General features: G+C 41.0%; 8 protein-coding genes across 13 annotated transcripts in view; 6 read left to right on the top strand and 2 right to left on the bottom strand.

Annotated features, from left to right (window-relative positions):
* ano2a (anoctamin 2a) overlaps positions 1–14,110 on the top strand; it is an 18,135-nt gene extending 4,025 nt beyond the window's left edge. The window contains exons 2-27 of the mRNA XM_079347154.1: positions 592–761; positions 929–1,234; positions 2,613–2,708; positions 2,871–3,025; positions 3,110–3,164; positions 3,264–3,315; positions 3,461–3,516; positions 3,799–3,846; positions 4,126–4,190; positions 4,657–4,791; positions 4,880–5,040; positions 5,282–5,364; positions 6,610–6,684; positions 6,800–6,856; positions 7,474–7,548; positions 7,983–8,184; positions 8,440–8,551; positions 8,640–8,697; positions 8,788–8,888; positions 9,029–9,186; positions 9,976–10,128; positions 10,402–10,454; positions 10,995–11,161; positions 11,403–11,508; positions 12,240–12,810; positions 12,922–14,110. Of these exons, the coding sequence (XP_079203280.1) occupies positions 633–761; positions 929–1,234; positions 2,613–2,708; positions 2,871–3,025; positions 3,110–3,164; positions 3,264–3,315; positions 3,461–3,516; positions 3,799–3,846; positions 4,126–4,190; positions 4,657–4,791; positions 4,880–5,040; positions 5,282–5,364; positions 6,610–6,684; positions 6,800–6,856; positions 7,474–7,548; positions 7,983–8,184; positions 8,440–8,551; positions 8,640–8,697; positions 8,788–8,888; positions 9,029–9,186; positions 9,976–10,128; positions 10,402–10,454; positions 10,995–11,161; positions 11,403–11,508; positions 12,240–12,810; positions 12,922–13,562 (3,870 nt within the window). The 5' untranslated portion in view covers positions 592–632 and the 3' untranslated portion in view covers positions 13,563–14,110. The remainder of the gene's footprint in view (positions 1–591; positions 762–928; positions 1,235–2,612; positions 2,709–2,870; positions 3,026–3,109; positions 3,165–3,263; positions 3,316–3,460; positions 3,517–3,798; positions 3,847–4,125; positions 4,191–4,656; positions 4,792–4,879; positions 5,041–5,281; positions 5,365–6,609; positions 6,685–6,799; positions 6,857–7,473; positions 7,549–7,982; positions 8,185–8,439; positions 8,552–8,639; positions 8,698–8,787; positions 8,889–9,028; positions 9,187–9,975; positions 10,129–10,401; positions 10,455–10,994; positions 11,162–11,402; positions 11,509–12,239; positions 12,811–12,921) is intronic.
* Positions 14,111–14,758: 648 nt separating this feature from the next.
* cers3b (ceramide synthase 3b) lies at positions 14,759–22,240 on the top strand. 4 transcript variants are annotated; one of them, XM_079347182.1, is made up of 12 exons: positions 14,759–14,791; positions 14,916–14,972; positions 16,718–16,891; positions 17,087–17,204; positions 17,871–17,989; positions 18,099–18,156; positions 18,492–18,542; positions 18,632–18,724; positions 18,908–19,036; positions 21,238–21,344; positions 21,427–21,580; positions 21,726–22,240. In XM_079347182.1, the coding sequence occupies exons 3-12, from the start codon at positions 16,719–16,721 to the stop codon at positions 21,843–21,845; spliced, it is 1,122 nt and encodes a 373-aa protein (XP_079203308.1). In that variant the 5' UTR covers positions 14,759–14,791; positions 14,916–14,972; position 16,718; the 3' UTR covers positions 21,846–22,240. The 4 variants fall into 4 exon arrangements, with proteins under 4 accessions (XP_079203308.1, XP_079203307.1, XP_079203309.1 ...); XM_079347181.1 differs by having other exon boundaries at positions 14,777–14,972; XM_079347183.1 differs by lacking the exon at positions 14,759–14,791 and having other exon boundaries at positions 14,956–14,972; positions 16,715–16,891.
* A 107-nt stretch (positions 22,241–22,347) lies between these two features.
* Positions 22,348–26,092, top strand: cfap161 (cilia and flagella associated protein 161). Its single transcript, XM_079347184.1, has 8 exons — positions 22,348–22,567; positions 23,842–23,931; positions 24,021–24,238; positions 24,335–24,416; positions 24,590–24,625; positions 24,840–24,962; positions 25,098–25,171; positions 25,816–26,092. The coding sequence occupies exons 1-8, from the start codon at positions 22,496–22,498 to the stop codon at positions 26,000–26,002; spliced, it is 882 nt and encodes a 293-aa protein (XP_079203310.1). The 5' UTR covers positions 22,348–22,495; the 3' UTR covers positions 26,003–26,092.
* Positions 26,093–27,997: 1,905 nt separating this feature from the next.
* Positions 27,998–41,530, top strand: LOC306826079 (high affinity choline transporter 1-like). 2 transcript variants are annotated; one of them, XM_079347160.1, is made up of 9 exons: positions 27,998–28,535; positions 30,957–31,146; positions 31,267–31,380; positions 38,104–38,259; positions 38,358–38,506; positions 38,726–38,875; positions 39,228–39,381; positions 40,002–40,219; positions 40,318–41,530. In XM_079347160.1, the coding sequence occupies exons 2-9, from the start codon at positions 30,963–30,965 to the stop codon at positions 40,831–40,833; spliced, it is 1,641 nt and encodes a 546-aa protein (XP_079203286.1). In that variant the 5' UTR covers positions 27,998–28,535; positions 30,957–30,962; the 3' UTR covers positions 40,834–41,530. The 2 variants fall into 2 exon arrangements, with proteins under 2 accessions (XP_079203286.1, XP_079203287.1); XM_079347161.1 differs by lacking the exons at positions 27,998–28,535; positions 30,957–31,146; positions 31,267–31,380 and adding an exon at positions 34,415–34,504.
* Positions 41,531–45,740: 4,210 nt separating this feature from the next.
* Positions 45,741–113,148, top strand: igf1ra (insulin-like growth factor 1a receptor). Its single transcript, XM_079347190.1, has 21 exons — positions 45,741–46,965; positions 55,040–55,603; positions 93,190–93,490; positions 94,339–94,475; positions 94,874–95,018; positions 95,698–95,906; positions 96,025–96,151; positions 96,834–97,069; positions 97,164–97,331; positions 97,589–97,796; positions 100,812–101,098; positions 101,203–101,345; positions 101,972–102,137; positions 102,256–102,358; positions 102,595–102,665; positions 102,931–103,160; positions 103,306–103,410; positions 103,734–103,893; positions 104,206–104,335; positions 106,193–106,327; positions 109,702–113,148. Exons 1-21 carry the CDS (start codon positions 46,872–46,874, stop codon positions 110,228–110,230), a joined length of 4,248 nt encoding a protein of 1,415 aa, XP_079203316.1. The 5' UTR covers positions 45,741–46,871; the 3' UTR covers positions 110,231–113,148.
* Positions 113,149–114,439: 1,291 nt separating this feature from the next.
* pgpep1l (pyroglutamyl-peptidase I like) lies at positions 114,440–117,221 on the bottom strand. The gene is made up of 5 exons (XM_079347188.1): positions 117,133–117,221; positions 116,999–117,051; positions 116,396–116,512; positions 115,656–115,882; positions 114,440–115,583 (listed from the first exon to the last, which is right to left on the bottom strand). Exons 1-5 carry the CDS (start codon positions 117,161–117,163, stop codon positions 115,382–115,384), a joined length of 630 nt encoding a protein of 209 aa, XP_079203314.1. The 5' UTR covers positions 117,164–117,221; the 3' UTR covers positions 114,440–115,381.
* Positions 117,222–117,911: 690 nt separating this feature from the next.
* Positions 117,912–126,108, top strand: synm (synemin, intermediate filament protein). Its single transcript, XM_079347157.1, has 4 exons — positions 117,912–118,822; positions 119,858–119,982; positions 121,577–121,656; positions 122,139–126,108. The coding sequence occupies exons 1-4, from the start codon at positions 118,025–118,027 to the stop codon at positions 124,175–124,177; spliced, it is 3,042 nt and encodes a 1,013-aa protein (XP_079203283.1). The 5' UTR covers positions 117,912–118,024; the 3' UTR covers positions 124,178–126,108.
* ttc23 (tetratricopeptide repeat domain 23) lies at positions 126,098–135,439 on the bottom strand. Of its 2 annotated transcripts, XM_079347173.1 has the most exons (11): positions 135,066–135,439; positions 134,696–134,861; positions 134,254–134,377; positions 133,961–134,117; positions 133,739–133,864; positions 129,595–129,766; positions 129,331–129,436; positions 128,849–128,976; positions 128,420–128,569; positions 126,618–126,700; positions 126,098–126,445 (listed from the first exon to the last, which is right to left on the bottom strand). In XM_079347173.1, the coding sequence occupies exons 1-11, from the start codon at positions 135,119–135,121 to the stop codon at positions 126,328–126,330; spliced, it is 1,386 nt and encodes a 461-aa protein (XP_079203299.1). In that variant the 5' UTR covers positions 135,122–135,439; the 3' UTR covers positions 126,098–126,327. The 2 variants fall into 2 exon arrangements, with proteins under 2 accessions (XP_079203299.1, XP_079203300.1); XM_079347174.1 differs by lacking the exons at positions 126,098–126,445; positions 126,618–126,700 and adding an exon at positions 127,409–127,463.
* Between the last annotated feature and the right edge of the window lie 5,940 nt (positions 135,440–141,379).

The following is a 141,379-nucleotide window of genomic DNA, read 5'->3' as shown; positions in this document are numbered from 1 at the left end:
TGTGCCGACAGCTTCATTTGGGTAAAAAAAGAGATGAGGCAGCTTAACTTTGGCTCACAGTTGATCCGTCAGTCTAAAACAGCCACTACTGAGTGATTTTCAGGATATTTTTCATTTTAAATCAACCTAAAGTTGACCTGCATTGTCCTGTTTATAAAGTTAATGAGGGCTTATATAATAATCATAAGTATAGCTCTTACATACAATATATTTATTATTATTCTAAAAATCTGTCCTTTAAAAAAGTGCTATATGTATGTTAATAAATTGAAATGTGTTATATTCTGAAAATGATTTACCAGCTTGGAGTCAACCCTTTGCCTAAGTTTATAAATCATAATTATGAGAAATATGTTAGCGTATGTTATTTCTAACCAACTAGCATATGAGCTGCCATTAAAAAAAAAAAGAAAGAAGGAAATTCTGCTTCACGCAGTCATGTACATTTTTTCAGACTTGACTGATTCTCCTCACCCCCCATAATGTATTTGTATCATTGAAGGGAAAAATTCACACTTCAGAACTGGGAGACAGCCAACTTCTAAATACTTAAATCCTGTTTTTTTTTTCGTTTTTTTTCTAAACCACCAGAGGGATGAGGCGGAAAAGAACATCTGCCTGTCACCACAGAGATGAGTGAGACATCGTCCATTCACTCAGCAAAGCTGGTTTCATTGGCCCGATCGCTGTCCGGACTCGGGCTTGAAGCTTCAAATGGAGGCACTGTCAACCTCCCTGCAAACAACGACACCCCGCCTCCAGTATGGTCTCATCTTAACTTAAACTTTAATATAAAACAGTAATATGAAAGCTCTCTATCAACTGAAATCACAGCTATTAACATTCTCTTTTACTGTAAAGCCAAAAATATTCATACGTAAGCCTCATTGCTTCCTACAACAATAACCTGTGTGTGATCTTTTTTTAGGAGTCTGGCATCGAGCTAGGCCCTGGGCTTTATTTTGCTGATGGAAAAAGAAAAGTGGACTACATCCTTTGCTACAAATACAAAAAAAGGCGAGCATCTAAGCCACGCCTTTCCATTGCATCCAATGGGAGTATGCCGATACCGATGCCTATCATAGGCCGATTTGACGTGGAGTCTGGGGAGACAGGTGCACCTACAGTAGAGATCGAGGAGTCCAAGCTGACAGAGGAGGAAAAGGCTTTAATGAGGGAGGAGTTTGAAGCTGGTCTACTGGAAGCTGGTCTGCAGATTGAGCGTGACAAAGAGGTGTGTTTGTGTCTGCTTTTACAGTGCTTTCAAGGTGATTGTTTTTTTTAATCTCGTGTACACTTCAATTGCCAATTTTGGGTCAGATGGCGTCCTTAGGCCATGTGTCCACAAAGCCTCTGATTGGATGACTGCCAAACAGGTTAAGGATAAGACTTAGCCTGTTTCCTGACGCCGAAGAGCATGGCTGACCTCTAATTAAAAAGAGAACTTATTAGTGGTTCACGATAGTTTGATTCGGTATTAATAGTTAAGACAATAACATTGTTTTTAATTATTCCCAATACAACATGACTAGTCCCTAGGGACTAAAAGGCTGTCATACGAAATTGCGTAAGATTATTGGACAAAAACAACTGCAGATTTTTTAAATTATTTTTTTGTTCAATTTTGACGCTCAAACAAGTCCACAAACCAAGCCGACAATGAAACATCCAACCCAGCGTCACTCCCCCCTTTCAACATTGTGTGTCAGCTAGCACACTTCCGAGCAGTGGATCACTCTCTCTAATAAGGCCCTATAATCTGGCTTTTGGCTTCACACTTACGGTCACAGACTTAAGCCTCTGCCAAAATACACAACAAACCCAATCCCATAAAACTTTATACGCAGACAAAAACAAAATCACAGACAATCGCTAACGTATTAAAATACACTTGTAAAATTCATAACCTAAAATGTGGAATGTATTTGCTCTGACGGGGGAGTTTACATTCGTTTTTTCCAATCTCATTCTTTAGCCAGACTTTGAACATGTCAATTTATCAAAATGCATTTTTTTTAAATTATTGTAAAGTAATTCTGGTTTTATCTAAATTTGCCAGGTTTGCATTGATACTTAAAGTTCTGATCAGGACTACAGTAGCCTGACAATGTGAAAAAACTGCTGGCAAAGGATGGTACGCGCTGTTACAGCATGGACTCTGGTATTTGCCCTGCACCAATGTCATGATGACAGTAATGATGAAAGCAATTGCATTAGCAGAAGCAGGGGAATAGCTTGTCAATTTTCTCATGATCCAAATTGATAATTGGTGCTATTGTAGAGGCTTTAATGCACCTCTACCATCAGGCCATAATTATCAGCCCTCATGTCCTCCATACTCGAGAGGATTGGATGGTTCAGAGCTTGAAATAATGGGATTCCACACAAAAAAGCCTCATTATAACACAAAGTAGCATACTTACAGGTTTAGAGAAGGCTCATCTGGTGGCCTCGGGACAAGTAGCAGGAGCAGTTAAATGCAAAGACAAATAAAGTGGGGAAGACAGACTGACAATTTATCTCCCCAATGAGGCCAGGAATAATTATGAAACAAATTCTCCCTCTTCCATCTTTATCACTGTGTTTTGTGTTTTCTTTTTTTTCTTGTGCAGAGGCTAAACAGTCTTCGGTTTCTTCGGCTGCACATCCCATGGCCAATACTCAGTCGAGAAGCAGAGCTTCAAAAAATCAAAGTTGCTGTGAAAAAGGTCAGCCATTTTTCAATCACACATCCTGGTTTCATATAAGCTAAAGGATGCACTAAAGAATCCCATTTTAATCTAACCCTTCTGGTGCATGAATAGTTTATAGGACGGGTATTTTGTGTGTTAAATGTGACATAGTGTATTGTTTTGTTTTTCATTGAGCAGAAGATTGAATTGCGGAAACCCATAGGCCTTGCTGGAACCTGGAATTCTATTATGAAAACGCTGAACACACCGTTTCAACCAGACGTCCCTGACTTTGACATCCACAGAGAATCAAAAACCCTTAAACACCCTTTTATCAGAGACAAACTCCACCTGTGAGTTGCTAAACTCTTACACACTACTACACACGTGTCAGAAATGAACATCAGGTTTGTGACTGCTCTCACCATTTCCTGCAGATATGACATCAAGTCAACAGAGACACTGTTTGACAATTCAACACGCAGCAGAATAGTGAGTCAGGAAATCAGTATCCTCTCAATTTCTGCTATAAGAATTTTTGTTTATGTGAGCATGCATCATGTTTTTGGACTTTGCTTTGTTTGAGTCCAGGTGGCTGAGATTATTTCACGCATTACCTGCAGACAAACCTGCCAAACCACCGGTAAGGTCCAACTTTCTCTTTTGTTTCACTCTGACTTTCTCATATTTGGTTCATACACACGTTGTCAGTCAAGTCTCATTCTTCTCATGTCCACATGCGGAGCATTTCTGTGATGCTGTGTTGCTCTTCCTCTTTGTGTCACAAGGCATGAACTCATTATTGTCTCAGGGTGTCTATGAATCTGCCTTCCCTCTTCATGATGTGAGTAGAACAGAAGCAGCGTTGTCAGACTATGTGAAAAAAAAAGAACATACAGTAAATACATACATAAGTACCTCCAGTCTGTGTTTCATGTCAGGGTGCATTTTTCAAAACTTTACTGGCGCATATGAGGCAGTTTAGTCTTTATGTTTGCAGTATTGAAGTCAATGTTTAAAACTTCCTGCAATAAAAATGAGACACATAATATATAATAATAGAAAGCCATTATATAAGGCTTTCTTTCCAAAATAAAGAGCCTGTCTTGTTTTTTTGTTTCTTCAGGGGTCTTTCACAAGAAGAGGAAGAAAAGATCAGCGTAATGACAGACAGGTGAGTTGCTTGTATCGATAAATGGGATAGAAAAACAGCATACAGATTACAGTACAAGAATAACCAATAAAATATTCCGCCCCCTAGTACGTCATGTAAAATATGTATAATATGTATTAGGTGGCGTTTATTGACACCAGCCCCGTTACCATAGTATTTTAGTTTAGCTGGTTGTTTGTTTTGACAACATTGCATCGACACCATGTGTGTTTATCCTAATGATATGATTAACAGCTTTTGTTACTAAGTAGCTGTGTTACTGTGTTGTATGTCCTTCAGCTCCTTCATGAAGAATGGGCCAGCTATGGAGTTATGCATAAATATCAGCCTGTGGACCTTATCAGGTACTGATTTCTAACGCCTATACTCTGATTAAAACACTCAGTGTTGGACTAAATGAATAGACTGAAGATTTTACCACTGACTTGATTTGTAGATAGTTTAGTCTGAAGGTGGTTAATAGAGCTGAAAATAGAACAAGAGAGTGAACGTCATGTTTTGCTGCTGTTGGTCTTTTCTTTTTTTTTTATATTTAATGTGTCGAAATTGAACATGCACAGTAGATAAATTGCGTTATAGAGAAGAAGAGATGATTTATTTGTCCTCTCGAAACTATTGATTAACAACAGTAAATTCTGTGTAGAGAGCAGCTAACCTAGATGAATTAGTAATGGATTCTTTCAAATTTAGGAGGAGGAGGAACCAAAATATATTCTTCAAATATATTGCTCTAACCTGGTTCAATAAAATTCAGATTGGCACATCATCAAACCCAGGCAGCCAGTTGACTCATTTCCTTTCATTTAACAGGAAGTACTTTGGAGATCAGATTGGGTTTTACTTTGCCTGGCTGGGTGTTTATACTCAGCTCCTCATCCCTCCCTCTGTACTTGGCATCATTGTCTTCCTGTACGGCATATTCACTGTGGATGCCAATGTGCCAAGGTAGGCTGATAAATGCCTCTCAGGGTTATATCATCATTATGCTTCGGTTAAGTTAATTTTCTGTGTTGTTTTAAAATGTTTATTCCAGCCAGGAGACATGTGACGACAACCTGAACATAACCATGTGTCCGCTGTGTGACGGCGTGTGTGACTACTGGCAGCTGAGTTCAGTTTGCTCTCTGGCCCGAGCATCATACCTGTTTGACAACGGAGCCACTGTCCTCTTTGCAATTTTTATGTCCCTGTGGGGTAACTATATGTTCTAATGCATTTTTCAAATAAAATGTTTGCAATTACATTTCACTACACTAGCACATTCTGGGCATCATCATGAAGATAGACATTCGGTTTTATTTGATAACTGACAACAGATATAACTTTTAGAAATTCAAATCAACTGTTAGGCTCATGGGCATAAAGAGGGCACCTGTTAGACATGGAGAACTTTACCCTACCCTTTAATATATTCTTTTTCTGTATTGTCTTGAAGCCGCCTGTTTCCTTGAGCACTGGGTGAGGCGACAGATGTGTTTGAAACATACGTGGGATCTGACCAGCTTGGAGGACGAGGAGGTAAAAGCAGTTTTTAGGTTTTTTTTTGGTTCAAGGTCAGTTCAGGTGACACCGTCAACCTGCAATGACGACAATCAGGGGTTAAGAGTTCACCTCACAGATTATCATTAAACACTTTACAAGCTACCCAACACACCCCACACATAACACACATGTGTATATAGCTGGTCACCCATGCATACATGTACTGTATTAACATGACTCTTTGCCCTCTAAAGAGCTGTAATGGGATTAAAGCACTTTGCTTACTAGATAAAATGACACAGCATGCTCGTAACGTAAACACTCCCGGCCTAATACAACTTTCTTCATTTCTCTTTGTGTTTATCTCTGTCTCTGCTGCCTAAAGGACCGAAAGCAGGTGGGCATTGTGTCTGTATACTTACCCACATCTGTTTTTTTTTTAGTAATTGTATTTATTGGTATATGTCTAAGCGATTTAATATCACCTAAAGAGAACACTTTCTTAAAAAATACATGCAAATGTAACTTATTTCTTCAGATGGTCATATTGTCTGTACGTGTTCTCTTCAATTTTAAAATAAGATTAATAAACTGAGCTGTCCATGACAAGTTCATGTTTAGACAGTGATCGATATTTTCTTCCCGTGAACATAAAGAATATTTTCTATACTTTAGGAACAGTTAATAGAAATATAATCATAATCTGCTCCCTTTTTGAAATCTCTAAAAATTACTCCTTATTGGCTCTCACCTCTTCAAGCTTTAGGAATGAAGTCCCTGACTTTATTCTTGAGAAACATAATATGTGAAATTCATCAACAAAAAAAAAGAAAAAAAAAAAGGTTGATATTCTTAGAATGAATTAAAAAAAAGGCGTAAGACTAATTGAGAAGCTCTCACTGGATGATTTTAAGTGGATGTTGAGTGACTTGGAGGCAGATATAGCTAGCTGTGGATTTTCTGCTCTATATATTTTTGATTTTGGGTGATCTTGACAAATATTTGTTATTTTATATTATTAGTTTGCATTTTTTTTACCTGTGCTGTTGCCCATATTGGGCTGAATGACATTAAAAACATCTTCTCACAAGGCCAGTATGTGCAGCAGGACAGTTGGAAGAGGGTATCCTGGTTAAATGCAAGTGAATCATGGGCATTGGTTTCTTTAGATACAATCTTGTTTTTTATGTTAAGACAATCATGTATTTGTAAATTTATAAATTTATGGAGTTTTGCGCTGGCATTTGTGTTCATGACCAAATGTAACAATGTGTGCTGCAGGAGGAGCTGAGGCCTGAATATGAAGAGGCTCTAAAGGAGAAAAAAGCTAAGATGAAAGCAAAGTCTAAGGAGAAGGTATTGTTTTGCACTGTCTGTTTTATTTGTGTGTTTTGATAACATTTTTAGGACTTATTACACAAACTGCTTTTACTGACAATTTGTCTCAATCTGTGTTTTTACTCTGATGCAGATGAGTCAAGCTGTGCCTGGTGTGGATGGAGAAACGGATCAGATGCTTTCCTCCCAGGTATCACTGCTTTCTGTGACGGGACATTATGTCAACAGAGCTGGAGGGGATTTGTTAAGGGAGGGGAATTAAACTTGTTTATTAGCAAACGCACAGCCCCTCTAAAATAACATTACACATAATGAAGGTAAACAACTGTCACTGTATGAACAATGCTGACTACCTGTCTAAAGTTTTCTTTGATGACAGAAAAAATATAAAAGACTAAAATGTATTTATATTAAAATACAATTTAAAGTTTTTCCAGATATAAAGGTTTCAAGAACAATATAGAAAAAAAATTAGCAGATATTGGGACATATACGAATCACTGTCTGTTTGAATTTATGTTAGCCCATGAAAAGGAAATCCCCCCACCTCCAGTGTGTGGTTGAGTCCAAAGCTGCTTACCTGCCTGAGATTAGCCCAGATTACGGATGGGGAGAGAAAGAAGGGGAGGGGATATCTGTCCTTTCAGACGACACATATACACCTCTCAGACAGTAAACATAAAGTGTAGGCAAAACATGTGCTAAGGATTACTACACATTACATTACTGTGCATGTGTTACATGATTTAACAACATAGTGTGTATTTTTGTTTTGTACCAAATTAATATGAATATTTTTCTACACAGCGAGAGCCAGAGTCTCTGGACATTGAGGATCACCTGTCAGGATTCCTAATCAATGTGTCCACCTTACTACTACTGGTACTGCATTTCTACTCTGATGACATCGTCTTTTTTCTGACCTCCAGCTAATCACACAACATTCTTATTATGATCATATTTTATGAGGGTACCAGGAATTTCCTACTTTTTTTTCCAAAATAATTGTCTTTCTGTCAACATAATATCCTCAATGTGTCCTATAATAAATACATTATTTCCATTCATTATTTTTATTATATCTTTAGGGGCAAAGTTTCATTTATCATGTCAAAGTTAATTCCAGATATTTAAGTATGATAGATCATAGCAAGAATACAATAAATAAAAGACTGATAAAATGGTTAATGCTATAACCAGAAAATAATTTAAAAACATATTTTCATCCAACAGATTTTCACAAAAGAAAAAACAGATACTTGTATGCACCAGAGTTTTTTTCCTCTGACTTTGTAACGTTGTTGTGTGTGCTCTAGATCTTTGTGAGCTTCTCAGCTGTGGTGGGGGTGGCAGTTTACCGAATCTGCATGTTAACCGTCTGGTCCATGAACCCCGATCATGAAGCCAAGGCCAGCGTGAGGATGACAGTCACCACCACAGGCATCATCCTGAACATGCTTGTTGTTTTGGTGTTGGAGGAGGTGTATGGAGCAATCGCTGTGTGGCTGACTGAGCTGGGTATTTTTATTCAATTCTGTTGTGAAGTAAAGCATCAAAATAAGGAGGCCTTTCTGTAATTATTATAATTATTTATATAATTCAACTTGAAAACACAGAAGGATAAAATAAATTGTATAATGATACAAGTCAAGTGCTTTAAACATTAAAAGATAAGTTACTGGTTCAGGAAGCATGAAGTTCTATGGGGGGAAATGAAACATGACCAAGTGTGTATCACGGTGTGTTTAAAATATTGTGTCTCCGTTCCCACAGAACTGCCAAAGACAGAGGAAGAGTTTGAAGAGAGGCTGATCTTTAAGTCTTTCTTTCTCAAATCCATGAACGCCTTTGCACCTATTTTCTATGTTGCCTTCTTTAAGGGCAGGTGTGTGTCTTCTATTAAGTACAACAGCACTAAATCAACTTGTCTTTCTTTATTCCTTATCATGTGGATCTATCCTCTTATCCTACAGGTTTGCTGGGCGGCCTGGCGATTATGTTTACATCTTTGGGGACTATCGCATGGAGGAGGTACTTTCTGTTTTACTTATTGTCTCTCTTGTATATGTACAGTAAATGTGCATCGGTTTGATGAGGGGAGTGTGTGTTTTTGTCCCACAGTGTGCTCCACCAGGCTGCCTCATTGAGTTGTGCATCCAGCTCAGCATGATCATGCTTGGAAAGCAGCTCATCCAAAACAACGTGTTTGAAGTTCTCATACCGTACGTTTATTCAAAACATACGTTTTTTTTGTTTTTTTTATTATTATTATGTATTTAATAGCAAACTTGAATAAAAAACGGTTTTAGAATTTCCAGTCCATGCTATTCTTACTGCAACAATAAACTTTGTTGTTTTGCAGTAAGCTGAAAAAAATTTACAGAACAATGCAGGAAAAAAAAGGAAAGAAACGAGAAGCAGAGGATGATGATGAAGGAGAGAAGAGACCAAAGCAACAATTTGACAAAGATTTTATCCTAGAACCATATGAAGGAGTGACCCCAGAGTACATGGAAATGAGTGAGTTATCAAGTTTCTCAATGCAAAATGAGTCACTCTCAGTCACTTTGGTACATTTCTCGAATCATCCTCGACATTTGCAAAACAGTAAGTGCATTTCTCAAATAGCAAAACACCATGGATTACTTGCAAACATCTGTCTCTTTCTCAAAATCCTGAGTTCATCTCTCAAAAGTAAATATCCATGTCAATGAACATGTCAGTGCCATCAAAATGACAAGTCCTCATGTCATTGTGTTTGAATAAGACAGTCAAATTGCTTAGTCATGTTGTCAATATAACAGTGTATTCTGGAGGGATGCTCTGAAGTAAACCATGGCCATATAAATGTTTGATATACACCATTCCTATAGTAGATAACCCGTAGTGTGTGTGGGAATGGTTGCAAGAGACTGAACAACATTTACATTCATGCTTTTGTTGTTTGAACTGTAATGTGTTGACAGACCACGTCATTGTGGTACATAAAGGAAAAGACAGTACTGCATAGTACAAAGAACAGGAATTACAGTGCAGTCCTCCTACACCTCCTGACGCTCCTCTCTGTTGGGCCACAAATTCTCATCACAATGAATATTATCTCTTGCGATGCAGCATGGAAAGGACCTTTTACAACATTGCGTTGTGCTTCGAAACAAAGATTGAACAGATATTTTTGAGAATTTCAATTCTGATCTGAAAAATGTACCAAAGCGACTGAGAAAAACTGTAATACATATTTATATGTATCCTATATATAAATGTATGATGATTTCATTTTTTCTGTTTCCTGTTTTTAAATTTTCCCAGTGATCCAGTACGGGTTTGTGTCTCTTTTCGTCGCCTCTTTCCCTCTGGCGCCAGCATTTGCTCTGCTCAACAACATCATCGAGATCCGTCTCGATGCTGCAAAATTTGTCACTGAGGTCCGTCGGCCTGTTGCTGTGAGGTGTAAAGACATAGGTACAGATTAGGCATGAGCTTGTCAACTCTTTCAGTCTGTGTGGACGTGATTTAAGCTTTCTTTCAACTTTTAATAATGAATCTCTTTTACTCTCCTCCACTCTGCCCCTCTGTTTTTTCCATCTCTTTGTCTTCACGTTTGTCTGTTTGTCTCTTTCCTTTACACTACCACACACACACACACACACACACACACACACACACACACACACACATGATTGGACACACACCCTTTGCTATCATTTTCTTTTTGCATGCACATACTCTCTTCAGGGGTTTGGTACAAAATTCTCTGTGGAATCAGCAAGTTCTCTGTTATAACCAATGTAAGTGTGTGTGAATTAGTGTGTACTTCTATTCTATTAAGTTTGAAATGATCTATTTTTGTTTACAACCCTTATACTTCAAACAGGATGTTTTATTAGATACAATTAAAAGAAATGTTTACAATACGACCAATATTGGATCTTTGGGGCTTAGATAGATAGATAGATAGATAGATAGATAGATAGATAGATAGATAGATAGATAGATAGATAGATAGATAGATAGATAGATAGATAGATAGATAGATAGATAGATAGATAGATAGATAGATAGATAGATAGATAGATAGATAGATAGATAGATAGATAGATAGATAGATAGGTCTATGTCTTAGTCTTCCTCAATGAGTCTGGGTGAAATGCTGTCACGCTTAAGCTGTGAACTGTTTCGTGTATGGTCGTGATTATGAAAGTAATAAAGTAGCAGTTCATCAAACCATCTTTATTTCTATAGCCCCAAACAATAACAAATCTTGTGAGTCTTGATGTTCTTTTATGTTGAACAGTTTTGTCATTTCCATTTCTTATTTGTCTTCTCAGGCATTTGTCATCTCCTTCACATCAGAGTTTGTCCCAAAAATCATTTACAAGTACATGTACAGTGTAGATGGTACTATGAATGGATACACAGAGCACTCACTGGCCTACTTTAATGTCAGCAACTTTCCACCAGGCACTGCGCCACCCACCACCATCTCCATGTGCAGGTCAGAGTGACTCTCTTAACCTTGACATACCTGGATTTCCTTTAAATCCTTGAGCCCTGCAGCTTACCTCTTACTTACTAAATACAAAACTTATCAGGACTTGTCAGAAACTGTAAAATGTCATTTATAGCAGGGATTTTACTTAGACTAATCTTTTCCAAGAATTACCATGCCATTGCAATGTTCATTCATGCGTTCAAAGTTGCTCCCAACTAATACCCTTACTGTCTGTGTTTTTCAGGTATAAGGACCACAGAGACCCACCGTGGGAGCCAGACCCTTACAGCTTCTCTAAAGAGTACTGGTCCACGCTGGCAGCAAGACTAGTCTTTGTCATTTTCTTCCAGGTATAAAAATAATGTGTTTATGGTTATTTCTCTAATATATTAACCCCCATTCGAGGTGAGGGTTTCTTTGATGGCACTTGTGTTGCTTATTATTTTGTTTTTCAGAAAAGAAATCTGTAGAGACCTATAATTGTCATATTGTCGTTTCACAAATTCTTTTGCCTTTATCTGCACTTATCGCAGGTATTATGTTGACATTAATTTAGTGTAATAGATGGTAGAGATGCACTGGTCCTCTTAAAGGTATCATACATCTGAACCTGGATTATCCGCTTACACTGATTCTTGATTTAACAACAATGTTTTGTGTTGTTTTTTTTACATCCTAAATTTAAAATCTGTACACTCCACTCTGTGGAACATATTGGGATTATTTTTATGTAATAAATTCAGGGATTATAGTGGCACTAAAAGTCTGAAACCTGCAGTGACTGGGTCAGTTTGAGCATAAATGCTGATGGGAAGCATGAATTGACCAAGTGAATCCATATTACAGATCTGAATCAGTTATGCCTGTCTCTGACGCCCTATCAGTTTAACAAGGTCGATATTGACCTGACTCCAGATAAGTGAATTTCTGCGGACCAGCGGATTCTAAGAACCAATTACTTCCCTAAAAATAGATATCCTCTGATACAAAAAAACTCTGTCAGCTCTAAAAATAGAAAGCATTAACTAAAAGCACACTCTTATGAATTTTAAAAATACATCATTTCATCATTTCATTTCAGAACCTCGCTATGTTCCTCAGCATGTTGGTTGCCTGGATGGTCCCAGACGTCCCACGATCTTTGCGGGAGCAGCTGAAGAAAGAGAACATGATGCTGATGGAGTTTTTGCTGAATCAAGACCAAGAAGCAAGTGCCAAATATCCCTCTCCAAGACCATCTGTCACCTGCATCCCCACCAGCACCATAGACATTGTGGTGGAGGAACCACCAGAAGAAGAGGAGGAGCAGGAGAAAGAGGACGACGACGAGGCTAAGAACAGTCTGGATGTACTCAGAAGAACAAGTGATGGTGATCCAGAGGTTGGAAACATATTCAAAGACAGCGAAGACAATGAACAGGAAGAGAGAGGAGGTGAAGGTGAAGACAATAGAGTTGAAGTGGAGATCGAACAAAAGGAGGAAGAGGGAGATCTAGGAAGAGAAGGAGTAAAGGCGGATAATGAGCAAGAGGGGGGAGAAGAAGAAGAGGAAGAAAAAGAAAAACAGGAGGAAGAAAAGAAAGTGGAAGTGGAGACCGCCGATTACGAGAATTTTAATCTGGACTCTTTAATGAGTGAACTGGGCCTGTTAGGTAAGAGGACAAAATTGAATTCATCTGTTGTCTTCAATGTTTTCATTTTCTCTCAAGTGATATTGTACCTTTCATGTTTCAACACTAATCTGCGTATGTCTTCTCATATAGATGAAGAACCATCATTGAGCATCACTCTTAATGCAGAACTTCCTCGCTCAGACTCCAAACAGGAAATCCAGAGAGACCATGAGCTTCCATCACATCCGTCATCTCGCATGGGCTCGACCCAAAGTCTGAAGGGCTCAAGGGCAGAACTTACAGCGTCAAGTGTTGACACGAGGCTCTTCTCACTTATTGCGCCTCCTCCTCCTCCCAGAGAGCCAGGCTCGAGGGCAAAGGCCCGCTGCTCCACTCTGCCTTCCCGTCAGAAAGGGGCTGAGACTTGTTTCAGCCTGCCACGGCCCAGCCACTCCACCAGCCTCACCAGGTTCAATCAGACATCCGCACTTACTCCCCTCTTTCCTCTTGGCTCCTCATTATCAGCCTCATCCAACCCATTTACTCCTCCACACACACCAGCATCACCTTCATCTCACAGCCGCACACTGTCCCCGCCAGCTCAACAGCCCAAAGCCCCCAGTGAACTATTCGCACTGAAAGGCCCTCCACCTCAGCAGCCTCGATCCCGAGGCAAAGCAAGGTGTTCCACCCTGCCTCCACGACAAAGAGCCCCTGGTCCAGAGGAGCACTCCACCAAGCCGAGCCACTCCACAAGCTTTACAAAGCTGAGAGACCACGTCACCCAGTGAACTGAAGGGCAACTGGTTAGGGAGAGCTAAAGGAGGAGGGACAGCGGGTGGCAGAGGGAGGGGGAGGACGATCCAGATTAGCTTCTCCTGTCTGTGCCTGGAGCCTCACCCCTCCATCTGTCCTGCCTATCTGCATACATAATACCTGGGGTCTAAGAAAAGACCATCCGACCACCTTTTATCCACCTGATCTTCCCTGAATTGTTTATACCACTCGTTGGTTTAGGGCTGAATAAGACAAGTGGAGTGCTGAACAATCTAAAGAGAGACTGCTCTAAAAATCCCCTGCCGTGCCCAAAAAACAATACTGAAACTGGAATTTATTTTTTTTTTTTCTTTTTTCTTTTTTGTTGTTGTTGTTTGCTCATGGAACCAGCACTTAGGCCACTGCTCCTCCTTTATCTTAACTTCCACACATGTAGCAGTGCTGCCTTGTAGACCAGTGATATATGAAAACATGTACAGCAAGCTAGCATCAACAAAAGTGCTTATAGAGGTTTTGATATATATAAATGTATAATTATTATTAAAGAAGGACATCTTTTTTATATCTGTTTTCCTTCTGTATCTTAATGTGGGGTTGTGTGTTATTTAAGTGCTGATTTTTAAGAAGAGTTTTTATCGCTGACACAAAAATGGAAGATTGGAAGTTTTTCAGTTTTGAGAAATTGCTGATTCTCATTTTTTAAAAAGGGTTTTAAAAATAAATCACTTAAAATGTATCCTCCTCTTCAGAGACAGAAAGTTGAACATGTTACCAGTATGTCCTCATTGACAGGGACAATTAAGACCTACATGTATTGTGTTGTCTCTGTCGCCCCCTTCTGGTGTAAAGTAAAAAAACCCCCACCATGATCGTTTACTGTTCTGTGTTTCAATATTGAGGTTCAATATTTAGAATTAATCATCCCCATCTCTGTACATGTCCTGTTTACAGAGAGACCTTTTCTATTTTCTTTCAAACTTATTTTTGCATTGAAGTATAAAAAAACACCTTGTGAAATGTGTCAGACAGGGGCAGAGGCAACAGTAAATTCTAACCAAGGTCGTATAATTTCTATTAACACGTTTGTTATTAACCAGTGTAAGAGTCAACATAGAGTGATGTTGCATGCACAAATTCCCTTTTTCTCTTCGGCCCATAACCTGCCCTTGCTCCTCCCCCCTGCCCCACCACTGAATGGGGCCTTTGTGGGGGCTTCCCAGCATTCCAAAGTGAATTTCTGCAGGTGAGGGTATATATGCAAACAGTTGCACACTCTAATGACTGCAGTAGTTTACCGTTAACTAAAATTACTAAATGCTCCTAAAGCATGAGAGTACTTTTCAGAGCTGAGCTAACCTTTCCAACAGGGTGTGATCACACGAGCAGACAGAGTGGGAGGGCAGGATCCTTTTCTTTCTAACCAGGTGAGCGACCACACACATGCTCAAAAAAACCGACTAGTTTACTGGAGCCTGACGTCTCACACATAGATGAAGACCATCAGGGAAAGCATTAGCTCATGACTCAATATTTGCTTTATTTTTATTTAAACATTTCCAAAGGTCTTTAAGGAATGGCTGCACAATAGATGAGAGTGTGAACATATACTATCTGATGAGAAATAGCTTTGGTACATAAATTGTATGAACAGACAAGCTTCACACAGACAGGTCACTGGGAACTTGGCCAACTGAAGGTGAGTATGTGATTCTTTTGTGTGAGTGTGTACAGTATTGACAGTTTTCTGTTACTGGTGTGTCAATAGATCATAAATGCAAATACCTTCCAATACCATCTTAAATTTCCCTCAGCATCAATAAAGTATCCATCTATCTACCTGGACACCTTTGTAAAACTTACGATTTTTGAGATTTTAAAATATTCCGACTTTACCTTTATAGGACATTTGTCATACACTGTCTGGATCTGCTCAGCTCCCCTCTCTGTTGTTATTGACACTGCCTGCGGGTATGCTTGTCTTCCCATGCTGGCTTAACTCGCATTAAGTATCAGGGACACCCTCATTTCTCAGTGAATTAATCAGATTAAGCAAACGTGTCTATTTGTTCAGACAGTTTTTAGTGTACATTTTTAACATTGCTTTTACAACTGTTCAAACAAAACGTTTATCTATTCTGATGTGGACAGAGTCCACAAGAGAAAGGACTTTACTTCTCTCTAATCTTGGTCCTCGCCTTTCTTTATCTTTCTTGCCCTTTGATATCTATTGTTGTCCTCCATCTCCAAATGACTCACTTCCTCCATTACTGCAGGACAGTTTACATAGTGTGGTAAATAGAGTGGTTCTACTGGCAAGAGACCAGTTGGAGGCAGTGGCAAATCACAACTGAAGATTCAAGACAAACTACTGTAAGTAGTGACTCATTTTTGCATTAAAATGATTGCCAGTCTGTTTCCAGTGTCAATTTTTTAACTAATTTTCTTACTAACTAACTTAGAGTAACACTTTGAGCTCTACATTGGCTCTATCCTATTCTCTCTACTTTAATAAATACATTTAATCGAAATCATATTTCAAATCCTTAATGCATATTATACATTCAAGGCAAAAATGTTCATGTAACAACAACACATTTTGAGTGCTCTATTTGCTTGTGTAGTGTGCAGTTACTTAAATTATCAATAATTTAATTAATCAATCAGACATTATTCTCATTGTTAAATAAGTAAATGTATATCACACAAAGTGTTTTACACAAAATAACACATGAGAAAGGGAGAAAAGAATGCTATAGAGTAAAACAAACCAAAATACTTAATATATTGACAAATAAATGAAAAAAATCCAAATAAAACATAAACATCCTTAATTCTGTTTCTTACAGTAATAAAATTCCTGTAAGGATTTAATAAAAAGACAAGTTACTGAGTTTGCTTTTGAAAATGTCAAAGTTCTCTGCTGCGCCAGGTTTTCAGGGAGGCCTCCACAGAAGTCGCCTTGTGTTTTGACTTGCAAGCACGTACAGTAGTTTAGTTATCGGTTTTTTTGTGTGTGTTTGTTTTGTTTGTTTGTTTTTTTTTACAATAAAATGTTTCAACTGAAGAAAGTACCTGGGTCAGTTTCAGAAACCTGACCCTGAAACTTCTTGTCTTGCTTCATGGCTGTCTGATTGAGTGTTTTATTGCCCTGGGTGTACCCTCCAAGCAGCATGTTGCAGACAGTCAGTGATTGGCTATGGTGGGAGCGTCTGTGGCTGCCCGGGAACGTCTCCTGGGCTAATCTGGAGGACAGTGAAGGTCGTGTCTACGCTAAAGCCTCTCAGCTTTATGCAGTGGTGCCCTGCGCCCTCTGCCTGCTCCTTCTCAGATACCTGTTTGAGAGGTGAGAGTATGAAGTCTGTGGATAAAATTTTGCCTGTATGACAGCTAGATTAGCAATGTCTGGTTTCAAAATACAGGGATTGTGTTGCACAGGCTGAGTGAAGCAATGAACCAGGCCACTCCTGTTGTGTGTATTTACACAATATGAAACACTAACACACTTTTTTAATGTAATGCTGCTTGTTTGCTGTGGCAGGTTTTTGGCCACACCACTGGCTAATACTTGGGGAATTGAGGACAAGGTCCGACTTAAAGCAGAACCAAACCACATCCTGGAAAGTTTTTTTTGCAGCCAAACAAGGGTTCCGTTACAGGTACGTCCAAAGGGCCATTTCTTTTACTAAAAGAAAAAAAAAATCCTTTTACATATCGCCATCGGAACGAACAATCATAGATCGATTGTTGCTGGTTCTAAAACAGTTTAATTAGCCTCTATATGACGTACAATTAAAACAAGACCATCAGCGACATGATTGATCATTTATATATAGTAATTTTTTAATGCTACAAACTCCTGTAGCTTGGCAGATGTCAGGCAAAGTGAGATAGAGTAAGCTCTCAAAACAGCCTTTATTGACACTTTTCACTGCAAACATTAACAGTGGGTAATGATTGGCTGTTAAGAGAAAGTACTGTAGGATTTTTATCAGAAAACTCTATTTAGATAGGAACAGAACAAGATCCGCAGAGAGATTAGGGTTACAGCTTTATCCCCAGCGTGATAAGCACAAACCAATGTTTCCGTGCAGATGCCTTTAAGAAATTCCCCCTTTTATCCTTGAACATACGCTTGTAAATGAGTAAAAGTTAGTATTTCAGAAACATCAGTCACCCTTTGTCAACTCATTTGATGTTTGATGCTGAAATAAGATGCTCAGTAAATCACATTCTGCTCATCAGAGTGTAGCTTAAACGCACTTGTCCAAATTGGGAGAGTTTGGACAGAATTTGATGATTGGATTGTTTCCCTCATGCCACAGGCGGATGTAAGGGCTCTTTGTAAGAAGACCAGTTGGCCCGAAAGGAGAGTTCATATTTGGTTCAGGAGGAGGAGGAACCAGCAGCGTCCAGGGCTTCGCAAGAGGTTTTGTGAGGCCAGGTGTGTGCGTTTATGTCTGATTAAATACTGATTAGAGAGCATGTATGTTTAATGTATGTTTAGAAGAGCATGGATGTATAAATGTATGACATCATTTGTCTGTCAACAGTTGGAGATGTGTGTTTTATTCAATTGCATTTGTCTACGGAGTCTGGGCTCTCTATGATGTAAGTACATGTTTTATTCATTTTTTCTGTTTTATAACAGAACAGGAATTGCAATCACTGGATTCAGCTTTTATGCAGGACACCATTTTCATTGTTGAGTTTTCATTTTGCTGCTGTGGGACATTTCTCTTTCCTTGTTTGTGTCTCCCTCTCTCTCTCTGTGTCCCTATGTGGATGCGCTGCTCTGGTTTCACTGTGTCAAGTATGTGCTCCAGGGTTTTTCCTCACACTCTGGCAGACACACATGCACAAGCTCGTGGGCAACATTTACCCTTGTAGCTCATCTTTAAACGCTGTACTCTAATTCCTCCCTCTTTTGTTTTTCTTGGCTGCAGAAACCGTGGACTTATAATCTGAGGGAGGTTTGGGCTGGCTTTCCTAAACAGGTATGGTTATGGCTACTTGCATGGACTGTACAGCAGTATAGTCTGTAGTATGATAGACACTTATAAGTATGTGTTATGTGCCCATACAGTCCATGCTACAATCCCAGTACTGGTATTACCTCCTGGAAATGGGCTTCTACCTCTCTCTCCTCTTCAGCCTCACATTTGATGTAAAACGGAAGGTGGGCATATTGATATTTGCACGTGCACTTCCTGCAAGTATCTATATTATATCCACAATGTACCGAAGATCAATATTACAAACAAAATCTATGCGTGCATTTTAACTTCAGATAAAGCATTTATTTAGGATTCTTATTATGTCATATTTGATAGATGTTTATTTGTTGTGTGTCTGTGTGTAGGACTTCAAAGAGCAGGTGGTTCATCATATAGCCACACTGACTCTTCTGAGTTTCTCCTGGATCTCAAACTACATCCGTGTTGGAACCCTCGTGATGGCGGTTCATGACTCAGCTGACATATTGCTCGAGGTCAGAGATTAAATCAGAGCTGGTGCACTCTAATATCTATTGTCGTACTTTAGGCTGGTGGATCATTCCAAGAAAAAGGATATAGACTTGTCACAGTCCTGCAGCATGAGAAAGAAAAAACAGTCTTCCTCTGACGTCTACAGTACACACAGATAAAACTGCATTGAAAAGTACCGTAAATTCCGTACTATTGAGCGCACCTGGATATAAGCCGCACCAGCTAAAAATAAGTAAATAAATGTATTTGTACATATATAAGCCGCACTTGATTATAAGCCGCAGGTGTCCACGCTATAACAAGAGCTATTTACACAGACGTAGGCTACCGGTAACATCCGCAAATACTGTAGCGTCCGTACGGACGTTAAAGGACGACGAGAGCGTTCAAATAATAACTTTTAATAACCCGATCACTGTCGGCCGTGACCACGCCGTTTACAGCAGAGAGCAACACATAACTTGCCGTAACAATCCAACTCTCTCCCCCAGCGTTCTCTCATACAGCCACTCAACGCGTTCTCGCTGGTGCATTCACTGACTCTCCACATAATCGGAATTATGAACACATTATCAACTACTGACTTTAAACCGTTACAATACGAAGCCTAGCCGACGGTGTCTGTAACACGGCTGATGAAAAAGATGACCGTAATATATTTCACAAGAAAACGTCCATCCATTCACTGCCTCAGAATGACTTCATTACTCACTTCCTCAGTCTCTGTTGTCGCTGTCAGTGTCATCTTAACGTGCAGCAGCTCTGTTAGCTTCTTTGACAGCCAGGTCGATCGCCTTTAACTTGAAAGCTGCATCATATGTATTTCTCTGTGTGTTTTCCATGATGATGGTGCGTGCATGAAGCGCAAAATGACTGATATTAAGATCCGACGTGACGAAGTCAAATGTTTTTGCGGCAGAAGCTCATTGTCCCCCATAAAAAATCCATGCATTAGCCGCACCGGAGTAGAAGCCGCAGTGCTCGAAGTGTGAGAAAAAAAGTAGCGGCTTATAGTCCGGAATTTACGGTAATTTGATGCCTGCAAAGCGCTTTCATCTTATCTTCAAAGAAAAATACAAGATATGATAATACTTAGTAATACACTAAGGGTTAAAATGTGTCAGTAATTTTCCAACAAGTAATTTCCTACAAGTAATTTTCCTACAAGCAGTACCCGATATGGGACCCAACCTGTCTCATATCTATGAACAGAACCCATAAAAATGCGTAAAGTGTATCTCCACATGCTGATCAGTGACCGTTAGATAGATGACGATAGATACTCATGACGACTGGACACTTTAACTTGCATTTAATATGTCTAAGTGTCCTGTAAAGTTTTTTTTTTTTTTTTGATTAAGCTCTTAATTGGTGTTTAGTTCACTTAATATATATAATAGTTGTAAATAGATAGAACTTTATCTTTATTTAATTCCGATATATTCTTATTTTATTTGTACTTATATGCATGCTGTCCTTGTTGTCTTTTGCTGCTGCAACACTTGAATTTCCCCTACATGACTCACTTGTCATGATAAGTTCTACTCATTGATACATGATGAACAAACTGAACAAAATTGTAATATAAATGAACACAACTTTAGATATCCCTAGCTAACTGGTCAATCACTGCAAGATTTCTGCCCAGATTCCCCCTCATTCCTGTCAAACCACAACTCAATTTCTCTCCTGTGGCCGTCATTTCTCCAAATCCTGACCTGTTCCCTCTGATACCCGGTATTCTAACAATTAAAAGCTTGTGGTCAATTGTATGCATATAAATAAATAAAAAATCATCCCTATCGTCAAGACTGGCATTTAGATCCATGTTTAAAAATGTTTATATCACATCTGTATTTGTCTGTATTTCATGTGGAAATGAAGAAAACAAACAAAATGAATGCCCGAAGTCACTGTAGAGTAGTAATTCAGACAGTTTGTTTAAATATATTTTCTAAACCATTGTCTTATACAATGATTCAGTTAGAGCTCCAACCTGCAAGTTGCTCTTTAAGAGGGTCGTTAAGTATTTAAGTATTAATCTCTTGTAGTAGCAGAGAAAATTAAATTGTTACAGGGAATGATTATATAATTCAAACTCAACATCAGTACCAAGTAAGTCTCACGCTATTTTGTATGCAAGCTGAAATATTTATTTTAAACAAAAATCCTATTCTGATTTTCCCCGTTTTTAATATTACAGGGTGCTAAAGTATTAAACTACGCCAAGTGGCACCAGACTGCTAATGCCATGTTTGCGGTGTTCACACTTCTCTTCATGACAACCAGACTTGTCATATTTCCTTTCTGGTAAGTGTTTGAAATTGAAAGATGCAGCATAATGCAAGATAAGGATGTCTGATTGGATATTATGTGTTCATATTCTTTACAGGCTGATCCACTGTACATGGGTGTACCCAGTAGAGCGATTTGCGCCCTTCTTTGGCTACTACTTCTTCAATATGATGCTGTGTATTCTTCAAATACTCCACTTCTACTGGGCTGTTTTGATATCACGAATGTTTTACAAGTGTATCTTCGGGAAGGTGTGTTTTTAAGTTTTGTTGACTCGTGTAAAGAAAAGAGATTAACTGAAGCTATGCACATATCCAACTCACATGTCCTGTTGCTTTTCTTTTTCTTAACCCATTCTCATTTCTCTCTTTTCTGTTTCATGGCTCCATCCTTCAGCTGGAAGGTGATGACAGGAGTGATGAAGACGAGGATGACAGTGACTCACCTGAGGAAAGAAATAAAAAAATGTGTCACAAAAATGGCTCTGGAGTCAGAGGCCGGGCCAATGGCCACTGACACAAAAAGAAAGAGACAGAGGATGGGAACATGAATGGTAGACACATGGACAATCTGAATTGATATTGCTCTGAGCTAATAAACAAACACTTCAGCAAAGATTTAGGAAGGTGCTATAGATTTTACACAAACATATATGAAGCAGAATGGTTTCCAACAGTCACTAAACCCATTGCTATAGGCTACTTATTATGTAATTATTCTTCCAATCGAAACTAGTGGAAGACTCCTTTGATATGTTTCATTTTTTCTGCATTTAAGTAGGCCAGGTTTTTTTTAACTGTTATCATGATATTGTCATGGACAACTTGTAAGTTTGTAAGTATTGGAATGTGCAACTATGTGTTTATGGTGGGTTAGTTTAATGTAAAATCGAAGGAAAAAACCACAATGTATTTAAGACTGTGACTTACTGTAAGTTTATATACACTGTCTTCTTCACGAGCTTGTACTACTCAGCTGTAGTAGTCTCGCGACAACTTGCGAGAATTGAAAGTACATGATACTACTTTGTTCCAGTTACCATGGAAACCTCAAAACGAACTACGCTAACGCTAAATTCTCAGATCACAGAACAAGATTATTCATTATCATCGTTAATTTATTAGTAGCCTAAATACGTTTGTTTCAGTTAGAGTGTAATTGCCTATATGTTTAATGTGATGTCTTATCGAGAGAAAGTGAAAATTGGAAACTGGTACGAGGACCTGCGCTTGAGAGAGGTATGTTACAAGAAACATCTAGTATATCTTTTAGTGATTTATTTAATTTTATTCAACATGACTGGCCTTATTAACATAAAAACATCAAAATGTTAACATAAAAAAAGTGAAGTCATTGACTGGAAATCTACACCGAGTCGATTTGAAAATAGCAGGCCGAGTGATTTTTTTTTAAATAGCACCGTTTTTATTAATCTCTCTGGTAAAACATACAGTTTTTACAGTCTGACTGTTCATGTTATTGATATAAAATAAAGTAACATTTGTTTCCTTATTGGCAACATCTCTTGAGGTTGGATCAGTTGAAATATATGTTGATGTTGTCTGACATTGCCATCTATAGGCGACTCAATCTCTTAATCGAGGATGAAATTGAACTCTAAGTGAACTATTCATACTTCAGAATTATAATATACACAAAAGCCTCTGTACAGTTTGAGGTCCGAGGCACTGATCCGGTAGTAGGTGCAATAGGTGCAATGCTGACTTGTAAAGCATAGAACTGTAATTGTAAGACATACTGGAGCCATCCTGCTTCAAAAATTAAAATGTGCACATTTTACAATCTCTATTATACTTTCCTCAAAATACAGTATGTTAAGGAAAGACTTTGGTTTTCAGGCCGACCTGCAGCAGTGGTTCACGATGTGTTTAGGACCCCCAGCAGGTCATTTGGGGGTCCAAGGTGCCTTCTTAACACAGCAAAATAATACAATTTGAAATCATGTACAATTATATAAAGGTTATATATTACTGTAAAACAGACAAGAAAGGTAGGTAACATTTCAAATGTAACTCTATCATAAAGCAAAATGAAATATATTTGAATGTGTAAAATAATACTTCAAATGTAGATTTGCACATGGCAGCAACGATAGGGATCTCCTGCTCTTTATTCAAAAAGATATACACACACCTGTGTAGCAATTTATTAAGCGTTGTGATAAATATACAAGAAAATCACTTGTATGGATTCTAGATTTACATACAATAAACAACTATATGAAATATTTTTACAGTTTTTATGCTGCTGTATTCTTTTGTGTCCTTCTTTTCTGTTACCAGTGTTTTAGGCCTGTGTGTGTGTGTGTGAGTGGCTGTGCTTTAAATTATATGCCTTAACCAGCTCCAGGGACTTTTGGGGATCCCCAGTCTCTGTGGCACCCTTAATTTTGGGGGTCATGAGCTGAATAGTTTGGGAACCCCTGACTTACAGTATAGTGATGTAGTGGAGACATGACAAAACATTGTAGATCTGCTCACTTGTTTTTCAGGATGAGAAGAATAAGTACCAGGAAGAAAAAGTAAGGGGTGAACTTTTCTACCAGAAAGAAGACTTCCTCAAGCAGAACATGTTGAGTCAGGTGAAATAACTTCAAGCTGGCTGTGAACACTGTTAACAACTGCAATAACATCTTATCAATGATTGATGTGCTGATTTTGTTTGCTCTAGATTGATCTCTCTTTGACAACGGACGGAACATTGCACTTTGGGGATGTTGTGATGTTGGTGAATTTGGGAGGAGAAAATGGGCAGTGCAGTGCATTAAGCATTAATGCAGACATTAATAGTATGACCAAAACTCCTTTCCCTGGCATAAAAGCGCCCTGTGGAGTCAGCGCAGGAAGAGACATTAAGGCCTGCACGCGCACTGCCTTCATCATTACCAGGTAAAAAAACACAAAAAAAACAACAACACTTAAAATCCCCCAAACCTCCTCGACGCTCTCAGAAGCACATTTGTAACACTGCGTGTGTGACTACAGTGTGGATGGCAGTCCTGATGGATCGACTCTGGATTATGAGCAAAGTTTTGCCCTGAAAACAACATGTGGCTTTGCCAGAGGGGTAAGAGAACCGACACACACGTAGCTAAATAGTCACCTTAGATGTAGATTGACCACTTTGTTACGAGGACACAAAGCTTGTTAAGATGGCGTTGACTTTGAATTGCAAATATTCCCTTTTCACTGCGCTTATCACTCTGTGCGCATATGTTCTCTCTTCCTTTCTGTTCGCAGCTTTACTTGATGAGTGACCTGCAAAGTTTCCAAAAGGTAGATCAAGTTTTAACATGAATTATTTATTAGGACCATCAAGGAGAGTTCATTATACCCACCTTCAACTGTGATGAGATAGCTTCCATAGCGGGAATGTGGAAAGTTTTCAGTCACATCTTTTAAGTTCAACAAGTATACTGCTGAGATGTTTGACCTTCGTACAAGACTGTCTTTTGTTGTCAATCTCACATTCTTGTGATGTGTTATCTAGTGCACAAAGAACTCCCGTCTACAAGAAGTAAACTTGGATGAAGGCTGTTCCTTTCTTTCATGGTGGAAGATAGTGCACATTGACCCCCAGGAGAGGCTTGAACATGAGGGTCAGTGTGTCCCTGTAAGTCTTTATGTTTCATTTATGGTTTGTTAATCTACCTTGCCATGTCAGCTTTTTACGTTGTCCTTCATCTTAATTGCGTCTAGAATATCCGCTGAATCCTTAAGTATGCTTTCTTGTTGATTCATTTTACAGGCTAATCAGAAGGTGCTGATAAAACACTGCAAGACAAACATGGCACTTGCAGCTCTGGGTGACCAAGTCCTCTGGTAATTTTCAGTTTTCCAATCAAACATATTCCAAGCCTGGGAAGATTAGGATTATGTGTTGTAAGTGCATGAAAGGTATTTGATTTGATTTGCTGCATGGATTTTAACTTGGGGGTACATAAAAAAAAATTTTTTTTTAAATGTAGGGAAATATATGATATCTAAATGAACGAGAGAAAAGAACTACAGTATGCAGTTCAGTGAGTAAAAGGGAGAATCTTGATAAGGTTTTCAGTGCTAGGTTACATTGACTTTTGTCTGTGTGAGTAGAATCTTGTGAGAATATGCCTTGTTTATGCTCATCAGACAAAACCCTGATGGATCTAAATTTTAAAAGATCTATTTCTTGACAAAAAACAATGGCAGAGAAAACTCCATGCAGATGTATTAGTGTTGTGATGGTCCTGTTTTGCTTTGAGTTGCACCTGCCCCTTTATGTCTTTTACTTGTAAAACGTACTTCTGCCTCTCTTTCCCAGCACACTCTGGTAAATGAGATTCCAAATCTCAGTGAGGTTTTCCTGGTTAAATATATTTAAATTAAAAAACAAAACAAACATCCAATAGTCAAAAATAAAGACGTCCAATGTGGCAGCTCAAAGTCAAGTCACTGTTTATTTGTACGTAACGGTTGTGTCTCTGCAGGACAGCATTTGGTAAAGAATATGAGGTTACAGCTCACACCTTCTTGGACTCTCATAAAGTGGAAAAGGACAGAAACCACTGGATACTTCGCACCTCTGACCCTGCAGGGAATGGACCTTCACTTCTCAACCACCCGCTGTCAGCGACCAATAACCAGGAGCTCACACAAGCAAACCCTGCCATCTAAATCTAACACAACCAACACACATGCTCCAACGAAAAGGACAACGCCACATTATAAACATAAGATTGTCTTGAAATAAAGTGCAGGTTTTTTATTGGAAGCTGATTTTTTTCCTCCTTTGTTGCTAAGAGATTCCAGGCTGGACTCCAACCAAGCCGTTAAGGTTTCAAGATACACATGAGCCAGCGAACCACCAGGAGGTTCTGTAGAAAGAAGAATTTGATATGTTTCTTTAAATAAAGGAGAGGACTCTTTTTTATTATAGTTAGGCAATAGCTTAAGAAACCAAATGATGTATGACAAAGTACAACAATAGGGCCATGTTGTCCTTCATTGGGAAATCCCCTTAAAGATTTTGAAAAGTGTAAGAAATGTAGTGTGGGCTCGGTAGTAAATTCAGACTTGGTAAAAGGGATTCAAACTATCCTCACCAGCTTTAGCTGAGATATCCTCTCATCTCTCAAGTGCCCTCAATACAGTGGCCAACATGTGCAAGTGCTCTGCAATGGCTAAAATGACTGAAAAGCGCACAGCAAATTCAGAAACGCAAATTCAAAAACAAATGCATTGTCAGCTTTTTGTTGCATCTTTGTTTCACTTGCAGTGCATTTCAGCTGTTTTGGACATTCGCTTTGGAATTTGCTGCGTTTCTAAATTTGCTGATTGCTTTTCTTAATTTAAGTCATCTCAGCCTTTGTTCAGCCCTTGCACCTGTTGGTCACTGTAATTCAAAACACCCTAAGAAGGTAAAAGAACGTTTAGGTTAATTTGAGTTTGCCTTCTAATAAGGAAAGAGTAAGGATCATATTTCAGCTGTATGCTATTTGATCCATTTATGACAAGTTATTTAAAAAAGACAGGGACTATGACCATGCACAAAGTATATCCTAATGCTTGGGGTCAAAGTCTTCACATTGCAGATTCAAAAATTCAGTGTACATCATCTCTCCATTATAAGATACCAGGTAGCCAATAGCACATTTTCTGTGCTGTTAGGATTCATTGGACAATGAAAGTAACATCACACAAGTAATTCGTTACATCTAAAATAGTGTCTTAATTCATTAGAAATAGACTACCCTTCCAAAACATATAAACACTTGGTGGCTTTATTACTGCCTGAAGTTGTCTGATTGTCCCACTAACTAATAATGTGGGCAAACGTGACATATCTGTATTCAAGAAAATGGTCTTTTATAAACATGTGATCAATGACTTTGAGACACAAGTAATTAAAATCACACAAATCAAGAGTCCAGTTTCTAATGCAACTTTCATCATCAGTTGTGAACATGTTTTGTACTCTATAGTCGCTCTTGAATGCCCAAATAACAATGTGTTCACATGAAAATAGTTAGATAGTTTTTTAAGGGTACAGTATGTGGGTGTTTGCACATGCACGTGTGCACAATATGTATGTTGTTCTTGTATACTTTTTGTAGCCCATATGGGACTATGGTAAAACTGTATGGTAACATGTATTTCATATAAAAACACAAATTCTTTTAATAGAAAATGTATGAATTAATGGAGAAGAGGTGGGATTAAATAAGGGTGTACTTCTTCCCACTCATTTTCGGACATGTATGTTACATTTATATAGAAAGTAAGAGAACATGTTTTATATGATCTCATTCATTGTTTGTACATATTACTTTTTTACATGTCACTTTCTTCTCTCTCTTTTCTTTTGTTTTTACATTAAATTCAACTAAACAATGTAGGCTATAAATGTAGGTCTAAATAATATAGGTTTTGTGATTAAAGGACTATATTATAATTCAGGTTGAGCAATCAAACCTTTATATTATTTTACTATAATTAACATGTTTACCATTTCAGATTTTTTGACAAGTCCCTTTTACATTTCCGTATTTGCACTTGACAAAGCCTTAGGCTATTCTCTATGTTGTATAAAGGGTCTGAAAAGTTGCAGATACTCCACACAGCCTTCATGGTTGCACAACTCGGGTCTGCGCTGCTGGGGGTGTCACCTTTCGGGCACATCGGTTACAAAAGAGTGGGTGGAAAACACGTCACAGGAGACGTTTTACAGTGGGCCTAAAACTGCATTTTAAACTTTGCGCGAGAATCACGTGTGTTTTGTTACAGGTAAATGCCCTGCACCATAGATAACCCTGTGATTTATTAGCGCCTCTCTTCCAGGTTACGTTCAAGACAAAGTGGTGCTACTGCAACTGTTTGCAACGATTTTGAACCTCTGCTTCAATCAAATTATGCGAAACGCTTGACAGTCGCATCTTAATCTTTTGGCCTCTGCGCTTTAGATTTCTTGATCCAGAATATGAACATGTTGGAGACACCCAATAGACCCAAATCCGCTATTTGATGGCCAAGGAAGCGACACTTCTATTTGAAAACGTTGTCTCGGTGTAGACGGCGCTGAACGCGACTCTTCCAGGTGTCACGTTTCAAGAGGAGACAAAAGCGAAGAAGTGAGCGGACGAGGCTTTAACAATACGGCTCTGTCGGGGACGCAGCAGATGCGCGGACGAGACCCCGACTCTACACAAAGGTTAGTGAGCTAACAAACACAATGACAATTTAGCGACACATCACCGTTCAGTCTTTTCGTGTCCATTGGTTAAAAAACGTCATATGACTCATTTTATTGTCAGATCAGGAGAATTTATGGGAGTAAATTGCAGTGGTTGTGTAAATATTACGCGTTTTTTTTTTCTCCCTGTGGTTTCGGTTAAAGTAAAAGATAAGCTGGTTTAATGTGGCATGCAGCTGCGGTGCAATTTCAGCCTGTGAGGACGAGCGCTTAGGCTGTAGCCTTATCATAAGCTGTTTACAAATAAAAAAACAATAATTCAATAACGTGTATCGATAACTGTATAGATGACACACGCATTGCTCCTAATTATGATTTGCTGATCTTAAAATTAGTAGCATAATGACATGCGATGGTCGTAAGGTGATCTATCATTGAAAGCGAGATTAAACTATAAATAGACATGTTTCAGTACACATGTTCTCATAGATCCATCTGATGGACTAGTCATCTGTAAAGACTGCCTTGGGTTTTCGAGTCGTTTCATTTTGAGAGGAGAAAAAACGTGAGTATGGTGTTTCAGAGGACGCACGCTCTCCCCCCCCCCCCCCCCCAACCAATAGAGGACAATATGAATGTTGTAATGCTGTAACGTTAGCACACATTGTGTTTGTACACTGAGGAAGGCTATATGCTATACTAGATACGTGTTTAGGTCATAGACTGTAAATATTAAGGATTAGGTATATAATATAATGTATTTTTTTTCTGTAGAGGATATTACCTCATTAAATTAAAACTGCTCCACCCCCAACAATTTGAGAATTGAGAGGGTGGTGACACATTATTGGAGAGTACAGGTTGTACTTATATGGGATAGTTAAATATTAATTTAATCTAAAATAAGTGGTTTATATCTTTTACACCAAAATTGGGCATGAATACATTTGGTCTTAAACATATTGCCTTTTACCAAAGCTATAATAACTATGATTGATGTTTAAAATAAATCTAATAAGCATTTTTCAACATATTTTATAAATAAAAACTACATGGTGTATAGCACCTTCAAATAAATGTAAAATTTTCTTATGGATTAAAAAAAAACCCTGCTTGTCAATCTACCAACAATTCATATCTGTTTAAGGGAGGAAAGGTGAGGAAAATATTCATAATGGTCCTCAGTATTTATTGTACTTATTGCTTTTTAACTTATTCACATTTCTTACTATGTTGATATCTTAATTGTACATGACTTTTTTTCTACTTCTTTATTGTGTGTTAGAGCAACTGTAACGAAAACATTTAACCCTGAGATTAATAAAAGTCTTTCCGATTCTTTTTCTGATTCTGAAGCTATTGACCTACGCTAACTAACCAGCAAGTAAATCGTCCTAAACAATCTGCAGTATAATAAACAGGCCAACAAGCATCAAGTCACTGCGATACCACAACCTAAACAGAGTTACACAAATACAACTCGACTCGGCAGTCAAAACGCGTTGACATATCCCTGTGAATTAAAAGATTTTTATACAACATCAGAGGGCTTTGGACTTTCAGTTTGGACTGCCTTTTTACACCTTCAACTTCTTAAACTTTCATTTTCATCTGGACAGTTCCTTCCTTTTGTATTAACTGTTTTTATCCTGGAAGAACATCTGATTCCTCCACATATTTTGACCCAGTGCAGTGGTCATTGCTATCCCCCCATTTTTTTCCCTTATTCTAAAACTGTTTACATTTCTTCAGCATTTTCCAAAGATAACTGTGCCACTGTGATTTCCTTAAAAATCTTTAAATGTAGTAGTTCTTTTCTGGGAGTCTTCTATAATGATACAACTGGTAACCCCAGAATAAAACACCTGTATTTACACTTAATCCTTACAATCAGCATGAGATTGCATAGCATTTTCCAGGAAAATCACAATTTATTCACAAGGCAATTGCCTGTAATTTATCACACATGAATTAAACTGTTTTTTTCCCCAGCACTATCATGCTCTAACCTTACTGAGGGGAAAAAACACTTTGTTCTAGTGGAAAAATACTGAAGCCAATGATTGGGGACAAGCTTAAAGAAATGTATCCTTCACTGAAAAAACTCAACAACACCAAATTTTTCATTATCACAATTCCCAAAGATTATCCAGTCGTAGTCTGATTTTGGCTACATGATATTTTCCATGTTGAGTATCCCTGTATACAGGATGAGTGGCAGGGCTCTGCAGTGCCCATCCTCAGCTTGTCAAGGTTAATCTGAGACTTTTTTGCATTTTTACGCGGTAGCAAGATAAAACGATGGTTCTGCCATTGGGGATTATTTGACAGCTTAAACTGTGGGTGTGACTCTAGTTTAACAGCTATATACTCAACGGAACATTTTGTGTTTTATGTTATATTTTAATGTAATATTTGGATTTTGCATTGTGTCACTAGACTATCATGGCAGTGGATGTCCCTGGACTGGTGGCGGTGGTATTTTTTTACATCATCATCCTGGTAATTGGGATTTGGGCGTCTCGAAAGTCCAAAAAAGTGGAGAAAACATGTGTCGGCAGCAAGAGCGAAGTAGCCATGGTGGGTGGGCGCAACATCAACACCCTGGTCGGGGTTTTCACCATGACAGGTAGAACTATTCATTATATTTGTGTGTTCAGTACTTTATAGGTGTACATTACTGTGATTGACTAATCCTCCCTGTCTCGCTACAGTCTCAACAAGATTCTTTTCTGTGCTTGTCTTACAGCAACATGGGTTGGTGGAGGTTACATTATGGGAACTGCTGAGGCTGTTTATTCTCCGACTCAAGGTCTCATCTGGGCGTTGGGGCCTCCAGCATATCTTATCAATTTTGTTCTGGGTAAGTACCTACAACAAAATGTCCTTTTCTTTATTGGGTATGTAGCAGCACCTTTTGGGTTGTTTTTTCAGCTTATACTGAAGCAACACAGGATGATACTTCACTTGTGCATTGTTTGCCTTCAAAATTAGCTTTGTCGAGATGACACCCAAAGTATTGTAGAAACAACTTACAGTGCGTAGATCCACAGATGCTTTCATTTTCACAAAGAGCTTGCAATGACCTGGTCGAGGTCAAACCGTGGTCAAACAAATTAAATCTACAATTTCAGATTTCTGGCAGACAAAAGACAAAAGTTTTTGTAAAGAACTTAAGGCTTTAGCCAGAATTTAGTTCAACTGAAAAGCATGTTAAGGCAATCGTGGGTTATCTGGGGGACACGTTGATATGTCTTTTAAACTTAGTACAAATAAAGTACCTGTTAGGTGGGGGTTGTTTCTGCTGTCTAAGTCTAATGATAAAATCACGAAACAGACTGGATTATTTTTACAATATATGGTCAGACATCACAGCAATAGAATTACAATACAATCACTGAAAATAGCTAACTGACAAAGTTTCTCAGTTAACAAACTTGCTTGTGTTCTGCTAGGTACAGCCTACAAATTATTTTCTACTTAAGTACATCTCAATAAGGCTAGAAAGAAGACATTAGCTTGACTCATAAATGTCAGACGATATATTTCTTTCTCAGTAAACCTTCTCTTACAACAGACAGTGGGCTCCAATCCAAATATAGCCCTGCTGCTGTGAGATGTTTTATCTAGATATGGTGACAGCTCCTTAAACTGAGAATAGTTACTCTTAGATGGTGTACGGATTTAAATTATACATTCATAAAGTTACCAAGATGAATGAATTCATGACAATTCATACTAACAATACTGGTAGGTTTGAAAAAAAAAAAAAGAACTACAGAGCAGCATTTTTATAAAGCAAACTACAGCCTAACAAGTCCTTTATCAGAGCGCACCTTCATACAACTTAGCTGCTTATCTTTCAGTGTTTGATCCGGCTTTATCAATCCAATTGTGCATTGGACTATATGCAGAATAAAGAATGCTTTGGGTTCTGTTTGATCTGATTCAGTAAGGATATCACGGTAATGATATTACAGACTTAAACCTGCACATTAAGCTTTGCAGCTTAGTGCAATTTGCTGTTATTAGTCTGATTGTGGAGAGAAGCTGTCAACTCTTCCTCTCTCCTCCAATACCCGCTCTCACACTGACCTAGTTCAATGCTCTCCCTAGAGAGATGATGAGCTAGAAGGGGACAAGCCAGCTATATTTCCAATGTATTGTTCAGACATGTCTAAATGGATACCACTTTCATCATTCTTTACTCTGCAAACTCCTTCGAGTGAGCGAACACGTGTCTCATGTCTTCAACACTATGTCCGTATGGCTGAAAAAAAGTTTGTCCCTACATGCAGGTGTCGACATCCCTGAAACCACGTGACCCCTGTTTAAATGAACTGTGAAGTAGTTAATCACCAACTCTGTTAAGACACAAATGATTATCTATAATTTCAATGGAACTTTCTTGGCTGTGAGACCAGGTTCTGTGTCTCTTCACTCACATAGAAGAAGTACATGTGCAGAATCTTCAGCAACAGCTTTCCAGAAGTTCTTAGTCAAAATGGCAACGTTTCAGGCAGATAAATCAGGACTAAAATAACTTTTACTGAACCAGTAGTGCCTTCAACATCTTTTTTTCAGTCAGACAAACAGAATTGTGATGTAATAGAACTGACAATATCTGTCTTTGAAGATTATGATTCGTTGCAAGTGCTCACGAGGTGCATGCAGCTCCCAGCGCTACACCTGCTTTGGCTTTATGGTTCCCCGCTCACATCAGTCTGATTAGCTGCACCCACAGTGGGTACGGAAAGTATTCAGACCCCTTTACATTGCAACAATTTACTGAAATTAAAAATGTTCATTTCATTTCTCATTAATGTACACTCAGCACCCCAGAAATGTAGAATTTTTTGCAAATGTATTAAAAAAAAAGAAAAACTGAAATATAACATGTATCATAAGTATTCAAACCCTTTGCTCAGTGTTGAGTAGAAGCACCTTTTTGAGCTAGTACAGCTATGAGTCTTCTTGGAATGATGCAACAACTTTTTCATATCTTGATTTGGGGATCGTCTGAAATTCTTCCTTGCAGATCCTCTCTAGTTTTGTCAGGTTGGATGGTGAATGTTGGTGGACAGCCATTTTCTGGTCTCTCCAGAGATGCTCAATTGGGCCTTTGTTATTTTAGCTGTGTGGTTAGGGTCATTGTCTTGTTGGAAGGTAAACCTTCGGCCCAGTCTGAGGTCCTGAGCGCTCTGTACTGGGCCGCATTCACCTTTCCTTCAATTGCATCCAGTCGTCCTGTCCCTGAAAAACACCCTCACACCATGATGCTGCCACCACCATGTTTCACTGTGAAGATTGTATTGGGCAGGTGACGAGCAGTGCCTGGTTTTCTCCACACATGCCACTTAGAATAACACCAAAAAGTTCAATCTTGGTCTCATCAGACCAGAGAATCTTTTTTGTCATAGTCTTGAGTCCTTCATGTGTTTTTTGGCAAACTCTGGTTTTTATGTCTTGCACTGAGGAGAGGCTTACGTCGGACCACTCTGCCATAAAGCCCCGACTGGTGTAGAGCTGCCGTGATAGTTGACTTTGTGGAACTTTCTCCCATTTCCCTACTGCATCTCTGAAGCTCAGCCACAGTGGTCTTTGGGTTCTTCTCTACCTTTCTCATCAAGGCTTTTCTCCCACGATTGCTCAGTTTGGCTGGGCGGCCAGGTCTGGGAAGAGTTCTGGTCATCCCAAACTTCTTTCATTTAAGGATTATAGAGGCCACTGTGCTCTTAGGAACACTGAGTGCTGCAGAAATTCTTTTGTAACCTTGGCCTGATCTGTGCCTTTCCACACTTCTGTCTCTGAGCTCCTTGGGCAGTTCCTTCGACGTCATGATTTTCATTTGCTCTGTGAGCTGTAAGGTCTTATATAGACAGGTGTGTGCCTTTCCTAATCAAGTCCAATCAGTTGACTTAAACAGAACTGGACTCCAATGAAGGAGCAGAACCATCTCAAGGAGGATCATAAGAAACTGACAGCATGTGAGTTAAATATGAGTGTCACAGCAAAGGGTCTGAATACTTATGACTATGTGATGTTTAACTTTTTTAATAGATTTGCAAACATTTCTACATTTCTGTTTTTTTCTGTCAAGATGGGGTGCTGAGTGTTCATTAATGAGAAATAAAATGAACTTTTTTGATTTTAGCAAATGGCTGCAATGAAACATTTAAAGAGGTCTGAATACTTTCCGTACCCACTGTATGTGCTGATCTTGCAGTAGCTGCAACTTGAAATAGGGGACATTTTACTGCCACCTGACAGAAAGTGCATATTACTTTTCACTTGTTAACTGAACAGTTTTTGAGGTCTTAAGTGCAGAATTACACGTATGAATAGCAGAATGTTTTCATTTTTATTGAACTTGTAGTTTTAGTAATAATGTAGTGGTTTGCCATATGAAGCAGAGAAATGCTACAAGGATGCAAGTCATTGTAGCATTTCTCTGCTTCATATGTCATGAGCAGCAGAAACTGCTCGTCTGCATATTAGTCATGAGCCATGACTAATAACGCCATCACAGACCCAGATATAGGGCATTGAGTGGAGATCAAGATACAAGCTGATGAAGCTGGGCTGTTTTTGTGTTTAACAGACATTATTTTTTTCTCATTTCTGACTATCTACAAACATTGACAGTTCATATCCGCACTCGCAGATAATTTCAGGATTTTCAGGATTTCCTTCTTCATTTCGTCTATATATATATATATATATACACACACACACACACACACACACACACACACACACACATATATATATATATGCTGCCCTTGAAAAAACAACTAATTATGATTAGAGCTGAAACGATTCCTCGAATAACTCGAATAATTCGATACAAATTCAAAAATTCATCGTGGAATTTTCGCTGCCTCGAGGCTTCGTTAAGTTTTTTTTTGCGTCATCAAAACTTTGGTATGAGTATAAAACACGTTTAATGTAGCTGCAGCTACCTGCTCCTCTCTCTTACACACAGACACTTCAGCGCTAACACACACGCACACACACACGCACACGCGAGCGCGGCCTGCCCCTTTTAACTTTTAGTCAGCACACAGTTGATCCGTGATCCATACGACCGAGTCGGGAACACGTGATCCGGTCAAACAGTCGGCTTTTCTCCGTTCACTCTCTCCGTGTTTGCAGCTAACATCACGATAGCTGCAAACGTATGTCTATGGTCTCTGTGAGCGTGCTGCAGGAGCAGACAGAGATACACTTTTAACAATATACAGGCTGATAATATGAAATGTCTGATGTCTTCAAAGCTAAATCAAGACAGAACTTGTTTGTGGAATAATAATTTAGCAAATATATATTTAAAGTTTCTCAATTTCCTTATCTGACATAATGATTGATTCTGTGATTGAGTCAACAGAACATAATGCTTTCTCAATTAAATGTACTGTAACAGATGTGTAGGCTACACAAAACAGTATTTGCTATTTCAGCCATTAAAACGTGTTTGGCCTGTATTTTTCATCTACCTGCCGCCTTGACCAGTGAATCAGAAAGTGAATTTGGGACCCTGTCAGTAATATGGTGAGTGTCAGCAGCTGTAGAGCAGAGGTGGTTGGCTGTAACAAGCAGGCGTTACCACGGTAACTGCAAAGAAGCAGGTTTGTAGGGACGACCCAAGACGAGTTAAACCTTAATTAAGCAAAAGTATTATTTATTCGATTACTCGATTAATCGACGGGATATTCGATAGAATACTTGATTACTAAAATATTCGATAGCTGCAGCTCTAATTATGATATTATTAAACAGTTGTCATATTAAAGACTATATGGACAGAGCTGCAAATGCAAAATGAAATGTAACACAATCATGAAAGCTTGTGTTGCTCTATGAAATCCACTGCAGTCTGGAGTCTCTGTGAACAAAGACAATGACAGCTATCTCATATGACCTATCCCTCCACAGGCTGAGTGTGCGTTCTGAGTTTGGCATGTTATACTGTATTTGTTATATATTGCTAAGGGGTAGGTGACCGACGAAGTGACTTACGGCACACTGGAGTAACAGACTTGTTGACTGTTTCCTTGGCAAAGATTCACAGTGAGTGATACGTTTTGACTGTTAAAAGATTGAGGGTGACATTTTTGGCTGAAAGCACTACCTACACATACGTAATATAATAATCTTTATTTATAGAGCACTTTTCAAAAACAAGTCACAAAGTGCTTTACAAGGATGGCAAAAACAAATTGTCATGATTTGGTGTGTTTTAGTTTTTTTATTTTGGTGTTTAGATTTCTTGTCTTGTTTAAGTGTGTATTGTTCACGAGTGTTTTCCTTGTGTGTAAATGTTTATTAATTCAGTCTGTAGGGTTTTCAGTTTTATTTGGTCATTTCATGTTCTTGTGTCTTGTTCTTGAGTTCTGTGTCTGTGTCTTCAGTGATTTACTTTGTAGTTGTCCTCAGTGTTTCTTGTGTTACGTTCATTCCTGCCTCTGTGTGTTTCCCTCCTCTTCTGATTGCCCGGATTGTCCTCACCTGTGTTTAATTACCATTGTACTCTATTTGGTCTCAGTGTTCCTTCCCTTGTGTCGTCAAATCATTGTTGTTAGTTGTCAGTATGGTTGTGGTCTGCTTGTGATTCCCTGAGTTTGACCTTAAGGATTTTTTAGTTGAACTTTTTGTTTAAGAAAATAAATAGTTTAGTTTTTTTAGTTGTGCAATTGGGTCTACTGCCTTTGTTTTTTTCAATGACTGTGACACAAATGGCAGGTCTTGCAGTCAAGATTAAGAAATAAGAACCAATTTAAGATATGAAATCCTTTTCAAAGACAAACAATGCTTTTAAAGTAATTTAAAAAACTGAAATTTGCCTAACAATCTATACTACACTAAAATCAAAAGCTCTATCCCTTTGAGTTTTGAGTTTGGAACTAACAGAAAACCTCTTCCTGAGGATCTCAATTTGCAAGTGGGTTGGTATTGCAGTAAAAGGTCTCATAAATAGCTGGGAGAAAGACCATGAAGAGCTTTAAAAGTAATCATTAAAATCTTAAAATCAATTCTAAAACACACAGGGTGCCAGTGTAAGGATGCTAAAACAGGAGTGATGTGGTCATGCTGTCTGGTTCAGGTTTAAAGCCTGGCAGCTGACATCTGTACCAGCTGGAGTCGATCTATAGATTTTTGGTTCAGGCAAGTGAAAACGTAATACAGCAGTCTCAATTGATGGAGTTTTTGAAATATTTCGAAGCTGGTGAAAACAAGACGGTAGACATTTTGTTGTGTACTGCTCAAAATGTTGGTATGCTGTCAAACAAGACACCAAGGTTTTTTGCACATTTACAGGACATGATCAGCAAAGAATGAAGATGCACTGCTTTGTCCACTGGAGGCCCAAAAACATCCACACAAGCTTGAAGCTGTTCAAAGGAGCTTTAAGCTGTAACTTTGGCTTATAATGTTGTTGTTGGAAAGATTTTTCATCTATTATCAAAGTTTTCAAAGTTGTTGTAGTTGCTTCTGACAGAATAGTTAGTGAATCATTTACACTCTTTAAATCAAACTTTAAATTAAACTCAAGTGTTTGTCATTTTTGTCCTGTTTTCTTCTTAAGGAGGATTGTTTTTCGCAAAACCAATGAGGTCGAAGAGCTACGTCACCATGTTGGACCCGTTTCAACATCGCTATGGCAACATGTTCACTGCAATACTCCTGCTTCCTGCTTTGGTCAGTGATATTTTGTGGGTGGCCTGTATCCTTGCTGCTCTGGGTGGGTAATAGTATCTTAGTCTTTATAGACCAGCTTAAGATATGCACTATAATACTAGTCCATCTAATTTCTCCTCTTTAATGTTCTGTCAATTCCAGGTGGAACTATGAGCGTAATTCTTGGACTGTCGTCTGCCCTCTCCATCATTATCTCGGCAGTAGTCTCTATTATCTACACATTTTTAGGGGGGCTTTACTCTGTTGCATACACGGATATCATCCAGCTTTCCTTCGTCTTCGTCAGCCTGGTAAGAAACGAAGAAAAGGAAGCACACGTGACATAATAGGACGAGTTAGAGGTGACAGAAGGAGGATAATAAAGTCAAGTCAACAGCAATAAGAAGACCTGAATAAGACAAATGAATAAATTAACAATACAAAAGAAATAGTATTGAAGCAATCAAGTAGAGAACTTTACTTCTGCTTAGTTTTGCTTGAACAGGTGTTTTTTTTTGTCTCTGTTTCAGTGGCTCTGTATTCCTTTTTTGCTGCTAAGTCCTGCAGTAACAGACCTATCTCAAAGTCAAGCCTACCTCAACCAGTCCAATGGACAATCCTGGTTAGGAGAGCTGGAGCTGGCAGATGCAGGAAAATGGGCGGATGAGATGCTTTTATTGGTTAGATTTCAAATATTTGTCTCTGTGTTAGTTGCTGAGTTAGATGATGGAAGTACCACAGCCATGGATGTACCAATTTCACAAATGCAAACAAAAAAAGTTTTTAAAAAATTACCATGCTTGAAAACCTGTTGATCATCACTGGACCAAAGCTCATAATTGCTCATAGATAATAAAAAAATATTTGGACAAGAATGGCACTTAATTGCCAAATTATTTATTATTTAACTGCAGTTTCCATAAACCCTGCATGCCCCTTTTAATGTTAGGATTGTCTTTTGGGAAAACTGCATACTCAAGTTGCTAACTTGGAAATCTTGTGGATTTTTTTGCATCTGTGTGTCTCTCGCAGGCCTTAGGGGGACTGGCATATCAGGCTCTTTACCAGAGGATCCTCTCTGCGTCATCTTCAGCTCAGGCTCAGATCACCTGTTTTGCTGCTGCAGGGACAGTTTTTATCATGGGAATCCCCTCTGTTGTCATTGGAGTGGTGGCTGCTTCTGCAGGTACACATTTAACTTTAACTTTATTTGTAATGGGACCATGTACAATATTAAATGTTTGTGTCAAAATGTTTGTGTCAACACATCAAATGTTGCCATTTGATGTGTTGCACCAGAGTTAGCTCAGAGCTAGTTTACATCTGCAGTCCCTCGGTTACAATTAAAACATCAAATAGTAATATAAAATATGTCTGTAACAAACATAGCAGATTATCTACACACACACTGAGCACACACACAGAGACTAACACACACACACACACACACACACACTCAAATGTATAAATGAAGATCAGTAGCTAACTCTCAGCTGTGCACATTTTTTTTTAGTCAAAGCTCACATGTTCTCACAGTAAGGTAACAGATAATCAGTGGACAGATTTAGCATGGTTTGCACATGTATGTGTGTGTGGTTATGGTTAGCATGTCATACTGATTTACCAGTTTCAAACATCCAGCCTCCTGCTCCCAAGTGCTCAATTTATTCATTAATTTATCTTTATGCCATCACCATGATCTTAAAAAGCTTCTTCTCCCCCCGTTATTTCTTTTCCTTTCGACCCTGTCTATCTCTTTCTCTACCTCTATACCTCCTCCCCTCTCTTTCTCTCCTTTCTTCTAAGACTGGAACCAGACAGCGTATGGTCTACCCCCTCCCTTTGAACGAGGGGAGGCAGGGAAGATCTTGCCACTGGCCCTGCAAAACCTCACACCCAACTGGTTGTCAGTGTTAGGCATTGGTTCTGTGGCTGCAGCAGTAATGTCCTCCATGGACTCTGTGCTGCTGTCCTCAGCATCTATGTTCACGCAAAACATATACAAGACGACTTTGAGGAAGCAGGTGTGTGTGTTTGTGCCCGAGTGTGCGTGTGTGTGTTTTGTTCAACATTATTCACGGTAACTCAGTTTTTATTGCCCTCTTCATCGTTTTCCTGACAGGCGTCAGAGTTGGAGCTGCAGCGGGTGATCCGTGTTAGTGTGCTGCTGGTCGGCCTGACGGGAACAGGCCTGGCCTTCGGTGACGACAGCGTGTTCGCCTTGTGGCTGCTGAGCGGAGACCTCCTGTACTGTTTAGTCCTCCCGCAACTCATTTGTGTGCTGCACTTCAGCCAGGCTAACAGCTACGGTGCTATCAGTGGTTATCTAGTGGGACTGCTGCTGCGTGGGCTGAGCGGGGAGCCAGTGCTTGGGATCCCTCCTCTCCTCCTGTACCCTGGCTGGAGAGAGGAGGACGGGGTAATCACACAGTACTTCCCCTACAGGACTCTGGCCATGGTCTCCTCTGTGATATCTATTGTTGCAGTGTCCTGGCTGGTAGGGCTAGCCTTCTGTCACCAGTATATTCCTCGATCCTGGGATATACTGGGGGTATTTGAGGAGAACAAAGAGGAAGAGACAGGCAAGGACCCTGTTCTTTTTGAGGAAAAGAACATTATCCTCAATACAAAACTATAGTGTTAACTTGAGTACATCGGCCAAAGTATACACAAACTCCTTTTTATGCAAATTCCTCTCAACCCTCTTCTCTGCACAGACTATTTACGCACACTCCTACGTGACCTGTATTCTCCACACATTGATTCTGAATTATATGCTTTATTTGCACCAATCACTGACCAGCAGTATGTTAATGAAAGAGTTACTGAAGTAGGAAGTTGAGGCACAGTGGTTGTAACTCTTTCTAACAGACCAAGCTTAAGACCATCTTAAAAACCTCAAATTCTGATCTTGATGTCAGAATTTAATTTTCCACCAAGTCTTTATCCTGTTGATGATGAACCGTTTTCTCCTAAATTTCCAATCATGGTAAACAAAAACATTTTCAATTTATGTAGTTGATTCACTCAGACCTTTTCAGTACCTTAAGCTCAACTTGATGTTATTTAATTGTGTAATCATTTAACATTGTCGTACTTTCTTTAGAAGCACCTTTGCCTCTCTACATATATGAAGCACTGAGGGGACAAAGCAATGCAAAGACTCTGAGAAAGCGTTTTCCTTCTTAACAAAAAGCTGTCAGTTAAAGTGTTTACCATTATTTTATTATGTTTTAAAGGTAACATTGTTGAAAGTCAATCAAGATATAGATTTACTAGAATAACTATTTTTTGTTGTTTTGTGATTGCAAGTGTTCATAAAAAAATGCAACAAACTCTGTGTTATCCTTGGATCAGATGGAATCCTTTAGTGTTCATTTGTTTTTCAAAGAAAGAAAGACTGCCACCCTAAACCCTAAAAATGTAAATATAATAAGTACAGTGCTGTATTAGACCACTTGTCATAAAGTCAAGAAAACATAAATATTATAGAAATCTTTCAAAAACGTTTTTAGAATTTAAAAAATATATATATTTGGCTAATAACAAACTGAAATCACAAATTAGTCCTCTTTCAAACATAATAACCAAAAAGCTTTAGATTTTGTACGGCCTCCTTTGGCCTTGATAACAGCTTGCATTCTTGCAGGCATTGTTTACATGTAATTTTCGACAATCTCTTTTGTTTTGAGTTCCAAATCGTTTGGAGAGCCGTTCCCACAGACTTGCTAGATTAAACTTTTGTGTGATAAATCTTTGGACTTACGAAATCCCAAATATGGTCCAGTACTCTAGTTTTCTTTTTCTTGGTATATGAACCCGTTTTCAAACTGAATTCCCTTTTTATACCCAAATTTTAGTCTAGCTTCTCTGCTCAAACTGCAATGCCTCCTTTTTGGCAGTAGAGGGCAATACATGAACACTGAAGCATATGCCAGCCAACCTAACAGCCTGTAGCAAGCTGAATATGGTGTACTGAGGCAGTTCCAGCTCCTTAAAATAATAAGCTCGTATTCATTGCCTAAATCCTCCGTGGAAATATACAAAGTGGATATGTTGCAATTTTTTTCATCACTTAGGCTTCTCCTCTGAAAACAGATATTAAACAACGTTTGCTTACATTAGAGTTTTGTTTTTAATTCCAATTAAGTGTAATTTACATGTTGATTAGGAATGAATGAACTGATATCGTCAATGATGTGGTGAGTATTCTGGAGATTTCATTTAGGCTTAATCTCTTTACTGATATTTTCACATCATTTTCACAAACACCGTGATCTTAATTGAATAGCTTCAAACCCAAAATAATACTAGGTACAATCTAACGCTGTAATTTACAGAAGTAATGTTGTGGACAATTTGTAGTCCTAAGAAAAACACTTGAAATGAATGTAACGATCCACGTTTTAGTTAGGCGTTACGCACCTGTGTGCGAGGTGATTCCTTACAGAGGATGAACAGCGACGCCCCCGCACACTGTACGAGCTGCTCCTGTTGTATGTGCGGGATGGATGAACGCAACGCTGGTAGTAAACTCCTCTCCAGAACAAGGCTCCATGTCGGGTTTTATTTGTGGACCTGTGACGGTCGTATGCAGTGTAACCTATGGTATAGCTCCGGTGCACAGAATAGTGATGACGGTACATGAGGTTTGAAAGAAGTCCTGTTTTGTAATATTTACAGTCTATGGTTTTGACCCATACGCAAGTAATCAAATAAGTTTAAGTAAAATGAAATCACTTACAGGGCCAACTTTGCCGTTTAGCTGATGAAATGTGTTAGTTGTATTTCAAGAACACCCAGGAAAGGTCCAATCTAAGGCTATTATAATGGTATTTGGATGTAAATAATTTGCTCTTAATGGCTATAGGAAAGTTCTACAGAGATTCAATGGTCATTTTCAGTTGGACAAATATTCCTGTTTGTTGTGAAATAACTGATTATTTACAGAATAATGTGAAATGTATTTTAGGAACCAGATAAACAAAGACTAGCATATCATTTCAACATTTTTTTTCTTAATCAGTTGTTGCTGTCCTCTTTTTTTCCTCATTCTCATCTCGTTGTTTCCCAGGATTAGTCTTCAATTAAGTGCCTTTTCTTTTCTTTTCTGTTTTTTATTTTTATTTTTATTTTTACTAAACCCAAATAGTCTATTCAACACTTTGTGCCAGTGAACAGTCTGTAGAAAATGTAAGTCTATTTTGTTTACTTCCAAATAGATTTGATAATCATACACAAAGCTATAAAACATGTTAGCAAAAAAACGGCACAACTTTTAAAGTGATTTAAACAATGTTGATAATCCCATTCAAATGTTGCAATTCAATTGACACAAGAAATAAACTGTGTTTATTAAGCCATGGTTAATCCTTAACATTACTCCAAACAACTTTGATGGTGTATATTAAGCTGTCAACAACCAGAGTTAAAGAGTTTAACAATATTAAATCACAGATGTTGAGCTACTTTATGTGTATAATAAGGCAATTCAAAATTCCTGCCATCAAAATTGTCAGACATTGTAAAAAATGTAATAGTTCATAAAGCACCTGAGACACAAAGTTATTCAGTCAAAGGTTGAAATCTCGGAAGAAATTAATCCCACACAGCCTGTTGCCTCGTCTAACACGGTTAGTGCACGGTTGTGCTCAGTTGTCCACAGGAAATTTTGTAAGACAAGAAGCCATCATTTTCGAAAAAGAGTCAGGATAAAGAAACTGTATTTTATTAATGAATGCATTAGTGTATGTCACTTAATGATGCACTGAAAAAACACACATCTGCTGACAATTGACTGCATTTAATAGACATTTTAAGAAATTCCTAAACTTAAAGGTATTTTCTTAAAGACAAAATCTTCTTGATGGGCAGGTGTGCATTTTCGAACACAGATAATACTGTTTGAAACAATGTTTGTTTAACTGCAATGTCTGATAGAGACCCTTTAGGGTGTCAGTGTGGTGTCATGTGCTGCTCTCCATCTTATTTCACACATATTTCACACATCTTATTTCACATGATACAGTACTTATATGTTGCAGATACAATTTTTTCATAGCAGGACAATGAAAGACGTTTGTTTTAATTAATGTAAAGAGTAACAATTAATTTAAGTATAATCAGTGCCTAGTTTATGTTCCCAAATTGTGTTTCGGTCCAAGACAATCATTTCGCAACCTTTTGTCTTGGCAGTTTTTTTCAGCACATTTTAGCAACAAGGCAAACGAAAGTGCTTCACAAAACACATGAAAATTAAAAGACAAGATTCAAAAAACACATAACAATAGCCAAATAAAGAAGATCAACTATGAAAATATGTATTAAAAAGGTGGTTCAGGTTGGGAACCACATGATAACTCACAGATAACCCTATGAAAACTAACAAATAGCTTAATACTAAGGAATAACTTTTTTATGGAGCCCCTAAAATCCCAAAACGTAAAGATAATTATCTTGTGCGCACAAGATACCTATAGGCTATATTTTGTTCTTTCTGGGACTTCAGGGGCATATATGACAGTAGTAGACAGCAGTATGACATTAAGTTCTGTATGATCCTTTTAGACTAAATGCAGCATAAAGAAGAACATATATAATAAGCCACGCCAGGTAACACTTTACATAATTCGCTCTACCAACACAAGTAGCAACTTCAAACTTCACCATTAGGCAAGGACACTAAACATTTCCCTTCAGAGTTGTTAGTCTAGACCAGAGGTCTCCAACCTTTGAGATACTTTAAACAAATGAAAGTGGCCATGAGCTAATTGCATTTATTTAGATAGCACACATCAGCTAAATTAAGCTACTTTGTACAAGTGTGGAAAAATAAAGCAAATCAAAGCCCCAAAAAACAGGAATATTTGACACTGCTTATCATGCCACATAGTTATGTTAGCCTACTGAAAATTCACATCAATGTCCCAGAAAACATCACTGTTTTACACTTATTTTTATGGGCCAAGTACATGAATAGTGATGAGGGGTATATTTATTGTCCTCTGATTTTTTTGTTTGTTAATTTTTAACACAGTCAGTCAACCTATAGGCCAGCTACTGAAAACCTGCCCACGAGTTACTACGGCAGCTCCCGAGCTACCTGTTGGAGACCCTGGGCCCTGGTCTAGGCCTGTACGTCGAGCTACTTTTAGACAAACTTTGGATTTACAAATCATGCACTCATATGTTGTGCAACTCTTATTGCACGACACATCTGTTGGCAAGTTTTTTTTTTCTCTCGAGGTAAGAGCTCGAACTACACAAAAGGCGAAGTTAGTTTTATCAAAGTACCGATCACCTTGAGAGTCTTTAGTCCATGAAATGTCTCTCGTCCAATCAGATTCTTTGTTACAACCACAGACATAAAAAGAAAAACTAGAAACCTGATCCACCCACGTCATCCCCACAGTATATAAATTACATTATTATTATTATTATTATTGAATTGACAACATGGAGGCTACATTTTTCTAAGACCTGAAACTCGTTGGGACAAATAGTTCAGCATGTCTTTAATCTCGTTGACTCTGGGTGGACGCGAGGGTTCAAATCCACTCCGCGTTTTCGCCCTCCCCCGGCCACCTTATCCGTAGCACTATGTGTCTCTGAGTGAGAGAAGCCGACTCTTGTTTACAGCAGAGATTCCACGGAGGAGCGGAGACCCACACAGCCTGCTGCTGCTGCTGCTACCGAGGGCGAACCGCTTGGATATCGCCCCCCCTGGATTTACATACTCTCGTTTATAGAGGATACATTCAAAAGAAGAAACAGTCGTAAAAAAAAAAAGGACAACTTCTTGGGTTTATTCTCTCTCACACCCAGCAGCCCGAGGTCGTCTTGCTTGGAGAGAGCTGGAGACCCATTCTCCTGCGTGGCACAAGTCTGCTGTTTTTCTTTTTTAGCTGCAAATCCGGATTGACTGCGGAGCTAAAGTCCGAGCGAGAGGAGGCTGGAAGATCGGTTTAAAAAAACGACTTCTCACCGCTGGGGATCGATAGCCTCTTTGATAGTTGAATGGCATAAGCGAAAAAAGGGGGTTTTCATTCATTTTCAGCCTCCCAGCCACCACCCCTGTGGATCTGGACGCGTTTTTACAGACCCCTTCTCCTCCCCTTAATATAACACACAGGCATTCATACGAGAAACGACACTGGCTTTCATTTGCAATGCTGGTTAAAGGTTGCTGAAAAATACATTTTAATCTTCAGATTTCTTGTTGAAAACACCCGGGCCTGATAGCACTGTAGGCGCACTGCTGTTTTCAAGAGATGGAGACTGAAGATGGGGATTACCATCATTTATCCGGAAAAATCACTGGCTTGTGTGCCATACCGACCGACATCAAAGTATCCTGTGATTGGCAAAAATAGCAGACTGTTTTAGCATTTTTGTTGTTGTTTTTGGAATCCTTTGTTCTTACGATTTATAAGCATACACATTCAATAATACGTAGGCTTTTTAAAAAAAATATCGATAGAGCCAATCATCCTACAATAGCAAACAACGCATTTGTAGGCTACCACAGAGTAGCAATTTTGGGCTACATTTGTTCCCTACCATTTCTTTTTCTCCTTTATTTTTTTTTTTTTAAAGATTTCTTTCTATAAAGGTGTGCAGGCTACTATAGCCACTGCATTTAGCCTAAGGTTGTTTTGTTTTTGTGGAAGAGGAATAATGTTAAAGAACATGAGATCTGACACACCGACCTTGTTTTGGGCTCTGATGCTGTCTGTCTCCACCATCTGCATCTGGTCCACGCATGGAGAGAGTAAGTGTGATTATTTTTTTCTTCATAATTTCTGTGTTGTACATTTTTTTTGTAGCAAGTGTATTGTTTGTAAAGGGAAAGTCCATTCTCAGTACACAATGTGTGCTGTGTAACCCACTTTATCCTCTTCTAAAGCACTTTATCTGGATTAAAAAAATGTCTTTTTTGCCCTTCTAAATATGACTATGTTATTCAAACAAAAAATCGGGGGTGGGGGGGGGGGTTCTTTTAGGCATATTACGATGTATTCTCTCAGGATAAACGTAATAACGTTGTATGTCACCGACATGTACCTTCTACTTCTAAATGAACTGAGGACCATGTGCTAGCTGAAGCTGTCCGTCACTGGCTGAAACACTATTACGCAAACTCTCATTTATTCTGCACAATGTCCACCTCCTTTAATGAAGCTCTTTTGGTTTGTTTGGTTAACAAGGACAGACACTCGATACGTGTCGCTTTAAAGACTTCCAGGTCAAACAAGGAAGAAAAAGCAGAGGATGAATCCAAAGAGCAGAGCTGAAGGTTACTACGACCATGTGGCCATTTTGCTTTTCGTGGCGAGGCGTCGCTGCGCATGAACAACCTGGAACAGACTTCACAATTTGCTTGTTTGAAGGACGTCATATTAACCAAAAAAATATATAAAAAAAAGAGCAGCCCTTCTACCGTTTACATTAAACTCACTGTGAATAAAAGGTATCTAGGCTGTCTATTTTTTCTCCAGAGCTCATGTTCAGAAAACACAGCTGTAATCTGTTCTCATAGAAAGTCTTAAAATGAGTTTTAAACTCACCTGAATCTCAGCTGCTCAAATCCGATTTTATCATCTGACTTTCTATTTTTAGAAGCTTTGGGAAACTGCCTAAACGTTTCTTTAAAACAGGGAGAAGAAAATATAGCTTAAAATTGTAAAAAAAAAAAAAAAAGAAAGAAAAAAAGTGAAGTAATTTATTGCTTGTAATTTAGTAAATTGGACTCTTATTATTGTGAGACTTCCCTAGAATTAAGAAACTCTTGCTTTAACTGTGTTTGTGTGTGAAGCTGTAATGTCTTTTCTACAGTGGTGAGTTTTGTGATTCATAAATGAAAGCACATTATGAAGTTATCTCATTAGACCCAAGGTCATCTTTATACTCTGCAAATAACAGCCAGAATCAAAGCTGTCTTTTCCATTTGTTAAATATAGAAATGACTGTATAATCAGGATAAATGAGAGCTGCGTTAGTTCTTATTGCTTAGTACATAAAATGCTGTCACTGCTGATGAACAGTAGGTAAGGCCTGTCAGAGAAATGGCCTGATTTGGCCTAGTCCATTATACTGTTTCTAAACCTCTAAATATATATATATATATATATATATATCAAAAAAGTTTGGAAAAATTGAATAACTTTTATTCATTTCGTTCTTGAAACGAGGAAAAAAGTATTGCTTAAATAGCCAAAATCTGTAAAAAAAAAAAAAAAAAAAAAAAAAGCTCCTTGTTATATACACTCATCTGCCACTTTATTAGGTACACCTTAATGGTACCGAGTTGGACCCCCTTTTGCCTTCAGAACTGCCTTAATTCTTCATGGCATAGATTCAACAAGGTGCTAGAAACATTCCTCAGAGATTTTGGTCCATATTAGCATGATAGCATCACACAGTTGCTGCAGAGTGGTCGGCTGCATATGCATGAGATGAATCTCCTGACCCACCACATCCCAAAGGTGCTCGATTGTCTATTGAGACCTGGTGACTGTGGATTCCATTTGAGTAAAGTAAACTCACTGTCATGTTCAACAGTCCAGTTTGAGATGATCTCTGCAACCTGTTATCCTGCCTAAAGTAGCCAAGATGGGTACACTGTGGTCATAAATGGATGGACATGGTCAGCAACAATACTGGACGTGTTGTTGCTCGTTTGCATACCACGGTTGTAACATGAGGTCATTTTAGTTTTACCCTTCTTTCAGTACAAACCTTGTCCAGCCACTGTTCTCTGACCTCTGGCATCAACAAGGCATTGACACCCAAAGAACGGCTGCCTACTAGACATTTTCTCTTTTTCTGACTATTGTCTGTAAACCCTTGAGATGGTTGGACGTGAATATCCATTTACTGAAATACTCACCACGTCATGTTCAAAGTCAACAAAATCCCATTCCTTCCCCACCCTGATGCTCAGTTTGAACTTCAGAAGATCATATTGACCATGCCTAAATGCATTGAGATGTTGTCATGTGATTGGCTGATAAGATATTTGCATTAAGAAGCAGTAGAAACACAGATAAAGTGGCTGGTGAGTGCATGTTAAAGATGGATATATTTAAATTAGCCTCTGCTCAATATGTCAAAGACCTGATCCTCTAAAGACTTCAGCCACACACCAGTACATTAATCATTTTTGAGGTCTCCCCTGTGCATCTTCTCAACCGGTGTAGTGTGTCTGTATAACTTGGTTATTCAGGGAGTTAACCTCACTTCTGTTAAATCTAATTTGTCTGTTTCTGAGTGTAACGGTGAAGAAGACAAGTTGACATGTGAGGGAGACACAGTGCCTGATTTTATTAGCATCCTAATAGAAGTTAAAAAAAAAAAAAAAAAGTGGTCCCATTGAGTAGTGATGCTAACCCAGCCATGTAGGAGGTGCATTTCTTTGCACCCATCCTGAGGCAGTGTGACACCCATAAACACAGCAGGGGGCTGGGAGACAAGTGGCTGTTTTTTTTTTTTTTTAAAGATCTTTAAACTCTGTGGTTTAAAATACATCAGAACAAATAGTTCAGCGGTGGTGACGAAGAACAAGAAGAGAGAGAACGTGTCCTTCAATAGCCTGTACAGAAGATCAGAATTTCCAGCTTCTGTCAACACTTAATGGACAATTAAAAGCTCCATGAGGGGTCAACACTTTTGTGTTTTGTTTTGGTAATCCATCCACACATAAAATGTAATTATGCTCCCTCTTAACTCTCACCATAGTTAAGTTTCCATGCCATGCTTCCAAGTATGGTGCACATACGTCTCAAAAGGGAGAGAGAGAGAGAGATACAGACTTGGTGTTTAGAAACACAACGTGCAAAAATACACTCGCAAGACAAACAGACTTGGGTTTGTTGATTGGATGAGCAGAGAGTTTATGTACCGTTTTATTGGCTTTTGCTGTCTACACAGAGGAGCGCCCTCCAGTATGGACCGATGCACTTTTTGCTTCATCACTTGGCATCACTACTATTAGAGCTATAAATAGATTTGTCACCAGCAACATTGGCTCAGGGGTTGTGTGAGTACAGGCATCCTCTGTCCTGTTCCATGAGGGCACTCCACTGTTGCTGCTCAGTTATTTATGAAGGGACGTGTTGCTCCAGAAAACTTGAATGGCAGCCTAAATAATCAAACGTCAGCGAGTATTGTGTGTGACAGGCCCGCCCTCCCACCTTTACCCTTTTGGCTCTGGTGAGTCGCAGTGCAGATCTCCTTGTCATGATGGAGCAAGTGGCTGTCCCTCTACTCCAAGGTGTCCCGTCTCCATCTTGTGACTCGGGCTACATGGTTATAGACACACACACGCACACACACACACACACACACACACACACACTCCACTTAGTTGCTCCCCTCCCCCCTTACCCGGGGCTCGGCTGGATGCAGGAATGCCTTGACTCACCCCTAGCGAGAGAGTATAGTGGAGTGTTCGAGCCTTTTGCTGTGTGTAAGTAGTTCGTTGTGCATCTGTGTGTGTGTGTGTGTGTGTGTTTTGCAGCAGGACTCAGTGTGACAGCCTGAGTCAGTGGCGTGCCCCTGTGTGAGGATGTGAAAGTGTGTCACTGGGCTAGTTTGGGCGAGCGTATTCAAGCGCCGTCCTGCAGCTCCTGCAGGCTGCCAGCTGAGGTTTACAATGCTTAATTAAACACTTTATTTCAAGTGGTCTGTCATTGGATTTGCTCAAATGCAGTCTCTGGCCAGCCACACACACATCATCATGGGCTGCCAGTTTAATGGCCCGTAGAGTATTGTTCAATTTGTGAGGTAATTGCAAATGTGAGTTCTTCTAATGGACGGCACTCACCATATTAGTAAAAGCTGGTCATCGAAGAGTTAATAAGGATCTGTCCTGAATGGAGAATGTGTCAGGAAAAGTTTCCTCGGAGAGGTGTTTCCGGGTTAATGGTGGGGATGCTTTCCTCATCACGATGGTTCTGTTGATTGTCAGGCTGCTTTAAGATGTAAATGTTCGTAAGCTGTTATTAAATCAGTGTCCTGCAGTGAGTGGAGAACATTGGTTTACAGACACTCTTGTAAAAGAGTTTTTTTTATTTTTTTAAAACAAGTTCATAACATTTCAAAATGAAAACAAGTCCCTTGATTTTCTTCCTCTAAATATTAAAGTTTTGTCTTCTTCCACTCATGATTTTAGAATTTATAAGATGAATTCAACCTTAATTTAATTCTAGAGGAATCAGTGGGAGTGTAATATGTCCTTAACATCAGGAGCACAATTTAAACTGAACAAACGATTGAGCAAAGTAAATGAAATGAAACCAGTTAATGGAGATCGAGCGCAGCATAAAGGAGCTCTGTGATGAACAGTTACATTCAAGAGTTGAATGTAACTGTATACAAACTGAATTTTCAATTGATCTGCAGACGGGAAATGTTCTCATACATTATTAGAATCAGAATTAGCTTTTATTGGCCAGGTATTTTTTTTTTAACACACATGAAATTTGTACAATGTAAACATTAAATAGTAACAATGAGCTCAAATAAAAACAATAACAAATGCATTTGTATTTTGCATTTGTATTTTGTTTGCATGGTGGATATCAAGCATTGGCCAATCACAGGAATACTTTTGGAGCAGTTAAAGCAGGAATAGATATGTGGCATCACACCATAGTAACTTAGCACATCTGTCATGTCTCGTTTTAAGAAACATCTGGCCTTTTGTAACTTTATTTCTCTATTATTAAAAAGTCAGTGTAAAGTCCCCCCCCCCTGCCCTTTCCCCTAATTTAGTTTGGTGGAGTGTTTGTGTGTGGTTGTAGTTGTTATGATGGGCAGTGTAGTGTTACTGTTTGGGGTTTTGCTGATATCTGAGCCACACAGTGTGAAGTAAAGTCCACTGAGGGGAAGTGGCCCACCAGACCGCTGGTCAGATGACTTCCAGTATGCTGCGGATTAGGGCCAGTTGATGTGGCAGGTGTGAGGGGATGTGACTGCTCGGTGACCAGCTCCCTTGCTGCTTCACTTGTTGTTGGAGTTTATTGGAAGTGTTTTATTCGAATGCTTTTTTTATTCATGGTCAAAAAGGAACATTATACTGTCTTAGTTTTGGGAGTTATTTATTGACTATAATATATATTTTATTTTATACTCGTCTAAATCTCACGTAAGCTCAAAGGAAGTTTTTTGCAAGAGCTTATTCAACTTTATGTTATAAATATAACTGTGGCAGACATTGCAACAATTAAAATGATTTTGGAACTTTAATTATCAGCTACACTGGATAAGAAAGAATCATTTTTTAAACCTTGAATTGTGTCTGATATTTTGTTTGGCAAAGCTGTCCTTAAACCAAGATGTGGTGTTTCAACATGGCGTTTGTTTTAGATATTATTAACTGAAAAAAATGATAAAGGTATATTATAGTGCATATAAACTGTGTGAAGCTCTAACAGTTCTTCTGGACTCATTGCATTGCTAAACACAAACCTGAGTTCATATTAAGTTTAGATAAAGAGTGACCATTAGCCTTGCCTAAATCTGCCAAACTTCCACCAGGTCATGTCTGGGTGTGTTTGTGTCTGTGTGATGACATTTCCAGTGAGGGCCAGGGCAAGGTTTATCAATCACAAACACGATCCAGTGGATCCCCTTACGCTGTGGAGATATGTGTGTTTACTCAGCAGTGTGAAGAGCAAAGAGAGAGAGAGAGAGAGAGAGAGAGAGCAGGGACAGAGACACGCTCATGAATGCAGGCTTGTACCCCCCTCTGTTCTGACCCAGGCACTTGCATATCCACATCGCTCTCAGGTCTTTCCATTTTTTTCCCCCTCAGGAATACATTATGAGCATTTAGAGGTTTATGTTTGTCTTGGTTTTAGACCTCTGATAGCCCTGCTTGGCAGAAACCTGATCTCTCCCGTCGACACAGTATCTCTTTTTGGCTCCCCCTCTTCTTCCATTCCCTGGCCAGACGCCCCCGATTTTATTAATGCCCTCATCAGGAAGTGGGACCCAGAGTTTCTCTTTACCAACAAACAAATTAGTCTTTGTATTTGAGTGGCTCCACCCCCTCTTCCCTCCCACTCTGGCTGCCAGAGAAGCTGGAAGAAAATTCTGAATGAAACAAAGAAGACATGCAGTTCGATGGCTCACAAGTGGAGCCCAGGGGCATTGGTGTTGATTGGAGAAAGCAAATACTATGTTCTACTGGAGTAATCGTTTCCGTTCTAAATTTGGAGGAGTGAAACACCCTGTCAGCAGCAAATATAGCCCATTCATCCCCCAAAACAATGCTGCTTCTATTTTTGGCAGAATGGTTTCAACAAAGAACACCAAACATGGCCGTTTTTTTTTTTTGTCTCTGCTGAAGTTGAGTTAATTTACTTACAGGGACAATTGAAGAGCACTCCACATTGTAGGATCAACATAAGACGGGTAGAACAACCTCGGCCTAATTTTTAGAACAATTTTCCAATTTGTTTAAACATATTTTTGCGCCACACATTGGATTTTAGGCCTGAAAATGATTCTTTCCTCTTTCCTTTTGTACCCGAGCCGTAGTCTGTGTTGTGACTGGTCTCCAAAAGCTCTGATTGAAAACATGCCGGTATGTCTCATCGGACAGGAGACTTGACAGTGTTGCTCACTGCGAAAGCATCTTAAGCCTCTGTAAGAACTTAACAGGTTTAACCAAGGAGCTCATATGTCAAGGCATTTCCTGTGCTGACCTTCTTTTAGACATTCACAATAATATGCAACCAGTTTTAGCATTCGCCAGTTCTGTTATCAGGAGTCTGTGCAGATACAATGAATACATGTCGGAGTGGCTATAGTAATTAACAGAAAAGGGGGTAGTGCTTTTTTTTGTTCCATGCTGATAAAATCCCTTAAAAAATGATTGATGTATTGATAAAAGTGATTTAAAAATCACCTGGAAAAAACAAATCCCCTGTTCACACGAAAGGCATTTGAGAGTGGAAAAGTTTATAAGTGGATGAAAAGGGTAATAGAAAGCGTTGGAAATGGACGAGTCGATAGTGGAAACGGATAGTTGGAAAACCCTGGATTAGTGTCTTTGTTAGCTCAAAATGTTGGGTGAAATGTAATCTAGGCTAAAAATGAACTAGTAGTGTTTAGTACCCGCTTTAAAACAACACACCTTTTAATGAAGTAATCAATATAAAAATGTTGGTACATGACTTATGGCGGTGAGTATGTTCTCTATGTTCTACAAAAAAGTCAATACAGCCGCTGCATTAACAGCCCAGAAACATTATGTTTACACTGCCCATCATTAAGTCCCATGTAAAGCAATTGATAGGCTGCATTAGATTTCTAAATAATGAATGGTGTCTTTGTTGATAGAGTGTGTGTGTGTTCATGTGTTTGTGTGGTTTTAAGTGTTGTTTGTACAGTTCTGATTCAGACGTTGGGGTTATCTAAACATTAACAGAGAAATGAAGAGTCACCTTTAATATAAAAAAAATGTCTTCTGCTCTGCTTACTTTCATGTTCCACAATCTCAGTGGTTAGAGTCAAAAAGCTGCCCAGAGAGAACATTCAGGATAAAAAAAAAAACAAACCCATGAACTTCTGTTCGACCCTGCAGAGACGTGGTGGTTCACAGCTCTGCATTAACTGTATGCATCACAAGTAGCACCTTCACTATCTTGACTAACAGGATTATCTGCTTCAAGAAGATTATTATGATTAAAAGCTTTTGCCAGCGGTTATCTTTCTGCTAGTCTATCTGTAGCGCTACCGTATTGTAAACCGGGCACTTCAAACTCTCTTTGACTCCATGTTTCTCTTTTGAGGAAAAAGTGGAGAAATGTTCACGCTGGCTCTCTTGTGTCTTTCAGTCTGTACGCCGAGTATTGACATCCGCAATGAGATCAGCGAATTCAAGCGGCTGGAGAACTGCACGGTGGTGGAGGGCTACTTGCAGATCCTCCTCATCATCGAGAAAACCAACAACGTCCACCAGGAAGGCTTAAGCTCCCTCAGCTTCCCAAAGCTGACCGTCATCACCGACTACCTGCTGCTGTTTCGCGTCACGGGCCTGGACAGCCTGAGCACGCTCTTCCCCAACCTGAGCGTCATCCGGGGGCGAAACCTCTTCTACAACTACGCCCTGGTGATCTACGAGATGACGAGCCTGAAGGACATAGGCCTGTACAACCTTCGGAACATCACCCGTGGCGCCATGCGGATTGAGAAAAACCCTGAGCTCTGTTACCTGGACTCAGTGGACTGGTCTCTCATTATGGATGCTGAGTTCAACAATGTCATCAATGAGAATAAGAAATCAAAGGAGTGCGATAATGTGTGCCCGGGCATCATGGAGGATAACCCTCTTTGTCAGAGGACGTTAATCAATGACAAATACGACTACCGCTGCTGGACGTCCACCAAGTGCCAGAAAGGTAACCTGACGTTTTTGTTTTCTACTTATTAATGTCGAGGATGCTTTTAAAGGGCGTGTTTTCTCCCGACGTGAAAATAGCTGCAGCGTTTGAGTGATCTTTAGTGATACAAGTTTGGGGAAAAAGCAGATTTGACTTTGATCTAAGTAGGTGGTTTCCAGTCACATAAACATACTGCATGTTTTTTTGTTTTTTTTCCCACCACAAATCCCATGAATCTATGCAGTGTTTTTCCTTCATTTCCGTCAGGCTGCAAGGATTGTCCACGGGCCAGTGCAAACATTTCCTCTCTGTTCATTATAGAGACCTTGTCTTCAGATCAGGCTATTTGTGGAGTGAAGGATGGCTGCAATAGAGTGCCAGGTATTAGGAAGGCATACTGAGTTGAGGTTGAAGTTGCTCTTCCAATAAACGAGCTAGTCTACCTGTCTGGACCATGTCGGTTAAATATTTGCCTTAGGGACCCCCCCCCCCCCCCAATTTATTTAAAGGGGTTTATTGAAGAATCACAGGGAGAGTCGTCATTGCTTAATGTCAGACCAGTGTTGGGGTCATGGAGTTTTAAAAGCAGTTCAGAGGATCATACTGGGGTCATGAGGGGTCATACTGTTTTTTGATCTGCAAGTTGGAATTACGTTATAATTCTTACCTCTGTTTGTCGATCATTTGTGTTGCTGTTTGGAAAAAAAACAAGCAACAACAAAAAACAAAAACAGTAGCAGCTTGTGGAAACATTACATATTCCCATCCCTCCTTTTTCTCTTAAATTTCAAAGCTAGGGACAGCTAGTGCTTTTTCATAAAAAAAACTAGGACAAGCGGATCAGCTGTCGTGTTCCTCTTCAAAACCCCCATTGAAGGAACTGCAAGCCTTTGTAAGACACTTCAGTCTTTGTTTTTTTTGGTAGAAATGTTTTGTTGCTTTCTGGCGTACAAATGCAACAATTTTATACCACATTTCTTTGTTTTTGTCTTGCAGCTGTCTGAACATATAAAACTTACACCCCCCCCCCCCTCTAAAGGCCTTCTGTGCTTTATTTGTATCTCTTCTCGGATAGCGCAGAGGGGCTGGGTTATGAATAATTTTTCACTGTGGCAGCCGAGGCCACATATATTATTCTTCAAACACAAAAGGGCCATTGATATTTTTATCAGAAGATCACATTCCTCTGCAGACTGCACTTTAAAAAAAAAACAAACAGTCTCCCATCCCAACACTTGAAATGGTAATCACAAAAAAAAATCCTAAAGGCTTTTAACTTGTCTTTATTGCTGAAACACTTTCACGCAATTAAAATATTTTAGAAGGTACTCAAGGACATTATGAATGCTATAAAATCATTATGCTACTGTATCACACACATCTCAATAAAGAGTTTAAGCTGTTTCAACACCCTGATAAGATAGAATGGATCCAGCTGTGACCTTGTATCACTTTGCTGCTGATACAGATTTAGCATTTAGTTGTATGTTCCTTGTATTTTTTTTTTCTTCTCGTGTGTACTAACTACACAAATCCAAGATATACTGTGTCTATGAAAGCACTTATTTGGTCCAACTTAGTTTGTCCCAGAAACCTTGTTGCAGACTCACAGCTCTTTCTCCCATTTTCTCTGTCCTGTCATCATTTTCAAGTAACAGTGGGAAAATGTCCCTCCAGAGTTTTTCTATTGAAGACCAGTGTACATCTCTCGGGGGTCAAACGGCACCCTCGTTCAACTCCCGGGACCCTCAGAACAAATAGTAGAAATCAAGCTTGGGTGACCCGGTCTGTTCCTACAGGAACATGATGGTGTTTATTGTTGTGTCTCTGTTTAGTCTTGGTTACAGTGCTCTGCTGGGGCTCCCTGCGTGTTGCTATTGATTAATTGATCCACACAGAAGGCTTTGGGAATTTAAAAATGTATGTCCCTCTATGGGAATGTCTTAAAAAGAAGTGGTTTACTACAGTAAAAAAAAAAAAAAAAAGTATTGATAGGACAGATTGAAGATAGATCTCTGAGGTGAGTCAATATTCCAGCCTTCATGCACAGGTAACACTTTTCACCCTTTTACTTAAAGCCTGATGTGTCTCTCCATCTTCTTCCTGCTTAGTGTTTAACATTCATCTCTCCTCCCCCTCCCCTCTCTGCATAATTGCCTTGTTTTTCTCCAGTACAGATGTTCCTTCAAGGGCATTCAGCGGTTTTCTAGTCAATACAGTCTCCTCTTTAATTACGCTACATGAGGAGGGAGAGATGTCTGCCCTGCACTCTACTTTAGCCTCGGGGCCTCGTAGTGCTTCATGGAGAAACAACAAAAACTCCTCTTTCCGCATGTTTGTCCACCCAGCAGAATCAGATTCCCACTACAGATTTGTGTGCCTATGTGTTATAGGAGGGGAGGGGGGGGGGACATTAATACAATGCTGGACAGATTAGCCAGGTTAATGCTGTAGGTGAAGAGAGTGGGAGTGACTATGCTGGGTGGTACAGATTGGAGCAGAAGTTCTGGATGTCTTTTTAGTGGCAGGCAGTGATGCGTAGAGAGGCCCTGACTGAGGAGCCACTCGCAGGGGGAGGAGGAGGAGGAGGAGGGGCACTCAGGGGAAATGTCAGACAAATGTCAAGTATACAAGCTCGACGGCAGGCTCGGAGGGTTGAAAAATTCCCGTCCCTCCCCTTGTTTCCTCCCTCCTCCTGCTCCGCCTCCTCATAAATCCTCGCTCTTCTTCCCTGCTCCTGTTTTCCTCTCTTCTTCAACCCTGTCCGTCTCTTCTTTCCTCGCTTGTTTTCTCCACTTGGCTTAGCCTCAGCCTGGATCTCATCTCCGATTGTCCTTGTCAGCTGATTTGCTGGTGTTTCCTCCTCTATTTTCACCTCACTCCTTTCCGCAGGGCTTATCAGGGGCTGTTAACAGTTCTGGCTGTCAGATATCTCTGCTCTGTTTACTTGTCGGAGACATTCTCTCATCACTGCAGTGGTCACAGCCAAACGGCCTGTTTGGCCTAGACCTTGGATCCTCTGACACGGCACACTCTTGTTTGCTTTGAATTTTTTTGGGGGGGGGTGGGGATCTTGTGACTTTAAAAGTGTCTGGCTTCCCTCAGATAGCTGTCCTCAGGTCTCTGTGTTTGCTGCAGACAGGCCTGTACCTTCTCCCCTTGGCTCCAAAGCAAAAGCAGATAGGCAAGAAGATTTCTAAAGCTGCTGTGTCCATGCCCGCTCTCAGGGCAGGTTAGTCTTCATAGCTCCACAGGGAGGCACACACTCTCCCACTGGTCCTCACATAACTCACATGTCTCCTTTTATGTGATAGAATATTGGCTTACAATATGGACAACCTCAGAGGCGCTCTGCTCTAATTTCTTCACACTTGCCTCCTAATGATTTGAAAGGACACCACGTCCTAAATGTTGTGTTTATATATGAAAGGAGCAGAGAAATGTCAAACGTTAACTCTGTGAAAATGGTCCCGACATGAAACTTCCTTTTTCTTTTTGAGAAATCAAAACTCAAGTTAAAGTGTTGTGTTGTCAGTTTCGATATTGGAGTATGAGCCATCGTTGTGTGAGAGATGAAATGACCTGCTGTCCCGTTCTGTTGCAGACAGTCTGTGCTCTGTGTGTCCTTGTGCTGAACCCAGAAGAAACTAAAACATTTTGGAGCCTGTGGCAGTTGGACGAGCTCTCTACTGGCCTGGGAGACTTTTGCATTTGATAACATGTTTACTTCGTCTTTGCCAGAGAGCCACTTGATATCTCTGGTCTAAGTGCTCTGACCTGAGCCCACTTCACAACAGGGGAAAACAGTTTCTCTTATAAGATGCTGTTACTGTAGGGTAAGCAGGTTCACATAGTCAGACAGAATACTGTTTGCAGATTTCTACTCCGTACCAGTGTCTCCTTTTGCTCTGCAATTTACAGTCCAGAAAACAAACTAACTATGTTGTTTTAACTTCAGCATTAAGCAGGCCACTGGTTCTTCCTCAGGATTTTAACCTTTGAAAAAATGTGTCAGAATTGAAATAACATAACTTAAAAAAACATAATTCCTTCTATTTTAATGAGCTCTGTCGCAAATGTTGATCGAAGTTAAAAAAATATATCAGGAATATTTTCACCAGGGAATTTGGCTCCTCAGAAAACTCTCAGGGCTTGTGTAAATCAGTCTCTGTTGCAACGACAGAGCTCAAACCTTTTGTTGTCGAGTGTAAAATCACCTTGCAGGATAATGCTGTGAATATCCTCATAAGAACCACATTCATGACTTTTATGTGCATAAGGTACGGTCAGTAGGTTGGGCTGGTGTGGAATGAGTCTGCCCCTTTAAGTGTATAAGGTAGACATTCTTGCTGGCTTAGTCATTGCAGTTGTGAGGGGATAAAGAGGGGAAAACACACAGCACAGGCTGTATGTGCAGGGTCACATACAGACTATTTGTTGGCTATAAGCAGGAGCTGAACTGATTCTGGTGATGATGTGTAGGTCAATGAGAAGTCAATTTTGTCTTTTGTAAATCTGGTTTGTTTCTGTTTGTACCTTTTTACAGCCAACAACAGATCTGAGGAAAGTTTTAAATATTTAATGGCTTTTCTAAAGCTTATCAAAGTCCTGTGGTTAAAGGGACAGGAAGCAGGAAAAGGCTCAGATTCCAGTTCTTGATAGTCTCATGCTTTCCTGGGGGCATGTGGAGCACTGTGACTCAGTGCCCATGCATCCGATGTTTCCACCTGGCATGAGCCGCTGGCCTGCACCCTGCTCCATTTTGTACAAAGCTTAGGCAGGGTGCCAGAGTTAGAGATGGCAGTGTGGTCAATCACACTCATTCATTCCTGCCCTCCCACAACCAGCTGACTAAAGAGTGAATAATCAGATCCATCTATCCACTGCCCTGCTTAGATTTTCTTTCCGTTCAATGTGTCGGCACAGCGTCCTGGGAGCGGAGAAAGTGGGTCTGTGATGGCTTACTACCCAACATTACAACACATAACTGTAGACAAAGTACAACTGATGTTAAACATGTAACACATATCTGAGAGAGAGAGAGAGAGAGAGAGAGAGAGAGAGAGAAAACATCAGAGTAAGTGGACAGAACTTACCTTATTTCTGTTCTTAGACTTCATGTCTTTTTAAAAGTGAACCAAGGGCTCGAGGAGAAACAACAGGCTGTAAATAGTTTCCTGCGTGTGTGTGTGTGTGTCTATTCTTTGTGCGTCTGTGAGCAATGTGAGTGGCTGCTTCTTTTCTTATTCCTTCTACTGTAGCCGCTGCATGGACCTCAATGTTAAAAATGTCTTTAAACTTTGATTACAGTCATATTTGATTAGCTACGTTTTCCAGGATTTATATCAGTGAATGTGTAAAATAATTCGAAGGAGGAGCTAATGAAAACGTTGCTGGTGCACTGTGAGCTGCATGATAAACAAGCTGTCTTTCATGATCAAAAAGGTAGATTTACAAATTATGTATTTATCTTTAAATTGAGACTAATGCATTTTAAGTTCACAATTGTTGGACCTTTAAAACCAACACGTGTTCTGTGTGTCAGCTAAAGAGGTTTTCTGACAGATACAAAAAGGCTATGTTTGGAAAGAGCTACGCTAGCAGTGTGCGCTGTTTATGCAAATTACAGTTCAACTTTTAATTGAAATTTTACATTTGTGAAGAATACTTATAAGAGATGTAAGAGAGTTGAAAATATAACAATGTTTTAGTTAGTTTAGCTAACACTGTTTTGATGTAAACGTTGTGCACTATAAATAAATTGTTAACACAGATTGCGAAGTAATTTCATAATCAAAGAAGCACAATGTCTTTTAAAAAAGGACTAAATCTAAGCGTCTGTAACTTCGACATTCGGCCTTCATCTCTCACACAGCTCACTTTGTGAATGTAACTCTTGTGAACTGTTAGCAGTAAATATTAGCACATGTAGCCCAAACAGTACCCAGAGCCTGAGCGCTCTTAAAACAGAAGGGGAAACTCTCAGTTAGGCTACAGAAAGTTTTTTTTCTGCTCGTTTGGTTTTATTAGTTGCCTGTGGACTTGAAAGAGGCCATGAGCTCGAGTGGGCGTGTGTGATTGGTCAGAAAGGAATTCTTTTTTTCCCCCCATGCTTTTATAAGTTTTCTATCCTTCCCAAACGCAAAAATTGTAACTTCTTATATTTTCCTTCATTCTTGAACAAAGTGTGGAGAAACGTAGGAAAAGCCAGAGACGTGTGGACGGCTATCGCTAACTTTTAATTTAAAAAAAACCAACAGTATTTTAACATAATTTCAGTTTGATTGCAAGTAAACAAAGACGATTCACTATGACATGCTAATACAGACTGTTATTGTCCATGAATGAACAGCGGGACTTATTGTCTGTTGATGGCTGCCGCTGGAGTTTATCCGACTCCTGTCCTCTGCGGCCCACAAAGGACTCTTCTCAAAGCCCTGAAAGTACGGTTTCCTCTTATATCCTTGATTGACCAAACTATGACTAGCATGTCATGCTACCAGCCTTCTGAAGAGACTCACTGACACACCTAACCTTTGTGCATCTCGACTCGCAGGTTCATTCATGCCTCTCTCTTGAGCCATCTCATTTTCTTTGCAAATGTTCTTGGCTTGTGCACAGTGTGGCTCTCCCAGCTGTGTGCATTATTAAATGTATGTGTGCTTGTGTAGGTGTACGCCACATTGTGTGCGTGAAGTGTGTTTTCAGCCTGCTCCATGCTTATTTGAATGTATTTCAGCTCCTCTGCTGATAGGCTGCCGACTGCTGCCTTCTGGCTGTGCAGCTCGGAAGCTGTGACTCATCCTTTGCTCTCACCACTCATTCATAAATCTGCGTGAATAGTACAACTTCCTCTCGCAGAGCTATGGGGCCCCCTCGGCTCTGTGGAAGGCTCCCCCCCCCCCCCCCCCCCCCCGCTCTAAATGGCAGAAAGGATGAGGGCAGTCTCCGCCTCTTAGTGACGCCTCTCAGAGAGGTGAGAGAGATGAGTGCCCACGCCTGCTGCCTGTGCTTGTCCTTGGCGCCTGAGCCGAGCCTCTGTCTTTCTCCTGCCTGTCTGCCATGGCTCTAACCCTAGAATATGTAGGCCAGAGCAGTCCTTTTACTTGCTGCTAGAGCTGGCCTGCCAGTGCTTCCTGAGAGATAATGTGCCATGCCTTCGAGTAAGCTCTGAGAGTACGGGTTAATTCCACAGTGGAAAAAAAAAAAAAAAAAAAATCACCTGCTGACAAATCTCTCCTGCGAAGGAAAGGATGTATGCTGGTGTTCTGGTTTGCCAGAATAGTTAGTAAGATTCACTGAGATCAGCGTAACACTGCTCCTCTATTTTCTTCCTCTGTCTGTCTGTGTGTGTGTTAAGAACACATGGCTTGAATCAAAGGATGTCCCTTACCTCTTCCTCCACACATGTCTGAAACGTGTGTTGTTTTTTCTCTTCTCCCTTTTGATAAACAGATTAACTTCACAAAGGCATGTCTGTGTGTGTCTATGTGGGACGCGTCTTGTTCTAAAGCTTACAGAGTAAGCAAACTGGAATCGAGACGATGTATTCAAACATGGACAAGTTACTGTACAGCGACCAAAGAACAGTCATTGTATCCTGCTGCTTAGCTCAGGATGAGTCATGCTTAGTAATGGGTGTGTTGTTTTTGTGCTCCATCCATAAAAGAGATATCAAGCAGGCCTCAGCGTGCCAGTAGTGTTTTACCGTCTGTTCTCTTTGCGAGCATGTGCACAATGAGGGAGATGAAAGGGCACCATAAAATTACAAAAGGAAATGTCATGAATTACACAGGCTAAATGAATTGTCGGCAACAACCACGCACTTCCCCCTCAAACCCTTTTCTTCGCCGTAAGCCGACGTGAGGATTGATGTTATACGACTTCCGAACAGCGTTTTGGATCATGTCAGCTCTTTACAAATCTTCAGAAATAACTTCCAGTGTCAACAACCCATAAAGAAAACTTGGCTTGTCATGATGTCATTCGTCTGCTTTCTGTCAGTGTCTTGAAAAATGACCTTGACCCCTCCGTGGTATCTCCAGGGGCGAGTGCAGTTGTCAGCACACTGCCTAATGGGCACAGGTGGCTGGGGCTCCTCTGCCTTCTCCAGCCTCTCTTTGGCATGCCTCTCTTTGGCATAACAGCAGCTCCTTGGCCAGCCGCCTCAAAAGGGCCACTCCAACACAGCAATCACCAGTTGGTGCTTTGTCAGCATCACGGTGGCCCAGAATGAAATATTGCTCTCAACTTTGAAACACGGTGAGAAGTACAGCTGTGTGCGATGCCCGATGTGCCGCACGGTGACATAGTTCTTGACATTTCGTCTTCCCCTTTCTCACAGTTTTTGTTTTTTTTGGTTTTGTTTCTGCACAACTTCTCTCGTGTGTGATGACAAGTCGCTGGGTCATCCCTGCTTCTCTCATGGCTGGCCGCAGCGCAGCAGAGACTGGCTGAGGAGAAATCGTACAGCTGTACTGCAGCACGCTGCAGTCATCGCAGAGGCTTGTTACTGTGTCAGATAAATATAGAGGTCTCTGGAGCGCTCCGCTGCAGCTCTAGCTCTGCCTGCTGCTGGGACAGAGAGGGAAAGGCCATGTCACCTGGGAGAATCCACTATCCTCATTCATCCTTGCTAAATTGGCTTTAGACTCACAGGACATTAAAGATTATTGTGTCTCCATGGTGGCTGACAGGGTAAAGTAAGGTGACAGGACAGTTGGGTCTTTGTTTTTCTCTGAGCCCACAGGACAACAACATAACACAGTAGAGATCCGCAATGAGGGCATCAGAGTTTGTCATATAAGCCTCTTAAAGCATAATGTATATTATTCAATTTCAAAATTTTGCAATCCATTCAACTGTATTTCATTTGGATGGAGACAAGGATTTGAGAGGAACATGTCAAAAATTTAAAAAATCCATCTGTTAACCGTCTGCCTGGCTGAATACTTCTGGAGCTCTCTAATAAGAAAGTGTGTATCTAATGAAGAGAACGCACTGCTCATATTTCATTCATTGCACTTTTAGGACTGGTTGGCCTTAAAGCTAAGCCCCAGGATTTAGTCCTATGCTTAGAAATAGCAATTTGACAATTCACTGAGCACCTACCAGTTTCCTTCTGGGGCTTTTACCCAAATGGTATTGCTCTAATCAGTTAGACAATTTATATTTTTATTAAGATATTCTGGGGGAGATTTTCGCAAACTACATTCTAATATATAGAATATATATAAACGCGGGGTACAGCGGGAGCTCCACATAAACACACAGTCCGACATGCACGCACACACAGCTCTGTCCTCACCTCCCAACTGACTGAGCTGGTGAGATCGTCTACAGAGGGAGGATCACTTCGTCCCCTATTACGCCTTCGCAACATTCAGATTGAAAAGTCACAGGGGCGTAAATAACGCAGCGAAACGAGCATCTGAGTAGGGCCAATGATGAATGATGATGAGCTCACCTACTGACTTTAAGAAGTTATTGATTCCTGGTGTGTGTGTGTGTGTGTGTGTGTGTGTGTTACTGTGTATCCTCCGTGTGCTAGCCTGGCTCCTCAGGTCTGCCGCTGATAGAGCAGAACACACACTTGACGGGGCTGGAGCTGGGGTTGCATTATCACTCTTGTCATGTGCTCGGTTCTCTCGTGTCTGATGAGAGCGCAGTTGTTGATAAGCGTCCAGCAGGCCTTTTGAAGTCTGAGTCTGGACTTGTCCCCCCCCCCCCCAGCTCAGTAATACACCTCCCTCCCACCGCCGCCGCCTACCACCTCCTACCATTACTGCATCAATTACAGAGACGAGGCTGGGTTCTATGTCTCTCTCTCTCTCTCTCTGTGTTGCTGTCTGATAAACATGACAGACACTCGCCCATTGCCTGCATGTAAACACCACCCATTCCAGTTCATAATTTATCACTCACACTCATTTACTCAGCAGAGCCTGTTCCTAGCAGAGGCCACATTATGGTAGACGGCTTGCTCCAGCTTTTGTTCTCATACACCTCCCTGTTTAACCATGATGCGGTTTGAAATACCGTGACAAGAGTAAGCCAAATCCTAAACCATCCCACCATGATCTGTTAAGAAATACAGGAGTCAAGCATTATGTTTTTGCTGTGTTGTGGTGTGTCTCAGCCCTTCCCAGCAGAGCGACTCTGTTCGGTCCTATATGTAGTGTTGTTAGTCATTTTCCAGACCAGACATGTAGTTGCTTGTAAAAAAGCTTGTTTTGCATTCCACCTACCTCCCTGTATAATATATGGTCTTATATTCCAGCCCTTTGCTTTGCTCTGTCTGTGCGTGGGGTAATGACACTGATACTTCTGTTTAGGAAAACCCCGGGGAAGTCACACTGATTTGACTCTTTTGGCTGTTTTTAGTTTAGTTTATGGTGTCAGTAATCACCATAAACTGGGACTGATGCCTTGGTGTCTTAGGGGGGATGAAACATGAAAAAGAAACATGTTATACTTTAAAGTATTTTTTCCTCCTCGTGAAACTGTGTTGTTAATTTTTTTTTTTTTTTATTTCAAAATGTTTAAATTACATTTATTTAAACTAGGAAGTACGAAAGTCCTTCTCCTTTGTTCCTCTGAGGACCTTTGCCTCCTCTGCTGTTATAATAAATATAATATAATTTCTTTGTAAATGGTTGTACAAACCGTGTAATTTAAATTATGAAAGGTTGTTTTGAGCGTTTTTTCGTCACAGGCTTCTTTATAGCATGTTTGTGTTCGTAAAGCTTGATCTAATACAAGCTGGAGAAACTCAGAGAGCTAAAAAAAAAGGGGAAAAAAAAGAAAAGAAAGAAAGATGGCACGGCAAATGTTATAGTGCAAGATGAAATCACACAGTGGGACACTGTTGCGTCTGCAGTGTGATTCAATCCAAATAAATTTATCCTCCGAGTTTCGTGATTAAGCTGTTGGGAAATTCCATGAACTGAAATGCGTTTTTTATGTCGAACATAAAGAGGCTCTTAGTGATTGCAAAACTGCATCAACATATCCTCTTTGTTTTCTTCAGATTTGTGGCTGTGATGGCAAATAGACAAGTATCACGTAATTAAATAAATCTCCTGCTATCTGATAACTATGCTCATACCCAGATGTAAAAGGTTAGTGGTTCTTTCCCCCATCTGTTCCTTTAAACATGATTTAAAGGAACAGATAACATAACTAACAAAATCTCAAACTTAAAGCTGGTCAAATCAACATATTGACACATTTAATGTTAAACTATGGCGGTGCCAAAAATGGACAGTTGTGATATTTTCTGTACCGTGAAGAAACTGAAACCAACTGTCTTTTTGTGGTTTAAATTCCACCGTTTCGTCTCCATCAATAACCAACATGTTCTGCCATTTCGAACACATGACCTCAGCTGGACATAGCCCGCTTCTCTGACCCACTTCAACGCTGTGCGCGTGCGGGAGAGCAACAGAGAGAGAGTAGAAAGAGAGCGAGGCAAGAGAGAAGGGATCGTGAGACGGACTTCGTGTTATCACCGAGGTGCGGAGAGATCCGTGAATTGTGTTATGAGCAGCGAGGAATCCATTACTCATTTTTGAAGTGCTGCGATTAGAGAGCGGAGAATTCAATGGGAGCTCTTCTTTGGATCATTAGGGATTATAGGGGGCAGAACATTTGACCTCTGGGTGGTAGATTCGTGTGACGTCAGACTCTTCTACATGTGGTTACAAACAGTCCTGGGTGTACAGATGGAGTTGGCACACATCGAGGAACAGTCCGATAGGAGCAGTGGTATTATTTATTATTAGCATTCTGCCTTTCTGGAAGCCTCCTGGTCATAAAAACCGACCCAGCTACCCCCTCGTCAACCTGCTGAGGGACGAAGGTGCAACACAGACTCACAAACCTGGAATGTTCTTGAAGTTTTACACCCTTTTGGCAACACTGGCCAGTGTTTTAATTATGGGTTGGTAAAAGCTTGAAGTGGCTTGTTTGATTACAGAAGCATGACGGCCTAAGTAAATGAACATCTTCTCTGCTTTTTTTATAAACACTTCATAAGTCCTTGGAGTTTTTTCTTTCCTTGTAAGGATTTTTAGGTGCTCTCATTTGTGTAAATCGGGTCCCCGATTGCAAAGCGCTGATTGATCAACTGCTTTAGTTTTCAATTCTCTTCAACTTTGCATTGGAGTGATTATAAATACGTAAAGAGCGCAATCTATTTCATGACATTTTAGTTCAGGCTCTGCCCAGTCTGCTCTTTTGGTGCTGTCGCGGAGACGAACACCTATGTGTTCGTCGTGGAACTTTTGTGCCTGCGGGTGTCAGAAATTCTGCGTACAAGTGTGTGTGTTTAACATTTTGGCTCGGATGCAGCGGGAGGAAGCGGCCTCTCAGGGCACAGCAAAAAGAAAAGGCAGCGCTGCGGCCTCTTTTTAAGTGCAGTGACAGAGACACGGCTCCTGATTTATGGAGTGCGCATGAGCTGGGCGGGTCATGTTCTGCCAGAGAGGCCAAGCTACTGGAGGAAGAGAAGGAGAGAGGGGGGGGACAAAGTCGGGAGTGAAAAAAGGATTGTGATTGAAAGAGAGGGAAGAAGGGTCACAAACATCCCAACCAAGCAGTGAGGTCACAGTGACTGTGACATCTGTTAAAGAGACATTTTAAGATTGAACAAGTCTGTCACCCACAATGGTCAAAGAAACACCAACAAACACTCTGATCTCTGACCAGGGCAAACTTTCTGTCAAAATAAATACATAGATAGAAAACAGCCAGAAAACGCATCCTTCAGGTGTGTTTGCTTTTATGTTTTGTGTTTGACTGACTGAATGGTAAAGTAAAGGGGGGGGGGGGGGGGGGGGGGGGGGTTGACACATGGGGATCCAAGTAAAAAGCATCTGTCATGTGTCTGGAAATGCAATGGAGGCATTGTGCGAGGGAAGTGTGTTTGTCTGTGACTTTTTGCTCTCTTTCATTTTCTCTAAACTCGCTGACACACCCATTCCAGGAATTTCTGGCGGATTGACTTCAACTTTGTCATTTAACCTCCGAACTGAGGGTGATCACTTTGCAGATGCATTCAAGATATTGGCCATGAGCCACTGTGGGGACGGTGTGGTGATGGGAGGAGGTCTCGCATGTGTCTTTGTAGTCGAGAAGGCCACTTGTGTGTGTGTGTGTGTGTGTGTGTGTGTGTGTTAGGAGGTGGAGTATCGGGATGGGGGGAGGTCGGGCCTAAAGAAACAACAAGGACTGCTCTTGGGTCCGTCGCCTGTTCCCTGCCTTCTTGGCAGTAAAGTTGATCAGTGAAGAAAAATACACACTCTGCCTCTACAATGCTGGCCTTTGTCTTTTGTCGGCTTCAAAACCGACAACCATTTTGGAAATACTTTCCAGCGTATTAAACCGCTTCCAGACTGTGACTGTTGAACCAGTGAGTGTTCCAGTTAATTGCTTGGCATCCTTCCTTATCCTAGGTTCATCGTGGGCATCCTCCAAAAGTTAAAGACTTTCTGATTGGAATTACAAAGCTAAGTCCCGTGTTGTAATCTCTTCACTTGGAACAGGGCATCTCTGATCTCGGTCAAAAAAAAAAGAAAGACACACTTTATTGTTTTAAGTTCCTCTAATGATCAGCTTTCAGACATCCTCAGAGCTCCGTCGCCCAACTCCATGACATTAATGAACTGTCAGGATCATAAGCTAATTCAAGTGTGGTCTCAGACCCTCCTCGGTGCGAGCTGTCATTGTTCTAACTCAGCCGCGCTACTCAGTAGAAATGAATTAGCCTTTTCCTCGCCAGTGGCCTCTTTCAAATAGCCTTTTATGGTCTGTTAGTTTAGTTTGGACTCTGTCTAAGTCAGTTAAATCCCACACTGTGTTAGGTGGACACTCAGCCTCTGACCGTTGCTCCTTGTTGTTTTTCTGAATTGATATTAGCATTTGGATAACATGGAGAGAGTGTTCGGAAACTGTGATACATTATTGCTAGAAAGTGTCTGATTGTTATCACTGCTGCTACAGTATCACTCCTTAATTAATGATTTAGAGGTCATAGGTGCACGGCCTCTATTAGATCTCCTGCTCTTCATTGTTCAGATGGGCTGTTTAAACTTAGAGTCACCCCTTCTCTCTCTCTTTGCTTACTGTGATATGTTTCAGTGACCAGGGGTTGAAGGACTGTACATTTTTGTAAGGCCACTTCATCAATTTGAAGACAACTTTCTTCACCAAAAAAAAAAAGGAAAAACAAGAGGATGTGGACTGGATGGTTTATATTGGGTTGATATTTTACATATTTTACATATTTTTCCTTTCGGAAAAGAATTTAAATCCTCGAACGGTCACTCGTCGCTGAGACCTTTGACCCACTTCACCCAAGTATCTCTGATATAAACCTAAAAATGAAAGACAATAAAAAAGAAAAAAAAAACAACAACATTTAGCTGGAGCTCTCTAGAGCTTCTGCAAATCCATATTTTTTCATGGTGTTACAATTCAACCTCTCACCCTCAGGGTTACTTAAGTACTGTCTTGTGGCTCGTCTCCCTGTTGGCATTCTTGTTGCATACTGAAGATTCCTCTGTCTACGAGCGAGATAAGGAGAGGAGATACGACCAGAATGACGAAGAGTGAACGCCAAAGGGGCCAGTCGACGTGCAAATTCTGTTAAACGAGACAATCGACATTTAATCAGGCGAGCTATGCCTGACGTACTGTCACAGTGTTGGCATTATTTCCTCGGTGATGTCATGTCTGCCTCATCATATTGTCTGTTGTTCATAGTGCCCGGTATTCGCCTTAGTTACAGACAGTGCTTTTCTTTTAATGCTTTTGTAGGGCACAGCATGTGGGGTGGGGGAGGGGGGGGGGTTGTTCCTTTCACTGTCTGACCCTTGGGAGAACTGGAAGAATGCCCATTGTTTCCTCATCGCTTGCTTTGTCTGATAAACTCTACACCAACTCTGTGCTGTCGACACTCAATCACCCCCAAACTTCTCCCCATTTACTCACCCAACTCCCATCCTATAGCCTCTCTTCCTCTGTCCCCTTCTTCCTCCTCATTCTCCAGCTGACCCCCCCCCCCATAAACAGCTGCTGAGCTGGAAGATCTCCCCCTGTGGGCACTGTTGGCCTTCTTACCTAGGTTAAAATGCCTCAGTCTGGACAAGGATTACATAAAGACTACTGTCTTTGCTGTTAGTACAGTTCATCCCCACTGTTATAAAAGGATAACTTCGGTGCCTTTATATAATGTCACCGACAGAAAGAGGACATCACCTCTGTCCTCTTAAAAACCCAACTTTTCAATCCCTTACCTTTTCAGCTTTTTACAGAATAACCTCTGTACCGTCTAGCTCTCCTAGTAAGCCTCGCAGGGTGAATCATTACTTTCTCCTTGGGCCATTTCTCTCTAGTTTTACCGTTAAGAGAAACACACGGATAAATCCTCAAAGGCCATCATGTTGACTCTTCATTAAAAGACACCGATGGCTTGTAAGGTGAAGGTTTGGCATTTAACACCCAGCACCACACCGGCAAGAGAGTCCAGAGTAACACGTGTGTTCAAGTCATCACACGGGAGACCTGTTTCCACTCCAACTTAATATTCCTCAGCATGCGTCGTAAGGTTACCGAGGAGCGATCAAGACGGAAACAGCTCAGATAAAGAATGCATGACGGAAACTGATCCGCTGAAACGTCACTTGCACTGAGCTCAGCTCCTCCAGAATGCAGTGTTTAGCCTTTAAGACCCCAACAAATCAGGATATTTTTAGAAAATTCCTTTCCGCCTTATTCCTCTTAACAGTGTTTAGCTGCTGACGACACATCTATTATGTTCCTGTACCTCGGTTGTATTATTTAGCTGTAACGTTAAAGGTCAGGTTCAAGTGGGCACACTGTCCATGCAGAAAGCTGCTTGGGGTCCTGCCCATTGCTGTCACTTTCACTGTAAGAGACGTAATGTTATTGCAGATTTGATCTGCGAATAATGCAACGCGTGTTTAGGTTTGGCTTAGAACCATATGGAGCGTTAATGCTTTCTGTATGTTGTTGTGCAGTGGGAATGGTCCAGCTGTGTTGGTGTTGAGGCTCCAGGCTTTGGGGGCAACATTTTTCTCTAACCCCGCAGATACACGATCACGTTCTGTGGGTGTCGTGCCAACATGGTCTACTGCGAGGCTACATGTGTACTTTTTCCACGCGTACGGAAATCCGCGGGAAAAACTCTGGAGATTACGTGGAGGAGCCGTATACGTGAACTCAAACAGCCTGAAGTCCGAGTGAGCTGATGTGATGAAGCTGCGGCGTATTCTATGGAGAATTCACCTCGAGCCTATAGGAGAGGGAGGGGCGTTTCTTTACTGTGACTGCTGCACCGTGCGTAGAGTGTCTGCACGCGATCTCCGCGCACGTCATTAAACGGCTGCATTACGTTTTCTGTTCGTCAGCATGCTGTTCGCCGCTCATTTGTCAACATTGTCATTCTGTTGGACTACACATTGGTATAAAGGGAAATATTGTCATTATAGCACTGTGTAGCAGACTCTGTTGCTTCCTGTATACTGTATGTGTATCCATCTGTGAAAAAGGCTATACTGTCTCTTGTAATCAGAGCAAAGGTGCTTACCTTCCAATTATTTTCCTTAGTGTTAATAACAAACAGTAGATGTGGTTTCTTTTATTCCACACATGCCTGACTCCCCAGGTTTAAGTGTTATGTCTTTATTTTTTTTTTTTCATCCCAGGATTTGATTAATGAGCTTTGTGGAATACTTGCAGGTCAATTAGGTAAATGTTGAATTCCACAAATGTCTACAAACTGTTTGGACTGTTGAACCCTTTGAAGTTCCTGCGGGGTTGACAAGAAGCTGTTCTGTTCCCCCCCCCTTGTGATCCGAGGAAAACTGGGATGGATGCTTTGGAACCATTTCCCCATGTTTAAATCTGTAATTGGATTAGAGGTACCCTCTGGAGAAAGGTGCCATAATGATACAGCACTTCTGCACAACAAAGCACGCAGGCAGCCCAAAGCTCGCATAGCTCCCCCGCACTCTTAATGCGAGCTTTAGGGTGATGGGGAAGTAAGATCTTCCAGATGTATGGATAACACTTTTTATCTTACGGCTGGACACCTGTGGATGCTTTGAGACAGGTGTTCACTGCAATGCCCTCCCGTGGTGTGTGTGTGTTTTTCATTACCTCGACCACTTCCCACCCGGAGAAGAAGACGGAGAGAGAAACACGAGTGTATGACAGAGAGCGAGAGTGAGAAAGACAAAGCGGGGTATCTCTTCAGTGAGCTGAGGAAACGAGCAAGTCCTTTGGGCCTTCTCTGACAGCTGTAGCAATCTGAGAGCCTGAGGTAGAGATCTGGTTGCTTAACAGGGGGCTCACCTCGGCAGAGAGGGAAACGCACGAGACCAGAGGCAGCCATGTGCACATCTGACAAAGTGGGGTTAAGAGCCCGCTGCCATGTTCTATTATGAGCTTCATTTAGAGCGGGAGACAGTTGGAGCGCAGGGACGAATCACCCATCCAGCTCGGTCCAAACGGAGCAGCTTTTTTCCAGTTGCTTCTGTAAACGGGCTCGCAAAGGGTACAAACACCTGCAGAGTGGAGCTAAATGACCCCATCCAGCACACAGCGTTCCCTCCTGTGAACAAGACAGATCCCAGAGCTATCAAAGACCATTACTGCAGTCATTCATCTCACAATGTTATCTGGTTAACACTCAAGGAAATGTAGGCCAGGGGAGCTGGAGGAGAGCAGCAAGGAGTGTGGAACACTGATGAGGGTGGGCTCTGAGTGAACCTGCTCTGTGTGTGTGTGTGTGTGTGTGTGTGTGTGTGTGTGTGTGTGTGTGTGTGTGTGTGTGTGTGTGTGTGTGTGTGTGTGTGTGTGTGTGTGTGTGTGTGTGTGTGTGTGTGTGTGTGTGTGTGTGTGTGTGTGTGTGTGTGTGTGTGTGTGTGTTGGAGAAAAGAATACTGGCTTTTGTGCTGTTAGGTTTGGTTTTGATTTATTGTGGAAACTTTCTGTATTTATTAAAAGACGAAATGATCTTTTAAGATGCATTCTTAACTTCCCTCTAATCTAAGCACACTTTACCCTGTGCATTGTAGATTCATGTTCCACTCGTATTAACAAGGATTTAGGTTTATTCCAAGTGTCAGGTGTACGCTGCCGGTTAACACACCAGAATAGTGATAGAAAGAGCCGGCGCAGCATTAGCTTACTCACAACACACTTATCTTCAGACAAAGCAAAACAAAAAGATTTGAAAAAAAAAAAAAAAATCCCAAATGAATATATTTGAGTTATTAGAATGAAACCATTAAAAAATGTCCTCTGCAGTAACCACTCTGGATAACCTCAAATAGGCACTCCATTACTAGTTTTTATCAGTTGCTGTTTTTAACAGTCCCCTTACTTTAGTTGTGCCTGTACCTTGTTTTTTAAATGTGATTTATATTTAAATTGTGTGTCTTGTTTAAGCCTTGTCACACCTTTCTGTCACTGTGTTTGGACAGACAATGAGACAGTTTATCTCCAAAACATGGATACCAAAGTAAAATGAACATTGAATCTAACGTGACATGAGTATCTTAAATTGATTATCCACATCAACACAAAACATCAACAATCATGAAGTGAATCTGTCAGGCTGAATGTAAAGCTGCGTTTCAGTCATCCTGGGGTTTCACTGAAGGAAGCCAAAAACAGATTTTTCGATTGCTGTTATTGTGTTTCGAATTTGGCGGTTGGAGCAGCAGATGGGAGGGGTGACTGGAGTGTGTTTTGGTGCTCCCTCCCTGCAGTGTGCGTGAGGTGCACTCTGGTCCGTCTTTAAGCAGACAGACAGCTGGTCAAACAGGCTTATGAGAGCTGTGGGCAGTCTGGACTATGACTTAAGCCCATTAGGCCCTCTTTACTCGTCATTGGTCAACAACCCCAAGTTCAAAAACTATTTTCATGGCTTGGAAGCCATGTGGAGCTTCATGCACATTTGTCACCACTGAGCTCTGAAATCCTACATGCTATCCTTTTAGGCTAATAGGCTACAGAAACTCCAAAGGAAACCGAAAAAATAGCCTTTCCTGCCCTCTTCTGGGGTCTTTTCAAGTTTGTGTGCTGTTGTGATTGAATGTGACAGGGTTCGCTATGAGGGTAGAGGCACCCCTTCACCCTGCCCCCTGCCCCCTCTGTGAGGTTGTGTCGTGTCGCACGTAGGCTTGTGGAATGCCTGACCGTTCTCCTGCTCCCCTCATGGCGGGTGGCCTGGATGGGTGAAGCCAGCTGAACGGGTACCAGGAGGCTGCAGTGAGCAGGTCCAAACACGGATCGACAGCATGAACTTTGGATTCTGTGTCTCTTTTCCGAATTGATTTAATTTCAAGGACACACTTTTTTTAATAATAAAAAAAATAAAATAAAATTGCGACACCACTCTGAGCACTTGCAGTCCAGCTGAACAGAGAAATGGGACCAGAATCTTTTTTTTTTTTTTTTATTCATTTATGAACGAAAACTTTTTTCAGCATACAAAAAGAAGAGAGGAGACTGTTTCATTTAATGATGGTCGGATTAGATACAGGTTACCTGTTTATCCAATCTGACACGTCGCTGATGTACCTCTGACTGCGGGAATGATTTCATCTTTTTGCCGTCTGTATCACTTCTCTTTTAGATACGAGCCAGCATCCACTGGTCAACCAGACAGTGCTATTTTATTTGAACACCGGCCCTACTGTGACCACCAGGAATGCCTCAGAGTTATTTGAGAGCAGACACATAATTATACCATTACGCTGACAGTGATGCTTGCTATGAAATACTGCTGTTTCATTTTGCGTGCTCTAATCAAAGCTGATCTCAATTCCTGCCCCTTCGCTCCCTCCTCGTCCTTCCCCCCCTCCTGCTTCTCTGTGCTGTGCGCAACCAATGCACCCAGGCGTCGGTCAAAGCACACATGTGTTGACGTCACGCCGGCTGCCTGTGGGCTGACGTCGGTGTTCATATCTGAGGGGCGATTGGCCCCAGTCTGTCAGTCAGTGTGGCTGCCAGCTAGTGCAGTCCACAATGGCTCCTGTTCAGACCTCACGTCCCGCAGCCGCAAACGGCACCCGTGTATGTGTGCCTCAGCGCTTGCATCAACTATCTCATGCCAGACATTTCTGATGCAACAGCAGATCAAGGGATCAGTGTGTCATTTCTGAGAATACTCTTCCCGCTCCCTATTCATTCACTGTGGTAGAGGAGGCATAAGTGAAGGGTGAGGGAGCCAGATGTGACTAGATTAGCAGCTGTCCGCAGCTTCTATTGTCTGCTGCCACAAATCCAATGGCTGTGATAGCCCGACTTAGATGCTAGGACAGCAAGAGTGGGCAGGGAGAGCGAGCAAGGGGGATTCAAACGGACGTTTCTGGGCCGTTTGAACTTTTTCTAGAGGAAAAATATCGAGGACCTTCCTCCTTTCGTCCCTCTCCCAGCGTCCACATCTGCGGGAGCTCGGTTCCAGGGATTGATGATGTGTCAGTGGATCCTCCAGTGGATCTATGGGTGTGGAGCCCACAAGGGGCCAGCTACTGGCAATCCATCATCAGGGGTCACAACACATTTAGCCCCGTCTCGCAGAGCACTCATTGTCATTCAAGTAGCACAGTCAGGCAGGGAGAGCAGAGAGCAGTGTTAAGTTATGTTAGTTGGCCGTTTGAGAGTTGCATGATTTCATCTTTAAAAGCCCCCCCGATGGGGCTGCGACCTCAGCGCGTGTAAGCCTTAGCCGCTTTATCCCATGACACGCTCACACGGTTTGACCCAGGTCAAATGAAATATCCAGGTACAAAGATAGTTCCCCATTCAGCAGGCACGTTTTTTTTTTTTTTTTCCATTTCAAGAAAGTGTGACATGATGTGTGAACGAACAATCTCTTCAATCATAAAGCAAATATCTGCGGCGTTGTTCCACTTTTAAAGACGATCTCTTCTTTGTTGCTCTCAAAGTGGACCTACGGCTCGTTTTCTGACAGCACAGTAGGCTCTGCAGAGGCAGAACCTTTGCTGGGACCAGGCTGCCACCTTTCAGTTTGTCCTTCCTCTCACATCTGGATCCAATAGGAGCGGCTTCCTCCTCTGAAGGAGGGACACGTATAAATAGCCGTGCAGCCATAACCACAGTATGCAAGCGCGGCCTGGATGTAGGTTCTTTCGATTCGCTTCTGTCTCTCGCTCTCTCTCTCTCTTGCGCTGCCAGATAAGATATGTTGTGTGATGTTGCAACACCGTCTACTCTCGTACTTCCCCTCACCTCCAACTCTGATCCTGGGATCCCTACTCTGCAGTGTGACTGACGTGATGATGCTGATCTGTGGGAAGTTTTGAGTAGAGGGAGGCCACAGGTGTGTGTGTGTGTGTGTGTGTGTGTGTCCCACCACAGAAGCCCTGCCCCACCCTCACAAATGAAAAGTTATTTCAGCCAGACGCGGGTCTATTCGGTTCACCGGCCCCCCCCCCCCATCATTTCTTACTTCCCTGTCCCCTCATCTGCTTGAGTGAGGCTGCAACAGCAGGGGCTTCTGGGTTCGGGGATGTGTGTTTTTGTTAGGTGGGGGTGGGTGGGGTGGGAAGCAGCAAATGCTCTTGCTTGAGTGACTTTTAATTTGTGTGCTTACAGCAGAAGACGTTGCAGAGCCGGGGGGGGGGGGGGGACAGATGCATTAGTGCACACACACACACACACACACACACACACACACAGACACACACGGTGACACTTATTATTGCACCCTGTGGTGTTGTCTAAATGGTTCTGGTATTGTAGTCTTTGTTTTCTCTCCTGAGCCCAAGCCTGGTGTGCAGACACTGTCTGATTGATCAGTTTATAAAACTCTGTGGCAGGCTGAAACGAGCTGCTCAGGGACTCAATCTATTTGCTCTGCCTGGTTGTGTCTGGCCTCAAACATGGTTCCTTCTTTCTGCACAAATACCACCTTGCAAAATGTTTGGGTATAAAAAGACAAAAAAAAAAAAGTATCCTCCTAATTCTGGACTACAAAGGGCAAATGTGGAAAGGGGAGAGGGAGAGGGAGGGGGGGAGCAAATGCCATTAAAGCCATCCTGTTGCTTTGAACGCATGTCTGGACAGCCTGCATGTACGTGTGATGTGGTAAAACTGCAGAAACATGGAGGATGTGTTCCAAGGATGGAACTTGAGAATGTCCCCGTTCCCCTCTCACTGGCCCCTAAGGAGGAGCCACCATCGCTTCGCTCCTGCCCCCGCTCTGCGCCTGCCTTCTCCTGCCAGACACATAGCTTCAGTTTCCCTCCCAGGCCATGAGGGTATCAGGTTTGTTTTGGAGGGGGGGGGGGGGGGGGTGTGAAGAGGAGGAGATGGAAAGGGGACAGGGGGATGAGGAAGGCTGGCATACGCAAGGAAGAGAACAAGGCGGAGAAAAACTACAACGCTCGTTGGGAATTTCAACAATTAGACAGACTTGACGGGGGGGGGGGGGTAGAACAAACAAGCCCCTCCTGGCCTGTTGCTGCCCCTGACCCCTCGTCCTTAAATTCCATGCCAGCAGCTGGAGTTGTGAAGCGGCCATTTTATGAATGAGGGTGGGAAGGAGAGAGGAAACAAGAAGGGAAAGAGAGCGAGCGAGAGGGGAGGCGGGTCAGGTTGTGTGTTGTGTATGTGTGTGGGTGGGTTAGACGCGGCTCCGAGGCGCTTGTGGTGGAGTTGGTTACGTATGTGTGTGTGTGTGTGTGTGTGAGGCTAAAGGAGGAGCCTGGAGTAGGCCCACACACGTACAATCTTGCCTCTTCACAGGCTTTGTGTGTTTGTGTTTTGTTCATGCCTCTGTTGGGACGCTGTGCAGTCTGTAACAAAAGCCCAATTTGGTGCTGTGCTTCCGCCCCGAGGCTGCTCGCTTAGCAGCCACGGCGGATCAGTCCCGCGGATGAGGAGGAGCAGGCCCATCACAGCACTTTTAACTAAGTCTTCACCAGCTTCGGCGAAGAGAGACTTCCTGCCCTTGTGTTGCCTTTGTTTATCTGTGAGGTGTGTGTGTGTATCTGTAAACATCATTTCTATACTCCCCTGTTGTCCCGACCTGAAATCTACCTGCTGTGTTATTGAGCAGAGCGTAGGCGCACTATTATTTCACTTAAGCCTTCTAGTAAACACAAACAGCATTTTTCTCTTCCCAACTTTAACATCCAGGTTGCTTTCTCTCCTTGCAGGGGGTTGCATACAAATATTCCTTTTCTTTTTGGTTTTGGTAATAAAGACAGTGTTAGTTTAACGTAATAATAACTTTAATGTAACACAGTCATTTTAGGTGCTTCTTCCTTTTATGGGATTTTAGCGATCGTCAAGAAACCAAATCCGTTCTGTGGCCGCGGTGTTTATCTTTGAGGTCACAGAGTTTGTTCTTCTTTTCTGACGCTGTATACATGGATGCTCATGACATCAGAGGTTCAGATGTTCAGATCTCTGCGAGGAGTGATGGAAGAAGTGGTTGAAGAGAGAGAGAGGGAGGGAGGGAGAGAGAGAGAGAGAGAGAAGGTTTTTGAGAGAATCAAAATTTGATCCTACCATTCATTTTTCTATTTTTCACGTTTTCTGGCTTTCGTGTTCTGAAGGCTTTATAAATGTGAAACACATTAGGAAACATGCTTTACTTGATTTCACATGTTTTTCCCATCAATCAGCATGTGGCCAATATTTAAAAGAGCCATTGAGTCTGCATAAGCGAGGTCAGTGACAGTGCAAGCTCTCCTGCCCTTCCAGCAAAAGGTAGCAGGTGCCATTAGGCAGTCAGTAATCAGTGGTTCAGTGGCGGTCATGTAACACTGTAGGTAATGAGAGCTGATACAGAGTGACAGTGCAGACAGGAGGACATGCTGTCACAGTGGCTGGGGGACACAAGGACGTCCTCTGATGTTGTTTACTCCTCAGTGTGTACATTAATTCATCTGATATGGATACACACACACACACACAGACACACACACACACACACACACACACACACACACACACACACACACACACACACACACACACTGTCCCTCATGGATCTGATGGGAGTCCAAGACACAATGAAAACTAATAAGAGCAGGGTGAGCTCATGGTCTCTATAAACAGTGATTTTCCCCTGGAGGACAGGCCATGGAGTAATAGCACGCTGCAGGTGTGCCTGCTGTACCTTCATGTTGCAGGAATGTGCTTCTGCAGGCACAATGGAGCCAGAAGGTGATGGTGGTACTTTGATGTGGAGCGCCGTCTGTTTCCGCCAATGGCCCTAAATAGTTGGGCAATAGTTTTACAAAAAACATTTCATAATAATTCAAGACATTTTAAACACGTTTCATTAGATTGAATCCTTTTCAGTTGCACTTTTTGGCTTCAACTTAAAGGCTCTTTGGTTTGACTTGTTAGTAAATGCAATTCATTAATTAAATAATTCATTGGAAGTGTAACATTTTAAAATCCTTTGTAATTTACGTTAGTGTTTTATTTTTATTTTTTCTGGGAGATATTTGAAAATGTCTGTGGAAAAATCAGACTCAGTCCAATACAGCGCTATCAAAAAAATGAGCTGATTTTTCAACTCTAACTATAAACACGCACTCTTACTTTGCTGTATAATGCTTGTTGTTTTCTTGCCCTCTGTATTCTTCCTTTAGCGACTAAATGGACAACAAAAACAGTTCCTATCTGCCATCGCCTCCTTGCCTGCTGTTCTTTGTTTAGAAAAAAAAAAGCAGCGTACACAAAGAGCAGTGACCTTGTTAGGATAGGAGATAACTGTTGTGGTGTGGCACATTGTACAGGGGACACACACACACACACACACACACACACACATCTCCTGTGAGAGGGGTCAGAGCAGAGTAATAGTAACTCTAATCAAACCACCACAAGAAAAAAGCAGAGCTTGGGAGTTTGGCCCTGGAGAAAGGCCTGGAGGCAGAGCCAGCACTTTGATGGCTTTCTTTTGAGTGGTAGCTAAAGGATATGGTCTCCTGTTTCCTGTGTTTGCTCTGTCTAACTGTGTGTGTTTATGTGTGTGTGTTTGTGATTGATGGCTCAGTGATTGTGCAGCGTGCTTCGGTTCCCTCTCTTTCTGGCCAGATATCTGTCCCCTGGCTGCGAGTAACCAGCCGGCCTCCCAGCACCGGCTGTTCCAAAGTATGTGAGTGTGTGCACATTAGTGCATTCTGGAGGAAATCACTCATATAGCAGGTGTGGATCCCACTGTAATATTGTTCAAACTTAAGGAAATATATATATAAATATTGTATATCTCAGAGTCTGTCAGACAGCCTTAGGTAAGATTATATTGCATTGGATGTGTTGCAATATCACCTGCATGTTTTTTTTTTTTTAATACAGGTAAATACTACAATCACATCTATCCTCTATAACTAAGCATTGTTTTTTTTTTTGCTGAATCTAGTCAAGAGCCGCACTGTAGAACAGTAAATATAGCCTCAGGCTTGTTACAGTTTATGATGTGCAATTTGGCGGCTTTCAGGCCAATAATAGTTAACAAGACATTTATGAAATAACTGCAACAAATTGCTGCAGCTGGGAACAGCACTGACACGCTGCCTCTTTAAGTAAATATAGAATGGGCTCTTAACATGCAGTTGCTGCAGTGTCCTCTTTCTGCAGGTTCACTGCACAAGTGTCAGCGGAACGGGAGGGGGGGGGGCATAAAACTGGTGAAGCATTTTCTGGTTGATCAGGCTGAGAGTAACTGGTGTTATTTTTTCCCCGATGTGTGTAGCTTTGTCTATATTCAGAATATCTTTTTTTCTTCAATCTTTATTGTGCTCTACAAAATGTATCTGTTCTCGGTTTGCCATTAATCATACGTCAGGCATTATTGTGACATGAACGATTTGGAGTTATACAAAGTTACAAGTAAGGCTCCCCAGACTTGTGTTTACATTCTCAGTGTATATGTGTGTAACGTGTGTACTGCAGCGGGCCCCCTGTGGAGGCTTTGACACTGTAGTAGCCTGCTGCGTTCAGTTGTGGAGGGTCTGTAACGTCAAGAAGACAAAGGCATATATATACTGTATATACTGTATATATATATTTTTTTCTAAGCGGGAGGCTACCTGGTGGGTGTCAGTGTTGCGTGTCCCCAGACTGAGAGCAAAAGTTGTCTGTAGCCTTCAGAGGAGAGAGAAGGAGAGGAGGGGCATTGTGGCCCACTGTTTTCAAACTGTGTCTTTATTTCCCCCCCTGACTGTGAGTGTGCCACAGCACTTCACAATGGAGGCCATTGTTTGTTTGGGGGAGAAAGCGTGGGTATTTTGTTTCAATCATTTCTCCCAAGTCTTGTGTTTGACACGGTGGGGGCTCGGCACTTCCTGTGGTTCGAGGCTGGCTTGTTCTCTGTGCCCATTTCCCTGCCTCGCTACTGGCATCTGTCCCCTTTGCTCTCTGTGTCCTCCTTTGAACGCTCTCGTTTACTGTATGTTCACACCAGCGAAGCTTGTGGATTAAATTAATAGTTGGAAAAGCTGGACTGAAGTCCATTAAGAGCAGGGGAAATCCTCCTCCATCCCTTTTCTTCACTCCATGCAGCCACATCAACTTCCTCCTGAAATTTCACTTCTCCTACGTGTGCTGACTCCTCCTTAATCAGCCTAGGACTTAATCTCTCATGGAGTGTCAACACCGACTGTGTGTCAGAGTGAAAGGCAGTTGACCGGCTAACTTGCACACTCTTTTATTTGCTGCTTTTGTCTCCACCCTCATCAGACTTGTAGCACCTGTCTATCACATGAATCCAACCCGCCCCCCCCCCCCCCCCCCGTCTCTTTTACTTCCAGCACGTCTTTTTAAATATCAAGAAATAATTTCTTAGTAAGTGCCTTCCACTTCTATGCTTTTACTTCAATGCAGAAGAGATAGACAGTGCAGCTGTGCTGGTAATTTAGTGCATTATGTGCTTGTGAAAATGTCAAACCTCATCAAAAAGGCATGGCATACTTGTAGTGTTTTTGTATGTGTGTGTGTGTTTTTTCATTCTATTGTTTTTCTGCTTCTTCCTTCTCTCTCTCTCTCTCTCTCTCTCTCTCTCTCTCTCTCTCTCTCTCTCTCTCTCTCTCTCTCTCTCTCTCTCTCCTTCTCTCCTCCTGAGCAAGAGTTGCCATATAAGCTGCTGAGGTCCCTAAAAGGGGTGTGTGTGAGAGAGAAGAGGAGAGAGAGAGAGAGAGAGAGAGAGAGAGTGAAAAGAGGAGGAGGAAGACACAAAGTCTCCGCCCACCCTGAAAAGAGGAGGTGAAAAATGGGGGTAGAGGCATGATGTCACTGGCAGCCAATAGGAAGTGTGCGCTGGGGACTGTTGAGCTGTCTGGCTCAGTCCACATCAGTTGCCCCTCTTTTTAATAGTTCGACTCGTCTCTGGCCTCTGACCTCTCAGCTTTAGCCTTTGACCTATGTGCATGGGACCGACCTACAGTTCTCATGCTCTCGGTCTTCTGTGCTCTTGGAGCTGATTTGAGTCTGAAAATGTTCCACTATACCTAATAGAGAGGTAGAACGAGGTATTTCACTTCAATGGCTCTTCTCTATCACGACTGTGCAACATATGATTGAGACCAGAGGTGAACTTGCGTCATGGTAAAATCTGATTAACAGCAGAACTTAAGTGGAGACTGAGGAGCTGTGTCTGTGCTCAGCCTGCGAGTGAAACTTACTGAAAGTGACGTAACCACCAATCTGAGACTTGTAAACAGTGACGTATTTTTACACTCCACTGTGCAGGCTTTGTGAGACTGCCATATTTGGGGCTGTTGTTACCCAATTACTAATGAGGGCATGCTTTTATGAGTTCACTGTTTTTTGTCCTGCACTTTTTACTGTGATCAGTGCCACAACGTTAAATGCTAAATCCCTCTCAGATTCAAAATCAGCACGTTGTTAAGTGCAACTAAAAATCTGCCTGTACGGTACCTGCAAGCTGGAAGCTTTGAATTCAACAGAAACAAAATAAAGACAAACATACTGGAGGTTAGTGTGTCTCTTTCTTATGAAGAATGAGGCACTGTAATCTGAGGATGATTAACCGGCCAAACGATTAGCTGTAATGCAGCCACTGACCACTAGTGGAGGCTCTAGCTTTGGTTAATTAGGCCTTAATGCTCATCTTTTCATGTGGAGCGATTTGGACGTATTTTCATATAGAGAAGAAGATGAAGTTGTTTTTTTGGCTGTGATAGGTTTAAATGTCTTATAACTGACCGACTAGAGCAAAAAGCAGCACAGGCATGTGCACGGAGGACCGAAGGCTGGTGGCGTTAACCCTGCTAACATTAGCTATACTTAGCAAGCTAATGTGACATCATTTACCCTGTGACAGTGCTCCCTTGTATAACCGTGTTAAATAGTTTCAACTCAAATATGAGTAGTTTGTTTGCGTGTTCTTAACTTGAGACTAGTCGACTAGTCCGAATTTTAATTTGTATTTCAACAACAACAAAACGAGTTATTAAGAAAACGTTCCTATTGAGTATGACAGATCTATACTACATTGCTTTACTGTGATACCGTCTGGGAGCACGGTATCTTATGAAACCCCTCCACTTGAAAGGGCTTGCATACAGTCTGTAAGTGCGGGCTTTAAAGGAATGGAGAATAGCCTCTGTGTCCATCTGTAACAGATGTTAACTCTGGGCACAACTGTTCCTGCTGAAGCCACAGCTTGTCCTTTTTAAAGAACGAACACCGACTCACAAAAAGGACACTGTGTGTACCCTGAAGAAAAACTCGCTGTGAAAATACAATTAAGCGGAGGAAAAAGGAAACCCTAAATCCAGATGTCATATTTGAAGTGGCTAATGGGACTGTATGGAACTTCAGACTCCACTGAGGTGGCAGACACTGAGGCGTAAATATCCCAAAGAAATAAGCGGGACATACCCTGGATAAACAGGATTTCACCATTTTCACTACAGTATGTTTGCATGTGCCAGGAACAAGGAAAGTGCAGTCAGTCAGTCTCTCTCACAAACACACACACACTATACGATGTATGTAATTTCCTGTCGTGTGCACAAACACATGAATGAACTCATAAACGTACGACTTACAGTACACTGCTTATCAGCTCAGTAATAGACAAATGCCCTTTGCTGTTTGTTTCCTTTTTAACCTGCTTCTAATGCCTGCAATGAACACAAACTTATCCTGTCAGCTCGATGCTGCTGTGATTAAGAAGGATTAGGGCCTCCTTGAAGTCACAGTGAAATAAAGATGTGTCATTTTAAATACACACGTCGTGCCAGGGTGGAGAATGCATGCCGGACAGTGCTGCGAAACTGCACATGGTCATTTCCTGAAATAGGCCCTGGCATTCCTAAGTCCTGCTATTCTGATGCCTGGATGATCACAGGCTGAACCAAGTTAGGGTGTAGAGTAAAAAAAACGTCTATAATATATAAATATATCAATATAAACACTTATACAGATGAGGAGGATGAGTTTTTCTTCATTTCAATTTAATGCTGAACAGACTGTGAGTGGCAGCGGATATACACATTAGAATATATTTAAAATGATCATACATGAATGTTATTGCACACCATACTCTTATTGTGCATTCCTAGAGCTGTACTTTTGTTGCTTTAAGTCTTTTAAAGTGAAGGTCCGTTTTTTTTTTTTTTTAAACAGGGTTGTTAATGGAGTCCATGTGAATGAATTAAGAATCACCGGTGGCCCATCTGGCTGGAAGTTTTTTTTTCTGGGTAGCTGCCTGTGAGGGGATAGAAAGTGAGCCTGCAAACGATTCATTTGAAGTGTTTGGTTTGTTATATTGGTCCCCAGTGCATAGTCAAGTGTGCTTTTAATGGATATGATGTACAGTTTATGACTGTAACAGAGTTAGAACTTAGTGATTGTCTCCACCATTGTCTCCTCTGCAGACACATGGAATTATAAGACTGCAGTATGTGGGAGGATGAAGGGATGTAAAGCCTGACATGCTCTTACGAACCTTCAGCCAACACTGCACTGCCAGGAAACACACTGCATTTAATGAAGCAGATCTGGGAAGTCAGGTATTTTTAGAAGCCATTTTTTAGTGAGAGGAAACACCTCAGAATCTGCGAGAAATGCCAGACTTCTCCCAGACGTTGCTTTTCTCATTATAATATCTTGGTATCCCAGCTGTGCAGTTTGTCATCTGCTCTACAACAAGAATGTATTTTTAGGATTTGTTTTGTAATGCCCAAATAAGCAACAGAAATACAGCAGGTGGTGGAACCTACTTACCATTACCACTACTTCCTTATCATTCAGTTGATAAGAGTGACAAAGAAGCATCTCAGTGATACAACTTTATGAGGATGTGCTGTCCATATGATTCTGATCTGTTTCTTGGCTTATTTGGCCCTATATTTAAAAAGCCAACAAGTCAGTAGAGTGGCCATGTGTGAGACCTCAGAGGAAGTTGATGATGCATACATATTTACAGATGAAGATAGTTGCAGGCATCCGTTGGGTGAGGGATGAAGAAGGACTCTTGGACATTTGGCTCACCAGAAGAAGTCTGGCCTACAAGGACTCGGAAGTCCACCCAGACTCAGTCATTGGGTCAGACCTGAACTACTAGACAGGAACATTTGGATTCCCTGTGACGTAGCTGGTCTTTATATTGAAGGAGCTGTTTATTTACACTCCCAATTCTTTTTGAAACGATACCTCAGAGGTTACGTTCCTCATGCAGGCGATGGAATAGACAAAACAAAAACAAACAACAATCTTTTTTTCTGACTGCTGTGAAACAGTTATCTATATACATATATTTCTTTTTCTATAACATATACAAGTCTGCCAAATCTTGTGAATGTTTATCAAATACAGTTTGAGAAAACATCCATTGCATTCAGCTCAATAAAGGCAGCTTTTTAATCTTTGCCCTTTTAATGGATTTAAGTCTGAAGCCTTAAGAAATTCACCCCTCTATGAAGTATAGCTCTGAAATAATTCTAAAGTAATGAACTATCTGTCAATCATCCAGTTGACGACCCTCTCTAAAGGAACTGCTATAATTTTGATGAGTCGTTAGAATATAGTGCTCGGATGACACAGTAGTGGAGCTAACGTGCCTGTATCTTTAACTACCATACAACAACCTCCACTTACCATAATATAAGCTTATGGCGGCCAATACTTAGCCAAGTCTTACAAAGAATCCTTCCTCTTTATATCAGAACATTCATCCAGATTATATTTTGTTTTTTTGGGGGGGTCAAAAAGAGTGGACTTGATTTACTTATTCACTTTTTCCACTGTTTAAACTTTAATAGCTTTCAGACCATCCTCTTCCTCTTGAGCAGTAAAAACACAAAGTGTTCTCACATGTGACGGAGCTGCATACCTGTGTCCTGTGAGTTGGTGAAGTAAACAACAAAGCAACAACAAAAACAGCAGCAGCTGCATGATGGGACGAAGCCTGAGGGGAGAAGGAACGTCTGTTTTTTTTTTTGTGAGTGCATGTGTGCACGCACGTGTGTGTGTGTATGTGTGTGTCTGTGTTGTTGTGACTGAAAGCGAGTGAGGGGAAATGCCACGCATGCCTGAACACACAGACCAGCACATAGTTGTGTGAAAAACACATTGCTGGTCTTTAGTGGGCATGAGAGTGGAAGGGAACCAGAAACACTGGGACGGGGAGGAGCGGGGCTCACACACACCTTTGTGCACAGGACTGAACAGAGATTTAAACAAGCTTTTCTGAGCCAGCCGTCTGCATGAGAACATTACAATATGATGCTGTGCAATGTTGGAAGAAAAAAAAAATCAGCATCAGCAGAACATGCACGGCTGAATCAAGTGAAAAACACTACTAAAGATTAGATCAGTCCATCAGGGGTCTTGAGACTCAACGTTGCAGTTCAGCAAGCTGTGATGTGGTTTGACTTTTACTGTGAGTGGAGGAAGCATCCTCTCTTTGGCCGTCTGGGCTGATGTGGTTTAAACAAGTGTCTGGAGTGATCCACTGGGGGCTCCCAGGGAGGATCGGGTTGCCGGATGAGGATGTGGCCTGATGGAGCTCGGGGGGGGGGGGGGGGGGGGGTCAGCCTGCGATCCGGGGTTGCAGCAGCCCTTGATGGGCCTACTGTCTGCTACTGTACTCGCGCTCTGCTCCTGGGGTAACCTGAGTGTGGGGAGTGGGAGGCAGTACCGTGGATTACTGTAGAGTGAATATCTTGATTCAATTTATCTCTATATCACCTCTCTTTACTCATGTCCAAATGGAGCTATTATAATGTGGAGCAATGAAAGGCTCTGTGATTGACACTTAGCGGTGCAGCTGCTCCAGTAAACTATTTTGCATCATGATGCGATCTGCACTGTAAAAACTGTACAACTCAACTTAACGCTAAACATTTAACTCATGTTTAAATGTTATCTTAAATTTAGTCTTGAGTTGACATCTTTTCTGTTTTTATTTTTAGCTTTGTTCCAATTTATATTCATCACATTTATTTTCTTAAATATGTCTGCTTAGTTTTAACTATATAAAAAAAAACAAATGTTGTTACAAATACAATGAAAGCCCTGCATATTTAAATACTAGAGTTAAGTGAATTGGCTTTACACAGTCAGTTAAACTGTGCTACACCCTGCTGAATCTTCCCCATGCTTTGTTATTTAGCTGTCGTTCCAGTGAAGGCTCAGACGTATTTCAATGAGTAACGAAAGGAAGGCTTGTGGTCGTGAAGGCTGCAGTACATTTGTCCAGGTTCTCCTTTAACTTATGGTTTCTCCGAATCAGTGGAAAAGCTGTGCTTAATCGCTATGGTTACTGCCCCCCCCCCCTCCTCTCTGCACGCCTGCTCAAGAGAGGACTTGTTTACCATCTCTGCTCCAGACTCAATAACATGTCAGTCATCGGGATTAGAACCTCCCCTGCCCACCTGCCATTGGTCGAGAACATAGCTCCCAGTTTAACCCCCACCCCCCTCTTTCCCGACATCCTCCTCCCTCCACCGCCCGCCCCAGCCCCACTGTGAAAAATGAATGATTTCCCAACAGTCTGTCACGCTTACTACTTATCTTCTATGACACAGGGAAAACATACCATGCTGTGATGTGTCCTGAAGAACGAAACACTTCATCTTTTAATCCATCATGTTCTTTTTCTGCCTCGCACCCATGGGAAGATTTCTGCCGCGAAATCAACCTGTTTGCCCTTACAGACCATGCGTCGTCTTCTTCTTCTTCTTCTGTATCAGAGGTGGCTGCAGGCCGCTGGCACGAACGCGTCACAAGGCTCCCTAATGTAAACAGTGTAGTAGTCCGCTAACACGGCGTGCTCTCCAGCAAACCGGACATGACTTGCATGCAGATGAGGAGAATGCTGCACTGCAATCCTCTTCTTGTCATTCACCGGCTTTTTGATCCAATAAAACCAATCATCTGTTCGAACCCTGTGACATCATCTTTTTACCTGAAAGATTTTTTTTTTCGTTTTCCTTTATTTAAACAGAAATATATATATATATACAGTATGTGCCAGTTTTGTTTTGTTCTTTTTCACATATCAAAGGCTCAGGTGGACTGTTAAGTGGGACTTACTACAGTTACTTATAAGAGTGTATCAGCGTGCATCAGTTCATATTGCCATCTATAATGGTAAATCTGAATAAAGTTTCACGGGGCCAAACAACAAAAAACAGACAGTTATCACAGACAGTTATCACAGACATGCATGTTAAACATCTGAATCCTGACCTCACTGGGTTATTTGAACTCTTAACTACTGGGAGCTGCTTGTAGTCACATCTCCCTCTTCTGTCAGCTTCCTGCTCAGTCTCCCTCATTAATCTGGGATATCATATTATAGTAAATTACAGGAACTTATGAATGAATACAGACACAATAAATCTGTTTGTAACAGCACACATGGAATGAAAAAGTGAGAGGAGGAGAGATGAGTGAGAGCGATGCACTCGCAGCTGTAGGTGGAACTAAGGCTGAGGCTGAGTCCCATAATTCTTGACAAATGAGTTTTTACCTCCTTCTTCCTCTAAATGTGTGCCCTTATGTTTTGTGAAACCTATGAAATGAAGTTTCAGCCTTTATAGTTAACATCCATTCTCTGACACGTTATCAACACGTTTCCCAAAAAAAACATTTGCTGCGTACGACTGCTTTTACGATGCTTGTAATTGTTAGGTTTTTTTTTTTTTTTTTTGTTGCAAAATATAACTGACATCCATGCATGTTTTTTTTCTTCTTGTCTTTATCCTCTCCTTATGACACGTTCATGATCATGTTGGATAGAAGCCTCCTCTTCTCAAGTTTTTTTTTTTTTTGTTGTTGTTGCTGCAAGAACACAAACTTAACACTCTCCTCCTTGAATGCTCTGCAGCCTAAGACATTCTGCAGATTCTTGGCATAGTCACAGTGACTGACGGATACCTTTTTTTAGGACAACAAAAACAAACACAACTAAAAGGAGCCTCAGTGCTGACTTGATCTGAGCTTAAATTCTATTGATGAAATAACCTCCACTGTCACTTGGGTTGCAGCTCTCTGAAGAGCAGTCGGAGCATTCTGAGTTTTTTCTCAAGGGGGGGATTCAGATTCAGACAACTTCATTTGGGAGGAGGGTTGCGCACAGTAGCTTCTGCATGAGAGAAATATCATCATAAACCTCCCCTCTGCCACACCCAGCAGTTTGACTTATTCAACTCTAGAGCGTCGGATCAGTGTCAAAGCTTTTGCTTCTTCAGTTTCTTCTTTGCAACACTCTTTTATGTAACATAGCGAGTACTGGAATGAGGTCAAATACCATCGTGCTGATACGTCTGGTTTATTCCTGCTCTTGTCAAACTACTACTGTACAAGGATGATGACGTCTAAACTGAAGAAGGGCCCCTTGTTAGGTAGTCCCTTTCCTTTGAAGTAGTGGAAACCCACAATGCCCTGCATAGCTTTGTGAGGAGAGCACCAGTGTGGAAATAGGGCGGCATTAGGAGCATCTATAAATAGTGGATTGTATCCTTGATACCACTTGTTGTTTGGTCGGACAGTGAAACAGGTTGACTTATAAGGATTAAGGGTTGCTGCTCCACTGGAAGTTTGTCATTTCTTTTCATTCAGGAATTTAAAAAAAAGCTCTTCTGAAGGAAGGAAGCAGCGACCTCCTCCTGAGCTGCTCATTAGAGTTTGCCTTTGCTGCCCCCTTTTGGTCGGATTCCAAGAAAATATGTACGTTTGTCTTTTTCTTTTCTTTTCTTTTCTTTTTTTTTTTACAATTTTGCTCATTCTGAAAAAGTGCATCGTTGGCTGGCCGTCTTTAAAACTTTCACTCCGGCATCACATTTCCAATCAGATCCCAGTTGTCATGTGAGGAGCCGTACGTGTTGGCATTTGTAGTCTTAAAAAGGGCTTTACCATTTTTCTTGGAACAAATCCAGAATATGTAGACGTACCACAGAGAGGGTCAACTCCTGTTGTGGAAGAACATGTATGTAATGTGAAATCTATACTTAGCACAAAGGCCAGATAGCTAAATAGTCTCACGCCATGCAGGACCTGGTTATAGTCTGTGTGATCAGGAGATGGTTGCCAGAAATTCCTGAGTTACTGCCGTTAGCTACAGAACAAAGATATTGTATCTGGTCTGCTGAATGAGATTTTTTACATTGTGTGTTGTCTGTAGTCATAGAATTTTGTGAACTGCCTGTTTCACCTTGCTGTGATTATATTTGACTTGCATATACAAGAGAGCTGTCGAGGAGAATCTGTCGAGGGCAGGAATGATCATTCATCCCTTTCTCCTCGTGAAGCCTGGAAACTGGAGTTAGCACTGTGGGAGTGTGTGTGTGTGTGTGTGTGTGTGTCTGCTCTGCAGCATTGCTGTAGTGCACCGTCACATTTTTTAACCTACACAGATGTTTTCGAAAGGCAACATCAAATATTCACGAAGAGATTAACTCAGCCGTCGGCTTCATTCTTTCTTCCTGACTTATTCACTAAAGAGAAACAATGATGCCTCAGCACCCGTGTGTGATTTAAAAGAAAATAAACAAGCAGCGCTCCTTTTTTCTTCTTGCCCCCTGGCACACACATATTCTCACATACCAACATGCATGTGCACACATGTCCCATGCATGCTACAATAATGCCGATTGTAATAACACATTGTGTGTGTGTGTGTGTGTGTGTGTGTGTGTGTGTGTGTGTGAGACTGTACAGTATGTGCACGTTTCCTCCAGCTCTGGCTTTGCACCAGGAGGCGGTTGCTAAGAAACCAGGAGTGCTGTGCCTCTTATTTTCGGCTCAGTTCAGTGTCGTTCAGTTGAGCTTATTGGCCCTGTGGGGAAATTTGTTTTGCAGCAGAAAAGACCACAACAATAAATAGTAAACACTTAAGACCCGAATACACAAACAAGACAAAGGACGGGGGCAAGGGCAGGTTTTCCTGCCTGTACAATTTCTAATAAACAAGATTATTGCTGGAGATCTTTTTAATTTAATAACAGTGAGAGATGAATCGTTGTATCTGCTTTACATTTCCAAAAAGATACTCGAAGCGTTTAGTTTTCAGAGGGCAGTTCTTTATCCCCAAACAGAGAACCAAAAAAATCACTGTAACTAAGCAGTCCTTTCACAATCATTCATCCAGGACACTCACGCTCTTACACTCATGCACACACTCCACGTTCTTTTACTATAGAGTGTGATACTCAGTTGAAAGTAGGACAGCCCTGCCTGTAGTTTCTCCACAGTAGTTAACAGTAGGAATCATCTGCCTGCTTTTTCCATGTGCTTCTCTGGTAGCAGACCAGTTAAAAATACAAAACCGTTCATAACAGACGCTTTCCACCTGCCATTTGTGTCCGTTTATGAAGGTGTTTAAGACAATCATCAGAAGAAAGGAGGAACCTATCACGAGTCCTCTCCCTGTAAGGAGTGACTTGGCTTTGTCATAACTATTGTGTTTTCTGGGGGTTGAAACCCACCATTGATGGTCTGTTTCTTGGCTCTGTTAAATGTTTCTGACAATCTATCTGAGTTCACAATCTCATTTGACCTACACTTAGCCACGAGGGCCTTATTGAGAACATATTGTTATGAGTTTCGGGTTGTAAGTAATGCTAAGTCAACAGTGAGGAGCTTCATATTATTCATGTTGCTCAAGCTTAATTCGAAACACTCCACACACCATCTTTCCACTGCTGCTTCACCCCCCCCTCTCACAACAGTAGGAGTTTTTCTCCAACTAATCCACCGTTGAACTTTAATTGATGCTTCTTTTAAACATTTCCTTTTTTTATGTATATATATTTTTTTTTAACATTTTGTTACTGAAGTAACAAGCATAAATACTCTGCCAGTGTTGTTTTAAACGCTAGCTTATCTTGCTCTCTGGACGTCCTTTCTTGTAGCTAAATCAAAAAACCTCAGGTGTTCTGCCATATTTACAGATGTATCAATTCTGTTCAAAGTTGTTGTTGGGTTTTTTTTTTTTGCTGTTGTTGAAACTTGGATGTGTTGTTTCAGCTGAAAAGTAAACATGTCCCGCAGTGCCAACCTTTCCCCATCAATCCTAAACTGACCTCCTCTCCATCTTTGTCTGTCTCTTCTAGTTTGCCCAAATCACTGCAAGCTGGCCTGTACAGACAGGGGCGAGTGTTGCCACAGCCAGTGCCTGGGAAGCTGTACCGAACCCAACAACGACATGGCTTGCTCCGCCTGCCTCCACTACCACCACGCGGGCCGCTGTGTGCACGACTGTCCCCCTAACACCTACAAGTTCGAGGGCTGGCAGTGCATCACCATGGACGTGTGCTCTCAAGTGCACCTGCCGGGCGACAATCACTTCGTCATCCACGGGGGAGAGTGTATGCCCGACTGCCCGCCTGGCTTCACACGCAACGACACAAATCAGTAAAGACACTCTGCTCAAACTAATTTGTCATTTTAAATGTTCAAAAAAAAGTTCCTGTCTTCATCGTTTCTACTGACCATCCAAGCTTACTTAAGGAGCCCATTCTTCTCCAGTGTTTTGTATTTGACTGTGTAAAACCTCGGCCTCTTCGGAGAGAGTAAAAGGTCATAGAATAGATTTCTTGATGATTCAGCTGTGAATAGCAGTGTGGATTCCTTCACTTTTGAAAGCTCAATTTATGTCTGCAGAAGGTAATTATTTGCTCACAGCATCCTTGAGCTGCACTTGACCGTGCTCGTAACGACTTCCTTTCTCAACCGAAGCTAGACGTACTAAAGATTAAGAGCATGTTGCACTAATAAAGATTTAAGTTCACACTGTTAAGAAAGAGACTTACATTTGCTTTGAGGACCCAGCTCATATGGCCACTTGACATTTCCTTTGGTAAAATGGATGAGAAAATGTCTTTGTTTGCAACATTCCTCCCTGTTTTGTCTCTACAACTCCCAAAGTTTCCACTTTCGTGTCTCAGCTGCTCTATATTTTTTGGCCCGAGTACTTCTGTTTTGTCTCTGAGGTCAGCACAGTGAGTCACTCTCACGAAAAGCCGAGTTCAGACGAGGGCCCATAAAAGATTAAGCTCTCAGTTTTAGCTGTGACCTTGTATCATTTTGTCAATTTATTTGCTTGAATCCTTTGGAATGCTTTGGGAGGCAAGGGAGTGGACGGATGAATTCAGAGTGAGGTTTGAAAGTTCATGTCGGATGATTTACTCGTTCTTTGAAAATTTTGATTTATTTTTTTTTCTTCTCATGAACTTCCCTCTCTGGTTTTTTGCCGTACACAGCATGTTATGCAGCGCCTGTAATGGTCCTTGTGATAAACCCTGTGCGTCCGCTTTCATCGATTCTGTGGATGCTGCTCAGCTTCTCAAGGAGTGCACCGTCATCGAAGGCAACCTGGACATCAACATCCGCCGGGGAAGTGAGTGCCCTTTTTTTTTTTTTTATGTTACAGTTTAAACAGGTAGATCACACTTCACCCCGCTGAGCAAAATGTGAGCAGACTAAACAAACTTTACAACGTCGTGTTGCACCTCACCGATAAAGAAGGATAAATCAAAGCTCCAGATTGTTTTCGCTACTGTGAAGGCCACTAAATCTACATTAACACATTATCACATTATGTTACAGTGTTGTTTATTTGCATATTCGACAGGATGCCTCAAAAGCTCATCTCCACACATGATAAGGCTCCTACAGCGATCTTCGGTATATTTGCAGACAGAGACAGCCCGGGTGTCATAGTAGCTTTGGGTGTCCGTGTGTATAATTAAATGTGCCTTTAATATTCTGTTTTGTGTGCTTATCCCCTGTCCCCAGATAACATAGCGTCTGAGCTGGAGAGCTTCATGGGGTTGATCCAAACAGTGACGGGCTATGTGAAGATCCGACACTCCCACGCACTTGGCTCGCTGTCCTTCCTCAAGAGCCTGCGTTACATCAATGGACAGGATCTCATCGACAAGTACGGCTTGTCTGCTCCGTCTGTCTGACTGTAAATGTGTGCCTGTGTGTGTTTGTGACGGCTGAGTGAATAAAGAGAACACGAGCAAAACACAGGTCGGCCTAAGATGCGAGATACAGCCATGGACAGTGGGTTTTTGAATTAGTGCAGAGATCTTAAAATAACCGTGTCTCGGGATCGACAACAGGTCTGTGAGCCTCGCCCTCATCCTGATATCAGCAGCACTTCTAGATATGAGGGAAAGTTTTTTTGGTAATGGCAAAAGAGGTCATGGGAAATCCTGTCGCCCTTCTTGTTGTCGTTTCTCCCAGGGTAAAGTTTCAGTCGGAGGAATGCTGAGGATGGCAGGCATTCGCTTCCCTCTGGAAGTGTGCTGCTGCGTTACTTAGACGGCATGGGCTCAAAGTATTAGCCTGGCGCTGTTTCTGATTCTTGTCGTCCGCAGTACAAACCCTGGCTCATTGTCAGACAGACACACATACCTGAGCTCAGAAGTCTTACTCCACCTGTGTTAGCGCTGAACGCTGCCACCAGGTGGCCAAACGTTGAACCTCTTCCCAGTCAACTTCAGCTTTCAGGAAACATTTTTCACAGCTCATTACACAGCGCACGGTTCATCTTTTAAGAGATGGGTTTTAACCTCAGCTTTTTTTTTTTTTTGACCCTCTTCCATTATCAGTATGTACGCGTTCTCAGCCATCAACAACCAGCACCTGCAGTACCTGTGGGACTGGAATCAGCACAATCTGACTGTCCTGAATGGTCGTCTCTTCTTCCGTCTAAACCCCAAACTCTGCATGTCTGAGATCCACAAGATGTGGGATAAGACGGGCATCACTGTGAAGCCAGAGGAAGGAGATTTCCGGAACAATGGTGAACGAGCAAGCTGTGAGTATGTTTAGATGAACTTTGGCAGAATGTCCTGAAGTTTATTTGCATGTTTATTTGCATTATTTGCATGCATTTTTTTTGCGTGTGCTTTAATGGTTTTTCTTTGTCACTACAGGTGAAAGTCATATTTTAAAGTTCAAATCTAACATCACAACAAGCCACGTGATCAGCATGACATGGGAGCGCTACCGGCTGCCGGACTACGGAGACCTGATCAGCTTTATTGTATACTACAAAGAGTCGTGAGTACTCACAAGCAACTTACTGTACTATTCTCCACAACTGTTACACGGAAACATACATCTGCACAGAGGCTGTGAAGGTTTGAAAAATGAAAAATGATCTTAAAATGTAAAATCCTCTTTTGTTATCATGTCATAACAGTCAGAACTACGCTTTCAAAATCAAAAGATTTTTTTGAAAAATGTGATCTTAATCTGATTTTGTATATTTTACCCCCATAAATACTTACTGTGTGCACTTTTTGTTTCAAGCTTTTGGATGGATTTCCTGCCGATTAGGTGTTCTTATTTTAGATGACCAATGGAACAAGTCCTCTAATGCAAAACAACCAACCAAGATTACGTCATATTCACAAAATCCATGTCAGCTTGTTGTTCTGAGCCTGGCTTTGATTACCTGTCAGATTTTCTTGTTGAAGGGGAACAAAGTGAACAAATGGTTGCCTTGAAGGGAGCGAATCAATCAAACGTTGTATTGTTATGATTTGGAAAAAGGGTTGGCAGTCTGTAAAGTACACAACATTTGTAAAAAGAGAACTCGTATACACAAAACTAGTGATAGTACTTTCAGACATCCATCCACAAACATTAACTCGAATGTGTTCAGCTCTCAGACCTCAAATTTGGACAGGAATTCGATGAATTCTCCTGTTTATAGATAACCATGTGTGTGTCTTCTCAGGCCTTTTCAGAACATCACTGAGTTTGATGGCCAAGATGGCTGCGGCTCTAACAGCTGGCACATGGTGGACGTGGATCTCCCTCAGGATAGAAACGCTGACCCGAAAGTCAGTCTTCAACACCTCAAACCCTGGACGCAGTATGCTATTTTTGTGAAGGCCGTTACCCTGCAGGTGGAGGACAAACACATCACAGGGGCAAAGAGTGAGATAGTCTACATTCGAACTCGCCCATCATGTAAGTGTCATCACCAGCTCTGCGGTTATTTCTCACAATGTGACGGGTTATCTCAGCGAAAACTTGAAAATATGACATTTCTGCCCTATCACAGTGCCATCAATGCCCAAAGATCCCCGTGCATTTGCCAACTCCTCCACCAAGCTGTTGGTGAAGTGGTCACCTCCAGCCTTCCCGAACGGAAATCTGACCTACTATCTGATCCGCTGGCAGCGACAGCCTGAAGACAGAGAGCTCTACCAACACAACTACTGCTCCAAAGGTCTGAATAACTTTATTCTACTGTCATATAAAACTACAGAACAGTAAACTGTCAACTGATCTTTCCTATTTATGAGCCCCTACTCCTCATTTACAAGTGTTAGAAAATCAATAAAAAGGTCAAATTATCTGACAGACTAACAGAGTGGTGGTATCAGTCTTGTCTTCTTACTCTCTGTAAAAAAATGTATTTCACCACATATTAATTGATTACCGTGGTGTTTTTTTATATGTTTTTCTTTATTTCTCCTGGAACAGAGCTGAAGATCCCAATCCGCATTCCAGCCACTGGGCTCACAGATATGGAAGATAACACCAAGCCCACCAAGTCTGACCTGGCGGGGGGAGAGAAGGGTCCATGCTGTGAATGCCAGAAGACGGCAGAGCAGAAAGACCGGGAGAAGGACGACCGCGTCTTCTTCAAAGTTTTTGAGAACTTTCTTCACAATGCCATCTTTCTGCCAAGGTAAAGCTCAGACGCAACCAGCCTCGCAGTGGGGTCTGGGCTGGGGGGCTTGGCTGGGTCTTTTTCTTTCTTTCTTTTTTTTTTTTTTTTTCAGGCGGCACAGATGAGGAGACGCGCTGAGTCCAATCCATAGCCTCCTTTTGCGCTTGTGGTTTTCTGTTGCCACGGCAACAGTGGCATGAGGGGAGGGGGTGTTAGGGACCTGGCAGGCGGCAATTTAAGCAACACAAACAAACCCAGGAGAGAGATGTGATTAAGGAGTCTGAAGGCCCAGTTTGGCCGAACACTCGTAGCTGCTTAGGTCTGTGTTTCTCACAATAGAGATTGACATCTGTGTTGTGTTATCATTTAACGTACTCGTGGCTAAGACTCTCACAGAGTCCCACTCTGTTCTCCTCCCACAATCTTTCAATTCATGTATGGACAGTCATACATAACCTATACATCTCCAACATCCACACAAAGTCCAACACGGTGACCTTTTCCATACTTGTTGCTGCATTTAGATAACATTTTTCTTCTCTGCTTCTTTGTAATTCCATTGAGGAATTGGATCAATATGTCTCTGAAAGATGAATAATAAAACATGGCTTTCTGTTGTAATTAAACGCATATCTGCCCCTCCTCAGCGCTCCGGCTGCTCTCTCAGGCTGTGTTGATTTGTTATAGTATAGCTGTCAAGGAAACAGACGTGTGGCAGGTCCCCGTGCCTGCAGCATTCAGGGTTCAGCCCTCGTATGCACAGACTCTCCACTGTAACAGAGCCAACATCATTGCAAATCACTCCAGGGAAAAGGCCTCGAAAAAACGGGGAGGTTTTTTCAAAAGTTCAGGGGTTTAGACCCGGGGTGAGCAGAGGGAGGGTGGGTGAAAACAGAAACAGAAAGAAGAGGAAATGTTTTCCATTCTGTCCCGCTCCGCTAGGCTCTCCACTCTCCTCCTCCCCTTGCACGCTCCCTTTGTTCGGGACTTTCTGTTTTTTTTTTTTTCTCTCGAGCGAGACAGCTGCCAGGAAATGTACAGTGAATCCATCTGGAATTTAAATGAATGAGGGAAGAGCCCCATCAGTGCTGGAAGACAAACAGAAAGTAAGCAAGGAAGGAAGGAAGGCAGACTGATTAACTGGAGGAGAGGAGGTTGGCTGCCAGTGTTGCTTAAGGAGAGCATTTGATTCCATCCAAAACCTGTCATCAGCTCACAGGAGCTTTTATTTACTGTAATAACCTGATGTAAAAACTCAGGATGAATTTACACAAGATAGATTGACAGAGACTCCCTGGATTTTATTTCTTCCTCAGTCAGTTCCAGACACTCTTCACTCTTGTGCAATATGTGTCCTGCTTACCACAGACTCGATGTGTAGTCCGGGAGTGGAGCGCATTGCATCAAATCTTTTTTTTTTTTTTTTTTCTTTTCGCGTGCTAGGTCAGGACACTAAGCGTAGTAACTCATTCGCTTTAAGGACAGGCTTCAGTCAGCTGAGGAACCTCTTATTGCACACACAGAAATGAGATCGCGCCAGTTTTCTTTTGTCTGGCCTCCCGTGTGGTCGATCAATTCGTCTTCTTATTTTCACATAAACTGTACAGGATAGGCCGAGATTTACCGGGTACTCCCCCCGTCAAGGTGTATCATTTTGATGTACTGTCAGGGCCAGCAGGACTGTACTACACCGGTTATATCTGCCAGAGAGGAATGTTGACATGTGAGTGCAACTTGACTCTCCCACAGAACTGTCTGAGTCTGTGGCTGTTTGTCTGAATGGACACAGAAGACACTGGACTCCAGTTTTTTACGGATTGGCCTCCTTGTGTTGAAGAGGAAGATATACTTCATTAATCTTTGAGGAGAAAATCATTTTTTTCACTCTTATCTCTAACCAAGTCCCCATAGTCAGAACAAGTGCTGTCCTAAAGCAAACTGTCAGTGGATTATCAGCAAATAAACAAGCTATTTTTTTGTTGTTGTCATTTCATATGAATAACACATGAAACTTCTATTAATTCTAGGTTATTTTTTCCTCTAAACTTTAAGGAATGTGCTGATTTGTCATACTTTTGATGTTTTAAGTGACATTGTGTTAGGTATTTTTCCCACGTCATGGATTTAACTATTAGATTAGTCAGAGGCCCCAATGGGAAACTGAATTATTAATACAATACTAATCATCTAATTTCAGCACGTAGTAGTAAGCAGACACATGCTGTAATGAATCACTCCTGAACTTTTTCACACGCTGTTATAAAAACCTGGCGACCTGTTCATGCTCTTCTCAGCACATCTTCAAACAACCTCTCGACATTTATCAGCTTGCAGGCTCTGGATGTGCCCTGTTGTCACCTGCTGTCAATACAGCTTTCTTGTTCCTGCTCAGTCAGAGTCAGGATCCTCTTCTCTGTCTGTCTGACTCAGACACAGGTTTCTGCAGGTAACCGTAGGCGAGGTGCCCCGCGGCAGCCTCGGCTGTGTATGTGCTGCTCAAGACAGCTCCACAGTTTATCATCTGCACTGTTTGCAGCTATGCCCCCAGTGTGGCTGCTGCAAATTGGTAACCATGGGTTGAGCGGTTGGGTTCAGAGTTTTGGTATCAAATATTTTCCAACTTACTTAAATGTGAGCTATTTTCCTTATAGTCTTTTATTATTCTTGATTAAATTCATTGGAATTGTTTTTTTGTTTTTTTTTCTCTTTCTCTCACTGTGGAAAATTACCGTAGTCTGTCTGTCTGTATGCGTGTGTGTGCGTCTGTGTCTGCTCTCCTCACTATGATCTGTCTGACCTCATCCTCCCCAACAGCTCCACAGGGAGCTTTATACAGCATCTGGACACATGTCACCACACACACAAGCATACAAAACATACACACAAACTCCACCCGCCTTGGAGGGAAGCTTTAGTTTGGGGAGTCATAAAACCACAATTATTTGTTACAGTAGAATTTCAGTGTTTTTTAGTCTGTTATGATCATAACCCTTTCCTTACACCTGTTGCATCGTTTGTCTCTCTGTTTTTCAGACCTCCAGACCGCAAACGCAGAGATGTTTTTGGCGTGGCTAACAACACACTTTCAAACGACCTTAGTGGTAGTGGGAACAGCACCTTTGGCCCAGGAGAGAACAGCACTGATGGAATACCTCCGATCAGGGAGTATCCATTCTCAGAGGACAAAAGCACAGCAGAGTATTTAGAAATCCCAAACCTGCGACCTTTCACTGTGTACCGTATTGACCTCCACGCCTGCAACGAGGAGGTGGGCCGCTGCAGCGCAGGATCCTTTGTTTTCTCCAGAACCAAACCTGCAGGTCAGAAAAAAAAATAACACTCTGATGAAAATGAAGGCAGTGACACCTTCTCTCACTTTGGTGCAGGCCCATTTTTGGTTGTAAAATGATGTTTTGTTTCACAGTCAGAGCAGACGACATCCCTGGAAAGGTGATCTATGAGAGGAGCGAGAAGGTGGAGGGTTGTGTGGTGCTGCACTGGACGGAGCCTGTTATGCCCAACGGAGTCATCCTGATGTATGAGATCAAGTTCCGTCTGGGGACTGAGGTAGGCCAGGCTGTGTTTAATTAAAGGCATCAGGCATGTTTTCAGCATGTATTCCAAGCCCTGCTTGAAATAATGTTTGTGACTAATAGGGCTGGGAATGGCAGTGTAACTCACGATATGTTACCCTGAACATGCCCGGCCATATGGAGAATGCCACAATACATCGACTCTGAGGCAATCATATAACGATACATCCGTTATCTGATCAACAGAACACAAAATGCTCCTATAAAGGAAAATTGCAGTCGGGTGTCAGTTTCATCTCTTATAACGCTTCTTTTCACCGCCGTCAAACATTATCCGGTGATCTTTTTGTTTTCTTTTTTCCTGCTGTCAGCTTCTTCTTTGGCCAAGTACCATCTGTTCAGGTTACCCTTATTCATGTCAGGAGCGTGCCATATGGATATTCTGCCCCCACCCTCAGTAACCAGTACATTTTTCAAAAACAACTGGCAAAGCAAAAACGTTTTTTTTTCCATCTATACTGTTTAAAAAACAGAATGTATTATCGTGTTTCATTTTCAGTAAAGTGGAACACATTTTAGAGTCCAAGCCTGACGCTGACTTTGGCCATTGGCGGCTTAACGTCTTTCAGACAGTAACCAGGATGTCTTTGTTTCTTTCAGCCTGAGAAACATGAGTGTGTGTCACGACAGCATTACCGCGAGCACAGAGGAGCTCGGCTGTCCAACTTGGGCTCAGGGAATTACTCTGCTCGTGTGCGCGCCACCTCTCTCGCAGGAAACGGCTCATGGACAGAGAGCGTGTTCTTCTACGTGCCTCCGCCAAACCGTAAAAACATTCTGCAAATTTACATATTTTTGTAAAAATAAAATTTAAAAAAAAAAGGAAGACAACACACTTTTTAAGTCGGTGCTGATAACTTCTATATTTCCTCTGTGTCTGACAGGAGAGATTGGTATTACGTTCTACTTGGTCATCATTATTCCCATCATAGTGACACTCTTCATCGCCAGCCTCACCACAATTCTGTTTTTTGTCAACAAAAAAAGGCAAGTACCTTTACGAACGTGCACGTTACCGGACAAAATCTCTGGATGATGATTTTCTGCATCGCTGTGCTCATGAAACTTAATGGCCGGTGTAAAGTTAATGAGAGTTAAAAGGTGTTTTTGTTTTCATTAACATTCCCTCTGTCGTGAAAAGGAGACTTCTCATAAAGAATTACACGTGCCGTCCACAAACAGAAAAGCCTGTTCGCTAACCTCGGCTGTGTTTGTGTAAACAGGAACAGCGACAGATTGGGGAATGGAGTCCTCTACGCATCTGTTAACCCAGAGTACTTCAGTGCAGCTGAGAGTAAGATCTATTTTCTCTCTATTTTTCATGTAACATCCAATCACAGATGGATTTCTCTTTTTACTGATGTGTAAGATAACAGACAACAGCCACTTTACTGTATGAAATGTAAAACAACGTCTTAAACAAGTATGTGTAAGTGGATGGACTGGCAAATAAATGTCATTTCATATCTGGAAAAAACATATTTACATATACATATATTTTTTGAGTAAGGTTCTTTTTTTTTTTTTTTTTAAACCTGCTGTCCATCCTTTTCTACCAGTGTATGTCCCAGATGAGTGGGAGGTGGCCAGAGAGAAGATCACAATGCACAAGGAGCTGGGCCAGGGCTCCTTCGGCATGGTGTATGAAGGGATTGCCAAGGGAGTGGTCAAGGACGAACCTGAGACAAGAGTGGCCATCAAAACAGTCAACGAGTCGGCCAGCATGAGAGAGCGCATCGAGTTTCTGAACGAAGCCTCAGTCATGAAGGAGTTCAACTGTCACCATGTGGTAAGAAAAAGGCCGATACTTTTAGACACCTGCGGGAGAAATCTTGCAATAAAGTCTGGTAAATCACGGCACAGCATGGCTAAAAACAAAACCTGCTCCCACTATCTGTTATGAACACCTATCTGTTGTTTTGTGATCGGTGTAGGTACGGCTGCTGGGCGTGGTCTCTCAGGGTCAGCCAACCTTAGTGATTATGGAGCTGATGACCCGTGGAGATCTCAAGAGCCACCTGCGCTCACTGCGCAAAGAAGTAAGCCTCTTTTCCTCACACACACGCACTGACATACTTCAGTACTTTAAAAGATTATTCTCTTTCTATTCTCTGTATTGTGTCTATGGCTATTATACATTATTTTATGTATGATCAGATTTTTATTATAGACCTCAACAATTTTGTTTTCAATTGAGCTAAATATGCAGTCAGCTTTTTTCAGTCTTGCTCCCTGACTCTTGTTCATTAGTCCATTCAAAACATCCTTCCCCTACTTTTTATTTCTAAACTGGATCTAAATTTTGGAAAGCAGAAAAAGATGACTGACTGCAGTGCTTAACTCTGTGCTTTTTCCTTCCCAGAACTCCCCTACCCAGGTCCTACCCCCGCTCAAAAAGATGATCCAAATGGCAGGGGAAATCGCTGATGGCATGTCGTACCTGAATGCCAACAAATTCGTCCACAGGGATCTTGCTGCCAGGAACTGCATGGTAGCGGAGGACTTCACTGTGAAAATTGGAGGTAAGTCAAGTTAATACGGTGGCATCAGCCTCTCCTTGTTGCTCAATGCTGAACCTACCTTGCTAACCTTGTAAAGAGTCTGGCTTTCACTGAGTGCCTCAGGCAGTGGAGTCTTAATGTAGATGGACGGAGGGAGCAAGGGGGGTGAGTGAGTGAGTGAGTGAGTGAGTGAGTGAGTGAGTGAGTGAGGGGAGGAGGGGAGGAGGTCAGGGGATGGATGAGCTCTCTGGAGCTTCCTCTCTGACACAGAATGAGTGATTTCTAGCGGCTTTCCAAACCTCCGATTTTTTTTTTCTTTTTTTTTCTCCTCAGATTTTGGCATGACGAGAGATATTTATGAGACGGATTACTACCGAAAAGGAGGGAAGGGCCTGCTGCCTGTTCGCTGGATGTCTCCGGAGTCGTTGAAAGATGGCGTGTTCACCACAATGTCTGATGTCTGGTATGAAAACACGTCACAATAAGGCCTTCATTAAACATGTGTAAACCTGCACTAATCCGGGGCATTGAAACAATTTCAGGAATGTCTACATATTGTGTTTTTGTGCGTGTGGATAGGCTTAAACTATTCGTGCTGGGGAGTCAAAGCAATACATGGGCGGTTCAAGGCAGGGGCCAACAGGGGCCAGTGCCCCTGTAACACTGAGCTTGGTCACCTCCTGTGCCTTATATTTTGGTTTGACTTCCTCTATAGATATAGCAGGAGTATTTTAGGTTGTGGTAGTTAATGCTGTACCCTGTTATTTGGTACACGGTAATAATAAAAAGCTAGATCATCTTTGTCTATTTCTCCTCTTAACAAAAACAACTGGCCCCGGCCTGGCCCCCTCAGTAATAGTGGTCTAGAACCGCCACTGAAGCTACACGAACATACAGATCACTTCTCAGCCTGTATATTCAGCTGCATTGTTTACACTTTGAACATTCAGTTTGTGTGTCTGTGCTTCCAAAACCATCAACATCTTTTGGTCTCCTGCTGGCTCAGAGAGAAATTCCTCTCTGTGACAGGAGAGCATAAAACAAGATAAATCTTTTTTTTTTTCTCACCGACACCTTTTTTTTTTCTTTTTTTTTATGCCAGCTTGCGGAGAAATCTCAGCTAAGAGTGCGGCACATTTTTCTCTCCAGAGCTCAGAGAGAGAAATTGTTTTAGAGAAACACAAGTGTTTACTAGCTACCTCGCAAGTTTTTGTTTCCCAACTCAGAATGTCCCTCGGGTCGGTCCCTAAGAGTGGGCTTAAGCTACTCCAGATGTTCTCAAATGGTAGGTTGCCGTTCCAGCACGAACCCACCTCCACATTTGTGTACGATATCTTCCTCTTTGAAGTCGTACAAATGAACTCAAGTGTAAGACGAACCCATCGTTGTCTCCTGAGGAATACGCAACTTGATGCTTATTATTTTGTTGATCAAAAAAAACCAAAAACGGTGAATATCTTTCTCTGTTTGAGCCAGGCACACCAAGTGTTGTGATGAGGCGCTTTTATAGACTGTTGGAGCAATGAACTCGTGATCACTGACGTGTTCACTTTATTCTTAACGCTAAGACTGCTGTTTAACCAGATCAATAAAACACAAGGAGAAGTGTTATCCTCTCATCTCCTAATGCTTTAGTGAACTGGTTTCTGCACTGTAGGTAAGATTCAAGAATTTAAAACAGGATTTAGTTTTGTTCCACAGTGTGCGCAACAGGATGCATACAGTGTCATTGTTTTTTGTTTTTTTTTAGATTTAATATAAGTTTACTTGACTTATTGGTTGCTGTAAACGCATCATTTCACCTCATATAGTTGAGATCAGTGAACTACAGAGTCAGGTCCGGATAGAAAACGTCATTGAAACCATTGATGGAAAAAGATGGGTGGTGATTTTATATTACACAACTCGGGCTAACAGATTTGTACACCATCAATTAAATTCCCATCCTCTGACCTTTTATTAGATATGGTGTAATAAATCACTTCAATGAATTTCACAAGAAAAAACATCCCTAATAGAATGAATACGAAGATTGTGCATGTCCTCGCTGTCTTTAAACAAACAGCTTCCAAAGGGAGACGAGTGTCAAAAGGTTTTGTATGTTTGAACGTACAGATGTGTTGTCATAGCCACAATATAGAGAAAGAAAGAAAACAGTTTGCTCCAGTTAGAAAAAGCAGCTGAGCTTTGCCTTCCTTCTGTACGCCCGCAACATTTAATCTGCTGATACGCTCAATTCAAGCAATGCCATATAAGCTTCACATAATAGGCACAACTTTAAAGATGTGTATTGAGAACAATTGCCTTGTTTGTTCCGCAGGTCATTCGGTGTGGTGCTGTGGGAGATTGCCACCTTAGCAGAGCAGCCCTACCAGGGCATGTCCAATGAACAAGTGCTGCGTTTTGTCATGGAGGGAGGACTCCTGGACAAACCCGACAACTGCCCCGACATGCTGTAAGTCTGCTCGTATCTGGGAACATGAGCTGTTTTTCAAATGTCCCTCTCGTGCTTTTTCATAGGCCTCGCAGATTTAAGGCGACCTTAAAGTGTGTATTGTTTTATCCCTCAACTTGCACCGCCTCACATGTCCTCCCTGCCATTAAATTTGTAACCCGGCGTCTATTTTAGAGTCGCGGGTTTACGTGTGTGGGATATCATGTGATGCGTGTGCTGATGTAGACGCCTGACATTAACGTCATAGGTTAAATGTGGTCTGTTGACAACATTGCTCTGGTGGTCAGCTGGCACAGAGGAGCATCCTCACCCATCTGCCTCGGCCCATAGAAGGGACGCCACGAGCCGTGTGTGAAAGATGCCCTGCATTCCGTCTGCCAGCATCGGACATGAGGAGGGAGATGATGTTCGTCTGTCAGCAGACAGTTGACGAGAGGAAGAAAGAATTCAATTTATTCATAGTTCATTTATTAATCCTTGTGGCTGTTAAAAGAGAGAAACCCCAGCCTGCATGTCAGTGTGCAGTGCTACATATATGCATTTCTCCCCTCTCCCTCTCTGACCTCAATGAGAAGGCATGCCGCTCTCTCCCCTCCCCTCCCACTCTCCACAGCTGACCTCACCTTAGAAAGAGAGTGTGAGTCGAAAAAAAAAAAAAAAAGAGGGCCCAGTGTTGTGCAGACACAAACCTCTGGTTTCTATGGCAGCCTGACTTTTTTGTCCTGATTACAGGAGTGTGTGGATTGTGTTACAGAGGTGGTGTCGGTGGTAGGGTGGGTGGGTGAGTGGGTGGGTTATTCTGCTATCCCTTTGCTGCTGTGACTTAATGGAGATTTCTAGAAGAGTGCTGAAGTGTGGTGAAGTCAATGCAAAGACCAATCGGGAAGATACAGGAGAAGAAAAAGTCTGGAAAACAGGCGGCGGGGATGAGTCATATTTGGAGAGCTTTGAGCGTCTCTTTGTTCTGTCTTTCCCATGGTCAGGTAGCTATGGGTCACTGATTGGATTTCCCATGTTTCTGTCTAGAGTTTCCTATCCACAAAAGGTGCATCCCTCCTCTCAGGGTTGGGCAAAAATTCAGACGCAGATCACGATTTATTGAGGAATGTTGCAGTATCCCTTACAGCCCTATTTTAATTCCAGGTTTCAGCAGGCCAAGGATGTTGCATTTGGAAAGTTCTGCAGTCCTGTTGCAAAAGATTCCTGCTCCGTATGATTAAACATTCAGCATAGATGTTGGGAGACGGCTCTGTAATCTCATTGGGCCTGAAAGTGTGTCTGTTTATTATTTTAATCTGACTGCTTCAAGGTCTTTTGTCCCATCTCATTCTCTGTTGAAAATTTGGCTGGACTAGTGCAGTGTTTTCTTCTTCTTCTTCTTCTTTTTTTTATAAAAACCAGACTGCCTCCAAGTTTTTATTTTGAAAGACTTGAACAAGTAGCATACCACATATTTGCTTGTACACCATGTTTTAAAAAGGCTGTCAGTATTCTTAAATAAACTGCAAGGGTCCAATTCATGGAAGATATTCTAAATAAACCTGGTGTAGGCACGTCATGAGTCGCACCATCTTGGTCATTTAAAAACTGCTTTTAAGTTAAAGCAGGACTTAAGGATATGAGAGTAGACTTGAATGTACCAAATGTGCATTAAATATAAAAAAAACACAAGTTACTAAAAAAAGCAGCAACAAAACAAGATGAATAAAAAAAAAAAAGACATAAAATGTGTTTTTTGCCCTTGAGGGTCTATTTCTGTAGCAGTTGAAAAACATGGGTTTTTTTTGTTCCGTTCATAGAGCTCTTCTAAAAAAAATTAGCGCAAACACATTGCCTACCTTGGAGCTGACGGGTCAAATACAAGTCAAATGAAGTTAATAGCATATGCATGTGTCTGTATGGGCCATGATTGGTACGATGTTGACAAGAAGTCAAAGATTTACTGTGGTGTTTGTTGTCTAAATTTGCATCAACAAGCCTGCTGAGCAGTAACAGATGGTTACCGTGGAGCTCTGCGCACTGCACATCTTTTCATGGGAGGTCTTTGCTCCCAGCTTTGGACATTTGAACCGCAACTTTAAGACACTTGCTGCAGTGCTGGTAAACAACCTAGATTCCCCCCCCCTCCCCCGGCTGCTGCTTTAGCGTATGAACTGATCCGCATGCTTGAGCTCTACCCATAAGGAGAGAGACTGGCATTGAAGCTGCAGAGGAATGCAGAGACCACTGGGAGAGAAGGAGAGACTGAAAAAAAAAAACAACAACAAAAAAAAAGAGACAAGGAGCAGTAGGAGTGAAAGAGAGATGACTGAGGTGTTCATGTCAGGAGGCCCTGCAGACAATTCTTAGCTTGTTTGTGTATAATTGAAGTTGTGGTTTGTGGTGTTTTACCACACAACACTGTAATATTTTCCCTTTTATGATGTTGTTTTCACATTTCCAAAGCTCAGCTGCTGGCCTGGCACAGTAACCTGAGGAATGATTTACTGTGCTGCAAAGTTTACGTAGCATTACAGATTTAACTGTCACATCTGTAATGTCGCAATGAATTACATAAATTGCAAATTCTGAAGTTCCTATTGAAAAAAACATGACTTAAAAAAAAAAAAACATGTTATAAGCACGTTATTAAGTTGAAGTAAACATTTGCACTCGATAGTTAACACTTTTTTAACAGCACACATTAATGAAATGAATTGAGTCTTAAGGGATTTTCTCCATCCTGGAGGTGAATGAGCTCGGGCCATTATGAATTATGATGTGAGCACATCAGCATGAAAAAAATACAAACAAAGGGAAAGCAACAGAAAAGCTCAGCTTGTTTATGTTAGTGTTATGCTAAAACAAAGAGTGAGTTGAAGTGCCAGAGTATTGAAACGTTCTTAAATGAAGGTGTCTACTGCCACCTGCTGGAGAGAAATGTAAAGTAGTACTGCTCCTTATCTTGTAAGAACAGATTCACAATGTTTTAGAGTCTGTCTTTAAAAAGTACTCTCAAACCTGAGTGACTTCTGAACCTTGTTGACTGCTGTAACAACACATATGTCCACACGAGCACTCACGTATTCCTCTCAGCACAATAACACTCTTTTTTTCTAGATAAAGCTAAAATGAGGCATCAGTGGCATTTGTGTGTATATATATATATATATATATATACATATATATATATATATATATATATATATATATATACCACGATATAAATAGATAATAAAGATTGTATCTTAAGTAATCATGCCCTTTTTGTACAGGTTTACATTTAAATATGATTGTGATTCTTTGTTTTTAAAACCTCTAAACCTGTTCAGAGGAGAATGAAGACTCCTTTACTGATCCTTACCCTTTTTTCTTCTTCCTTCCATCATTTGCAGTTTCGAGCTGATGAGGATGTGCTGGCAGTATAACCCAAAGATGCGTCCGTCCTTCCTCGAGATCATCAGCAGCATCAAAGACGAACTGGATCCTCCCTTCAGGGAAATGAGCTTCTTCTACAGCGAGGAGAACAAGCCGCCGGACACGGAGGAGCTGGACATGGAGGTAGAAAACATGGAGAACATTCCACTGGACCCTGCATCCACCAGGCAGCCCCCTACAGCTGCCCCATTATCAGGGTGTATGGGAAGCACACCCCCTCCATCGACACAGCAACAGCAGTTATCCCCTGTGCAAGGGCCGAGTACTCCTTTACTGGGACCTATATCACCCTCCTCCCCGGGCCCCGTCGCCTCAGGTTTGGCGTCTCCAGGCCAAGCATTGGACAAGCACTCAGGACATGTTACGGCCAACGGGCCTGTGGTGGTGCTGCGGCCTAACTTTGACGAGATACAACCCTATGCACACATGAACGGAGGCAGAAAAAATGAACGTGCGTTACCGCTGCCCCAGTCGTCGGCCTGCTGATATCAGACCACCCCCTCCTCCTCCTCCTCCTCCTCCTCCTCCTCCTCCTCCTCCTCCTCCTCCTCCTCTTACACAGGGTAACACAAACTCTCCTCCATCTCATTATGAGATATGGATGGCTTTCTTTCTACTGTGTGCCAGTAGATTGTCTCTCCACTCTTTATAAGGTCAAACAAAAACTCCAAAAAAACCCCAAACAAACTGAAAAAGAGCACAGAAACCTGCTTAAAGCATTTGGAGTTTGGTGGTTCAGACTCAACACTGGGAAATTCCTTCCTGTGCAGCCTGTACTCCAGTCTTTGTCCTTTCAAGAAGGAAACTTACACAGGCATATGTATCCTGACTTACAGATTCCGACATGGACTTAAAGAATAATCATTTCTAAGCATATCCGCCAGCAAATCCAACAGAAGAGCACTTTTTTCCTCATGATTTCAGAGAGGATGTTGTGGATATCTGAGTGTGTATTTATACAAAACGTGATTCTCTCTATGATATGGTATAGTTTTAATTTCTAAATGACTTTTCCATCAAAAAGACTTTGTTGACGTGAGCAGAGTGGCTCATGTCACACGAGAGGACGCCTCAATTAGAACGTTTGGACCGAGAAAGTCCTTTTTATTAAATTTCCCTGTTGAATGTTTCTACGGATGTAGATTCTGACAGGAGCAGGTCAAAAGCTGAAGAGGAGGGCCTGTTGTGTATCTGCCAAAATTGCCAAATCAAGCTTTTTCTCAAATTTTCAAACAGGTCAGCCTTCTTGTTAAAGGGTGTGATTCAGAGTTGAGATCCGTCCGATATTCCGACTTCTTGCTTTTCTCCTGACACAGCTGGGTGCGGTTGGTTTGTTACAGAACAAAATACAATGTTACAGTTGAGCTACATTCACAGCTGCAGTAAAATCTTCAGTTTCTTAAAGGATGAAGTAAATCCTTTTGGTTCCCGTGGTACTTTAAGTTGGAACTAAATATCTATTGAAATGATTTTCGTTCGGAGAAGACGGCAAGTGAGTGAGACTTTAAGGCGCACTCACACGAGGCCCCGTTGTCTCGCACCATGCTGAAGCGCGCTGCTTCCCTGCCGGTTTGCACTTCTAATTGCATCAGGCGTCAGACCTCGAGAACATGACCACAACTTTACTGACTTTGCGACTTCTTTCGAGTCGCTTCGGTCAGAACTCGCCCTCTAACACTCCTTGATTTCTCGATGAATGCAAGGCGCTGATAGATTTAACGACCGATGTCCCAGCGCACAGTGCCACAGCACACCTCTTCCAACCATGCCAGGGCCAAGGAAGTGGACCCTGCTTCAGCATAATACAGGTAGCCTAGTGTGAGGACCAACTCTGAATCACTGCCTTTGTCTGAGCTTGTTAAAAACCCCAAACAAACACACATACCTGACTTTGATGTTTTATTTATATTCCATTATAAACCAAATTTCAAAGTCATTGTAATCACTTATGTTCATCATCAAAGGATGCGATTCTGCCTCCACTTTTATTCATCAGACTTTTTTTTTTTTTCCCGTACGGCAGGTTCTCAAACTGCTGTTCATATAAAACGACACCAAACAAACAAGACCTGAGACAAGAAACAAGAAGGTGTTGGATTGGACTTCAGCAGCCTAGAGAGGACTTTAAAATCACAACAGGTCTCTTTTGGTATAGTGGTTTGATAGTCTGCATTTCAAACACGTATGAAGGTCTTATAGTTGTATTTTAGACTGCAAGATCACTTTTCTACACATCATTGGTTTTGTCACTTTTTTAAAAACCTTTTTACGGTTCAAGATATTTGCCTCTATGTCTGTACAGAACAAAGCTGCTATTTTATTCTTTTTCTCTTTTGGATGTTATATATATAAAGAAATCCTTCAGGTTTGGTATTTTATGGTCTCCACAAATGTCAACTTCTTATATCTTCAAACTCTGTTTTAAAAAAAAAAAAAAGATAAAACAAGGACAAAAAAATGTTGATTTAGATACAAGACATCTTTTTTTTTTCTGTTCTCCCTAAAGGTTTTCTTCAACACTATACTTTGCTCATTGCCTTTAATTTTTATGAAATCTTTCCTCCTGTATTTGTTTTGTGGATGTCTATATATTATTGTTAATATTATTATTGTTATTATTATTTGGAATGGACACCTTAGCTCGATGTGTGAGTGTGTACTTTCTGCACCCTTTTTGTACTTGTCTAGCACTGCGCCTAGCATTGCCCTCTAGGTGCGACTCAATCTCAGGTCAAAGTAAAGGCTTTGCTTTCTCCACACATCCTGCCCCCTTCAGTAGTGCCCTATTATATCCCCTCTGGTCCCTCATTGGCTCATAACAAACGGTACCTTGTTTCCTCCCCTGGTGCCTCCTTTAGAAGTCAGGATTAGTCCCAGTATCTGAGATACGTACTTTGCACCAGATACGGTCTTTTAACCCATCCATTTCCTGGCTCTTCTTGACTGAACAGGGCTAATTGGGTTGTCTTATTTGCCTTAATCATGCCAACCATCTCTCAACTATTCAAAATCACATTTGCCCCTCACACATTTAAGATCTCAAGCGCAATCCATTGCTCCCTCTGCTGTGTTACTTCTAGACAATGAGAGCGGGTCTCATTGTTTGTCTTCATAATCACTGCTTCTGAGAACCAAATAAAGGATGGGTTTAAAGGCCAGGGAAGGGAACACATTTCAATGTCATGAATGGAAAAAAAAAGGTCTTAAAGCAGAGGCTGAACAGTGAAAGTGTTTTGAAGGATTTCTCTTCATCTTTTGGAAATGTTGCCTGGTGATTATTTTTTATCTCAATCTTTAAAAGATTTCTGTGTTATTTATTTATTTTTTTAATTTTCCTTTTGTGATATCAGTTTCAATCACTGTATAAATGCCCCATGATTCAGTATAAAGTTGGATTTTTTTTTGTATGTTTTTCCTTTGGCGTCATGACTGAGGGACTTAAAAAAAAAATCATTTTTTTTTCTTCATTTAAGTATATATCTACCTCACTCTTTTTTAAATACATGTATGCGTATTGAAAACAAATACATCTCACTCTTTCTCGTCAGTTTTATATAGCAACCTCAACATCTGGATCAACCCCACAGGGAGCTAAAGAAACCTCACACAGCAGACCAGGGTGGGAAATGGAATATTTGTGTGGAGGATTAAATGTTGTCATTTCAGCTCACCAAGGTTCTCGCCTAGAAGTGCGAGGAAAAAGGAATGTTTGTGATGCAGAACGATAAATAGTCGCCTGTATCAAGGCTATTTAGTTACTGGTGTTGCAGGGATACAAGCAGGTGCTAAACAGTTATTGAGCAGACAACATCCACGTCAGATATCCCATCTCCACTCCACTCACTCCAAATATATAGTCACAACCTCAAATCCTCAAAACAGAAAACATTTCTCATCTAAAATGCTTCTATATAAAAGTCTAGACCATTATGTGGAATTTTATAACAAAGGGAAATCTTTTTATTTTACACCACATCACTACTTCAGTGTATTCCAATCATCCAGATACCATTAACGCTCTCAAAAACGACATATAGTTCTGTATATAGGTCAGTACTGTGAATGTAACAAGGACTTTGACGTACTTATTACACAACACATACATAGAGATAGCAGCAGCCTTCAGTCCTACATTGACAATGTAAGTCCTTTGTCTATATGTCACCACCTATTTTAAACCTGTAGACTTTGTGTGGCTGTGTAAACGCTCTACATATGGCTCAATTCCAACGTCGTCAGGGTGAATCAAGTGGCCATTATCAGTCTTTTTGGTCATGTGGAAGCAAACTCGTCATGCCTTTTCTGGCTTGTTTGGAACTTAAATCAGTGCTGCTTCCTCACACAGTCACCTCAGTGGACCTTACACTGCCATCTAAGTTCAAATGTCGGGTGTGAAGGTCGGCAACGGAGCTTTTACATTTCAAAGCGCATCACAAAACTCTGCAAGAGTGCTGCTTCAGTTTGAGCGTTCTGGGCTGGAGGCTTAAAAAGTCAAAAGAAAATGTTTGTTAAAATAAAAGAAAAAAGCAATAAAAAAAAAAACTAGACAATGAACAGACTTCAAATGTGAAATGTGGGTGCTGAATCTACGACATCCTATTTGAGCATGATTCAAAAATACCAATCAAAGAGTGAACAGTCTGATTGCTGCTAGATATCACACCGGTACACAAATCACCACTGACAAGCATCAGCTTGAGTTGTAACTGAACATATCTGTGCATTTATTGTCTTTTACCTGTTTGGTTGTACATTATGATAAAATACAGACATTAGTGATTGATTTCAAATCCTCTCAGTTCTGGCAGTAGACATGATATCGAGCTGTAGTAAGGTGAATTACTGATTCATTACTAGTTTCTATTAGATCATACACCTCATAACTGCAGCATTCAAACATACACAGAGACATATAAAGGACAGGGATGTTGCGTAGATTACGGGTAGTAGTGGTAAAAAAGTAAACAACATGATTAGTGAACAATGATAGGCTTAAGTTTACAGCTTCACACTAGTTGCTACGTTTCGCTTCTTGCATTACCAGATTTCAGCGTAAAGATACTACAGCTACTTAATAAATCAAAAACATTCAAATTAATCATCTTTTATCCTTTTAATTCTTCCGAATGTTCTTCATGCAGACCTCAGGTTCATGTGTTCTTCATGCAGACCTCAGGTTCATGGAGTATGCTTCAGTGCATTCAAAATGCAATAATGAGTATGAGGTTTATTATTGTCATGCCTCTGTTTTTATTATTTGCATTCCCATACCTTCTGAAGGGGCCTTGCTCTACTACTATTATTTTATGATAAAACCTTCTCAGAAATCTGTGTATTCTTTTCCTGATTGGAGACAGACAAAAAAAAATCCTTCACTAAATCTGTCTTTTTCAAGTTCTGTATCTGAGGCCTCAAAGTTTTTTCAATCTATTAGGTGAGATGGTATATTTTTGACATGCCATCACTACAAATGTGTATCTGAGAATTTCTTGTATTTTCTTTTTTTTTTCTGAAATTTTGAATAAATACATGAATGAGATCAATGACTGTGGCTGCACTTTCTCATTTGCATTATTCAGTAATATTTATGGCATCATGTCCACACTGAGTGAAATGATCTTTATCAGGAGATCTACCTCAATGGGACTGCTGCTCATTGTGTTTAGGCGTTGCTTCTGAAGGATCCTCCAGCTGGTCAAGCATGGTCTCAATGAGCGTCTGCAGCAAAGGTACCAATCTGTCAGCTGAGCTCAGGCTGTCAGTGGAAGGAATGTGGATGAGAGCTGCCCTCCTCTGACCGTAGTACAGAGAGCAGTAATATGCAAAATCACACAGGTATCTGAGGATAAAGCAAGAACATCATGTCACATACTCCTGTGTCTGTCAACACGTCACAGAAACAAATACCCACCTGCCGGCATCTCTTGAATAAATAACATCAATGTCTGCTTGTCTAAACGCCTTGGAGACAGCTCTCATGTTAATGACTGAGTCCAGCTTGTCAGCTCCTCCCTCCACACAGCAGAAACTCTTTGGACAAAAGCCACACACGTCTTTCTCTCTGTATCCACAGTTCTTCCCTGTTTGCTCCAGAATGATGCCACTGGAACCTCTGGCTATACCCAGATGGACGGCAAACTGGGGCAAAAAAAAAAAAAACAACAACAAAAAAACAGTGAGATGCTAACCTTCTCACAAAATGATGAGAATGCATTCATTTTATTTATATACTTAATATTGACAACAGGTCTGTAGCCAGTGCCACCATTGAGACCATCAAGGTCATGTATCTTGTGGTTTATTCTCAACAAATTCACACTCACTAGAGGTGCATATTCATGTATTGTTTTTGTTGCTGTTTTTTTTGTTGGACTAAATAGTCCAATTTCCGGTTATTTAACACAGATAAATTTTTCATTATCTTATTCCGGTTAGTGTATTTTAAACTGCAATAAGGACATTTTAAAATATTAAATTTAAACAGTAAATATTCAAAGTTTTGAAATCTCAATAATAATAATAGATTCACACTTTGCGTACTTCTACATTTTCATTCAACTTCCTGACTCAGAGGAACTAAGTCATCACAATTTGTAAAAAAGTTAAATGGCTACTTCCCTGATCTTGCATATAGACTTTTTAATTGTTTACCTTTGGGTTAAAAGTCTTCCAAATCTCAGCAATGAGTTGCTCAGTCTTAACATAACTAACTGGTAACTCCTTGATGTAAACATCCGTATGCTCTCCGAGTCCGACCAACTTCAACTCCTGAAATCATGAAAGCAGAGACATTATCAGTCTTTAAGAATTTGTACATTCAAAAAAGACAAGATGTGTGTTATTATGGGTCTAAGAAAGACTTGGTAAATGTTTTTGTATTTCTGTTTTTCATTTTCTAAAACTTGAACGATCATAAATGATCAAATAGGTGTTATTAAGGACCTATCAAAGGATTAATTGATGGTAAAAAATGTTGTATTCCTCTCTTCTTTATAATTTAAATGATCACTAGTTAATTGTCACAAACTACTCTTTCATGTTTGATAAGTCAGGGGTAGGGGTCACATAAGTTCTGGGAACTTCACCCTACTCCTTTTGAGAGCATTTTTCTCCCTGTTTCTTTTATTACCTGTGAGTAAATCTGTTCTATTATTTTGTCTGCTGCTCAAATGAACTAATAAACTAAACTAAACTAAACTATGCACAACAATGTGTACAATGTATACAGTATGTGTCAAACATTGGTAGGCCTACCTGTGCTGCCTTCCAACTGGGGTTCACTAAAACCTGTCTGAAAGGTCCAAAGCCTTGATAACAGATTACAAAGAGCACGACATTTAACACCTTTAAGACATGTTAATGTGTCCAGTTCACAGACAAACACGTACCTGTGACCACCACGACTTCGCCGCCACTCATGACGCAGCAAACTACACGCAGCCAGCGAGGAGGTCATTGCGCGCCTCATGGCTTCGACCCTCGACGACAACAAAAAAACCAAAACGTCCCAGTCATGCATCGCACTTACTGTCCGCATGAGGGAGCTATTCTATGGTAAATAAGCGCCAGACCGGGGTGCATTCACTTTCCTCCGGTGATTTCTGGTATCCTGTTATAAGAGATCTAAAACTAACTAAAGGGTCTGATCATGACACTACAAATTTACGTTTTGTTTTCATTCAATTTATGTTCTTTTATTGACAATTTGTTTTCAATAGCTCATATTTTATACCTCATATTTTGCACTTCTGCATTTACTTCTAAAACTGGATCTATACCACATTCATTTTTGGTTGAAAAAAATGACAAATGTAACATGACAGTTTCCTATCACGTTTTTGTTTGTTCTTTGACTACTGTTATAGGAATGTAGTTTTAAATAATATGATTATATTAATGCTGGATTAACAAAGAATCATTGTATATGAAATGCGGAATGAGGTCTATTGGTTCTAAATTTAATTTAATTTTCAGAACCTGAATCTTTATTATTATTTATTTACTAAAACCCCAATGCTTCCATTGTACTGTGTAATCATATTTCAGACTCTCCGTAAATGCAACATTACTGGTAGACCGAGTGGATGGTATGGGATGATCCTGTGAGGCAGGACACGCCCTCCTCCTCCTCCTCCTCCTCCTCCTCCTGCACTTGTCAAAGGGCACTGATCGCAAAGTACATCACAGTCTTACGCATAGACGCAAATCACAGCAGGACAAACTGTCTCCTGAATAAATACAGGATATTTTTGAAAACGTGCTTTTTTATTTGATGCCATTATGTTGCCTTTCAAGAGAACTTTTGACAGCGACAAACAGCAGCTGCAGCAGCTCAACAGCAGACTTGCTCAGTATCTCTCCAGGACGAAGCAACTGGAGCAGGAAAATGCACTTCTCATTGCTGAGATAAATAAACTCAGGCAGGTGAGGACGGCGGAACAGCAGACGAAGTACAAGGAGGAGATGCGGGAGCTGAGGAGAATGTTGGGACAGCTGTCGTTTGAGAAGTCCCAGGTGGAGATGGAGAAGGAGAAGCTATGGCGTGAGTTGCAGATGGTCCAGTCTCTGTGCAGCGAGCAGACGGATGTGTGCAGGGAAATAAGTGGTGAGCTGAAAGGCCGCGGATTGGAGCTTCACCAGGCTCACAAAACCAACAATGGACTCCAGCAGCGATTAGCCCAACTAGAAACCGAGCATAAACGCTTAGAAGACGCACACAGGCAACAAATGGCCTGTCTACAGCGTCAGGTGGATTCCCGGGTGGTGCCCATCATTACGCAAACTTATTGCGGTCCTGCTGCGGCCTCCGTGGAAGAGGTGCAAGCGTGCGCCCGAGGTGTGTCCGAAGGGTGGATGGAGACTTTTGAAATGTACCAGCAGAAGGTGGATGAGATGGAGCAGTCGATTAGAGCAGACCAGGAGAAACTAAGTGACATGCAAAGGGAGAAGATGCTTTATGTGTCAGAGTTGGACAAATTACACAGAGAGGCGGAAAAGCAGAGTCAGATTCAGCTACGGCTTGAGGAACAACTGATGAACATGCAGGACAAATTCCGAGTGGACTTCAGTGAATACCAGGTAATAAAAATAAAATCTACTATAAACAAGAAGTCATGGTTTGTATTTATTTATATTTATTTATTTTTTTGACTCTCAAAATACATCACTAGATATACTAAGATATGAGACCAGCTTTATATGCACACAGAATAATCCACTGCACTGGGCCAGCATGAGAGGGGAGAGGCTTTACTCTTGTACCTGCCACACCCACTGTCCTTAAAGGGGCTGCTCTGCTGCAGCTGAAGCTCCTAGTGTCTGTGTGATCAAACTGACCGGTGCCTAGAAGATGTCTTTATCTTTTTAAATATAGGTTTAAAGGAAATAATAGTGAAATCTCATACCTCCTCCCTTTAGTTAGAACAGGACCAACATCTTTAATGTATAAATGATTCATAATGACATTTACAAAATTAAGTAATGTCTGATATGTTTGCGTTCCATAACCTGTCAAACATGGGATATTGCGTGCAACATTGACCTTAGTATAAATGGATTGAGTAGCTTGAAGTCTAAATGACATTCGACCTCCCTTTGGGACTTTATAGCTGCTAGATTACACCAGCCACTTAAACCAATTAGCTGTCAGACTAACAAATCCCTATTAGCCTCCTAAAGATGGAGCCCTAAGCAGGCCAGTCAATAACAGATGTCTACACTAGTCATAGGCTGCAGGGACGCCTTTAAATAGTAACACATTTTCTCTGAATAAGTCTACAGTTTTATATTCTTGACATCTGTTGTTGATGTTGTAAAAATGGAGGTAGACAGATTAAGCTGTCTGTTGGTGGGATCAGACATCACAGTGTAGAGACAGTTTTACCTTAGTCTTTGATTACAACTGAATTCATAACAGACATAATCAATTTACCAAATTATTATAGTCAAAAGGTTGCAGAATGATCCCAGTATTTTTAGTCAAATTGCAGGGATTGATGGACACCAAAATATCGTTTATATGGCTCTGGGATTGACTAAACAATTGACAGACGTTTAAGATGTTACTATGTGCAAAGCAAAAAAAAGGAACGTTTTGTACTTTTTTTCCTCCAGATGATAATTGAGCAGCTGGAGCACGAGAGGAACATGATGGCGAACACTATTGAAGACAAGATGAAAGAGCATCAGCACCTACTGAAGGTTAAGATGGATCTGGGCATGGAGGTGGCTTCCTACAGGTGATGAGCTTTTATTTTTCAGCTTTCAATGGAAAACTGATTTTGACTTAATCACTTTGAATATAACAGATAGTGTACCAAATACATTTCTTTTCTATTCAAATGCTCCTGTAAGCCAAAACAGTGTGATGGAGAGGCAGCATGCACAACACCAGCACTCCAAAAGCTGGAGCTTCTAAAAAAAAAAAACCCAGCTAGCCTAGCATATATTTTATTCATTACACCTGTGCTTTTCCTGCTCTAACATGTTCAAACACCATATTGAGAGTTAAACACAGTATATTGTGCATGGAGGTATTCTGTTATTATTGTAAATGTAATAGTTCTATGGGTCATGAAATACAAGTTTTCTCACTCTACAAGCGTCTCCATTGGCCAAACCACAAAGTGATAAACTCTGGGACCAGGATTTCTTGTTTTATTTTTTCATTATGGTGATCTAATAAATAGTGAGCTGACCAGATTACTAAATAAACTACATAAACCAACCCCCCATTGAGGGACTTCCTCTAAGCTTAATACTTTAGGTCTTAATAAGGGATTTCCTCAAACACATTAGAGGAAATGATCTGCTTACATTCACTTAAATAAACTGAAAAGTAGCAGCTCACATTTACCATTTTATAAACACTGCAATCAAGATCTTTTAATCAAGATCTTTAACATTTTAAGCCAGACAAAGCACATCTTGCACTTTGCGTCTTGTAAAGAATGGTATGTAAGAATGCCACTCCTCATATTCCCAACATAGACAGATTTACACAAGGTCACTTGCTAAGACTATTTTTGCTCCAAGGAGAAGTTATTTTTAAAGAACTGATAAACATGCTGCATTTTCCTGTTTCAAGGCATACTATCTGGGGTTTTTTTCTCAGTTGTCACAATTTTAAGCCACTTATTTACTAATTTTAAGCCTGCAATTCAAAGGACCTTACCATGAGTTCAAGCAATGTGCAGAAGTTAAAGCTTTAGAGGAAGAGCAAAACTTTATCACTTTTAAACCAATTGCCAGGAAATGCATTTAAAGACTACCTACTTCTTGTGTCTTTCTATATGGTACATTGTTGGCTAGCACATCCAGTTTGTTTTGAATGTTAAGAATAGACTGAACGTTTGCTCTGAGACGTAGCAGCGGCATGTGTTTAGTATATGTCACGAGTCAGCTTTTGCTTTGGGATTGAAAGGAAGTGTGGACAGCCCCACATTGTGGCTGTTATTTTTAGGTCAGTCTTTGGGAAGCCACTCTCTGGAGAGGTTGTTTCCTTTGAGACACTTCGGTTTTCTGTTGTTTGCTTGTTAAAGAATGACCATGGGGAAGCGAGGCATCGAAGCTCATTTTTGAGATCTCTTTATTACATGCCACTGGCTTGTTGTGTTTTCAATCATTACCACCTTATATGGCCAGGTCCTGCGCTCACAGTTTCTAGTAAGCCTGTTGCATTTAGTTTGAGAGCGTTGTCATGGCTGAGCTGAATGAGATACACCGTCTTGTGAGGTATTTCTTCATTTGAACTTTTTTTTTTAACAGGAAAAAGGATCATTGTAACTATCTCCAACATTCATCTGTATTTTGTCTTCTCTCTTGTTCGTTTAGGGCTCTCCTGGAAGGTGAGAGACTGAGTCAGCAAGATCCTCATCGAAGAGTGACTCAACATCAAAGAGAAAGAGTAATAGGTAGGTTATTTATTTTCGCTTTTGCTACAAGTTCATTTTAAATGTTGCAAATATAATAAATGTACTTCAGGTGAAGACTAAGAAGAGAAAATTAATAACAGTGTCAAAATTCTGTAAAAATTCAAAATTAAGGTTTAACTGGGGTTGTGTGTGATATTTATATTCGCTGTAGCATTGACTTTATGGGGTATTTCCTTGTGACTTTCCAGCACTGCTCCCTGCCAAGAAATAATTCGGCACATAATGTTCTCTGAAGTTACATGTTCAATGTTTACAGTTTGTTTTGGTACACATTCAAGAACAAGATGAACTTTAATTAGTGAGATTTAGAGGAGCTTGTTGGCTACTATCTGCTTGTGTTTGCAGTGTTCTTGTGAAGCTAAGCTTCAACCTTTTTATCCTCATCCTGCCAAGAAATCTAATGAGCGCATTTCCTTTAAGTATCTGTCTAATCATCCAATCTAATTAATTCTCTGCCTTAGATATCAAGGTGCCTGCCCAGGCTTACTCTCCAAGAGCTTCCACTTTATCCACCAGACAACAAATCAGGCACACGCCGCAAATGTCCAACCTGAGAAGGTCCCCTATGCATCTCTCTGGATCCATAAGTCCCTCAAGGGTAATTCCTATTTCAGTTGCGGGCCGAGAAAGGTACCAGAGTCCTGCATCAAGAAGAGACATGATCTCGTTTAACAAAGCTCGGGCTTCTGCTTCCGCCCCTATGTCAACCGCTGCAAGTGTGTCCAAAGATAAACAATCAGGCAAGACCGAAAGCCTACCTAAGCAAAATGTACAGAAAACAAGAGCTGATGAGGAAACTGTGACAATCAAACAGGTCTCTCAGTTGGAGAACAAAGGCAGCCCAACTAAATCCTCCACTACTGAGACCAAATCAAAGAGGGAGGTCTCTCCAACAATGATGAGCATCAGCCAGAAAACAGAAGCAGAAAGCAAAAAGCAAGAGTCTGATGAAAAAGAGAAGGAATATGTTGATGGAGATGAGTTCAAAAATAAGGGGAAAACAGAGTTTGTGATAAGCCCGAGTGAAAAAAAGATGTTTGACTCTGTGACTGTAGAAGAGATAATAGAACAAGTAATAAAACCTGCTGGTTTGGAGGCCAAGGTTTGCTCATCAGGGGATTCTAAGGTGAAGTATCATGTGGAGAAAACTGAGCAAGAGGATGGTACTACAAAGACACAGATTATTCTGGAGTCGAAAGTGGAAGAGGAGCTTGACTTTTCAGAAGACTCAACCTTGACCGAACTACTTAGCCAAGGGGTTAAGAAGGTGTCACTGGATGACATCAAAGACACCACTACAGGAAGTATGATCAAGAACCTGCTGAGTGGCCTGCAGGGAAGCGGGGAACTGCAAAATAAGTCTGTCAATGTAGAAATCATTGAGGAACCGGTTGAGAGTTACAGTGATGAGGAGCTTGAGGCTGAACTTATGTCAAGGTCCACTTTTTGTGAGCCGACCTCAACATATTTTCAAATTGAGGAGCTAGAAAATGTCCCTCACAATACTAAATTTCAGAGAAGTGAAGGGGACACCATGAAAACCTCCCAGACAGATACTGATCAATGGAAGGGGGGATCTGTGCAAGCTCAAGACGTTTCCAAAGAGAGTGAATATTTCTCCCACGGTAGAGAGCCTCACGAGTACTTTGTCTCCACACCAGACGAAAATCTTTCTGACTCTGAGGAGGGTGTTGGCATTACCTCATACGGCCATTACGGTATGGTCGATGACCTGTCAGATGAGAGGTATTATCAAGATGAAGACGTTCCAACAAAAAGAGTGATAGTAGAGCAGAGTGACAAACACAAGTTAAAGTCAGGGGAGGACTCGTTTACCAAGGAGAATTTCCCAGAGTGCATCATTGAAGAAGAGGTTCGTGTCTCCCCAATAGTCCAGGAGTCAATGCTGGAGTTCCTGCGTGAAGACTCATTGGAGCCCAAAGAACAGCTGAAGGGAGCTCTCGAGAAACTTCAAAGCTCAGTGTCAGGTCCACTGAAGGAAGAGTTGGCCTTCCTCACAAAAGTCAGTAGTGAGAGTTCACAGAACGTGGCTTTCAAAAAAGTGCAACAGTCGACTGACAATGGCACCATGACTGTCGTTGCAGAGCTGAACATCTCTCAGACCCTGGAAGACTCTGGGCTGCTGGACGAAGGAGATGATCTCTCTGAAGAGCAGATCATGGCGGCTCTCAGATCCTCTAACTTAGGGCTTGAGAAAGTCTTACAAGGTGGGGCAGGAGCTGGATACAGCTTCAGAGTGTCCCAAGAGGAGGATGTGAAGTATGAGTTTGAAGGAGAGTCTGATTCTCCAATCACTGAGGAACATTTTGAGCTGGGGCCATCAGAAAAGCCCTTCACCTTCCAGATGGATGTTCAAGGCAGCCAAGCGGAGACTACCTCAAAGCAAGGGCTTCAATCTGAAAGCATTGAGACCCCAGTGAAGGTTTCTGAAGAGAAAAGAGTTGCAACCCTTTACCTTGAAAGTCCTACGGATGATTAAGAAAGAATATGGTAATAACTTGCCAATGTCACTTTTTGACAAGCATATACAGTTGAAATATATTTGGTTTAAACAAAGCCACACATAGATTCAATGCTATTTGCAAACACTGACAGAGTACTTAAGCTTTTGCAGTAAAACATTATATATCTTTGACCTACCCATTATGAGTGTGTCACTGTAATAATTGTATACCTAACTGCAACTGAAGAAGCATTTAATTATCATTTTAATTTAAAAAAGAAAAGAAAAAAAAGACTTAAAACAATGTTCTGGTCTTAACAGTGGCAGCATTACTGTTAAGAATACTGACTTTTAACTAATAACTTCTAGCTAGGCTAAGGACTGTAACATCTAACCTTTGTAGCAACGCGTGCTGCTCAGCTGTGTGCTCAGTAGTAATAGTTTGCTGTTTTCCTTCAAAGAGGTTATTGACCTTCTAGATTTCTCTATTTTTGTACTAACCTGTGCTGTACAGCATACACAATCTGCATTTTACAGCTGCACTAGACTGCTGAGGTGCTTCACTGCTGTTTGCAGATTACACTTTTTTTTTTTTTTTTTTGGCAGTGCTGCAAAATGGAAAACTTATAGTATAAACTGGATCCTTGAACACATTTTTTTTTTTAGTTTTTTGTTGTTGAGGCACTAGTTAGTGATGTCTAGAGAATAAAGTCAAAGCTTGAAAGTAGGGACAGTGTAGTGCGGGTGGATGGTGGATGGAGGTTATTTGTCATGAGGAACTTGTGCAAGTTTAGAATGATTAAATCAATGTGTAATGCAAGTTTAATTCTTTACACACAATTAATTAAAATTCCACAATTAGAATGAATGGCAAAAGAATGGCTTGAATATCAAAAAAGGGAGTTAACATGATCAGTGCGAACAAACATCTGACAAATGGGTCTTTAAAGTTTGTTTGAATTCCATACATGCCTGACTTAACAACAGTGAACACTCTGATCTGAACATACGTTTCGTCGTCTGGGTGGGAGGAAAAAGCTAAATCATTCAAACCTGAAAGCATGATTATAAATGTGTATAGTGACGTTAAAGAATGTAAATAAGGAGGGAGACCACATGAATTGAAGCAATTCCCTGATAGTTTAGTTGAAAAGATGTAGAGTGTGTGTTGTCTGAACATTTTTTTCTTGTAGAAATGTGTTCGTCACCTTGGCTTGAAGCATTCACCATTACTCTAGTAAGTATTTGTTCATAACGGCCATTAGCTTCACGACATTGATTGATCACTATAGATTGTTGTGTACTAGCTGCAGAAGATGTAACAGCTCACTATAATTAAAGCCTGGATTCATCTACTGCATGTTTGATGTCTTCTCCAAGTGGCTTCAAAATGTACTCTTTGACACAATTGAGCAATGTCTTTGAATATTATCTTGTTGGTACTATCCTTTGAAGCAGAATGTGCAGAAATGCAACGCTTAGAGTGAAAGGCATGCTGTTATGAATAGTTTGATCCTAGATAGTCAAGAATTTAGAACTCAGTTAAAAAGACGTTCATATAGGTGCCAGGTAAAGGCATATTTTCATGCCTGATCTCCTCTGAAAGCTGCAGTACTTTACACAAATACATGAATAAATCAGTGGACTTAAATTGTAGCAAACAAAAGGATAAATTGATGTTTCAGTAATCCAGATAACGTGCCATTTCAAAGCAATTACTGTCATCATCATCATCATCGACAAGTGATTCATGTGTAAAGAATGTTTTATACAACGGGTTCAGAAGTGTTTGTCATCCCATCATTTTTCTTTTCATCATGATTTCTGTCGACTGAATTGCTCCCTCGGGGACAAAAAAAGAGTTTTCAATTGAATTTGAATAACATAATTGATTTGGTTACAAAAGTCGCAGCCTACATTTGGAAACAAATTTGCATACTAACAATAAAAAAACAATTTTGATTGTCTTTTCTGAGTGCGAGTATTTCTTCAAAGCTGGTTATCTTATCCAGGGCATAAAATAACACAAAGTCATGGAATGGCAGCAGACATGATTAGTGCAGAAGTTTTTGGCACAAGTGGCTGCTGTTATGTGTTATCTAACAGATACACATTGGAAAAGGAGTTTTGAGTTCTTGGTCCAAAACTAAAAGATTGTGGAGACAAAACATTTTTAAAAAAACACTTTAAGAATCTGACACCGAGTTTCCATCATCCCCACAGGATGGTGCAACTGATGATGTTTCAGGTTTTGTTTTCCTTCTGCCTTTCCTGTGCTGTCTCTCAGCTACCACCTCTGGTGCCCTGCAAAACAGTACATGGTCGCATTACCTGAAACGTCTTCATTTTTTTTTTGAGCACATCATTTCCCCTGAACTAAATGAGGCATAAAAAACTTTAATTGATCTTCTACACATCATTGTTTGAAGTCGAGTTTAATAAGAAGCAAATCTAACTGAATTATATGCAGATTTACCAGGTTAGCACGTCCACAGCTTTTTGAGTAGTTTTAGTCTTCTTGTGCTGAGGACCATACAACACACTCAAGATCTCCAGGCACTAAAATAAAAAAACAAAACAAAAATAATGACAGGAGAGAGAGTGGTCAAGGGAAGCTGATAGGTGAAACTCAAACTCAGTGATAAAATAAAAAACACTTCCCAGCAACATGTGAAAGCACTAAACATCCCAAAATAACTACTGTTGCACTCCACAGTTTATATATAACACCTGTGCTGACCATTCATGTTACAGGTCAACATGGGGGACGTGCTGGGCTTCCAACAAGGTCTCCAAACCAACAGCCCATGCTCTGTGGTAGTTAAGTCAACACACTGAAAGAGCAGCCTGAGTCATTTTTCCACTCTACTTTTAGTTTAGTCCAATCAAATGAGGGGAAAGACTAATATGTGCGTAGGTCTGTGATGTCAGGAAAGACTGCCTTATAAAAAACAAACAAAGAACCCAAAACATTTTCAAACTTTCAATCACAAACATAAGTAATAAAACGGACCTGATAGAAGCACATCTGCTTGTTGGCAAAGAACATACCAATATGTGAAAATAACTTTTTTGAAGTAGAGGAAAAAAGGGTGAATAAGTCCTCCCTCTACATCAGGGAAAGTAAAACACTCAGTAATCTGGAGTAGATCCATCTGGCCTCTTGGATGTTTTCACTGTTGCTAAGGTTGATGTAATGGAAGGCCTTTTTCAGCTGCACTACAGAGGAAGGGGGAATGTCAAGTGTAACTCTGTGTGTGTGTGGACCATTGTTCTCTATGTTTTTTCAGTAGATCTTCCGTACTGTATGATCTCCGTTTCCCTTGGAAAGACAAAAGTTACTCTATCAGGGAGAAGATGGTGTCACGATGACAGGGGAAACGTATACAAACAAATCTGGATGTGTCAGGGAGCTTCAGAAAGGTTACTAGTCGGACGTGGTGCTGAGAGAAGGAGAGAGTTGTGATGTACCCTGGCAGTGTCAGAGGGGGACTTGAAACCCCCTCTGACACTTAAATGCCAAAACAAACCATCATAGCAACTAGGCTCCTTTATTTACAGTCATGCAAAGACTTGTGTGAAGAAGTCCCCCTTTAGTGGAGTATTTCTGTGCGCTAGCTGGGCAGCAGAATTGAAGTTGTAGAGGAACTTGTGCCGTCATTGTGTTAAAAACTTGTTATGTAAGACAAAAGTGAAAACAGATTGAGAGGAGGAGCCTAATTAAATTACACAAAATGCAGTTTCTTATTCAAAGCATGTGTGCTGAAAGACAGGGGAAATTAAATTCTGTTGCAGAGGACATGATGGCATGCCACACTAATTGGGGTCAGAGTCATTTTAATAGACAACAGTTAGCAAACTGCCTTTGTCTTTTCAGAGTTGTGTTGCCCATCTGTCAGGTTTTGTCCCGACAGAGGAAACACAAAGTTACTCTGTGTGATATTTTACACCAGGGATGGCGCCTCTGCACACTGCACCCCTTCCAAGATTAGCATTCGACTTTGATAGCGGCGAGCTTAGGGAGGATGGTGGAAATAGTACATCTCAAAATGACAGGGGCTCTTTGTGTATATTTTGAACAGGCTACTCACTGGTGTAGACGGACACACCCACTGACTGCTGGCCTTTTATTAAAGCCTTTCAAATACTTTGGCAGGTTCAATGTCATGTGGGATGACATTACCATTTACTCTGTCCAGCATCTCCAGTATTCATTTAAAGGTTGTCACCGAGATAAACATCAGTTGTGTTACTCGTGATCTGTAACATTTAAAACACCTCTGTCATGGTCCTGTGGGCCTGCGTCAGCCTGCCCTCAGCCATCTCCACACTTCCAATCAGCTGAAGAGTTTCTGCTACCTCAGCGCTCAGCTCACCGAATGTCGATCTCTTTGAAGAGAGAGAAGCTTTCTGTATCTCCACACATCTCTGCAATGGTTCAGTCAAGAAAAGACAAAAAAGGTAAAATGTCAAAAGTGTTTCCATGCATGGGTTTATTCCACTCCATCAGCTGAAGTAAATCCCCTGATTTAAAAAAAAACAGTTTCCATGGTGGTGCTTTATCGACAGCATGTGGACAATGACATTTATTGGTTTCAATATTAAACAAGCAAAAATATGTGATTTTTTTTTTATCTTATGAGAAATAACTGAACGGGTATTGTTTCTATTTTTATTTAGGAGTGCATGTGTGTCTGTGTGTTTAACCTCTTTCTGGCCACTGAGGAGGAGGAAACGACAAAAGTCATCCTGCACAGCAAGAAATTCTGGATGCTGGGAACTCACAGAGTTTTTGTATGCACGTAGACTCTGCTCAAAGTAGCGGCCAGCGGAGTCTACACGAGCATGGGGAGGAAAGAACAAATATTGCATGTTAGTTTGAATGATTGATCCCTTTAAAATGGTCACATTACCAGTGCCTGCAAATGTTTTCTAGGTGTTTTAGATGAATTCTTTCTATTTCCAGATGTTTTTGTTTACATAGTCGGTTACGGCACGATGGAAAACATCTATAGGAACATTTAAATTGACATAACTGGATGTCTTCAATGAGGCTATTATGTCATTGTATTTCCATGACACCATCTTAAAGTTTTCCACATATAGGAAGGCAATTGTTGATTCAAATCCTAATATTAACCCACAGTGCATGTTGTTCAATCCCCGCCTCTGTCTGGCAATACACTCACCATTGTGATGGGGCTCTGTAGCTGCAGAAAAGATGAGGGCGAGGCTGTGGGAGATCTGAGCCCCCTCTACCTCCTCTGGGCTGTGACTCACAGCAATGGCATGAGCCTAGCAGAAACCCCCATGTGACATAAGACAGATCACATATCACCAAATAAGAGGGGTGGGGACATTACCAAACAACAAGCTTGGCTTAAAAAGTCCTCATGTGTTTGCATATATATATATATATAAATATGTTGCATTTGATGTGTAAGACCCCTTGCCTTGGTGAGATGCTCTATGGCTTGGTCCACGTGACCTTTGTCCTGTTCGATAGCAGCCATGTCCCTGTAGACAGAGCACATCCTCTCTGGTTTACCACAATCCTTCAGCAAATGCAGAGACTTCTTACACTGGTTTAAGGCCTCCGCTGGTCTGTTCTGTCTCTTATAGACCCTATAGAGCAGAGAGGACACACAAAGGAGGAGAGAATTAGAAACAAACAGACATTCAGCCAGCTATATGTGGCCAAAATAATTCAAGTTGGACCTCTTCAAGAAGTTTATTTACATCCCTCTTTTCAAAAAAACAATCCCCCTGCTGAAGGTATTATTAGGTAATAAGGTACAACATATACTTAAAGTCATCTTATATAGGGTTATATTGAGCCTGCCTTACTGGCTCACTGAAGAAACTTCTTGGTCTCCAGCCAACCCAGACCTAGCAGAGGTGTAAAAGGATTTCTAGCTGGCATAACTTCTTCTTCTTGAACTGAAAGTTATGCTGCCTCTAACCCCCCTCATTCTAACTGCACACTTTTACAAATAACTCCTGCAGTGTGTTCAAACTCTCAGTGTAAGGTGTTGTCAATACGACAGACGGACAGACACAAGACTTACAATAAACAGTAAACAACAAACAACCGCTGTCCACCCTCCCTTACGTATATAATAAACGCAAAACAAGATTTAGAAGGCCCCCTATATGACTAAGAAAAAAATACAGATTAAACATTAAACCTGTGCAAATAAAAATAGATGTATACTTATATAAAGAAATGTACAGATCCTCTGCAGGAAAAGAATATATACATGTGCTATCTAATATGTATGTATGTATGTATAATATGTATGTATGGGATACTCTTGCAGTTTCAGTCAAAACAACCCAGATCAATGGTTAACATTTTTTCATGCTCCTTGGTGAGACAAAGCTCAGAGTTCAACATCTAAAACAGTCTGTCCCCCATGTGTAAATGTGCAGATGCTACCAAGTTCTTCATCTTCAAAATGAGAGACAGATATGTCTTGTCTTGTTATGGGTGGGTAGAAAGAAAACGAGAGAGAGAGACAGAGAGAGAGAGAGAGTGTGTATAAGACGATAGCTGCATTAACCCCAACAAGAACTCTCAATCTATCAGCCTACTCTGCTAACAGCTTCCAACCATCTAATGGACTCTAAATTTAATTTCACTCTCGAGTCGAGATGTTGACCTTTCTCAGAGGACAAAACACTCACCTCTGTCTCACAGCACTACAGAATAATTGTTTTCACAAATCTGTCTCCCCACTTCCACACTACGCAAGTCTTACCTTGATTTAGGATTCATTTCGGCATGAGTAAGTAGAATGTATTTTCTAGCAGCGGCTGTGTAGGATCCATAAACATAAGCTTGACAGTATTATGTCATGCTTACGTCCCTGGGTGACATGAATCAGGGACTTTATGGCGCGTTGGTTAAATACTTCCAGCACAAGTTACTATGATGTTACTATGTTGTTTCTCTAAACTTTCCCATGATTCTAATATTATCCTAACATGATGGATAGATGAGAACCCCACCCATAAGTTTTTTAAGGATCAGGCTCTTCAAGTCCTTTCAGGGCTACGGGGATGGTTGAAGCCAAAAGTACATCGCAGTATTGCTTGAGTCCTGCCAGCCTGTCAGCATGGGCACAAATACAATACCCCTCTATCCTCTCATTCATTCCACATCCTTACTCACATCCTGCCCCGAAACTGTAATAAGCCTCAGCCCACTGCAATCTACGAAGTGGCCAAAGAGCAGGGTATTTATATAATTAAGGATTTGTAGATGTGTTGCCAAGCAAGCCACACAGTCCACTACTGTAAATGTTTCCAGAACAAGGTTGACGTTGTTTTTCTCTGTTCTTTCAGAAAGACACAGAAAGGCCAAGTTAAAGTAGAAATGGAATGAACAACAAAAGCGTCCTCCAGAAAATCTGTAAAATTCAAATGAATATGATATGATGAATGAAAATAATAATTTAGTTAAGGGTGGAGGAGATATGAAGTAATTTAAAATCATTTATGATTACAAAGGAGAATTTATGATCAAATTAAATGAATCAATCTACCAAAATTCAGATTTATGCCAGCAGTATATATCCCACCATGCTGACTTCAGTGTACACCTTGACTGAGGATCAAAAACCCAGTCGAATATTTGGACCAGGTTCTACAGGCTCGCTGAGCTTTCTGGGCTTTGGTGGGAACATTCGCCCTCATCACAACAGTGTTGACTGACAGGGCTTTAGAGGCATGCCAAATTCTTAGTCACCATCCAACAAAAGAGATTTAGCAAGCTTACACACCAGCCAGAGTCTGCACATTTTTTCAATTACACACATCATGTCAACAAACTCTGACTCTCTTTGAAACAGACCAAGATGGCATCCTTTTCAAAATTCCTCTGAGTGGAGCTCACCTCGGCAGCTGATACGGTTTGTTTATTGTAAACTTGCAGAAGAATTAGCCTTCTACCTAGCAACAGGATCCTAGAAACAGGGTTCAACATACAAAGCATACAAATTAAAGTCTAAAGCTTGCAATTATAAATTTGAAACAATCTTTGACCGTGTTGTCTTATCAGTAAATGTGTAAGCCTAGATCTGTTCTCTTTACTTAAACCAATAAGAGACTATTTTAAAGACCTATCCTGGGTTAGTTTGGCATCATTTTGAGTAAGGTGTGTAAGTAAAGTGGAAACAAATGTAACTTGCAACTAAATCAGCTACTAAAATAAATTGTTCACTCATTATGTTGGGCATACCCTAACTGGTTTGGAAGTAAAGTCATGATTAAGCCAAAAGGCTAATCAATGATTAAAGATTTTGTTCCACTATCATGATTCCTGGGCATATTGGCTGGATAGCTGGCATCAGTCACATTGACATTGTATCACAAAGTGGTTTGTAAGATCTGACTTGAAATATAATAACTGGTAAAATAGATTTGATTACTCAATTACTCAATAGATTGAATTACTATGTTTCCAAATGGCAGACCGTTGATAACGATGAGAAAAGGTTGCTGTGTGGCAGGAAAATCTGCTGTTTTAACAAGCATGCTAATCACACTGTGTCATTTTATGTATTAATTTGAATTTTAATATGAATTTGTGATTGAGACAGATTTGTAATGACTTTTACAAGAATAGTGTAGATACTTATGTGGAAATTACACCTGAAGTGTAGAAAATATCAACATTTATATCAATATATATCAACATTTTTAGTGAGAGCAGAAACGATGAAGCAATCAACCAGACTTTGAAGGACATAAACATGGTATGAAACTAAATAAAGGATTCATATTATGGATTGCAGCAATCTATTGCCACCTTGTGGCCAAAGAAAAGAGCTGTATTTTAAACTTGGAGTTTTATGGAGAAATAAAAAAAAAAATACCCACTTTTAAAAACAACTTGAGTCAATATTAAACAATCCATGCTGTACTCTAAATACCCCTCTAAAGGCCCAACCTGTTTTTTATATTATTTTGACAAGCACCAAGTTGTTTGGCTCAGGTAAAATATGCTACCACATGTGTCACAGAAAAGTGGAACACATACTAGACTGCTAAAAAAAACATGTAGACACTGTTTTATTCCCTCTGTAAAGAACTATGGATACAGGCAGTCTTTCATCCTCAGGGCATTTTCCCTACTTAATTCAAGCCAGGAGGGAGTTCTATCGGTGACTTGTTTATATTTCATGTTGACTCAGCACTTTATTCTGTCTTTAAAGGAAGCTGCTAAGAGCATCAGTCAAGGATCACTGGTGTTTCTCTGAGGCTGCTACTGTATGTGCACTAGTGCCTCTTACATGTTACCTTATTAGCTTTTTGAATGTTTGTGTCTTTTTCTGTCATTTCAATGCCTTATCAATGCCTTCATTTCACTGCACATCTGTAGGAGCGTGTGACAAATAAAAATCTTAAAAATCTTGTATTGCAAAACCAATTGCCCTTCAGCAACAAATAACGTCATAGAAGTTTACTTTGCTGAGGCTTCAAAATGTATGCTAAACCCTCTAAATATTTATAGATTTACCAATGTTGTAATTTGACCACATACGAGCTACATATATCTGCTGATGGTTAAAGAAAAGAAGCTTAGTACTACACCTGAATAGGCCATTACAGATTTCCAGTTCAGTCTTTATCTTCTCTTCCTGGTTGATGTCTCCACGTTGATGAAGCTCCTCAAGAACTTGTTCTGCCTCCAGAAAAGAGGATTGTGCCTCCTTCAGAGTTGAATGAGTCAAGGACTTGTTCATGTTGTTAATTGTGTTAATATTTCTTTCAAATGGAGTATATTATTGTAAACCATATTAATTGCACAGATATTTGTCTGTTAGAAGAGCAGAACCTCCCTGTGTGAGGTGAACACTCAGGAGGCATGCGAGAACCTCAAGCTTTTCCACCTCAAAAGATAAGACGGAGGAGCAGAAAGAAAGCAGCCCTCTGGCCAGGGCCAGGTGCTCCTTGGCCTGCAGAGCCCATCCTGAAGGATAAAAAAAAACGTTTAGATTAAAAAGCTCAATTAACTGTAGGTCTTAGCAAAACTGCAACTCTAAATACAATATGACCAATGTAGTAGCTTAATTACTTCAAAGCATATATATATCTTAAAATATCACCTTTGAATTGGAAATAAGCTTTAGCGAGTTTGACATGAACCTGGGCAACTTTCAGATGTCCCTCTCCATACACCAGCCTCGTAAGAGCCAAGCAACGCACCAGGTCTTGGATGCAAGCATCAAACTGAGGAGGTACAGCAACTGACCGTCAGTATCACATTTCTAGATATTAAGATGTTTTATATGCAATCCAACTTTTCAAATGATAATACTGTCTATTTGGGATTATTATTCTGCTAAATCCCTGATCCACTTTATTGTTCATGCTGATGTATGTTAACATAGCATAGTGTTTACTTTCAGAAAATAGGTATCAGTCCTGTAAGCACTGGTAAAGTCTTGAGGACATGTTTTGAAAGCTTATAGGCCTATTGTTAGAGCTGCAAACTGACCAATGCAAACAATGGATTTGACTTTGTCACTACCTACAGTGTACACTCACCTCTTGGTTTTCCTCATGGTTCTGAGCTCGTCCCTCAAAGTGTCTGAGCTTGTCTTCAGGTAGCATCATGATAAATTCCCACTTCGTATATCCTGTTTGTGAGGCGCTCAACATATCTGAGTCACAGCGAGGAGATGCATCTACGCCACAGTCGTTACTTTCAATGCTGCCAAACAAGGTACAGCAGGTAAAACGTCTATTAAAACGGTACACTTTGTAAATGTAAAATGAACCTAGAACACACTCAAGGATACAGATACAGACACAAATAAAGATAGATTATGTTTCTTTACTTCTGTTGGTTGGATTTAACAATACAGCATTTGTCTTGGTTAGTTACTCAAAACGTTTGTTCAAATAAATCACTTACTCGGGAGATTCAGAAGAAGAATCGGGATTCAGTTTGGCCACTACCTCATCAGCCATAGTTTTAAAAAGCGATCAGTGTGACAGGTATCCGTCTCCATCTGCAGTTTGTATTCATGGCGGTGTTGTGGTTTCCGTGGTTACACAGCGCGTGCTATATTAGCATTGCTAGCTATAGCCACAGCTCCCTGTTTCTAAGTTCTATGTTGGCTGTAGAGATCAGTGGTTTGGTTTAAAATAGCCGCACTCAGTTCCTCGCGTTTGTTGTTGTTTTTTCAGAAGGCGATTCAACAGTCAAAAGCTTTCTGCGCGAGCCACCTTTAACTCAAACTCTATTTTCAAAACAGGCTGTGTTGACGGAAATCAAAACACCCGCAAGCACAGCAGGGTGCGTTCAAGAACAACTCATACGTACCCTAAAAAACCTCTCACAAAGGAAGGTGTTGAGTTTTTAACAGCATTGTGATTGTGACAAGATCCTATAGCTTTGTTACATATTCAGTTCTGCATCAGTAGTAACTTTTGGTTTTCCAAAAACAGCTTGTGATAGTTGCGATCATGTCATTAGAAGTATTGTTTTTGAAACAGATGAGTTGTAGTATGCCAATGTCGCCACCAGATGTCGCTAATGTAATATGAGAGTAGTAGTGTAGCCTGTAGCCTATGCACACAGTCTGTGTACGTGCGTTTTTTTGTGTTTGTGTGTGTGTTACAGTTGTACTCATGGGAGTATTGTAATAGTGTTGTGTTCTTTTGAGAAGTCTTGGTTGAGATTTTGGCCTCACCTAAGGGCCCGCTCACTTCAAAGTGTCAAACTAGGGACATTTGATTCCTAAGGCCATCCTTCTTAACCGCATCCTCAGCAAATATCATACTTATAAAATCATGTTTTTCAGACTTCAAAAGCTATGACTTATGTTAGTGAACCACCTTCTTGTCATCTGTACCAGCAGTCAGACAAAAATTGTAAAATATGAAAGAACTATGCCTTACAAGGGCCGTAAAACCAAAGCCTCTCGTACAGTTTTAATGCATGCTTGATGGACTGAAGTTGATGTATATTAAACAGGTTAGAAGTGCCGCTCGTTTCAGGTCAGGTCTATGTCATAAAACAACAAACTGCCAATCAAAGATGTAGCACGTTACTCATATATTAGGTTCTAACTGTACAAAAAAAACAACACATGTATTTGAGGGAATAGAACTGCTGTATATTTGACCACAAGACTTTCCAGAAATAAAAAAAAAAAGTCTTAAAATAAAGAAAGGATTATGTGTTCCACAGCGTATGAGACATACATGTTTTATGTCAAAAGTGAGGAGAGGAAATGTACATTTCCCTGTGAAAATATCCCTTCTTACATCAGTACCCAGAATCCATGCCAAACAAACTAGTAGTAATGTCTCAGTGGCTGCTTTGAGAAATTGGTCTCCGGAGACAGCTTTCTAGGTTAATTTATTCTGTATGGGGCTGGCGTTATGTGTACTGTCACCACTTTTAAACCTTGGGCAGGACGCTTTTTGTGTGCAAGACTGCCTAAGATAACTTCTTATGGCTCCTTGGGATGGCTGCTGCCGGTTGATTCTGGCAGGCCATGAGACAACCCGTTTATTTGTTTGTTTGTCCCGTGAGTTTTTGGCTGGCCGTTGAGGGCTCTGTTTGGCCCCAGTCCCTGTTGGGATTCTATTTCTGAAACCCAAGTGGCTCTTAATGAAGCCCGTAGGGTTGGCATGAGCCCTCAGCAAACCCAGGCCTGATCAGACCCTTCTTCTTCTGCCTTGGCAGCCACACTCCATTTGCTCCCTCTGGCTTCCTAATTTAGTAACGGTGGGTAAAAATATGTGCTAACGAACAAGGTCTGGTATGTCAGGCTGGCGTCCAGAGAAGAGGGAGAGAGGGGGAGGAGGGAGAGAAGAGAAGAAGGAAGAGGGGGCTGTTTTCGCAGCAGGCACTAAGTGACAGGTCTAGAGTCACTCTTACCTCTTTGACATCTGTGTCTTTTTTGTGTGTACGTGTAGACATTGAAGGGAGTGTGTGGGGGTGGATGATGAGAGGTGGAGCGTGAGCACTTAAAATGTCTCCCCCTTGCCAAAGTCCATTTAAACACTTCTAATCGTCTCTGTTTTTATTCCAACAACACCGTGAGGCTCGAGAGTAAACCTGTTCTCTTTGGTGCAAATGATTGAAAGCATTAAAAGTATTTTCTGGTAAGGGTGTTTTGTTTTTTTTGTTGTTGTTTTTTAACATCGTCTTTAGCCAAATTGCAGAGCTTAACTTTGGGCATCACATAAGTTAGTATGTTTGGGTTATTTTCAGCTCAACTGTTAAATTCTTTGAATGAAACATTAAACTTAACAAGCAGCAGTAGTTGGTCACGCTAGCATTTGAAGCATGCACAGTTTCTCCATATTCACTCTGCAGACATGAAGTCACACTCTTTGGTAAAGTTTTAGTCATGATTCTTTAAGGCTGTTGAAAATTGGCCATCAATATTATGTTTGAGTCACATGATGTGACAGTATCCCTGCTGTCTGAATTTGGTGAAGATTTGTGATCATAATCCTATATTGAGATAGTTTGGAGCTATTATGAACAATATTGTTGCACGTCTTAGTTTAGTACCACTATTCAAGCAGTGGAAGAAAAACATGTTCTTATGTTTACCCTTTAAACATCGAAGCCCAGTCCAACTAACATGAACAGTTATTTGAGTATTTTGGCCTTCTCAGTGAAAGACACAGGAAGTGGTGACAGTAATCATTCATGTCATAATAAAATAATGGGTTTTCATTTTTGATATCAAAAATAACACACAAAGAGTGAACTCACAACAAAACATGATATTAATGAGAGCTATTATGTCATTAGTTTGTACCTGAGCTTGGTCCTGAACTAAGCTGCACAATATAAAGACAGTCTGCAGCAACATTGTTGAAAATCAAGGTAACTACATGAGATGCGATAAAGAAAAAAAAAATGAAGATTGCACATAAGCTCAAACTCACGTTTTTGTATCCGTCTGCTCTTCCTCATGTTTTGCAGCTATACTTAAAAATTGACCAAAGACAATGTGTCATCAAAGAGTAAACATTCAATTATTTAATTTTCATCAGCAGGAGGAGCGCAAGACAACAAACTCAACCATAGAAATGTTTACTCCTGGACCTCAGCACTTGCCCTTCCTGTTCACAGTTCAAGAGGCTTGTGGCAACCTTGTCAACTTCAGTTGTAAACTCAAAGCTTTAGATGAAAACAGAAAACCACCCTGAAGGAGGCAGCAGCACACATTCTGAATCGACAAGCAGAAGAAGAGCTGACTGGTGCACACATACAGTAGATTTGTATTGAGAGATCATTCGTGTTGATTTCTTATTAGTGTTTTTAAAAAGTCAACTTTTTCAAACGTGTTTCACAACAGGATTAAGGACAGAACATTGATAACTCTGTTTTTCAATCATCTTTGAATGCATTTATGCTCAAAGTTGTCAGATGAGTCACAGTTATTTGTTAAAACCACAAACTAGCACCTAACTTTTATACAGATGTCTCCACTTCCTGTGTTAGGCAACCCGCAGACCCCCACCCACCCCCCTGTCTGACATGAACACCAGACCCTGTCACAACAAACGGTGTGCAGAAAGACACGTTTGGAGATTGTTTACATATAAATATGTGACATATTTTTTATCTGTATGAAACTCTCTGACATGAATGTTTTGTATGAGAAGAACACAATGTTTCTGTTAGCTCTGTATTTTGGGGAAACAGGAACAGTTCTGTTTAGTTGCATCGGCCCGTTATCCTGTTGTGATCACAGTAAATGTGCCCGTGTCTTCACAGCTGCTGTACTAAAGTGTGACATTCGGATATAGAATACGTGCTCTGTTTTAGAACCGTAATCAAAATGTTTACGTGCGGGTAATGCTGCTGTTAAGAGGTAGAAACAAAGGCAGCCACTTAAGCAAGACAACCCTTCCTTCCAAGCGACTGAAGCTGTCCATGGCAGAGACACCATTGTCATAGTACGATAAGATAAGCTCTCTTTCCATCCAGCAGCACCGTTCCATGCCAGTGCTTTGTTCAACAGTAGTTTTGTATTCAAATGTGAATTGTTCCCTGCTATGAACCAGACTTAGACTGGCTTAAACTTGTGTTTATCCTTACGCAAACCTTGGCCTAATTTGAAGAATATGCAGCAAGCAAATCGACTATTGTTCACCACTAAAGCTTCTTCTCGCCTTTATGTTCGATGTCAGAATCAAAGATTACGTACAGCTTTAGAGGTGATATTGCCATTCTTTGTTTAGACAATGGTGCTGACAGCGTGTTTATTCATTTTAAATGGCAGTTTTAGCTGCACTGTGACAGGGAGATATGTGTTTTGGGGAGTTTTCAATGGACCTGAAATAAGGTTTCAGCTGCTTAAACGTGCATCTGCAACTGTTACCAAGACTACACAGAGGCATTTGTATCTCAAACTAAAAACCAAGACATGATTTTTTTTTTGAAAAGGAACACACAAACACAAAGATGGCACTGCCAAGGACAGCCTTATAAATGAAGAGAAAAAGGTGTATCTCCTCATCCTTGGTATTCTGCTGTCCTGCCTTGCATCCTCTTGTCATCCTATTGGTAACCAGGGGAACATGTGCACATTTGCCTTTCACACAAAGTGTTGACATTAACAAGTTAATTGTGCAAAGAGAGTCCAGAATGAACACACGTCTCGCCTGTTTCCCTTGAAACGTGAAAAAAATGCGTCGGCATCTGTTTAGAAACGAAGAGAAAAAGGAGAAACGAGACGAGTTCTGTTCACAAGAAATGTCTACACTTCCATGAACATACACACGTTGGAGGCCAACTTCTCCAGCTAACAAATGTGGCAGATCAAGTGATACACGGCAGGAGAAAGGAGGAGAATCTTGCATTGTGAAGAACATCAAATGTGTACGCTGACAAAACTTGTGTCAGGTTTGCTGCACAGACTAGATCCTTACTGCTGATGTGCTGAAGCACTGGTGACGTGCTTTTGTAGGAGGGAGGTCTTCCAAGAGACATACTGAAGAGAATGTTGAATATGTTTCAGCTTGATCACAAACTTTGGACACTTTGTCATTTGTTCTGTATTTCATTTAGCTTCTGTCTTGCTTCACATGTTCAAACTCGGTGTCCAACATTGATCATGTTCGATGTGAAACCCAGATCTCTTCATACAGTTTTGGATTAAATGAAGCTTTGATGCATCTTTTTTATTCCTTTACGGTTACAACATTGAGGGTCCCTTTAATCATGGTGTGAAGGATTGTGACCACAGACAGGTTTCCTCTTCTTTAAGCTGAAATGAATTGCTCACTCTTGACTTGAAGGACCATTCATTTAAATCTGCATTTTATTACTCTAGTATTAAAAAGAATATGGAAATTAAAATAAGGCATGGTAAGTTGCCTTTGACTATGAATGTGAATGAGGGGCTAAATGTCCACCTGTGGTTCTCTGACCTTTGTGGCTCCTCTGCTGACTCGGCTCAGGTGAGTGCATGTTGTGTGATGCAGTGGTATCAATAATGGAAGAAAGGCAGCCGCCTCTCTTTGGCTGCTATGTGGGTCAGAGGAGGCTCTCTGTGGATGGGAGAGATTGATGAAGAGCACCAGGGAGAGCGGCAGAACTCCTACCTCACAGCCGTGCAAACCGAACTGCTCCCCTGCACTCGTTCAGAGGCCCCCCTCCTGTGCCACACTGCCTGCCGCTCTTTAAATGACCTTCAAATTAGCCTTATTTTTCAGGGCCCCAAACCCTTCAGGGTCCTCTCATGGAGGATGGTGTGTCTTTTTCTCACTCTTTTTTTCTGCTTTATCTTTTGTTATCCTCTTGTTGACCACAGATGGAGGAGAAAACAACAGCGGAAAAGAGCTTGTGTAGCAAAGGTGACAGATTTTCACTCCTTTTGTATCTCTGATGTAATCCGAAAAGAGAGCTGTTATGTGCGCTCGATTATGCAACAACACTTATTTTTTACCCTTTCATTACACCTGCTCTTTCCAAAAAAATACCATTGTCGTACATCCTCATTTACACATCTGCAGACAGAGACACAAGTTGTTTGGAGAGGTTTGTGCGCAGGATGGTGGATGAGAGTCACAGTGGGAGTTTCTACCAATACATCACAGAGCAACAGTCTGTCAAGCCAGCCATCCATCACTACAGCTGAGGTTTATGTACACACAGCAGGTCATGCTGGTCCCCTGTCCAGGCCTGATACAGAGCCCTTTATTATCCATTTGCATTAAGAGAAACACCCCCCTCTAATGGAACATCGT

Source organism: Symphodus melops (assembly GCF_947650265.1).
Source record: "Symphodus melops genome assembly, chromosome: 6".
NCBI lineage: Eukaryota > Metazoa > Chordata > Actinopteri > Labriformes > Labridae > Symphodus > Symphodus melops.
This window is presented reverse-complemented; position numbering and strand designations above follow the sequence as displayed.

What these genes read in the sequence shown, in the direction of transcription:
- pgpep1l (XM_079347188.1), bottom strand. Translation starts at nt 117,163, where the DNA reads ATGAGTGGCGGCGAAGTCGTGGTGGTCACAG. An exon ending in CCAGTTGGAAGGCAGCACAG is followed by an intron (nt 116,513 to 116,998) that starts GTAGGCCTACCA and finishes TCATGATTTCAG; the next exon opens with GAGTTGAAGTTGGTCGGACT. An exon ending in GGAAGACTTTTAACCCAAAG is followed by an intron (nt 115,883 to 116,395) that starts GTAAACAATTAA and finishes TTTTTGCCCCAG; the next exon opens with TTTGCCGTCCATCTGGGTAT.
- ttc23 (XM_079347173.1), bottom strand. Translation starts at nt 135,121, where the DNA reads ATGGCTGATGAGGTAGTGGCCAAACTGAATCCCGATTCTTCTTCTGAA. An exon ending in AGCTTATTTCCAATTCAAAG is followed by an intron (nt 134,118 to 134,253) that starts GTGATATTTTAA and finishes TTTATCCTTCAG; the next exon opens with GATGGGCTCTGCAGGCCAAG. An exon ending in CCATAGAGCATCTCACCAAG is followed by an intron (nt 129,437 to 129,594) that starts GCAAGGGGTCTT and finishes GGTTTCTGCTAG; the next exon opens with GCTCATGCCATTGCTGTGAG.
- cfap161 (XM_079347184.1), top strand. Translation starts at nt 22,496, where the DNA reads ATGTTTAATGTGATGTCTTATCGAGAGAAAGTGAAAATTGGAAACTGG. An exon ending in AGGACCTGCGCTTGAGAGAG is followed by an intron (nt 22,568 to 23,841) that starts GTATGTTACAAG and finishes CTTGTTTTTCAG; the next exon opens with GATGAGAAGAATAAGTACCA. An exon ending in AGCAGAACATGTTGAGTCAG is followed by an intron (nt 23,932 to 24,020) that starts GTGAAATAACTT and finishes TGTTTGCTCTAG; the next exon opens with ATTGATCTCTCTTTGACAAC.
- synm (XM_079347157.1), top strand. Translation starts at nt 118,025, where the DNA reads ATGTTGCCTTTCAAGAGAACTTTTGACAGCGACAAACAGCAGCTGCAG. An exon ending in TGGACTTCAGTGAATACCAG is followed by an intron (nt 118,823 to 119,857) that starts GTAATAAAAATA and finishes TTTTTCCTCCAG; the next exon opens with ATGATAATTGAGCAGCTGGA. An exon ending in TCAAAGAGAAAGAGTAATAG is followed by an intron (nt 121,657 to 122,138) that starts GTAGGTTATTTA and finishes TCTCTGCCTTAG; the next exon opens with ATATCAAGGTGCCTGCCCAG.
- LOC306826079 (XM_079347160.1), top strand. Translation starts at nt 30,963, where the DNA reads ATGGCAGTGGATGTCCCTGGACTGGTGGCGGTGGTATTTTTTTACATC. An exon ending in TCTTATCAATTTTGTTCTGG is followed by an intron (nt 31,381 to 38,103) that starts GTAAGTACCTAC and finishes TTTCTTCTTAAG; the next exon opens with GAGGATTGTTTTTCGCAAAA. An exon ending in AGTGGTGGCTGCTTCTGCAG is followed by an intron (nt 39,382 to 40,001) that starts GTACACATTTAA and finishes CTTTCTTCTAAG; the next exon opens with ACTGGAACCAGACAGCGTAT.
- cers3b (XM_079347182.1), top strand. Translation starts at nt 16,719, where the DNA reads ATGTTGCAGACAGTCAGTGATTGGCTATGGTGGGAGCGTCTGTGGCTG. An exon ending in CATTTGATGTAAAACGGAAG is followed by an intron (nt 18,725 to 18,907) that starts GTGGGCATATTG and finishes GTCTGTGTGTAG; the next exon opens with GACTTCAAAGAGCAGGTGGT. An exon ending in CTTGTCATATTTCCTTTCTG is followed by an intron (nt 21,345 to 21,426) that starts GTAAGTGTTTGA and finishes TATTCTTTACAG; the next exon opens with GCTGATCCACTGTACATGGG.
- igf1ra (XM_079347190.1), top strand. Translation starts at nt 46,872, where the DNA reads ATGTTAAAGAACATGAGATCTGACACACCGACCTTGTTTTGGGCTCTG. An exon ending in CTACGTGCCTCCGCCAAACC is followed by an intron (nt 102,138 to 102,255) that starts GTAAAAACATTC and finishes TGTGTCTGACAG; the next exon opens with GAGAGATTGGTATTACGTTC. An exon ending in AGTTCAACTGTCACCATGTG is followed by an intron (nt 103,161 to 103,305) that starts GTAAGAAAAAGG and finishes TGATCGGTGTAG; the next exon opens with GTACGGCTGCTGGGCGTGGT.